The sequence below is a fragment of the Cnephaeus nilssonii genome, assembly GCF_951640355.1.
Source record: "Cnephaeus nilssonii genome assembly, chromosome: 7".
NCBI lineage: Eukaryota > Metazoa > Chordata > Mammalia > Chiroptera > Vespertilionidae > Cnephaeus > Cnephaeus nilssonii.
Window position 1 is genome coordinate 91,839,715 of NC_137078.1, and position 135,054 is coordinate 91,974,768.

Below are 135,054 nucleotides of genomic sequence, written 5' to 3' on the forward strand. Positions count from 1 at the left end.
CCAGAAGGTTCTGGCCTCTCTGTGGGGGCCGTTTGGACAGCAGTGACCACCCCCAGGCTTTGGCCCCTCTTGGTGCGTTGTGACAAGATATCCAAAATCTCAGTATGAGATGGGAAGGCTCCTGGGAAAATTTCCCCAAACCCTCTCACTCTGTTTTTCTTCTTCAAGTTCATGCTTTATTTTTATGGCAAAATTAAGATATGCATGTAATTAAAAAGTAAAATAAGTGAGTAGAGAGTAACAAAATAAAGACCCCTCTCATGCCTCCCAGACCCCAAGCCTTTTCCTACACCCAGATCAACCATTTGTAAGAGTTAGGTATCTATCCTCCAAGACTTTGCACACACATATTTAACACATTTTAACAGAAAAATTAGGCCTGTGCCTCATAAAAGAGAATAATACAGCATAAAAGTGAAAATGCATCCTGGAATATATAAAATAAAATGTTGCCTGTTTTTCTCTCCACTTACTTCCTCAATCCCATTGCCTAGAGGTATTGCTACTAAAAGTAGTATGTTTTTGCCCGGCTGGTGTGGTTCAGTGGTTGAGCATTGACCTATGAACCGGGGGTGGGGAGGAGGGGGGTGGGGGGACGTGTCACAGTTTGATTCCCGGTCGGGGCACATGCCCGGGTTGCGGGCTTGATCCCCAGTGGAGGGCGTGCAGGAGACAGCTGATCAATTATTCTCTCTCATCATTGATGTTTCTATCTCACTAACCCTCTCCCTTCCTCTCTGAAATCAATAATAATAAAATAAAAAAATTTTAAAGTAGTATGTTTTCAAGACATCATATAGTTTATATCCCCTGTCAGTGGCTATGTGGGTAGTTTCCTTATTATTATTATTATTATTATTATTGATAAGAGAGAAACATCGATGTGAGAGAGAAACATCCATCACTTGCTTCCCACATCCGCCCTGACCAGGGATTGAACCGCAGCCTGGGTATGTGTGCTCTGACCGGGAATCAAACCCGCCACCGTTTGGTGTACAGGATGACGCTCCACCCAAGTGAGCCACGCTAGGCAGGGCAGATATCACAGATAATGCTGCAGCAAACACACACATATATATTTCCCTTGACTTCTGTAAGCATTTTTTAGAAGTAAAAATTGCTGGGTCCATGTGTATTTGCCATTTGGCAAAATGGATGAGGTTATCTTTCCTGCTTAAGTCTTTTGCTTCTTCTGTGAGATTGTAAATGCTCTATGATATGTGTAGGGATTGGCATTTCTGGCCTTGAACTTTCCCCGTTAATGTTGAACATCAGGCCTGAGGACGTTTCTGCGGTGGGTGGAAGGAGGGGGTTACTTTGGGGGAAGACTGTAGTTGTCAATGTTCTCAACATCACGGAAACTGGGTTCCCATCCTGGACAAGCAAGAAGCCAGCTGTGCCCTGCGGTAGATCTGATCCTGTCTCCTTCCCCATGAAAGGGGCCGATGGTCCCAGCGTGCCGATGCGCCACGCGCAGGGGCTCCTCATTCCCCGAATGCCAGGCTCTCGTGGCATTGTTTCCTCTTCCTGGTTTTCTCCTTGGCAGTGGTAGCCCCCACCCACAGCAGCTTCTGGCAGTTTCAGAGGATGGTCAAGCACATCACAGGGCGGAGTGCCTTCTTCTCCTACTATGGATACGGCTGCTACTGTGGGCTCGGGGGCAAGGGGACCCCCGTGGACGACACTGACAGGTGAGTGCAGACGCGCCAAGGCCTCCCGCATTTCATTTGCTTTGAAATCTGTTTGAAGGAGGGCGTGTATCAGGGCTCCCGCAATGCAAGTAACAGAAACCAGTTCAGGTGAGGGTGAGAAAAAAGCGGAATGGGAATTGGAGGGAGAACTAACTCAAGGTGCGGAAGATCAGGGCCAGCTTCCTGCACGTGTGGCCCGTGCCGCATTCCCAAGGACCTGCACCATCTGGAAATCCCTGTGTTTTCATTTGGCACCAGGCCTTGCAAATTACGGAGTCAGGCCTGCTCAGAGTTCTAGGAACATTTTCAATTCTCACGGCAAACGTGGCCTTCTCTCAGCTCCCCAGTTTTTAGGATTATGGGCGCAGCAAGACTGACCCACTGTCTCCCAATCCTAATTCCGTATTCCAGGAGAGAGAATCCGAGGACCAGTTTGGAAAAGTCAGGATTTGGACAAGAATTTGCCTGTTTTAAAGTCTGGGCCCTTTGAAGTTCTGTGCCCTCCTTGTCCAAGTTCAAAGGCAGATGAGAAATAAGACTATTAGCCAAAGATGACCGGTGGCTGAGAGCCTGCTTGTGGGCAGGGACGGGGAGAGGGGAAGACTGAAGTGTCTGGCCCAGGGCATCAGCAGAAGTACTTCCTTTTCCACGTCTTAGATCCGTCCCAGGTCTCTGCATCCCTGCCCCTTCTACACTGGTTGAAGAAGTGAGCTACCCCCCAGCTTTTTCCTCACCTCAAATGTCCTCCCTTTCTGCCCCCCTCAAGCCCCCGCCTCGTCACTCTGAGCACCATGAAAGCAAGCACTAAAGCATTATGTGTTTTTGCTGACAACTGCCTCCTCAGTGCTTGGCATAGAGTAGGTGCTCATAAAAAATCATTACATGAATGAATGAGTACACAGAACTACAGTTGAGTCCGGAGCTGCCATTTTCCACTGTGTCCTTTTGGGAAATTCACCTCCGAATCTCATTTCCTCCCCCTGTGAAATGGGGACAGTGAGGGCACTTCCTAGGGTTAGTGTGAGGAGCTAATGGGCTAGGTACCGGACAGGGCTCGCTAATGGTGAGCGTTACTTATATTATTTTTAATATTATCATTCGTTTACCTCCTTATCTTCAGCGCCTTCCTGTCCCGGGGGGGAGGAGGCAGGTGAGTCCTTGGCACCAAGGGCCTCCAGCTGACACCCCCCGCGCCCAGGGCCCACCCACGGTAAAGCCCCTCCCCCTCTGGTCTGGCCCCCAGGTGCTGCCTGGCCCACGACTGCTGCTATGAGAAGCTGAAGCAGCTGGGCTGCCAGCCCTTGCTGAGCAGCTACCAGTTCCACGTCGTCAACAGCACCGTGGTCTGTGAGTAGCCTCTCTGTGGGGAATGTCTTTGAACCTGAGCCTTCCCTTAATGTCCGCCTCCTCGTGGACCCAGAGAACATTTAGGGAGCGAGACTTTTCCAAGTGCTTTGAGATGCAAGTGGCAAGTCCGAGAACCAGAGCTTCCTGGGAGTCCTTGCTGGGTTCCTCCTGGTGGCTCCCGCCCTCGGCTACACCCAGCGCCCTCTGGGAGCGCGGAGCCAGTGCGTGTAGTAATGCGCTCAACACGCAGTTGTTGACTTGAGCTTATGTTGGCTTTTGCAATTTCCTCCTTACATCTGTCGTGAGTTAACGAAGCAGCTCAGCTGTCTTTCAGTGGAACAGATATAGGGTAAGGGGTATGGCATGCCAAGCACTGTGATAGGTGCCATGGGCAACGCACAAGTAAATAGGAGGGTCGAGGGAAGGGAATTCACATGTCGTCGAGGCCATTCAAGGAGGAGGGCAAGTTCTGAGTGTCCAGCACGTGGGGAGGGGCCCTGATCTCTCGGGGGATGTGCTGGGGCTGCTGGGGCGTGGCTGTGTGTAGGGCAAGTTCAGTCTAAAGAGCAGCACCCTGGGAAGCCCTGGGCCATAGCCTCCTCGTGAATGCCACTCCCTGTGTGACCTCCCCTGCGCGTGTGCGACACGCCTCCTCCTTGGCCTGTGGAGTAGCAGGACCCCTTTCCTTCCCTTGCGTGTTTCTTCACAGCTGTGAGTGTGTCTTCAAGTTCGTGTCTCCTCCTGAGGTCAGGGAACCCCTATCTCTCTTGCCCTCATCTCCCCACTTATAGGGCGTGTTCAGTACCCCCACCCAGAGTTCTGGCTCAGGACACACCGAGATGGACTGAGACTGTGCAGTCTCCCCAGTCCCGGTGGTGAGACATGAAGCGCAGTGGGCTGGGAGCTCAGACCCCTGCCGCGGGAGGGCCAGCTTCAGTTCCGTCTGCTTCTGGGCCTCCACAGCACCTGACCAGGCACATGGTCCATGGGGAGAGAACCCCCTTTTTTCCATGTGAGTTTAAGGAGACTTCTTGTGTAGGAGCTGTCTGGCCATGACCACCCTCAGGCCTAAAGCAAAGTGTCCCTTCTGTGAGACCCCAAGGTCATGTCCAAGGAGATGGGAAGGGATTGGGCCTCATGCAAGGGCAGGGGAGGGGGAGCGGGAGAAGGTTGCCCCCAAAGTATTGTTGGCTGTGGCCTCTGATGCCCTCTGGAGGCCAGACCAAGTTTCTGACCACCTCCTCCCACCCCTCTAGGCCCCACCTAGGGATGTAGGGCAGGGCTGGGGAGAAGCCTGGCAGCTGGTTGGTGAGGGAGGGGCACACCACAAAGATGCCCCCCAGCTCTTTTCTCAGCCTGGCTCGCTGTCGTGCTGTCTGTCTTCTCACTGGTTTCTCCTCGCCTCTTTTCATCTTGATCTTACCATCTGTCATGTCAAGTGTTATCTCAAATGGCTGGAAAGGCATCAGTTTTAGAGAAAATGTACTCAAGGAGCCCTCTCCTCTGATGTCCCGATAAAGAGGGAAAATGGAACGTCAGTAGCTGCAAAGGACCCCCCCGTGCCCCCGCCCCCCATCCCATCAGTCCCAGGCCTAGACCACGCCTCTTCCCTGGGCTGCTGTGGGCTGGCTGTGCCCACGAGGGCTGGCCTGGGCACTCCACACCTGGGGAAGCTCCCTTAGCAACCCTCTCCGCCTCCTGTGTGGGGATCCGAGCCACAGCCCAGGACCCCAGGAGGCGGAGGAGAGAGAGGAGAGTGACTGGGAATGGAGGCTGGAGCCCCAGGTGGTGGCATGCCGAACTGTCCTCTGCTTGGCACATGCTGAGTGGTGACAGGAGGTACAGGCAGGGGCTGGGAGCTGGACAGTTGTTCCTGAAACTCGATCAGGGCTCCCAGAGGACAGAGCCCTGCTCAGAGAATTCTCATGCAGGGACACTTCCCTGTCACCACCAGGATGTCAGCATCCCCCTCCTCAGCTGACCAGCCAGTGAGTACCAGGCTGACCCCGTCGCGTCCTTACCCCACCTTGCCAAGGCCCTGATTCCTGGGACAGGGCCGAGACCTGGGCCATCTGGGTTCTAATCCAGGGTCTGTTGCTATAGGTGCTGAGACCTTAAGGGAGACCCATGGACCTTCATTCACTTGCACTGTGCCAGGGACCAGGGGCACTGAGCAAGGTCGCCTCGGGCCCTGCTCTCTTGGTATTCTCTGGGGCTGAAGGCGCCCTTAGGGACCATCCAGACCAACCCTTCATCGTAGTGACAGGGAGGCTGAGGCCCAGGGAGGAGAAAGGCTTGATCCAAGCCACAGGCAGGGTTATAATACCTGAGTCCTGGGTTTCCCCAGGCTCTGGAACACACTGCCTGGCCTGGGTTTTCTGGCCTCCATCTCCTCATCCATAAAATAGGAATAACAACAACAGCGTCTGTGACAGCACCTGGAACCCCCATGACAAACCTTTGAGGTGGGCATTATTCTCCCCATTATCCAGGAGGACCCTGAGGCTCAGAGAGGTTAAGTGAGATGGCCAAGGTCACACAGCCAGGGAAAGGAAAGTTGGGCTTTGGACCCAGGTCCTCTGACCCCAGAGCTGGTGCTCCTGCCTCACACTGCCCTCCCCAGTGGCAGGGGGCTGTCGGGAGGGTGATGGGTGCACTTGATGGGAGACCACACAAATGCGTCTTGCTGTCTGCAGCACACGCATCAGGATGCCCAGCCCTGGCCCAGGGGGCAAAGAAAGGCCGATGCCCCAGATCTTTCTGTTCTAGCTCTGGGTGCCCGGCTGAGAGGCCCAGGGAGAGCAATGCTTTGGAGCTAGGCAGAGCTGGGTCCGAATCGCAGCTTCACCCCGTCTGGCTGGATAATTGCAAAACCACCTGGGCCTTGGGCTCCTCATCTGTACAATGGAGCCGATAATATGCACTTCCTGAGGTCCCTGTAAGGAGTGCTCTGGCCCATAGCAGGTGCCCTTCCTTTTAGAAGTTGCTTTTTTCATCTCCATCTTCTTTTCCCCTTTACTTTGTGGGATTTTCTCTATTACTATGGAGAGACTTCTTTGAAGCATCTCCTTGAGCTAAAGCCATGGAACCTCTATAGAATAAAAGCACCCCCCCCCCAACCCCAGTTACACTGCAGTTCAAAGAGCTGCCCTCCAAGGGTTAATCGCTCCCCAGCCTCCAGTTCTGAAATCCTGCCCCCAAGCCCAGTCCCAGGTTGCCTAGCAACCAGTGGCTGCTCTGGGATGCAGTTGGAGAGCCGGGGAGGGAAAGGAGAAAAACGGCTTGCTCTGTCCATGTCTCTAAATGTCACTAGGAGATCAGTGCAGAGATAGGCCTGTAACCAGAGCCCTGGGGCTGATTTGCCCTGCGGTTATCCCTCCTTTGAGTGGGCTTACATAAGTACTTGGCATTTGCAAGGGACTTGAAGATCAGCCCTGGTGACAGCCCCTTCACCCACACATGCATGCATATGTTGTGCAAGGAGGACCCTAGCCGTGGGAGGCAGAGACCAGAGACCAGTTGCAGCCAAGGGGACTTCTCCCTCTGCCAAAGGGGGAACGGTGAACTTGGCAGCCATTGGGATGTGTTGTTTGCAAAGGTCTTCCTCCTTTACTACTGAGTTAATTCCTCACCACCCTTCCACTCCCCGACACATCACCATTTTTCTCTCCTAGCAATTGTCTCCACCTGAAATTCTCTCGTTGACTTTTGCGTCAACTATCCCCCCAATAGCATGTGAGTTCCTGGAGAGCAGGGAGCAAGTGTGTCTTGTTTGGGGACACTCATTCTCAGAGTCCATGGAGAAGGATGCCCCTGGAGCTGTGTGCACTTTGGGGTCTGCTCACTCAGACCTGTACCCCCAGATCCTAGACAAAGGCCAGACATATGGTAGAAATCAATCCCTGCTTGTTCGATGAGTGAATGAATGAAGAAGCATTCGTCTATGCAGGTATGCTTGGCCCCATGTGAAAGCTGAGGAACAGGCTTGGAGAGAAGCACCCGGACCTTAGAGCATGCGGGCAGCAGGTTAGGACCGAGAACCTGGCTTCCTGATCCCTGGGATGGGCTCCTTTCGCTGCCCCACAGGTCGCATAAGTCCAGCCAGTGAGGCAGCAGCAGGAGTGATGGCATGTTGACGCATGCTCAGGGCGGAAGGCCTGCAATGATAAGATCAGCTCCCTGCCTGGAAAGAGCTTGCCTTTAAGGAGGGAGACAGATCATAAAATAGTCCGAAGTAAAGGTACATTCAGGCAGTGACAAGTGCTACGAAGCATCTAAAACAAGGCAACGAGGTAAAGAATGGCGAAGGCAGGGGGAGGAAGGATGGCCACTTTAGGTGGCTGAGGAGGACCTCTCTAAGGACGTGGCATTTGGCCAGGGCGGGGTCGGCGGGGGGGAGCAGAGGAGACAGGAAGGAGGGGAGGGGAGGGGAGGCGTGGGGGACAGGGCAAGGAGCTCACCTTCCACTTCTGTTGCAGGGGAAGCTGCTGGATCCTTTGAGGCAGGGAGTGGTCTGCACTCGTTTTGCTTTAGAAAGATCACTGTGGCCACTGCAGAGAAGTTGGGGAGCCAGGGGAGAAAAGGGGGAACTGTTCATGGACTGTTGCAGTAGCACTAGAGAGTCGCCACAGCTTGGATCAGGGTGACGATGTGGAGGCGAAGAGAAGTGTCAGGTGCTGGGTGTGTTGTGGAGGTAAATTGACAGGACCTGAGGATGGGTTGGACGTGGGGCGGGAAGGAAAGAGGCTGAACCGAGGTTCTCGGCCTGAGCAGCCGTGGAGAACGGTGTCATCTTCTGGGCTTGTGCAGGTGGGGGAAGAGCAGACTCCAGAGACACAGCAAGCGCTTGTCATGCGCCATGCGGGGTTCGAGATGCCTGTCAGACAACAAGAGGGACGTCGAGTGGACACGAGTGTATTGGAGTCTAGAGCTCGAGGGAGCCCTCTGGGCTGGGCTGAGAGCAGGAGAGTCGTCAGTGCTCAGATGGTACTTAAAGCCCTGAGACTGAACAGGAGCGCCCAGGGAGAGGACTCAGAGACCGGGCAGAGGCCTGGTGCAGGCATCAGAGGCCTGGCAGGCGGCCTGGTGAGCCCCGGGCAGGAATGTGGATCTTCTTGCTCTGTCTCATTTGTGAAAGCGTATTTCACGGAATGAGAGACTATCCTGAGCTGTCAGTTCCATGTTTCCCTTAAAAGAGAGAGTAAAACTGGGTGGGGTTATCTAGAAAGAGAAATCTGTGCCTTACCATCCCCCTTCTCTCTCTCTCTCTCTCTCTCTCTCTCTCTCTCTCTCTCTCTCTCTCTCATACACACACACACACACACACACACACACACACACACACACACACACACACACACACACAACACTACAGCTCTGACTAATAAACAGAAGATCTCCATCTAGCGATGAATTCAGCCAAAGGGCAGACACTTGATCCCAAAGGCCCATGGAGGCTTTGTTCATTTAGTCAACAACTGTTTGTTGAGTACCTACTCTGCGCCAGCATTTATTCTGAATGCCGGGGACCCTGCGGTGGACAGGACAGACAAAGCCCCAGCCTCACAGAGCTCACACTCTGTTGAGGAGAGGCAGACACAAGCAAGTAAATAAATAAGAGAAGTACCAGGTATGAAAATACAGCCAATGAAATAAGCAGGATGTGAGGGAGAGTGGCTGGAGAGAGCCTCAGGTCGGGTGGTCACCGAGAGCTCTCTGACGAGGGCAGATCTGACCAAGACCCAAAGGATGGGGATGGATCTAGCCACTTGAAGATCCCGGAGAGAACTGTTTTAGACAAAGAGGACAGCGAGTGGCAAGGCCCTGGGACCAGACAGAGCAAGACACGTGCCATAGAGAGACCGGTGAGCCTGGAGAAGAGGGACAGTGGCAGAGCGAGGGACAGTGAGGATGGAGGGGTTGGCGAGGGCCGGATCAGGGCAAGCCTGCTTTGAAGTCCGTGGCAAGGATTTGGAATGTCTTCCCCCAATAGTGGGAACCCACAGCAGGGCTTTAAGCAGGAGAGTGACCCTAATCCAGGCTCCATTTGAAGAAGGTTCCTGCTTGTTTCCTTCCATTGGGGGGGGGGGGGGGAAAGGGGGGGAAAGAGCTGGTGATGACAGGGATTGGGATGGTGGCTGAGAAGAAGGAGAGAAGCGGGCAGCGTGTGACATTTTAAACACGAGGACATCGATGGAACTTGCTGGTGGACTAGATGTGAAAAGTCAGAGGAGGGGAGGGACCAAGGTTGACTGCTAGCTTTCCGGCTGGAGTAGGAGGTGATGCCATTTACCGAGCCCGGAGTGTGGGAGAAGGCGGGCTTGGTGGGCGGAGGGAGCGCTTACAGTGTGAATTCACTTTGGGCATCTTAAGTTGTTGATGCCTAAGAGGTCCACGCGAGATGTCAAGCAAGGGGTTGGAAATATGAGATGAGTTTTGAGGAAATGGGTCCATTACCTTGGCCCAGGTGCACCAACTCAGGGTGCCCCTCCATGCAGCCCCCACTCCCCCACGTCTCTTGTTTCCTTCTAGACTGCTCCTTACGCCAGTACTTGTGACATGTCCAGGTGTGATCCGGCCTTGGGTCCGAAGGAAAAGGACTCCAAGTGACTTCCCTTTTCTGTTTTCAACCCCTGACCCCTTACAGCGAGCTCTCTATTTTCCAAACCTTAGACCCAAACCCCGGGCGTGAGCTGGGAGCTCCCAGTGACCCTCTGTCTCTCCGCAGGTGAGTGTGCCCCCGGTCCTGGTGGCGGCTGCCTCTGTGGGCTGAGGGCCTGCGAGTGCGACAAGCGATCTGCATACTGCTTCAAAGAGAACCTGCCCACCTACGAGAGAAACTTCAAGCAGTTCTTCCTGAGCCGGCCCCGCTGTGGCAGGCGTAAACTCCAGTGCTAGGGGGGCACGGGAAACCTTGTCCGTCAGCATCTGCTCTAGGATCGCTTCCGGGAAGCCCTCTCCCATCATCCCAACAGGCTCCGATCCCTGCAGCTCACCCGCCAGCATCCAGCTGGGGGGTACTCCTTTGTCATTCAGCACCAGAGGGCTGGAGAACAAAGACAAAATCCTGGCATTCAATGGAGGGAGACAGACCATAGTGTATACACAAATCAGTGACACATTCCCATGGCAGGAGGGGGTGGGAGGCAATGAAACAAGATGACAGTGTAGAGAGACGTCCCCAACACCCACCCTGGGAAGTTCCCAGGAGGGAAGAGGCCCCAGGATCTTCCCTAAAGTCTCCCTCCCGCCCTCCTCCCCCCCCCAGATCAGGATGCAGGGTGGACTTGGGGAATGGGCCCACAGTCCACATCTAGCTGTGAGCAGAGCAAGGTCTCGGCACACACGCCATGGACCCTTGAGGCACACTCGGAGCTTGTCTCTCATTGGCTCGTGTTCTGCCTTCCGAAAAGGCTCAGGGGAGAGAAAATTGATGCCATTGTCACCTCTCAGTAGGCAGAGCATGAGAGCATCAACAAGCGGCACCAGTGTTCTCGCCTCTCTGTACCCTCACCTCTCACGATGCGACACTCTGCTTTTCCCATCACAAAGTAGAGTGTTTTCCCCACCCCTTGAATCTGAACTCTGAACTGGGCTTGTGACTTTCATTGGTCGATAGGATGTAGTGGGACTGATGGTCTGCCAGTTCCCCAGTCTAGGCGTTAGGTCTAGTGCATTAGACTCTCTCAGGATCCCTGCCTCCGCCATGAGAAAAAGCCTGGCTGGCCTGCCGGAGGCTGGGAGCCCACCTGGACCAGAGTCATCAGCCCCGTCGTCTCCACTGAGTCCTCAGACACGTGAGAATGTTTGGTGAAGTTCAGCAAAGCCAACCCATAGCTGACCACAGACACACTCGGGAATCTAGCCAAGACCAAACAGCCACCCGGCTGAGCCCAGGCCGAATTGCCAACTCGCAGAATCGTGAGCTAAATAAAGGCTGCTGTTTTAAGTCACTCGGTTTGGTGTGGCTTGCTATGCAGCATAGCTTACTGCGTAATCGGTCTTCATTCACTGAGACTCGTGGGTTCCCAGCACTGTGCTGTGCCTGGAGCCCTAGAAACATTGGGGCATGGTCCCTGCCCCTTACCTGGTAGGTTGGGAGGAGGAAGGCCTTGCTCATGGAATGATGGGGAATACACAGAGGGACATGATCACTCAGTCACCCAACAAACATTTATTGAGCTCCTACTCTGGGCCATGCATAGTGTTGGGCAGTAGGAATTCAGAGATTTAAAATAAACATACAAAATCAGGTCTGGGAGAACTTTAGGAGCCATAGCAGTTATTAGAAGTTCAAGGTCAAAAACATCATTGGTATGAAGACAGAAAGGAAAGCCCAAGGCGGGTGGTCTGCAGAGGGCTCCTCGGCTCTACCTGATTCAGCTCACACGGTCACTGTCACGGTCACGTGGAAAATTGGTCTGTTCTTCCCATTTGCTCTGCCCGCATGTGCTGTAGTAATTGCTGAAGGGAAACTTGAGGTTCATGGCATCAGAGCGGGTCTTCAAGGTCTCTGAGCAAAGTGGTTGCAGAAGGGCAGGTGTGGAACCAGGGGGCCGGGCCCCAGCCAGGCACCTCCCTCCTTGGGGGTTCCTGATTACAGCAGAGTCCAGCTCAGGACCGAATGTGTCTGGCCATCTGCCACAAAGGAGGAAGAGGGACCAGGGCGGGGCTCGGCATGGAGGACAGGGGTTCTAGTGAGGGACCCAGGCCGTCCTCTCCTCCTGGCTCACCTCCTGATCTATAAGCAGAGGACATGGGCCTGTGACGGTATCCAGGCCCACTCAGTGTCGCTGCCCCAACTCTGGGAGGAGCGAGGTGGGGCCTCCTCCATCTTTGCCCCCCTCCCCAGGCCAAAAACCTGTGTGCTTAATTCTTGATCTCATATCTCACATCCCACATCCAATCTGTTGGCACGATCTTCAAAATGCATCTGCATCCTTTATTTATAAAATACTTCAGTAAAACATACACATTAAAAAATAAAACGAGAAGGAAAAATCTAGAATTTGACCACTTCTCACTACCTTCAGGGCTGCGGTCTTGGTCTGAGCCACCATCACCTCGTGCCTGAGTTACTACAACTGCCCCTCTCGTTCTCTCTGTTCCGCTGTCCTCAGCCCAGTGTCTGGCATCCGACCCTGTCCCTCCTCTCCTCACCCCACCCAAGGCTCCCACTCCCCTCTGAGTGCCCTGATGTCCCCCATGATCATTTCCACCACCCCTTCACTCCACCTCCTGTACCCCCTCTGTCTCTCCCTCCACCCGGCCTCCATGCCGCTCCTGAAGGCACGAGGGACGCTCCCTCCTGAGGACCTGCCCCGCTGTTCCCTCTGCCTGGAAGGTACTTCCCACAGGACTCACCCCCTCCTCCTTCAAGTCTTTGCTGGAACCTTCCTAAGGCTTATGCTGACCACCCTTCTTAATACAGCTCTCTCCCCACTGTCACTTCCCATCTCTTTGACCTGCCCTCTCAGTCTTCTCTGCCATGTGAGGCGCTGTATACATTCACTGACAGCCATTGTTCATTGTCTGTCTACTCACTAGAATATCAGCTCACGAGGGCAAGGACCTTTGTCCCCCTTTTTTTTTAAAAAAAAATCACTGATGTATGTGTTAAATGACACGAGGTCAGGAGAGAATGTGGAATGTGAAGGAATTGCAAGTAGCCCAGCGTGGGGAGCATGGGCTGTGGGGGTGGTTGTTAGAGGGAGAGAAAGAGATGAGGTGGGCAGGGCCGGGCCAGGGAGAGCCTGTGGTCACGCGGAGAAGTCTGGGAGCAGGGTGTCCAATGTTGTGAGCAACCCACCGCTCTCCACCTGTGGGAACGTGGGCAGCTCAACCTCCTTTAGCCCCAGTGTCCTCGTGGGCAAATCCGTGGCTGGTGGGAGGCTGTGCGTGGCCATCGCAGGGACTTGGGCAAACCTGTGGCTGGTGGGAGGCTGTGCGTGGCCATCGCAGGGACTTGGGCAAACCCGTGGCTGGTGGGAGGCTGTGCGTGGCCATTGCAGGGACTCGGTAACGTTCATTCCCTTCACCACTCGGCACTGTTGTTGGAAGAGCTCTGTGATGGACAGGGGACCGACGTGGAAGGTGGATGTCTTTACAACAGCCTCTGTTTGACTGGCCATGATGCTTGCTGTCTGGCTGAAGCCATCAGCCAGTCCTGGAGGTGGAGCGGTCGTCACACCCTCTACCAAGGGCCTGCTGGGGACTGTGCCCCACAGGGAGTGGTGTTGCTGCTTTAGGATGTCTGTGTGCTGAGTGTGGGTCAGCTGTGGCTGGTGGAGCCGCTGTCCCCCATTCCCACTCCTGGGGTGTCTGCGGAACTGTGAAGGGCATGGGGACCAGCAGGTGTGGGACTGTGGCCTATGGCAGTGTGAGTGTGGCTGCAGGCCCTAGAGGGGGCGGCAGGCTGGGGTGGCAGGGACTGAGGTGACTGGGTTTTTGGGACAGTGCGTGAATGGTGGCTCGTGGGATAGGCCAGGCATTATTGAGCTCACTAAGGAGCAGAGTCACATCCAGATGTGAGAACAAAGAGAATGGATGGAGTGTGGCCCCAGGTGCTGAGAGGGGAGAAGGTGAGTCCAGACTGTCCCCCAAGCCTCAGTACTGAGGAGCCTCCAGGTACTGAGCCTGACCTTGTCCAGGCCCAGGGCTCCCTTCATCCACAGAATACGCGGCCCATCTTCAGGCAGATGCTGTTAACATCCCAGGGTACTGAGCTCAAGGCCGCACAGCTGGCATGTGGCAGAGCGGGGGACTTGAGCCCAGCACTGACGCTCCCGCCCTGAGATTCTCCTCCACAGGCTTGTCCCAGAGGGAATCCAGTCTTGGAGAGAGGAGGGTGAGGCAGTATAACTGAGGAGGCTGCTCCAAGGGCTTAAATATGCCCTGGTTCTGGCTAAGCCACTGAATTGTTGTGTGGTTTCATTCATCCATTCATACATCTACTGCACGAATATCCAGTGTGTGAGACTGGGCTGGGCACCATAGATTTGGTGGGAGTAGGAGAGGTCTCCTCTGCCTGCAGCTCACAGCCCAGGTGGAGACAGACAGGTAGACAGGAAATAACAGGACTGGGAGGAGTGGGGGGCGGGCAGGGAGGATGCAGGCACACCTGGAGCCATCCATCCAGACCTGCTGGTCCGCAAAGGATTCTGGTCCTGGAAAGATTAAGTGGGAGTCAGCTAGGCAAGGCAGAGAGGAGGGGAGCGTGCTCCGGGCAGAGGGAACAGCCTGAGCAAAGGCCAGGAGGGAGCGAGGGAGAGAGAGGCGGAGAGATGCCCAGGCCTCAGTGAAGGAGGCTTCGGTGAGCAAGACTCTGCACAAGCCCCTCCTCTTTCCGGGCCTCAGGTTCCTCATTCCGATGAAAACCCCCGTGAGGCTCTTTCTCATTCATTGTCCTTGATCGTCAGCCAGATCCTAGGATCTGTGAGCATCCCCTGTTTGCAGATAAAACAGAGGCTCCGAGAGGGCAGGGGGGCTGGAATGGGGACCCTTGTGTTCTGAGTCTAAACCTCGTTTCCCGTCCCCTTTCTCAAAATGAGGGGGCTGACGGGATGCTCTCTGAGGCTAAGCTCTGGGAGTCAGGGTTCAACGCCTGCTTCCACTGCAGGACCTTGAGCTTCTCTGGGCCTCAGTTTCCTCCTTTTATGAGCAAGGCTATTCATAGCTCCGCCTCACAGGGCTGCTAAGAGGGTTAAAGGAGCCGCCACACACAGAGCCTGAGCACAGTGCTCGGCATGCAGTAAGCTCAGTAATTCCCACCCTGCTTCCTGGGCCCTGACGTCTGAGACAGGGCGCGCCTGCCCGGGCTGAGCGTGGGTGTCCCAGCAGGCGGCTGTGGCCGGGCCATGTGCCTGTGCCTTTGTACTGTACACCCTGCCGCTGGTGCCCAGCTTTGGCTGTTGTTACAGTTGGTGGTGTCAGCTGGGGAAGCTGACAGCCAGCACACCGTGCCAACCTGGAAGGTGGGAGTTGGGGGTGGGGGGGGGGGGGAGGGAAGGAAAGGGCTGCCAGTCTGCATTCATGGTCAGCCCTGAGCGTGAGGGAGTGGGGGCTCCCAGCCCAGCCGAGACCAGGGCTGGGCAGGCTCCAGGTGCCTGGCTGTGGGTTTGGGACAATATGTGTCCACAGAACCTTCCTCTTCTTTTCCCCCTCACACCTCGATTTTCTTGTTAAATCACAGCTTGCCTTCTGCCATGTTTCCGTTTGGATAGATTGTCCGCATGCACGTTCCATCAGCTCCTCCTTCCTTCTACCCATGGCTGTTTGCCAATCAGGCCCTGGAACCTTTGGTCCAACACGCCAGTGGCCAGCATTGACCATTTCCGTTCTCCACGCCAGGCCCTGTGCCAGGGGCTACTCTTACCCGTGGCTGCAAATCCGTGATGTGCTCTTCATCCTTACCCACAGTTTACAGAAGAGGGAAACGGAGACTGGGGAGTGTGTCAAGTGATGTGCCCCGGACCACGTGGCCCTTACGTGGCACAGCCAGGGGTGCACCCGTTTGTTCTTCACGAGGAGGTGTTAGTGGCAATGATACGGTGGTGGAGGTTGGAAGTGCTCATCCTCTCCTGTGCTCTGCTGGGCATTGCTGGTCTGGAGCAGGGTCTCTGTCCAGAAGCGGAAGGGCAGGAGGGGGGAGCACCCGGCTGTGGTGACCTATCATCACCACTAGGTGCCACCCGAGTTCTAGAGAAGTGTTGGCAGCCCTCCCTGGAGGGCTGGAGGGGAGGAGCAGTGATTCCCAGCGAATGGAGGAGAGTGGTGGAGGTCTGGGCCCAGTTGGTGTGGCAGCAAATCAGAGCTGGACAGAAGTTAAAGTGGCAAGCACAGATTGTATTCCAGAACTATTGCAATGGGGGGAAAGAGACCTCAGTGGGGCTTAATTCCGAAAAGCAGAAAGAAAAGCGGGTACTTATAGCTAAGGAGCAGGGTCAGGGGTCGGTGGGTAGAAAATGACTGCGAGGGCAGGGGAATTCTTGCTAAACTGACCTAGCAGGATTCCTGGGCCAGGATGATCAGATAGCACCCGGAGGATGTGGAGGCTGGAGGGCGAGGAATTTGATCAGATACTGAGGGTGGGTGGGGAGTCTCACTAAACTGACATAGCAGGGTTGTTGCTAAAACCGGGCGGATGCAAAGATGGACACCGAAACCCAAAGGTGGAGGCCTGGTTGAGAAGACATCTCGGAGGGGCCCGACTAACGTGTGGTCAGGGAGAGTCTGTCAGTCCCTCTCTGAACAGTCCCTCTCTGCTGGGTACTTTGGTTCACTAGTGACCTGGAACCATCTGCCGAGATCTGGTCGTAGAGGGTATTCGCTGGGTGGTGTGACCCCCCCCACCACCTCAACCTTTTAAATGAGGGGACTTTCTGTGGAAACGGAAGAAAAACAAAGGTGATGGTTGGAACCAACAAAACCCAGTTTCTGAGTCCAGAGGGCAGCCCACTGAGCTTCCTAGATGTTGGCTTGAAGCATCTTTGCGGATGAAGTGAGGTCGGCAGTGGCACTCCAGTGGCTTGTCGTTTGAATGTCTTTGATGATGGCACAGTCCTCAGTGTCAAAGTCATGGCATGGAGCATCCAGCTTCAGATCGTCCCAGTGAGGATCTGGGCCGTCGGGTTTTACTTCTCTGTGACTCCAAGCCAGGAAGAGGGGAGGAAAACTGGAAATGTTCTTATGGAAAGTTGTAACCAGATCTTGAAGGAAACTAGAAGAATTGACAGAAGGTACAAATGGCAGGATCCAGGGCACATTCCTGCCTGTACAGGGGGATAACAAGCTAGAATGGAAAATGTAGTTTAACCCAGAGGCAAAAAACTAGTTCAAGGACAATGAACATGACTATAATTTAATAGCCCATGAGGTTGTGCTGTGTATCTCTATAGTAATCCCTCCCTCTTTTAAAAAAATTATTTATTTTTTATTGATTTCAGAGAGGAAGGTAGAGGGAGAGAGAGAGATGGAAGCATCAATGATGAAAGAGAATCATTGATCAGCTGCCTCCTGCACGCCCCCTACTGGGGATCGAGCCCACAACCCGGGCATGTGCCCTTGATCAGAATTAAAGTGGGCACCCTTCAATCGGCAGGCTGACACTCTATCTATTGAGCCAAATCGGCTAGGGAATTCCCTCCCTTTTTTTGATCAGTGTTTACAAAATAAGTCTGATCTCTTTAGATTATTTACAGAAGGGCAGCAATAATGGTAATTGACCACATAGGCCTTTTGAGTTTGTGTGGCTGAAACCTTTCATAACGAATCTGACTAGATTTTTAAAAGCCTCACAAGGCTAGGAAGTGAAGCCAGGAACTCACCACCAGATTTTTCTTGCAGTCCCTACAGCTATGGGTGAAGTCCTCTCCTCTCAAGGCCTCCAAGACTTCCTGGAATTGCCTTCCTTACTCATCTTTACAGGTACCAGCCTGGTTTTTCCTAGAGGGCTTTGCAAGCATTGGCTCCCTACAGTCATCTCCAGTTCTTTAAATCATAGCTTCTGCACACATCATTCTCAAATAGGATATTCCAGTCAAGCCTTGGTAATGGAACCAATGTCTCCAATTATGTTTTAAGGAAGCAGATTCTTATTGCACTTATGCAAATATTTATGTTGTCATGAAAACAAGGATACTCAATAAGGGTTTCCAAATTCTGAAGGGATCAGGCAGGGAGAAAAGATAAGTGTTTCATTTCTGCTTATAGAAGTATACTCTACTAAATGGTCCTGAGTTATAGGTAACTTAATATAAAAGGGAAAGGAGTTCCTTAAATCCAAAAAAATAAAACATTAAATAAAGAAGCAGAAATGTTCCAAACAACACTATAGTCATCTGTCATTGGTTAACGCAATCCCATGTAATTCATTCGTGTTGGCTTGATCTTGGGTTAGCAGCTTTATGAACCCGTCAGCTTCTCTGCTAGTCCTGGACATCCTTAGCTAGTCCTGGACATCCTTAGCCAACCCACTGGTATGATCTCAAAGTTGCTCAATGTCATCAGAAGCTTGTTCCCCAGAGTACCTGTCACAGTCCTTTCCTTGGGTCTCAGAAATAGTCCTTTCGGATGCAATCTAAGTATTTTGGCTACTAGCTGATTGCAAAGGCTTTCAGGAAAGCATCAGAGAAAAACAATAACTATCTGTAAATGACAAAAGGCTTAAGCTGGCCATGCTTAAAGATCTGATGAGAATCCTATATAATAAAAGGCCAGGGACCATAAGTGTAATGACCAGAATGAACGCTCGACCAGTTACCATGAGGTGCATTGACCACCTCTCAGTCCCTTCCGTCCCCCTCCTCCCCCACACCCCCACCCCTGCCCACTGGCAAATGGGGAACCACGGGGAAGTGGGTGGGTGGTGGCGGGGAAGGACTGGGGACTGGTGAGCAGGCAGAACGGCTGACCTCTTGATCCCTCCCCCCGGCCCACAGGCTCCAATGGATCAGCAATGGTGAACGGGGGAAGCAGGGTGGGTGGTGGGAGGACCAGGCTGGCTGTCAGGCCATTGGGATCCCCAGCTCATCCCTGGCTGCTCAGGGGCTCAGGCCGGTGGGAAAGCAGGTGTGGACGACATCATCTCCATGTGTGTGGGCCGGGCTGGCTGCTGATGGAACATGCTGCCCACTCGGGGCCACTCACATGGGTGCTGCTGCTGCCACCACCGCCACTGCTGGGGCTTGCGGCACTGATGGAAGTTGTAGGGCACGCCTGCGACCTACCCGCCCCGGCAGCGGAGGTGGCGTTCAGCCTGGGGACTGGCGAACTGGCAGAAGATGGCCCTAATCACAGGCTAGGTCTATGGACTCTACCCACAAGATTTCGTGTGCTGGGCCTCTAGTGTATTATAATCCAATTGACAAGGAAATGTGGTTGCCTCTGTAAAATGCAACATATTCAGATAATAACTAGAATCATGACTGATAACATTATACCAGGACATATGGACAGCACGGTCATTGACAAATTTACATGAACTTCATACATTTTTTTAACCTTCAGCCAAGAATTTGTTTATTAATTTTTTTTTTTTTAGAGTGAGTGGAAGAGAAAGAGGGAAAGGGAGAGAGAGAGAGAGAAACATTGATGTGAAAGAGAAACATCTATCAGTTGCTTTCTGTATGCACCCTAACCTGGAATTGAACCACAACCTAGGTATGTGCCCTGATTGAGAACAGAACCCACAACTGCTTTTGGTGCATGGGATGACACTCAACCAACTGAGCCACCAACCAGGGCTGAACTTCATACATTTTTAAAAATATTTATATTACTTTAAAATATTTACCCATACAAATATAACTTAGAAAAAGCTAAAGCATCTATTATTTGATGCCTGTCATGCAATTTCACTTGTCAAATAAACCAAATTATTTTTAGCATCTCTCTTTTCCCAAGGTGGAAGAACAAGTCCTTTGAGATGTTCCAGGCCCTCTGAAAGGGCCAGTTTGAGATCAAGATTTCATTTAGGACTTGATTTTGGAAAAGCAAAATTGTCAAAAATATAAAAACAAGCAAGCAAACAAACAAAAAACCCTTTGCTCTTTTAAACGTGAGTCATCTGGGCTCTCTTAAAAATATCAACTCCAATAAAACACAAAATCTTTGTTTCCTGTGCAGTTTACTCAAGAGGCAATGAAAAATCTTTTACAATCTCTTGTAAAGAGCAGACCAATAATCTAAGAAAACTTGGCTGTTTTAACTGAGAAAACCAAATTCTAGTTTTGCATTTATATATTGTGCTCATTTTTTAAAACCTTATAAATAAATCAGTTCGATCTTAGCCAGCTTGACTGCCTATAAAATTCCTTCTCCACAAACCCTTTACAACTTTTTATATCCACTCAAAAATTGTTTTGTCCTATATTTTTCTCTTTCTCATTCTGTAGCAATTTTTAAACACTCTCTGAACAACTGCTTTAAAACAAATTACTCTCCTTTTTTTAAAAACGAAAATGTATCCTACATTCTTGCATACAGTTTTTTCTTCATCCTTATTATTCTTAGTAGTTTTGTTTAAATATATTCATTAGAAGGGAGAAACCAAGATGGCGGCATAGGTAAACACCTGAACTGCTGCCTCGCACAACTTCAAAACTACAACTAAAAGACAAAACGAACATCATCCAGAACCACAGGAAGGCTGCCTGAGTGGAAATTCTACAACTAGAAGGAAAGAGAAAAATACACTGAGACTCAGAGGAGCTGCGGAAGTAAAGGCAGAGGTACAGAGGCGTGCTCATGCAGAGAGGGCTGGCAACTGAGTATGCGGCTGGCTCTCTCAATCAGGAGGGAGACAAAAGCTCCTGACTGTTCTGAACTCCAGTTCCAGGCGAGACTCTGGGGACCCAGACTCATATGGGGAGAAACTGGACTGTCTGGCAGCGGGCAGAACTCGAGGGCGGCTTTCTCTCAGTGGTACTTGCAGCAATTACCAAGGGACACGGAGACCTGGGGGCCTCTTAGGGCAGGGCTGACAGGAAGCCATTGATGTCTGCTCCGCCCTGAGACTCCGCCCCATCCAAGCTGTGTGCAGAGGCTTTTGCATAAGAATGGCCTGGTCTTTTGAAAACTAAACTTACCTAACAAACTGCAGCTAAGTCAGTGAGACCCAGAACATCCAAAAGAAGCCCAAGGCCCCACAGAAACTTGCATTGCTTCACAGCTGGGCCTCATCTGGGCACCTCCAAAACCCAAACAAAGAAGAGGAATCTACAGATCTCTCCGTAGCTCCTGCTGGATGGCCTCAGGCAGAGGCTAAATTAGCACCTCCTTGGAGATCCAAGAGCCAGTGTACCCAGGAGTCAGAGTAGGCCCATCCAGATTACATCTCCTCAGATCCATAAGGGACACACTCAGGGGGCAGACTCAGTTAGCACCAAAGCCCCACTGAAGCAAGTCTTGCCTCATAAGGGTGTCTCCAGCACAGAAGTTCTCCCATCATAGAGACAGCTGATCCTCACAGCCAATTGGCCTGGAGGTCAATTCCCCCCAGTGATACCAACAATAATCAAGGCTTAACTACAACAAGACTGTGCACACAGCCCACAAAGGGGTGCACCAAGAGTGTCCACCTCAGGTAACTGGGGAGGCTGAGCCACTGGGCCCTGTAGGACACCTAGCACACAAAGCCACTCTATCAACTCAGGGAAGCAGCCAAAATGCAGAGACAAAGAAACAGGTCACAAATGGAAGAAATGGAGGAAAGCAAACAACTGGATATAGAGTTCAAAACCACGATTATAAGGTTTTTCAAGAATTTCCTAGAAAAGGCTGATAAATTTAGCGAGACCCTTGAGGATATGAAAAAGGACCAACTAGAAATTAAACATACACTGACTGAAATAAAAAATAATATACAGAGATCCAACAGCAGACTAGAGGATCGCAAGAATCAAGTCCAAGATTTGAAATACAAAGAAGCAAAAAACACCCAACTGGAAAAGCAAAAAGAAAAAAGAATCCAAAAATATGAAGATAGTGTAAGGAGCCTCTGAGATGATTTCAAGCGTACCAACATCTGAATTATGGGGGTGCCAGAAGAAGAGAGAGAGCAAGATACTGAAAACCTATTTGAAGAAATAATGACTGAAAACTTCCCCCACCTGGTGAAAGAAATAGACTTACAAGTCCAGGAAACACAGAGAACCCCAAACCAAAGGAATCCAAAGAGGACACACCAAGACACATCATAATTAAAATGCCAAGAACAAAAGACAAAGAGAGAATATTAAAAGCAGCAAGAGAAAAGCAGTTAGTTACCTACAAGGGAGCACCCATACGATGGTCAGCTGATTTCTCAACAGAAACTATACAGGCCAGAAGTGAGTGGCAAGAAATATTCAAAGTGATGAATAGTAAGAACCTACAACCAAGATTACTCTACCCAGCAAAGCTATCATTCAGAATTGAAGGTCAGCTAAAGAGCTTCACAGATAAGAAAAAACTAAAGGAGTTCATCACCACCAAACCAGTATTATATGAAATGCTGAAAGGTATTCTTTAAGAAGAGGAAGAAGAAAAAGGTAAAGATAAAAATTATGAACAACAAATACTTATTTATCAACAAGTGAATCTAAAAATAAAGTGAATAAAAAATCCGATGAACAGAATAAACTGGTGAATATAATAGAATCAGGGGCATAGAAAGGGAGTGGACTGACAATTCTCGGGAGGAAAGGGGTGTGGGGGTGCGGGAAGAGACTGGACAAAAATCGTACACCTATGGATGAAGACAGTGGTCGGGGCGGGTAAGGGCAGAGGGTGGGGTGGGAACCGGGTGGAGGGGAGCTATGGGGGGGTGGGAGAGGAACAATTGTAATAATCTGAACAATAAAGATTTATTGAAATGAAAATAAATAAATAAATAAATAAATAAATAAATAAGTATATTAATTAGAATTCTTAACCCTTAGTAACTTAATTTCCAGTGGATACAAGGAAATAGACCATTGTTAACTGGCTTCCATATAGCAACATTCTACAGTAAATTAGCAAATTTTATAAGTATACCATCTCACAATTTTCTGTAGTATAACTTTTTATGTTTATTAAGGGACCCAAATATATTTCTCTATCCCATATAAAAAGAAGCCAAAAAGTATATAAGCTTAAACTTATGCTTAGTAATTCATGATCAGTAGTTTAACTTACTTAGAAATGATCTACATATTGATCACTTAATTTCATTTTATATAACTCTGAGGTTACAAATTACTAAAAAGATTTTGGAAACTCTTTTTAGATGAACATCTTATAACATTAAACAAAGCTAGCCTCATCTCAGGTTATTTCCCTGCTAACTGTTTTTACAGCCCATGCATGTTAGACAAGTATCATAAAAGCCAAACTCTAAAAAGCTTAAAGACATGGGTTTCTTGGTTTACTGTGCTGTTTGGTCTACATGAAGTAGTAGAATCAAAGAATTCATTCTTGCTGTATCTTTACTTGTGCATTTGTTGTTACATTGAATTTATAATATTTACTAGAGGCTTGGTGCATAAAATTTGTGCCCTGGGGGTAGGGGGCATATCCTGCAGTCTGGCCTGCACTCTCTCACAGTCTGGGACTTCTCAGGGGATGTCTGACTGCTGGCTTGTGGCTGGATGGCTTTCTGCTGCTGCATGGCTTGCTGCTTGAGCTTCAACAGCTGCTGCACATGCATGGGCTGGGCCACTACAGTCTGTCCTGTGAACACCACTGAGTAGGTGAGTCAAGAGCGGAGGAAGGCTCACCCTGAGTTCCCTGCGCTTCTCTGAGTCACTGAGTTGTTCAGACTGACTGCCTTCTACAGAGAACAGCACTGGGATCAGGCCTAAGCTGGCAGTTGGACATCCCTCTCATAGTACAGGACCCTTCAGGGGATGTAGCAGTGCTGAGCGGCGCTCCCCCTGTGGGAGTGCACTGACCACCAGGGGGCAGCTCCTGCCTTGAGCATCTGCCCCCTGGTGGCCAGTGTGCGTCATAACAACCGGTCATTCCGGTCATTCTGCTGTAACGGTCACTTAGGCTTTTATATATAGAGATAATTATAAATAAACATCTAGTACAGTGGTCAGCAAATTGCGGCTCATGAGCCACATGTGGCTCTTTGGCCTCTTGAGTTTTTAGCAAAGGTCAGCTTAGGAGTACCCTAATTAAGTTAATAATAATGTACCTACCTATATAGTTTAAGTTTAAAAAATTTGGCTCTCAAAAGAAATTTCAATCGTTGTACTGTTGATATTTGGCTCTGTTGACTAATGAGTTTGCCGACCACTGATATAGTAGATATGATGTTACCCTCTTTAACTAGTAAACCTGAGTATAATAAAGTGTATGCTCATATTATACTTTACTGCTGATAACTCCAAAGACATGGCTGGTTTTGGTAAACCAGTGATATTAAACTGGTCTTATTTATCAAAGATTTGCTCAAATCTTTAAACATGGGCTTAAAAATATTTGGGTTAGTTCTATATTTCTGAGTATTTTAGGAATATTGAATGTATGTAAGTGCTTGTTTATCTCAAAGTCATTTTGAATGGAAGCTTTATAAATGAATTTGGTAATGCCATCTTGAGTAGGAAAATATTACACATACATTATATACTCACATACACACATACTGATGATACAAACAGATATCTTAATAGGTTTCATTCTAAAAATTTAGCCATGATTAAGTAAAACATAGTGATACAGAGTCATTGGTTTAAATAGATCACATCTTTGCTCCATTTTATATTACCGTATTTTCCGGCGTATAAGATGACTGGGCGTATAAGACGACCCCAAACTTTTCCAGTTAAAATATAGAGTTTGGGATATACCCGCCCTATAAGATGACACCCGGCGTATAAGACGACCCCCAACTTTTGAGAAGATTTTCCTGGGTTAAAATGTCGTCTTATACGCCGGAAAATACGGTACTTATCAAATTATGTTTTTGGCAGATGAAACAAATTGAGGTTAATTATTCAACATGAGGGCTAATGCTTTGTACTAATATTTGTGGAAAGGACTTTTAAGGTTTTCATGTGTCCCAATATGTCATCTTATAAAGGCGGTGGGCTGCATTTTAGGCAAGAGACTCAGGGGGCATCAAGCAGTCATCTGGATGTCCTCAAGGCCCATCTGAATGGACAAAATATCCAGTCTGTTTCCAATGAGCCTTTTTCCTTTTTAGCTTTAGGGGTTGCTTTAGGGGACCCCTGAGTCCTGTTGGGGCCCCTTCATAGGCTAGGGGTGTGCAGAAGTGATTCAAGTGACTGTAGGAAGTTGAGGGGCTAGAGTGGGCAGGAAAAGGGGATGGCCGGGTGGACAGAGGGATGAGAAGGTAGAGATTTAAAGGGGGTCCTATTAATAGATTCATGGGTACTGAAGGGAAGACCAAAGGTGGTAAGAGAAGGAGATGGGAAGGAAGAGGCCTTAGAGGAACCAGTTTGTGGAGGTCTCAGGTTTCCCAAAGAAGCCAGCGAAGTTCCAAATTCAGCAGGGGTTTGAGAAGTGGGGTTTCAGTTGACTAGGAAGTTCCTTTGGGAAGAGCAGGATCAATAGGGAGAACAGAGAAGCTTCCCAAAGAGCCAGGGGGAAATGCCCAGCCTAGGGAGTTAGGGAATGCATCCCTACTCAAAAGAAAGAGTCAGGAAGAATGACTTCCAGCCCAGTGGGCACTTTTCAGACAAATCAGCCCTGAATTCTCACCAGCTTCAGAAACTCGAACCTTAGGAATCAAAGCCTGTCCTCCCCACACTGCAGCAGGCACTAATCCACAGCCCTGGCTCAGGAGTTGGACTCACCAGTGGACCCTGATCCATCAGGCAAAGGCTTCCAAGGTGCACACTTGGGGTCCTGGATGAGAGGTCTGGGGTCCAATGATGAATCAGATATCCCCCAAGTCACGGCACCACGGACATGAGAAAACCAGAAGCTGGACAGTAGGTTAAGTGGTAGAAACAGATTTTATTCAAGACTCTTGCAACAGGGGGCAGTATAGCACTGGGCTCAATTCTTAATACAACAATTGCAAAGCCACACTTTTCTTAAGTGGGGATTTATAGGAGCCGGAGGTGGGTTGGGGGATGGAAAATGGCTAAGAGGGTAAGACAATTCTTGCTAAACTGACCTAATAGGATTCTTGCTGAAGGCAGGCCAGGGCGATCAGACGGTGGAGGATATGGAATCTGGTCAGACATTGATGGTGGGTGGGGATTCTTGCTAAAATGACAAGGCAGGATTCTTGCTAAAGCTAGGTGATGCCCAGATGGACGTGGAAACCCAAAGGTTGCTAAGCGGCCTCAGGAGCCGGAGTAAAGATTGGCCAAGGAGAACACCTTTGGCCATGGCGGCTCCTAGACCAATGTAAAGCAAGTGCAGCCCCGTCCACAAACCTTGGCATGAAAGATCTCCTAACCTGAAAGGAGTGGTAAGGAAGGAGAGAGCCTCTAGATTGCAGGACCCCCTTCCTCAAAAAATGTGACCCTCACTCCTCCTCTCCACCTTCAGACTCTTCAACCCAGCTCCACACCTCTGGTTCAGATATCTGACCCTCCCCCCGTCTCACCTCTCTCTCACCTTCTCCCCACCCTTCCCTCTTCCCCAGGCTGCTCCCTCCCTGCCTCCCAGAATCTTCTGCTCAGCTTCCCGCCCAGGCCTTGGTTTCCCTTTTCACCCAGGTGGGTCCCAGCCCTCAGCCTTCCCTCGCTCAGGGCTAAGGTCTTTCCACCCACTGGCCTGGCTGCTGCATGAGGGGAGGTGCAGGGGGAGAGGCTGAGGGCTGGGCCCTGCTTCTCCTGTGTTTGTCAGAGACCTGGGGGCCTGGGGCCTCTCTTTCAGGTCTCGTCTTCCATACTCAGGAGTGACCCCAACAAGCCACACGTTCCCTGCCAAGTCCAGGACCAACAGCAGGACACGGACACGCCCAGTACTGGGCTGGAGGACCCCGGTGGCCACAGTCAGGGCCCAGGCCTTCCTGAGTCCTCTGGGGACCAGCCTTGCTGGAGGGCTCCAGGGAGAAGGTGGCAGGGTAGCCCGTAGGCTCCAGATCCACCCCCACCTCTGCCGGTTCCATGTGTCTGGTCCCCAGAGCAGGAACTGCCACCCTTCTTCTCTGTCAGCCCCCAGAGGGCACTAGGGCAGTGCAGGGGGTGGCGAGGAGGGGGGGCTACAGGTCTCCTTCTTGGGCGGCTCATAGATGCTGCAGTTGGGGGTGGTGCCCTGGCAGTAGATGTTGAGGTAGTTGCGATGCTTCTCGTTGTACCTCTGCCTCTGGAAGCACAGAGCCACGCTCTTGTCGCACTCGCACGTCTGCCTGTCGCAGTCTGTCTGGTTGCGATCTCCTGCGGGGAGGGGAGTGCATGCAGTCTGAGGGCCCAGGGGTCCAGGGCCAGCTGCACCAGCGCCCCCGGCAGGCCCACCCCAGGCCTGTGAGCTCCGAAGCGCTGGGCTGGGCAGCCTGCGTTAACAGCCCTCCCGGGGGCTCTGGTCCATGCTGAACTCGGAGAACCCCTCAAGCTCAGCATGTCATTGCATCGTTGGGAAACTGAGGCTCAGAGGGGGGGTGGGTTTACCTAAGTCACCAACAAACCCAAGGCAGAGCTGGGACGAGAACTCAGGTGTCAGGAACTCTCTCCCATCACAGAATGGCAGAACACCCACCCTGGAGGGCGTTCGTGCTAAGGATCCAATGAGGAAAACACTTCCTCCCATGGAGCAAACGCCTAATGCATGGTAACTGCTGCTGCTGCTATTAATATTAGCCTCCAGAAATCATTTACCCCAATAATTCCCCACCTGAGGTGTGCATTCAAATCAGCTGGCAGGCTTGTTAAAACTGACCGCCCAGCTCCACCCCTAGAGCTTCGGATTCAGTAGGTCAGGCGGAGCCTGATAATCTGCATTTCTGACAGCTGCCATGGTGATGCCGATGCCCCAGGTTGGGGAACACCCTTTGAGAACCACCCACTAGCCAATGGTTTGCAAATATTTCAACCTTTCCATCAGCAGAACCCTTTCTCTTAAATGAAACTCTTTCCCGAAGACTAATACATCAAACAGCTGAAAGAGAAGCCTCTTAAACTGTAATATACATTAAAGAGCCAGCCGGACCACTCAGGGACACACACCCGCCCCCTTTCCCCCCCCTGAACCCCCCCGCCTCTCCCCCCTCCCCCCCCTCCCCCCGCCATCACCTCTCACAGCAGCTATTCCCCCTGCTCCAGGAATCCCCAGAAGTTATCATGAAAACCACTGCTTGGGGTTAAATGAAGGAACACCCCCTCTTTCAAGCCAGCCCCTCTGCCCCATGTTTGAACAGCAGAATATGAGGCCCACAGAGCCCCAAGTTCCCCAAGTTCCCAAGGGCCCCAGGTGCGCCCAGTTCCCCCCCCCCCCCCCCCCCCGCCCCCTCACTCCAGACTCTTTCCCAGAGAACAGGAGACGAGTTTCCTTGCAAAGCTGGGGTTGCTGGTGAGCTGTTAGTGAGGGACAAGGAGCACAGCCTGGTTAAGAAAGGAGACAAAGAGAGCTCAGGCTGCCCACAGCACTGGATCGGGGGCACCTGCTGCCCCAGGGAGGGGCGCGAAGGGGAGGCAGGGCAGGGACACCTGGGCCATTAGCTTGGATACCGCACCCGTTGGGGGAAGACCATGGGGAGTCCCGATAAAGGAGGAAACCCCACCAGGCCTGACTCCAATAGCTTGAAATCTGGAAACTCTGAGGGTCCTGGGATGGCGCCACCTTCTGGTGGGGTCCCAGTGACAGAACTGAAAGGGAACCAAACCCCTTCATGTACCCATGGGGAGACTGAAGCCAGGTAGGGAAGGGCCTGCCCAAGGCTACAGGGCCAGGAGATGCTGGCAGAACCCGGCTTTACACCCCCAACCCCCGGCTCCCAGGCCAGTGTCAGAAAGTCTCACACTCACCTAAGACAGTGGTCGGCAAACTCATTAGTCAACAGAGCCAAATATCAACAGTACAACGATTGAAATTCCTTTTGAGAGCCACATTTTTTAAACTTAAACTTCTTCTAACGCCACTTCTTCAAAATAGACTCGCCCAGGCCTTGGTATTTTGTGGAAGAGCCACACTCAAGGGGCCAAAGAGCCGCATGTGGCTCGTGAGCCGCAGTTTGCCGACCACGGACCTAAGAGGTTCCTGAGCCCCACCCAGACCCACTGAATCAGAATCTACAAAGCTGCAGAATCTCCAGGACGAGAGAAATGGGGACCAGGTCAGGCTTGGGGATCAGAGCATACCAGGGAGACGTGCCAGAGCCACAGCGAGGGTTGTTAGAGTTAACAAACAACAAAAACAAGAGGCCTGGTTAATTTGAATTTCAGACAAACATATTTTTAGTATAAGTATATCCCAAATATTGCATGGAACATCCTTATGCTAATTCTTAAATTCTATACTAACACTAATTGGCGTTGTGCTAATATTAAATTTTTAGTATAAGTATATCCCATGAAATGTTTACGATCTACTTATGCGTAAACATTTTTCGTTGTTTATCTGAACTTCAAATTTAACTGGGCGTCCTGTGTTTCATCTGGCAGCCCTGCACAGGGCCCTAGCACAGGCTGGGGCAGGTGTCGGGGGAGGGACTCACTGCAGACAATCGTCGTTTTGTTCTCGATGCTGTACTCATAATGGTCCACGTAGGTGTGGCAGCCCTGGTCAAAGAGCTTCTGGTAGCAGCAGTCATGGGCATGGCAGCACCTAGGGGCGGGTGGAGGAGAACAGGCCCGCATCGCCGGGCTAGGCCCATCTCCTATCAGCAGAGAGCCTGACCATCTGTCCCATTTCCCCACTGGTCAGACCTCCAGACTGAGGCCCAGAGAGGGGTAGTTACTTTCCTGAGGTCACACAGCCAGGAAAAGCAGGCCAGTGCCCCAGGTTCTTGTCCATGACTATGTCTCTTGGTCTGTGCCCAGGGCTCCAGCTTCCCCCCTTGGAGCCCTGGCTGCAGCTGCAGGAAGGGCCAGGTGGTCCAGCAACATGGTCAGGTGGGAGGGAGGGTTAGGGTTGTACACTGACTATATGCAGAGGCCATACCTGGCTGTGCATGGTGCCCAGGAAGAACCAAGGTCTGAAGGCTTGAGTGGGGGGGTGGGAGGTGGGGGACAGGAAGCAATTGTGGGGTGGCTGTTCCTATCCCCTCTGGTGGAGGGAAAACAATTAGCCAACATGCATTTATTAAGCTCCCGGTGATACCAGACTTGGTGCTGGCTGCTTTTGGGGAGACAGGAGTGGAAGACAAGCCATGACTTCAGGACTCCCTGTCGGATGGAGGAAGCACTCACAGCCCTGACCTTCAGAGCCTGCCATCTGATGGGGGCAGGGGTCGCAGCCCTTGCCTTTGTCAAGCATAAGCGTGTGCTTGGGGGAGGTCAGAGGTTCTTCCTGGCGAGAGTGAGAGTTCAAATGCTTCCGGGCCCGAGACCTTTGTGATGGACAATAGTGTGTCCACCATGGTTGGAGAGGACACGGGTCAAAGGTCAGCTTGTCGTCACTAATTCATCAAACAAGCCTCATCGTTTGGGGAAAGGGCCTCTCCCACCTCTCGAAGATAGAGATCAGTCTGACCTCCTCTGCCCCACCCGGTTCTGACAGCAGCCCTGGCATTCTGGAACCTACCAGTCTACTTCATCCATGGGCAGGCCACGCCCCCCCAGCCCGCAGTAGCAGCCGTAGCCCACGAAGGACAGGATGGCATTTTTCCCCGTGATGGCTTCCACCATGGACTTCAGGTTGAACAGGCTGCTGTGCGCTGCAGGCAGGGCTGCAAGAGAACCAAGGGGAAGCTGTGCGCAGCCTGCCCTGTCCGCCTGGCTGTCCTCCCCACACCCAGGCCCGGGGAATGGGGGCGGGCGGGCGGGCAGAGCGGGAGGAAGGAAGCCATGTACAGAGAGTGCAGAGCCCACGTTCTTACAGTAAGCCCTGGGGCCCTGAGAAAATAATAATAGTTACCATTATGCCGAGGACACCTCAGTGCCTATCAGGCGCTGTCCTAGGCCCCTTCCGCACATTAACTCATCGAGTGCTCACTGCAGCCTGATGACAGGCTATTGTGGTGGAGCTGCCCATTTTACAGATGAGATCGCTGAGGCCCAGAGCATTTAGTAACTTGCCCAAGAACACATTGAAAAGAGGCAGAGACAGAATTTGGACCCAGGCAGTGAGAATCCAAGGCCCAACTGCCCGGGAAACTAAGGAGCTTCGCACATGGACCTGCTCTTCAGGACACTGGGGTTTGATTCTGGGCCCTTCTGGCTTGGCCTGGCTCCTCTGTGCCCAGCGGGGACTCAGCGTCCCAACCACAGTCCTGGGGCTGGTGCATCTCAGGATAAATCCAGAGACAACTGGGTGCCCTGGTCATTCAATGAAGACACACACATAAACACACACACACACACACACACACACACACACACACACACACACACACAGAGGCAGGAGAGCTGCTCTAGCCCCAACTGATGAGCAAACGAAGGCTCAGAACAGTGACTGTCTCAGAGCCTGGAGTGGCATAGCCCAGGCGTGAGTCCAGGTTTGTGTGCCCCAGCTGTGATGCCAGCACCATGCAGGGCCGCTCCTGCCTGTCTCCCCCTCCCTGGGCTCCTCCAGCTGGGCCCAGGACTGGGTGCCCAGTGCAGCTCCCTGTCCCCACTCTCTCCACACTCCCCACCCTCCTCCACAGCCTGAATAGGGGGGCGCCAAGAACTTCAGAAACTGGAGACTGGATGGAATCCCAAAGGCCGCGACTACTTGCTTCTGAGACGTGGTTGTCCCACATCACTAGTGACAGGAAACTCACCATCTCAACCTGCCTTAGTGGGACGAGCACAGACAGACGGGGGCCCATAACTACAACCCTTAGGGCTCCATTTTCCCATCTGTAAAATGGGAACATTAGTACTGACCTCCTGGGATTCCCCCGGGGCAGTGTCCCGTTTGGAGCCAGCATGCACCAGACACTCGCTCCCTGCATGGCACCTGCCAACTCCTGGGGCTTGTTAGGACCCTGGGCCGGACCTCCCTGCCCCCTCAGAGAGCTGATGTTGGGAATCCCTGTCTATTGGCTCTGCGATTTTCGACATGACAGAGAATAAGGAGCAAACAAGAGAGGACATGGGCAAGAAGTGGGGAGAAGTGACACATGTCTTTAAGAGGATGGTTTAGAGCCATATCAGTGTCTACACGGGGGCCCGGGACAGGGAGAGAGAGGACCCTGCATGTTGTGGGCCTGAGCCTGTCTCTCTAGCTGCACAGAGATTTGGCAGTGATGACTGTTGAAAGGCCGGGGGGTGGGGAGTGTGGGGGGTGTCTGGGAAGGTTAGCTCTTCACCCCCGACCCTCACCTCTGCTCTGCTGGCTTCTTGGTGCTGGAGAAAAATGTGTGTGCCAAGCAGCTTGGGAGTCGGGTGGACTGGGTTTGCAAACAGGTTTAACACTGTGAGACTGTCGGCAGGTTGCGTAACCTCTTTGACCTCCATTCCTAAATCTGACGACAGCCAACAATGGCATTCCCGTGCGGGGCGCCCTGTGCAGAGCCCCTGAGGTCCTGTGTGAGGTCCTGGCCCCCTCACTCCCCAACCTGAGCCCCAACCTCCTGCCCCACCCATCCTCTAGCTGTGCAGGCGTTACCCCCGCCGGGTGGCTTCATCCCCAGGGCCCATCACACAAAAGGTGGGCACACACAGACCCACACAGACAGACACACCCACCTCATCCTCTCCTCCATACGCTGCACACTGCTACACACACTCACGCATACTTCATACACTCACACCTCACACACAGATATGCACACTCTCCTGGTTGTCAATGAAACACACTCATACGCACGCTCACCCACAAATACCTCACACACTCAGGCACAACTTATACATCTCACTCATACACACATTCACACATCACAAACACACTCTCCCACAGGCAGCGCCCAGAGTGGAATCCGCGGCCTGAAGCGAGGCCACATCCTCGCTCCAATTGCAAGACACAAAGTCTGCGCTCAGTCGGGCCAGAGGCTCTGTCCCTGGCCAGTGGTTTGGGCTGAACTCAAGTGGTTATTTTCCAAATAACAGGCCACTTTGCCCGAATTCACCCAGCAGTGTCTCATGTCCGGCCACATGGAGCCTTATTTTGCTTCTGGCATTTCTTTTCCTCCACGCGGGCCGTGTCCAGGAGAGGGGGAGCAGGCTGCACGGAACGCCAGTGAGAGGTTCAGTTCATCTTCTATCGACCCGAGGCACCTGCCACCGGAACGCCTAGGTGTGTGGGGGTTCAATGTGCGTCAGGGGCTTCAGCTGCCCCCGACCCACATGCCCGGGGTTACCTCCCTGGGTAAGAAGTCCCCGGACCTGTTCCATCAACTTTTTATATGCTCACATAGACACCACTGCTCCATACACACCACATACAGGTGTATGCACCCCTACGTTCTTATACACCCTCTAGACACACATAACTCAGTTAATACACACACACACTCTATTGAAATGTGTACACACAGGGACATCATTGTATGCTCAGGCACACCTACACACACATAGACACATGAGTATGTCCACACATAAACTATTAGCTTCCGTCTACATGTACACACGTACACAAACACACCTCCAGTGTACACAAACACCCAGGTTTGCCGGGGTGCCCAGACGCCCAGTGAATGCCACCACTTTACGATGTTTGCTCAGCTCTGGGCCCTGCCTCTTGAGGCTTGTAAATGCCAACTGCTCGTGGTATGTGTTTACATACACGTGGAGGAGGAATGAGCAGCCCCGGAGAGAGGGTGAAGCCTGACAGGGGCTGAGCGGGAAACTGGAGGCCCAGAAAGATGAAGGACAGCCCCAAGGTTTTGCTGCTGCTCAGCAGATGGAGAAGCAGGAGGCCCAAGGTCAAGGGAGAAAGCCTGGGGTGGGGGTGAAGGAGGCATCTCCCCAGAGCCTTTACTCACTGCTGCCGGCCAGGATGGCGACGGTGAAGAACTTCAAAGCCAGGCTAGATCTGAGAGAGGACGAAACCCGGGTCCTGAGTCCGGCCATTCCTCCTTCCTGCAATTCCAGGCCTGCTGCTCCCTCCCGGGCCTCATTATCATTACAGGTGCCCTCAATGCTGTCCCTTGTTGACCCTGGCGACATTGATGCCGTGGTTCCTGCTGCCCATCCCTGTGATTAGCAGCTCCAGGAAGAACTGAGCACCTCCTACCTGCCCTGTGCACCTCCCGAAGGCTCAGCCCCCAGAACGGCGGAGCCAGGAGGCACCAGGAGCCTTTCCCCTCCCACCGGAGCAGGAGTTGGCTCATTGCCTCATGGGGTTGGATCACTGTTGCAGATCAGAACCAAACCCCTGCCATATTTGGGCCAGAAAGTCATGTGACTCAACGGGGTAGCCGAGTCTTGCACTCAGAGCCAAGGGACCTGGATCCTTGGATTCTAGTCCCAGCCCCGCTTCTAAAATGCTGTGTGACCTCCGATAGACCTCTTAGCCTCTCTGAGCCTGGATTGCCTCATGAGGATGGACTAGATGATCCGTAAGGCCCTTCTGGTGCTGAAAATGCAGTGACATTTCTCAGCCACCCCTCAGAGACTCAGAGCTCTCCTTCCGGATACAGTTCCCCACCTCCATCCCTGCTGCTCGGCATGGAGGGTTCTGTCCCCAGGGAGCAGGCACGTACCTGGAGGTCCTCGAAGAAGAGGCCCTAAGACCAGGGCCCCGCCACCCAGAGGGGTGTCTAACCAGCACCGTCTTCCTGAACCCTCTGGGGTAGGCCTGCGCCCCATCTGCCATGTTCAGGGTTCTGGGGGGCCAGCGACATAGGGCTCCAAAGGTCCGAGATCTGCTCCAAAGGCTCCGGGGAGTAGGCCCCAGCTTCTCACTGCCACCTACACTGGCAGGTTCGTGCCGGGGCAGTGCCCCTGGGCAGGAGGCTGGTGACACATGGCCTAGAAAAAGGAGGCTCCACCCCCTCCCTCCCACCACCACCTCCACCCCGCCCACAGCTGCCTGGTGAAGTCCCCACCCCCGGTGCTCTGGCCTGCAGAGGGTGGGGGTTTGTGCACCTGGCCAGGAGTTGGCCCCTCCCGTTGCATCTGGAAAAAAAAAAAAATTAGTCCAAAGTCCTCTCTATCCCCATCCGAAAAGGATGTTAACGTTATTTAATGACACTTGCTACAGGACAGTGGGCCAGACTTTACCCAAGGGGGCCGTTACAATGGGGTCTCGCCTTGGGGAAGAGAGATTGAACTTAACTCCAACAAGGAGAAATGGGAATTGATAGCCAAGGAGGAGGGTGGGGGTCAGTGGATGGAAAATACTGAGAGGAAACATCAGGGGTTAGGGGGATGCTGGCTGAAGGCAGGCCAGGGTGATCAGACATCATGCGGGAGAGGGGGAAGGGAGGGAGGGGGCTGAGGAACTTCATCAGATAGATATTGGTGATGATCAGATATCGAGGATGGGGATTCTGGCTGAACTGACTTAACAGGATTCTTCCTAAAATTGGACAAAACAAAGACAAACACGGAAGCCCAAAAGCCGGGGCCTAGTTGAGCAAGAGTTCAAGAGAGACAGAGTGGAATTTGGTCAAGCGGAGAATGTTCGCCAGGGTCTCCACGGCTAGGTGCCTGTCTGTAGGCTTCCCTCCACCTCTGCAGCATGTCGGTGCCCACATCTGGCTAAGACGGAGGGCACAGCACATGCACCTGGCAGGAAGCCCGACCCGGAGCAGAGCTTCCCCACCTGAACCACGGGCACGCGCCCCCACGCCCCTCACGCTGAGCAGATCCCTGACCCCACACTAGATCCAGTCGGAGCCCCCTCCCCACCAAGTCTGACAGCCAAAATGTCTCCAGACATCACAGATGTGCCCTAGGGGGCTCAGTGGCTTCAGGTTGAGAGCCCCATGGCCTGCGAGTCGGTGCCATGTGCCCCTAGATAGAGGGCGGCATGCGTGTGGGAAAGATGGACAGGAGAGGAGCAGAGGGGTCTGGAGTTTGGGGAGCCCCTGGAGGATGGCATAGTCCCACGGATGGGGCTCCGACCGCAGCACCCCCGCAGCTCGGCTCTGAGACCCTGGCAGCAAAGTTCCCTTCCCTGCCCCCCGTGTCCTCAGCTGTGGACTGGATGTAACCGGCTTCCCCGAGAGAGGTTGGTTGGACAGATGGCAGGTGCCGTGCCAGGTGGGCATGGGGTAGGCACCCAGTGAAAGATCTGATTGCTGCCAAGCCCAAGCTCCATTTCCAGTCTTTTTAAAAAATATATATTTTTATTGATTTTAAAGAGGAAGGGGAATGGAGAGATAGAAACATCAATGATGAGAATCATTGATCGGCTGCCTCCTGCACACCCGCCACTGGGGATCGAGCCCGCAACCCAGGGATGTGCCCTTGACCGGAATCGAACCTGGGACCCTTCAGTCCATAGACCGATGCTCTATTCACTGAGCCAAACCCGTCTCCAGTCTTGAGGTGAACTGGGGTGGTGGGAAGGGGAGCAAGACATGGGGAGGGAAGAGTACTCTTGGAAATTAAAACTCCAAGTAACCCCCCACCTTCGCATTGGCCCTGCTCTCCCAATGCCCCCAAGTGGCTGACAGCGGACTGAAGGGACCCTCTGGGGCTTCCCTTCCTAGGAATCTACCACACCAACTGGCCAGCCTGTCCCACAGGTCACCCCCCTCCTCCCAGCCCCATCCTGCCTCTGCCCAACGTCCTCTCCATGGATCCAGGCCCTTCTCCTTCCCAGCAGTTCTGGGAAACCCCCACTGCATCCAGGCACACACCGGCCCGGGGAGGGTGTTCATTTCCACTTGCTTCCACATCCCTCCGTCGGTGCCCGTGCACATCCTGGTGTGTGACTCTTGACGCTTCACTCAGACCGGGGGTCCCGGGGAACAGGGGACTCTATTTCCTCCAAAGCCCGGGGATTCCCAGGGACAGGACCTGCCTCGTCAGGCTGGGAGCTCCCTGAGGACCGAGAGTGCTGGGAGGAGGCTGGGCTCCGCTGTCACTTGTCTGCACAAAGCTTGGTTCGGTCTTTGCTTCGATTTTGCATAAGCCTCATAATGGTATCACAGCCTCGGAAGGAAGAAGAACTAAGAAGTAAGGCCAGAACAGTCCACACCGGGACGATATAGCCTCCAACAGGTAGGTAATCCAGTGCCACTTAGATGTGTGCCAAGGAGGCCACTGCCAGGGTGGGGACCCCTGCAGGCCTCCAAACAGCCCTGTTGCCAGGGTGTCTCGTACTCCCGCTGGCTGTGCTGGTTGGGCTGGTCTGCAGAGGGCAAGCCCCTGAAGTGGGGGGATCAGCTCTTCCCTCTCCCCGCCCTCCCCCTACCAAGCACAGGGTGCTCAGTACCCAAAGTCAATAAACTGGTCGACCAGGTATTTCCACTTGGGGAACTGTAAACGAAGATGCCAGCACAGATGAAAAAGATACTGACTGTGGTGTTTTATATGATGCACCCCCAAAATCAGGAGCAACTTAAGGTAGGGGTTAGTTAAGCAAGTTCTTAATCAGCCATCCATAATCCATAATGTTTTTAAAGATTTGATAATACAAAAAACAAAATCCTGGATATGAAGGGTAATAGCAATTTTGTAAAAACCAAAAGAGGGGGGGCGGGAAATGAGAGGTTTGGCATGCATATATATAAAAATCATCGGAAGGATATACAGCAAAACATTAGTAATGGTTCTTTTTAGGCAGTGGAATAGCTGATGGTTTTATTTTATTACTTGTAATTTTCTGTATTAAAATGGCTGTAAGACAATACCACTAAGATGGAATAGTCAATTTCCTTGAAAGACACAAACTCACTCAACTGGAAATAGCCTATATCTATTAAAGAAAATTAATGTTCAATTGTAGCTTAAAACCTTCTCATAAATGAACTCCAGGTCCAGATGCCTTCACTGGTGAATTCAACCCAATAACAATACTGCGTTAACTGCTAGGGCTGCTGTAGCAAAATACCACAGACGGGGTGGCTTAAACAATAGACATTTATTTTCTCACAGCTCTGGAGGCTGGAAGCCCAAGGTCAAGGTGAAGGCAGATTTGGTTTCATTTGGAGGCCTCTCTCCTTGGCTTGCGGATGGCCACCTTCTCACCGTCCTCATATGGTCTTTCCTCTGTGCGTGCACCATCTTCTTGTCTCTTTGTGAGCCCAACTTTCCTCTTCTTATACAGGCCACAACATATTACGTGATTTTACTTATAGAAAACGAACAGGCAAATCTATAGAGATGGAAAGCAGCTTAGTGGTTGGCCAAGGCTGTGGTAGAGGCGGATGCGGAGAAACTGTTAATGGATAGGGTTATTTTGGGGGGGTTGTTGAAAATGTTCTAAAATTAGATTGTGGTGATGGTTGCATAACTGTGCATATACAAAAAAAAAAACTCACATCGATTTATACACTGAGAAATGAATAAATGGGATGGTATGCAAGTTATATTTCAGTAAAGCTTTTTTTTTTTAATGGAACATTTTATTCAAATTTTAAAAGGAAGAAAATTCTGATACATATCATATGGATGCAGCTTAAGGCCATTATGTTAAGTGAAATAAGCCGGTCACAAAAGGACAAATACTGCATGATTCCACTCAGATGAGGAACTTGGAAGAGTCAGATTCATAGAGACAGGAAGTAGAATAGTGGTTGCCAGGAACTGGGGAGAGAGAAACGGAGTGTTTCACAGGTGCAGAGTTTCAGTTTTGCAAGATGAAGAGTTCTGTGGATGGATGGCGGTGATGGCTCACCACAGTGTGAGCGTACCTAATGCCACTGAACTGCACACTCAACCGTGATCAACATGGTCAACATTGTTGAGTATATTTTACCAAAAAAAATTAAAATAAATATTAAAAATGGATCATAGAGCCCTACTGGTTTGGCTCAGTGGATAGAGCGTCGGCCTGCGGACTGAAGGGTCCCAGGTTCCATTCTGGTCAAGGGCATGTACCTTGGTTGCGGGCACATCCCCATTGGGGGGTGTGCAAGAGGCAGCTGACTGATGTTTCTCTCTCATCGACGTTTCTAACTCTCTATCCCTCTCCCTTCCTCTCTGTAAAAAATCAATAAAATATATTTTTAAAAAATGGATCATAGACCCATTTGTAAAACCATACAAACGTCTTGGGGTCCACAGTCATCCCCCGATTCTGACTCCTTAGGCAGATCCACCCACTTTGTGCAAATCCGCATGAGGCCCCCACCCCCATCCATCAGACGGGCCACGGGGGGTCTGCACAGCCCAGCTTCCCATCAGCTTAAATGTGTCTGCTCACTCCAGGGACACCAAAAGTCCCTAGCGGGCAGGGGCGGGGTCTGCCTGGCGGCCAGCATGTAGTTGGTGCTCAGGAAAGCCCTTCATTTGCTGGGTGGCTGGGAGATTTCTTACAAGTGTGCTCCTTGTCTTCCATAAGCTAATGCCAATAATGAGAACACCAACTACCACCATTGAGCGCTTATGGTATGCAAGCCTAGCATCGTCTAGGCCCCATGTCTCAGCATCTGCACAAAAACCCCATTGTGTAGGCGGGGCCTTCTCCTTTTCCTCCACCCCATTTAACAAGGTGAGAAAACAGCCGGGGAGTCAGAATGACCTCTAAGCCGCCTTCTGATGGCCCAGGCGCTGCTGCGTCCCAGCAGGATGTGGCCTTGAGACAGGCAGCAGGGGGTCTCACCAGGTCTGAAGACAAAACAAGAACCTTTGAGCCATGACTGTGTCAAAGCTGCTGGGCATGGGAATGGTCCAGCGATTTTGAAAGAAGATTCTGTGGCCACTAGCCTGAGCTTGGGTCACTCTGCGTGCACTGAGAGGTCAAAGTGGAAATCCCCGCTGTGGGTGACCAGCTCTGTATCAATTAGAAACCAGTCTCTGGGCCCGAGGTGTGGGGAGAGGTCAGTGTGCCCAGCCCTATGCTTAGGTCAGAACCTTAGACTCTTTCCTCCTGGGAGGAGGGGTCACCGGGTGCCATGCGTTTACTGACCACCTACTGTATACCTATCATTCTACCTGTGATTATGACAACACGCCTTAGGGGGATGCATCACTGGGCCCATATTTTGGATGGGAAAACTAAGGCTCAGGGAGCCGATGTGTTGTAATCACGGTGATGCCATTAGTAAGCTGGAATTCAAACCCAGATCTGACTGATATCAAAGCTGGGTTTTCTTTGTACACACAGCCTGACTTCATCATCTAGAAGGCTATTGGAAGTAACTCCCTCTGCCCATTTGCGCCCTCAAATTTGTAGAAGTATGATATACATAGGAAAATGCACACATTACAACAGCGGGGTGAATTTTCCCAACTTGAACACACCAATGTAACCCACAGCCGGCCAAGGAAAGAGCAGCAGCAGCACCCGAAGCCCTCCTGTCATCTGTCTAGTCCCCACCCCCTCAGCGGGGAACCCTGTCCCGACTCGTAAAAGCGAGATTCAGTTTGGCTGTGTTGGAAGGTCATACACACAGAGTCTGTACTCTTTGGTGTCGGCCTTTTGGGTCAGCATTAGGTGTTTGAGGTTTTTTCCATGTTGCTGTGTGTAGTTTCGGCCCCTGGTCTTGTTATCCCGAAGCGGCTCTTCCTCAACGGATCCATTCTGCTGTAGGCAGGCACTTGGGGGCGGGGCGCTCTGGTTGTTTACTCCGCTTGCTTTGGTTCTGCCTTGGTGCAGCTGCAGGAAAGTGGGTCCCTCTCCCCCAAAGGCAGCTCAGCTCTCTCCCTCCCTTCTCTTTTCCTGCTGGAAGTCCCGGGGAAGCCCAGCTTTCACTTCCTCGTGTCCTGCAAACCTCCAGTAAGTCCGAGCTTCGTCTCTAACATCGTCTGGCAATTCATCTCGGATAGAGTCCAGGCAGGGGACCATCCTGGTACATGGAGCTTCGCAGGGAGAAATGAGTCGAGGGGAGGTCCTGGTCCCTGGCTGAGAGGACGTGGGGTCATCCATGGGGTACCCCTTGGGAGATGGGGGTCCTCTTTCTTTTCAGCAGGGAGGTTGGGGACAGCAGACTTGCAGGCTCTGCCAGCTCTTCTCATGCCCACCTCCATCTATACCAGGAGGGCAGGAAAGTCACAGCAGAGCCCTGGGTACAATGCCTCGTCTGTGAAATGGGGATTAGGGCAGTAACCACGCGCATGTACTATGTGGGACCACTTAGAACAGGGCCTGGGAAGGGCAGCTCCTGGCAGACCTATGTTGTAACCCAAACTCTGCCTCGTACCTGCTTGTGACCCTGGGTACGTTTCTGAGCTCGTCTCTCACTTGTAAAATGGACGCAGCAGTATCTCCCTTGTGGTGTGGACGTGAAAATCACATAACAAGCCGGTGCCTGACGCACGGTAGAGGCTCCGCAAATGGTAACTCTTCTTCATTGAATAAGCGCTCCAGCACCTAAGCCCCCTCCTGCTGCTTTGCGCCCACCACCTGGAGATCTTGGTGCATTATCAAGTGTTTTTCCTACTGTTGCCACGGATGTGAAAACCCACAGATTTGCTGACAAGTCTCAAGAAACCACCAGGCCCAATGAATACGCACATGCTGCCAATGGAGGCAGATGCAGGGGTTCTGAATTTCTACAGATTTCAGAGAAAGGAAGAGGCTTAAAAACATTTCTATCATCTGACCCAGCAATTTCACTTCTGGAAATGTACTGGAAAGAAACCACCCTTGCCCAGCTGGTGTGGCTCAGTAGCTGAGCATTGACCTATGAACCAAGAGGTCATGGTTCAATTCCCGGTCAGGGCACATGCTCGGGTTTCAGGCTCCATCCCCAGTAGGGGGCATGCAGGAGGCAACCAATCATGACTGTCTCTCATTATTGATGTTTCTATCTCTCCTTCTCCCTTCTTATCTGAAATCAATAAAATATATACTTTTTTTAAAAAGAGAAACCACGCTTTAAAAATAGACAAAGTTTTATTATCATAGTGTGATCTATAATATGAGCAGTGGTGATCTTAAGTCATAATGAGGAAAAAATCAAAGAAATAGACCCAGAAATGACCCCAATGATAGCATTAGTAGATACCAACATTAAGACAGTTATTATAACTATATTCTCTATGGGTAAGAAGATAGAGGAGAGCTTGTGCATATTAAGTAGAAACACCGAAGATATAAAAAGACCCAGATTAAATTTCTAGAGATAGAAAAATACACTGTCTGAGATGAAAGATAGAGTAGATAGGATTAACAGCAGATTAGACAATGCAGAGGAAAAGATTATCTCTATATAAAAAAGGCTAATATGCAAAGAGTCCCCTCAGGAGTTCGACCGGGAGACCAGGAGTTCAATCGCTCGCTGTGATGTGCACTGACCACCAGGGGCAGCACAGAAAAAAGGAAGGCCCTAGCCGGCAGCTGGAAAGCCCCAATTGGCCCTGATCGCTGGCCAGGCCTAGGGACCCTACCCATGCACGAATTTCGTGCATCGGGCCTCTAGTTCTATTATAAGCAGGGATGATGTGGCTGATGGTGATGAAGGGAGTAACCATAGCTAACATTTATTAAGTTCTAGCTATGGACCAAGCCCTGTTCACATATTATCTTGTTTAATCCCCACAAGAAGGCTATAAAGTAGGTACTACCATCACCCCTATTGTACATGGAAGGAACAAAAGACTCATTGCTGAGCTCCTTGCTCCAGGCGAAGCAGCTGGAATCCAGGCAGTCTGGCTTTGGCTCCCACCCCTTCATCCTCTTCACCTCCACAAAACGCCATGTAACCCCTGTGTGGTTGCCGTACGGCATTCTCCCCATGGGTGAGGCTTGGTGCAGTGTGCTGAATGCTCCCTGAACCCCACAGCAATCAGAGGAAAGAGGGGCTGCTGTCCCCATATTGTCCCGGTCCTGCAAACGTGGAAACCAACGCTCATGAAAGTAAAGTGATTTGCCCGGGGTCCCGCAGATGGTAAGAGAAGGAGCCAGAGTTTGAGCCAGGTCCCTCTGATCCCAAACCCAGCCATCCAGATGTGCCTTGGGGCCTCTGGAGGAGTCTGGGGAAAATGTTTTTGAGGCCCCTTTACAGCATCAATATCATGGCGACTCTCCCACCAGGGAAAAGCTTCCTGGAATCAACAAAGCCTTCTGTTCCTGCCTACTTTTGCTCCTACCCAAAGGATACCAGATGAGGAGAAGCTCTGGGAGTTAGCCACATGCCTGTCAAGAGCCCAGATCTAGAAGACTGCTCATAGGGTAAGGCCCCATTGGCAAGAGTAGAAGGAATAACTACTGAGCACACCGGGGCGGGCGGGGGGGCATGTCAAAGAATATGCTAGAGACACTTATTTTGCCTTCTGTTTCAAATTCTTTTCTCACACATTAGGCTATCAGTCAGTGATGGAGGCAAGGAACAAAGGAAAAACTAGATGTAGAAGAAAGTTGAGAGAGGGAACAGCTCCCAGCAGTGACTCTTGCTGGTGCACTTTCTGGAGTGAACTGGTTAGCTGGCAGCCAAAAGGTCAGCTTGGGCTCTATGCCCTTGAACAGCCATCTCGTGGGCATAGAAGAAAACCAATTTCTGCTACCCATGGGCTCTCCACTAAACCTTGCAGGGTTATCCGTGGAGCCTTAGTGGCAGACCATCTCTTCGTGCTGCCTCCGTGTGTCCTGCCATTAGCACCCCCGACCCTAGTTAGGCGGGATCCACACCGTGTGTTCATTAGGATTCCCATATGTGAACTGGGCGGGCCTTCTGCAAGTTGTCGACACATGTCAATTGCCTTCAAATTGTGCATGTGCTTTGACTCGGCAAGTCCACTTTAGGGATAGATCCCACAGCAGCAGTTCTGGACATGAACTGAGATTTCGCCTCCGTGGTGTCTTTCACTGTTACCACTGTACACCCTAGAGCAGTAACCCATATGGCCATCAATACAGGATTCACTAAATGAGTGGCCTAGCTGTATCATGGACTACGAGGCTGCCTTTCACATGTTTCTGCAGAAGAATATTTAATGGCATAGAACTGTGTTCAAGTTTGATTGGTAAGTGAAAAGAGAGGCTGCAAATAACAACTTCCTAGTTTGGTCAGGAAAAGTGTGGAGAGATATAGAGAGAGAAAGAACAATGGAACCAGAAGGACATACACTGAACCCGTAATGCTGCTTAATGAATCCACAGGTGATTTTTAATTTCTTCTTATTGTTTACTAGTAGCCCGTTTGCACGAAGATTCGTGCAATAGACCTTCATTCACCTGGCTGCCTGCACCAGTTTTCTGCCGGCACCAGGGACCCAGGCCTTGGCTTTGGCCACCGCCTTCTGCCTTTTTCAGGGTCGGGGCTTGGCCCCGGGCGGTGGCCTTGGGCTCGGCGGCACCCAACATCCTTGCTAAGGATCGCAGGAGCCGACCCCCAGTGGTTTCCTGCCATCCTTGCAGGCTGCCCACTGGTGCCCAAGGCCGGGAAAGCCTCCGCCCCAGGCTTTCCTGGCCTTGGGCTCACTGCACCCAGCGTCCCTGCTACCCATCACAGGAGCCGACCCCCAGTGGTTTCCTGCGAATCAGTGCAGGCTCCCCGCTGGTGCCCAAGGCCCGGAAAGCCTCGGCCCCTGGGACCCCCGGGAGCAGCAGGAGGGGCGGGATGGGCACGGCCAAGCCCCCCCAGGTGGCCAATCGACCCGGAACCCCCGGGAGGGGCGGGAGGGGCCGGGCCACGCCCCCCGGGGTGCTGATCGCCCCAGGCACCCCGGGGAGCGGCGGCATGGGTCCGGCCACGCCCCCCCGGGTGCCAATCGCCCGGCCACGCCCCCCCGGGGTGCCGATCGCCCGGCCACGCCCCCCCGGGGTGCCGATCGCCCGGCCACGCCCCCCCGGGGTGCTGATCGCCCCAGGCACCCCGGGGAGCGGCGGCATGGGTCCGGCCACGCCCCCCGGGGTGCCGATGGCCCCAGGCACCCCCAGGAGCAGCACCACGCCCCCCGGGGTGCTGATCGCCCCAGGCACCCCGGGGAGCGGCGGCATGGGTCCGGCCACGCCCCCCCGGGGTGCCGATCGCCCGGCCACGCCCCCCCGGGGTGCTGATCGCCCCAGGCACCCCGGGGAGCGGCGGCATGGGCCCGGCCACGCCCCCCGGGGTGCCGATGGCCCCAGGCACCCCCAGGAGCAGCGGCATGGGCCCGGCCACTGGGCACCGCCATCTTGATCTTCTCAACTGCGGATATGCCACCCAGAGTCCCGCCCCCAGCCTCCTGCCGGCCCAATCGTGGGCATAGCAGAGGTGCGGTCAATTTGCATGTTTCTCTATTATAAGGTAAGCTGTTTTCCAAAATCTTCTACACGGAACATGTGCTTCTTTTGCAATCAGAAAGTTTAAAATACGGATGTTAAAAATAAAAATATATTTTTAAAATTCCCCCTTGCCAGAAAAGAGGAAACAGAAGGAGCAGAGGTGGCCTCCATGAGAGCCAGAGTGGGAGGGGCAGGGGCAGGCTCAGCTGGAGGGGGTGGGGTGCCTCTTATATAAGGGGCTGCCTGCATGAAGGACTTCCGGCAGCTGCTTCCCCTCCTCTGGGCCGGGATCATGGAACTCCCCCTGCTGTGCGTACTGGTGGTGTTTGCTGGTGAGTGGGGACAGGAGCCACAGCTGGAAAGGGAAGGAGGGATGGTAGGCCCTATATCTTTTTTCTAGACTGAGCTGCTGCTCTAATCCCCACCGCCCTGGCCCCTCAAGCCCTCAACCTTCTGCCCCTTGCAAGGAGCCATCAGCGGCTTCCAGCCCCTTAGAACGGTGGCTGTGGCCAGAGAGGCCTGGGTGGCCAAGCTGTGGCGCGCTGCTGGCCTGCCGTGAAGGTCAGAACCGAGGATTCAGAATCCAGGGGCCTGCCGAGCTGGCACCTGTGGTACTTTGGACAAAAATTACAGAAATGATCTCCTCACCTCACCTTGTTCCCCTCTGTCCTTTTGACCAACTAATAACACTCATTTGCATAGAAACAGCACTCCGCATCCACGCTCAGGATCTCCCTTGAACCTGGGAAGTGGGTTCTGTTGACTGTTGGAGGGAGGTGGGCGATTTCTATTTGATCTTTAGCAGAAGATCAAATGTTAAAACGTGGCTGCTAGCAAATTGGCACCTCAAAATATGTGATTTTTAGAAAGGATGCCTTGGGTCTCTATCCAGGTTCCTCCACTTACCAGCTACTATAACCTGGAACAGCCTCAGTCTGCTCCTCTCTAAACTAGGGATTAAAAATAGTATTCATTGTCCGTTTCTCAGTTTTCATAAATATACCACAATTAGGTAAGACGATACCACACTAGAGGAAAGTGGGTGAAGGCTCTGTGAGAACTTTCTATATGATCTTTGCAACTTTTCTCTACATCTAAGTTGACTTATTAAAAAAAATAGTCTTTTTCTCATGGGGTAGATGGAGTCAATAAATTGCTACATGAAAAGGCCCATGGCAAGCACTCACTGTCATTATATTTTTTAATAGACGTAGTGGTTGTTGTCGTTTTGTTATCCAAGGACATTGGTCTGGACCAGATAGAGCAGAGGTGCCAGCCAGGGGTGCACGGGCCTCCCCTGGGATTCACGTCCTATCCTTGTTGCTGGGCTCCTTGGCAGGTGTGACTCCAACCGAGGGCGGGATTCTGAACCTGAACAAGATGGTCAAACAAGTGACCAGGAAGACACCCATCACCTCCTATTGGCCCTACGGCTGTCACTGTGGACTTGGTGGAAAAGGCCAACCCCTAGATGCCACGGACTGGTAACCCTTCCCAGGCAGGCCCACGGGCGGCAACCCTGTCCTGCCCGCACCCCAGGACTCTCCTCTTTCCTCTCCATCTATTTATTCATTCTGTGAACCCGTTTTGTACTATGTGCTAGGAAGTCTGCTGAGCTTCAACACAGCCCCAAGGCTCAGAATCCTGGAGCCTGCCTTCTAGAAGGTTCCCCAAAGTCTCTGAAGACCCTCCCCCTTTGTACTCTCAACCCCTAATCTGATTAGAATACATACACACACTGCCCGCTGCCATTGCACGGGGTTTTTTTATTTTATTTTATTTTTATTTATTTATTTTTTTGCACGGGGTTTTTTAAAGGTCCCACCTCATTTTGCCATTATCTCATTGGATCTTCACCACAATCCTGGGAATCGGCCAGAGGAGAGATGAGAGCCTGGGGCTAGGCCAGGTCATTTCCCTGACCCACCACTTACAGGCTGAGAGTAGAGAAAATACGGTAGTGACTTGGCCTCCCTGAGTCCCAGTTGCCTCAGCTGTGACATGAGGATCATCCTAGTACCCCTGTCGTAGGGTGGTTGGGAAGATTAAGAGAGAATTTGTAGAAAAAGCAGGTGCCTGGGTCCTAGGCAGCACTCTGTGTTAGCGAGCATGAGCACGCAGAAGACTAGACCCCTGGAGGCCTTGGCTCTTTCAAGGCGGGATCGGGTTCTCCTCTGGGGCAGGGGCCGCCTGCGACGGTGCAGTGCGTCTGTGCTCCCTGCCCCACTTCCTGTCCTCTCCCTCCAGGTGCTGCCATGCTCACGACTGCTGCTATCGTCACCTGAAGCTCCACCATTGCCATCACCACAGGGACCATTACAACTACACCTTTTCCCAGGGGGACATCCAGTGCTGTGAGTGTCTGGACCGGGACTGGAGTTGAAGACTGAGGAAGGGAGTTCTGCTTTCACATGCTGTGCAATGATGCTCAAGCTACTCAACCTCTCTGTTGCTCTCGCATGCCCAGTGGCAATAGTGGGGCGGTGGAGGAGAGGCGGGAGTAGGGGTGGGAGTATGGAGAGGTCCAATGAGGGCTTTGGCCCCTTTAGGATCTGGAAGGCTGGCAGACCTCTGCTTAGATCCCAGAGCCACCACTGACCAGCTGTGTAACCTTGAATGCCTTGCTCAACCTCTCTGAACCTCAGTATCTTCATCTGTGAACTGAGGACGAGAACAATATTCTATTCTACCCCAGAGCGTTAATCCGGGGACTAGAATGAAGGCAAGACAGAATGAGCTTCACAGATGCCTGCCGCAGGGCATGCTCGATAGATGACACGGGCTACTGATCTTGTTGTTTCTCCTCCCATCATCACTGATCCACAGCAGCCCAGCCAGGAGGCAGCCCCACCCTGATGAGCTCCATTTTATAGACAAGGAGATGCAGTGAAGAAGTGTTTGCCTGGAGTCACACAGCTGCCAGGAGCAGAGCCTGGGTTGCATCCCAGGTCCCTTGGCCCCTGGGTCCATGCTTGAAGCAGGTGGCAGGTTCCAGGGCTGGGAATCAAATGGGCACATCACCACTGTCCCCGTTCACTGAGGGCTTAATAATAATAACAATGACACTAATAGTAAGAGCCGGCATTTATCGAGCACGCGCTTGTACTGAGTGCTTTGCCTTCTTACTTTCATTCTCACAACAGCCCCCCCCCCCCCCGCCCCCCTTCCCCAGGCAGCACTTCTCATCGTCGCCATTTTACAGATAATGAAACTGCAGTACTGTGGTCCCTCCTGCCTCAGAGTCTGTGCACAGGCTGTTCCATCAGCCTAGAGCACTCCCCCTCCTCCACCTGGCTTCCCTAGGGAGAGAGACCCTTCCGACCTCAGCTCCAATGGCTCTGGCCCACTGCTTTCCTGTCCTGTGGCCCTGGCATTGTTTCTTACTCCCATAGAGCACAGTTTGACATTCCTTTCTGCGGTTCTCAAATACCTGCTGCCCCACGGGAGTGTGAACCTCAGAGGTCAGCAGTGTTCAGTCCTGCCTCCTCCCCCTGCACGCCCCCCCCCCCACCAAACCCCCGCCCCGGGCCAGCCACATGATAGGTGCTCAAATGTTCATTGAATGAATGCAAAAATAAATAAAGGCACCCGGGGCGGTCTTGGTACCTACCCAAGGTCAGGCAGCTAGAGTCCAAGTGTTATATTGCAAATCAGAAGACACCTTTAATCAATAAGCCAAATTTATTTGGAGTCCTGTTCATTTCGCTAGCGCTAGCGGGCCCAGAGGAAAATCTTGCTTCTCAAATTCTGGGGCCCAATATGGTGGAAGTCTCCCCCCTTACTTATATGTTTTTCATCTCTTTGTCTCCCAAATTTGGAATGAGACTTCCGGACTTTCTGAGAAAAAGCCCTGTGTGCTGGGACAGGGCCGTGAGGCCATATCTCAAGGCCTGGCCTGGCGCCAGCACTGACAACTCTGTCTGGGGCATAGTTTATGGCCTCTCTGGAATGGGGAGTAGTCTTATTTTTCCCTATTATTTAAGCAAGCAAACGTTTACAGAAGCCAGAATAGCAGGGTTAAATTTTAAACAGCAGTTTTTACCCAAGATGGAGGTTACTATGCTTCACAAGTAGCTGGGAAGGACACCCTAAAGCTGAGTGAGGACGGCACTGCCTTCAGAGGTTCCCTCCGGGGACCCTAGACCCAGCCCTGGCTCAGTCTCAGGAATGGTCGGACACTGAGCCCCCCTCTTGCACCCCACAGCTGACAAAGGGAGCTGGTGTGAGCAGCAGCTGTGCGCCTGTGACAAGGAGGTGGCCTTCTGCCTGAAGCGTCAGATGGGCACCTACCAGAAGAAGCTGCGATTCGCCCGTTTCTCCAGGTCCCGCTGCAAGGGCCAAACCCCTCTGTGCTAGAAGAAGCCTGCCCGGCTGTCCCACGCTCCCTACCCGGGTCCTCGGAAGTCCCTCGAGATTGCTGACACCCCGGTCCCAGAAATAACTAACCTTCTGAAGCAGCCTGGCTCCCTTAACACACCCCCAGGGAGCGGGAGAGTCGGCCTCTCCTCTACCACCCACCTTGCCTCTTGGACCTTCTGAAATAAATCTCCCAACAGCAGCTGTGTCCTCTGAGGGTGGATTGAGATCTTAGGAAAAGCCAAGGCCAGGGAGCCAGGGGGAAGGTGTTTGGGCCAAAGCAGCAGGTGTTGGGGGCCGGGACCTGGGGACCGAGGTGAGGCAGGCTCTCCCTGTCACTGCCACTCACTCACCAGGCCTCCCCGCCCCAGTCTCACTCCTCTAATACACTGTCCGAGCTGCAGCCCCAGTGGCCTCTCTAATGGGCAGCATCCATCTTTCTGTCCTCCTGACTCTACTCCATAAACCTCTAAGGCCCTCCATCACCCCAGGAAGGGCCTCTTGCAGGAGTTTGGGACCCACCCTGTCTGGCGCCTGGTCCCTCTCGCCACTAGGCATGAGGTCCTGGTAGGCGGGGCCCATGACTCATTGCATCCCTGGTACCCAAAGCAGGGCCAAGAAGGGGCTCCGTAAATGCCTCTGGAGGGAAGGGCTGGACGAAGCCCGAGAGCACAGGCCACGTGTCCTCCAGGCCCTTCCTCCCCTGCCCCCAGGCCTCTGCTCAGGTGGGCTTTCCGCAGAAATGTCCCGCTTGCCCTCTCCAGTGGCTAAGCCCTCCCCAGGCTCCTCGTGCTCCAAGGGTTGCTTCCTACGGAAGTCTCCCCTGGCTGATTCCTCCTGGCTCCCAGGCCTCACTCCCTCCTCCGAGCTCCCATAGCACTTTATGGGTCTGCAATTTACCAAACTGTATCCTGAGTCGACTTATCATCGTCTGGACTTCTCTGATCTCTCCCAACTAGACTGGAGCTCCCGGAGGACGGAGGCCGTGTCTCTCACATCTTTGTTTCCTCTGCTCCTCTACGTAACAGTGTTCCATTCATGCTAACGGATCAAATGGAGATTGTGGCAGATGTTGTTAGTGCTCCACTTCAGAGCCCCTTCTGGCCCAGTTCCCCTACTCCCAGCTAAGCCAGATGTTGGCTGTGAAGTGTTCACCTCTGCCTCTTAAGGCTTGACCGCGTCTGCTGGGAAACTACCTTGCCTATCCCCCCTACCCTCCACATCACCCACCTCTAACCAATGCATGTGGAGTATAATACCCGGGAACGTATAATTGCCCACCCCCGTCTGCGTGGGACCACCTGGGTGGTACAGTGCATGCCCAGAGCTGCTCCTGGCATCAGGCTGAGGGGAGACTTCGGGAACCACCTCTTTGCTTGCTTTGTCCCCTGGCCTATCCTGTTTCCCTTGTTCCCTTACAGGTTTCTCCTGAGAGCACTCCCTCAATAAATCCTTCGCTTGCCAAGAATCCTCATCTCAGGCTTGGCTTCTAGGGAAACTGAGTTTGGATGGATGGATGCATGGATGGATGGATGATGGATGGATGGATAGCTTTTTCATATAAGGATCCACAATCTGTCATTCATAGGTAAGTAGCCATGTCTCCAGCAGCAGGGCTGAGGCACCTGGAGCCACCCACAGCCTCCAGCCTGTGGCACACAGATGAGAAATAGCTGGCCACACAGTTTTCCTTCTATGTGAGGCTCAGTGCCTCATACGAGGCAGTATAATAGGAATGAAGAACTATGGGCCCCAAGTTCAAGTTCTAGTTATACTGCTGGCTAGCCATGTGACCTTCCAGGAGGGATCTTGCTTTCCTTGTGTGTGAAGTATAAATGAAATTAAGAAGAAAATCAGATGAGGTTAATGTTTTCAACAGGGTGAATGCCTGAGCTCTTAGCACAGTGCGTGGCACATGGTAACCCCTCTTTAAATGTTAGCTGCATTGTTGCTATTGCTGTGGCTACTAGCTATAACCACATCTGCAGTGCCCCCCACAAGCTACTAGTAAATCAGAAGGAGAATAGTTCATCAATGTTCCCCTCTTTCCACCCAACTCCTCTCTTCCTCTGAATGACTGTGCAGCTGTTCATTTAGATCCTCATGCATGATGTCCACTTTATCCAGGATCGAGAGCTGGTGATTCCACGGTCCATCAGAGCTCCCATGTTCCGGGCTCTGTGGCTTTGACAATGTCAATGTTGGCAGGAATGGGCATTTATCCCCCTTTTAAAATTGAACAACCTGATGCTCAGAATGGGGACAGGAACCGCCGGAGGTCCCGCAACCAGCAAAAGGCAGAGCCAGGATGCCACCCCAGATCCTTCCCACTCTGCCCCCCTGCACCCCGCCCTGTTTATACTAATCAGGAAGCTTCCAGCAGAAAACTGTGACTCAATGGGCTTCAACAATGAGGGCATTTATGAACTCACATGACAGTAAGTCCAGGGGGAAGGTGGCTCTTTAGTGGCTTGATGATGTTATCAGCACCTGGTTTCTCTACCGCTCCCGGCTGGCCACCCTCTCTGTGTTGGTTAGGTTGGCTTCCAGATGGCTCCTCCTGGCTCCGAGGCGGCAGCTGTGATCCAGACCTCGAGCCAGGGCATGTCAACATCCAGCAGAGAAAATGCTGTCTCTTTTGTGTCTCTTTTTAATTAGCCCTACCACCACCCCCCAGCAGCCCTCCCACTCAGGACCGGCCACCCGAAACCATGTGGCCCCAGTGATTACCCAGGTCGGTTTAGATTCCTCGGAACTTATTTACCTCTCAGACAGGGCAGGGTCAATGTCTCTAAGGGATGCGTAGCTGCTAAGATGGGGGCTGTTGAGATTATTGATAGGATTGGTGTTGGGTGGGCAATCCCAGGGCTGGGTCAGGAGCAGGGCTGTGTCCGTAATGCTTCCCTCTGTGAGCTAAGAACCTAGGGAAGGGCCTGGTGATCACATAGTAGGTATTAGTAGGTATTTGTTGAATGAATGAATGAATGAATCCCAGGTTGGTAAAGACATGGAACTTTGGACCAAGAGGAGAGATGGGGTCTCAGGGCAGCCAGAACTGAGTCCCTGGAGTAAGGCAAGCCCTTCCCACCTGTGAGCTCTCCTTCTGAGCCAGGTTCCCATCACTGGGATTGGAGAAGACTCACAGGCACCTCTCTCTGTCCCTCTCTCTCATGGACCCCTGGATGTAGGAGACAGACAGAAGGACGCATTCATTGAGCTTGCTGTCCCTCTGAGGTCAGTTTCTGCAAAGGGGCACCCGTGGGAGGGGCAGAAGGGACATTGAACACCTGTGCTGCCCACTTACCCGCTCCTCTCCACTCCCTTGGGGCACCTGCACTTTCCAGCTGCAGAAACTGAAACTTTAGGATGAGTCACTTGCTGATAAGTGGCAGGGCTGGGATTTGAACGCAGGTCTCTCTGGCTCCAGAGCCCTGTCTCACCAGCCTACCTCCCACACTCTTTACTAGGACAATTGGTGACTCAGCCCTGGGTGCCCCTTTAAGGGGAGAATAGCCACGCCCAGGGACCAGGAGGTGAGGTTGGGTGTGGCAAGGCAGGAAACCTGGGTAAAGGGCTAGTGAGTAATAATCTTACCGACAATAACAATAGTGCTCAAATAGAGCCCTCACATTTGGGGCACTTTCTCCCACACAGAGCCCCTTCCCGCCATTGGCTGACCCAATCCATGGGTCGCCCGGATTCAGGGTCTCACCTCTGGGGTGTGGGGGCCAGGCCCAGGCTGATGCCTCTCCACGCCTCTGCCTGTTTTTCCAGCTGGATCTCGCTCCCCACACATCCTCCCCTCACGGTGATGTGCTGGTGGGGCTGGGGCTCCTGTCCCTTCCACCACATTTCAGTGTCCCTGGAGGGTCAATGAGGACATTTACACTTGGGGTCCCTGCATCCTCGCTCACTACTGAGGTCAGCAAAGAGCCAGCCTGACCCTGGGGCAGTCTGGACAACCCAGAGTCAGGGACTGACTGGCTCTCTCTAGCTTAGGATGCTCGGGATTTCTTTGTTTGTTTTAGTTTTTTCACTTAAAATAAAGAAGAGATTTTAAAACAGTTTGTGAAAACTTGAAGCTGAGAAGGCAGGCCGAGGGATTCCTCCCTGTTCACTCTCTGCCTTGGGTTCCTGGCCAAGCCTTTCCCACCTTGGAGCCTCTTGGGGAAGGTGCTTGCCAGAGCTCTTTGCAAGAGAGTTCCGCTGACAGTTGCTCCCTCAGGAAAACGTCCTTGTGCTCCCAACTGGAAGCATTGCCCCCCGCCCCTCCCCCACCCCAAACCACCATCACTTACTCCCTGTCTCTCTGCCTTAATTCTAATTCTCTGGTTTATACTTCCTGGTGGTTTTCTTCATCCCTTATTCAATTTATCTCACTCCAGCGCTCACCTAGAATACAAACACTCCGAATGCAGGGACCACGACATCCCCAGCAACCAGAACAAAGCTGGAGACATGTAAAATATCTGTTGAATGAATGGATGGATGGATGAGTGAATGAATGAATGAATGAATGAATGAATGAATGAAAATTGATAAGAAAGCTCATTCTATTTCTCTCAACTGAGCTATTTCCCAGCTGTGTGACCTTGGATCAGTGAATCTACTTCTGTGATTCTCAATTTGTGACCCATAAACAGGAGTGATCACACCTACCTCTTGGGGTTGTTTATGAATTCCATGAATGGGAATTTTTTACCAAGCCCTCACCTCTTTCATTTTGTTTCCTTTTTTTTTTTTTCTTTTTAAGTTTTTATTTATTTTAGAGAGGAAGGGAGAAGGAGAGAGAGATAGAAACATCAATGAGAGAGAATCATCGATCGGCTGCTTCCTGTACTACTCCTCTTGGGGACTGAGCTGGAAACTTGGGCATATGCTCTAACCCAGAATTAAACCGTCACCTCCTGGTTTATAGGTCAATGCTCAACCACTGAGCCACACCGGCTGGGCAGCCCTCACCTCTTTCTTGATGAGTACTTACGGTTGGTGAGAAGTTTGGGACAGAGCGGAAGGGGTAGGTGTGCAGATTGGAAAGGGAACACATTTTATCGCCTCCCAGCCCCTCCCTCACGACAATCACAAATCAGCCACCCCTCCCAAGAACACTGCCCTACTCCCAGGAGGCCTTGGAAGTGGGTTGAAGGTCATTCTCCTCTGGAGTCCCCTCCAGGAGCTAGGTTGGGCTGAGGCAAGCCCAAGCCCAGACTATCCGCTGCCCTCAAGGGTCCAGCCTGAGATGAGCCGGCGCTGGTCTGGGATCTGCAGGCGGCCTGCGGGAAGTGCCCCTCCCTGGCCCTGAGCACCCCAGGTCCCGGAAACGCATCTCTGAAGGAAGAGGAAGAATCCACCTGGTTTCCTAAGAGGGAAGATGGGAAGGCGCAGTTCTCTATGCTAAGGACCTTACATCCATTTCTCGCTGACACCTCATTACAGACGAGGAAGCAGGCTCTGTGAGAACCACCCGAGGCCACTCACTCAGCCAGCAGCAGCAGAGGCCCGGCTCTGGAGGGGAAGCCAGGGAAGCCTGCATCCCGAGCCGCCCTCCCACGAATCCCTGGGGGAACCTGTTTAAAATGCAGGTTGTAGCCCTGGCTGGTTTGGCTCAGTGGATAGAGCGTCGGCCTGCGGACTGAAGGGTCCCAGGTTCGATTCCGGCCAAGGGCACATGCCTCGGTTGTGGGCTCGATCCCCAGTAGGGGACGTGCAGGAGGCAGCCAATCAATGATTCTCTCTCATCATTGATGTTTCTATCTCTCTCTCCCTCTCCCTTCCTCTCTAAAATCAATAAAATATATTAAAAAAATAAAATAAAATAAAATAAAATAAAATAAAATGCAGGTTGTAGCCCTAACTGGTTTGGCTCAGTGGATAGAGCGTCAGCCAGTGGACTGAAGGGTCCCGGGTTCGATTCCAGATTGTGGGCTTGATCCCCAGTAGGGGGCGTGCAGGAGGCAACCAATCAATGATTCTCTCTCACCATTGATATTTCTATCTCTCTCTCCCTCTCCCTTCCTCTCTGAAATCAATAAAAATATATATTTTAAAAAAATAGTTGGGTGAACTAACAAGCGCTCCAGAGATGCTCAGGACAGCCGGCTCCACGCTGACACCACCTTCACCCTGACATCGTCCCCAGGTGCCCCGTGAGTCAGCGCGACGTGGATTCTTTCTCTGGGAAGTCCCCCACCAGGGAGAGGAGGAGGAGAATGTGGATCTGCTCTTGAGAAGTGAAAACATGGCGGGCAGCAGGGCAAAGCAGTCAAGGAGCTGTGGGCTGAGAGCCAGGAGACCCCACACTAGACCCCTTGTCACTCCTTTGCTCCGTGGCCTCTAAAGGGACCAGACTGTGCCACCCCAAGACATGCCACATTGGCATAAGAATGAGTTCGAGCCGAAGGCAATTGAGAATTGACAGACACCCAAGGTCTCTGTTCTCCCCTTATCGCCTAAAAGGGCCTAAGTTTCCCTTTGAAGAAGGCGCCCACACCCTGTCCCTGCCCTCGTACCAGGGAGAGGAGCACAGCTCTTATCTTCAAAGATGGGGCGTCAACCCCAAGACGAATTTGCATAAACAGACTTTACTAATATAGCCCTTATCTTCCCCTGGTTTCCTCCTATATTTCCTAGTCATTTCCCCCCAATTAATTGTCCCTTGAGGTCTAAACCCTCTTTCCTTTGCTCAGAACGTAGATAAGCCCGAGTCGAACCACTTCTTTGAGTTTCACTTCTTGCCTGTGAACTCCCGGGCATGCAAATATTAGCAAGTATATTTTTTATTTGCCAGTTCAATTCCCAGGCCCTCCTTCCCCACACCTACAAGCGTGGAGAGAAAGGTTCTCCGCAGCAACACTGGCCCGCAATTCCCCATTAACACCCAAGTGCCCAAGTGAAACCGCGCATGTTCTATGGAAAATAAGTAAAACAAGATGAGCAGCCGGAGCCCTGGCCAGGGTGGTTTAGTCGGTAGCAGCGTCATCCCATACACCCAAAGGTCGCAGGCTGGACTCCCGGTCAGGGCACACGCCTAGGTTTCAGGTGCGTGTGGGAGGCAATCAATGTTTCTCACATCCATGTTTGTTTTCTCTCTCTTCCTCCCTCTCTCTTTCTTTTCTTTTTTTTTTTTTCTTTCTTTCTTAATCTCCCTTCCCCTCTCTCTAAAAATCAATAAAAATGTCCTCGGGTGAGGATTAAAAAACACAAAGATAAGTATATTCTTGACTGTATGAGGGAAATGAGCCGCAGGAAAGGCTGGTGAGAGAAGCGCTCTAACAGCAGTCAGGAGTGTGGCTCAGGTCCCGCACACAAGGGCTGCCCGCTCTGGGCTCTCCCGACTCCTGGGGGAGGGATCTTGGGAAGAAGTTATTGAACCTCTCTGAGCCCAGGTTCTTTACTGTAACACGGGGTTCTAATACCACCTTCACAAGGTGTTGTGAGAGATGACGGGCAGCTTAGCGGCCTGCCTGGCATGTAGAGACCAGCCCGCGGAGCCCGGGGCAGCTGTCGGGACTGTCTGGTTGTTAAATGAATGTTATCAGCTTTGCCAGCATCACTGTGTTTTCTTCCTTCCCCGGAGGGCTCGCCCTCACCCACGCCGTCAGGCCACGGGGAAGGGGCCTGCCTCAGCTGCCTCGACTGTGGCCTGCAGGCCTGGGGGCAGCCTGTGGATGCCACTGACGAGTTACTGTCCCCTCCTGGCAGGCCTGCCCAGGTCTGAACTGAAACCTTGCCTGGGCGCCATCTGAAGCAGGGGCAGCCACATTGATTCAGCACACTTTCCTGGGCAAAGAGGTGGGCTCTGGGGTTGGTACCCTTTTGCCCTGCTGTGGTTCCTGGGGCAAACTCCTTGACTTCTCTGTGTCCCCGTCTCTTCACACTCAGGACGGGGAGTTTGTAGTACTTCCCTCACGGGTTACTATGAGAAGCAGTGAAACCATGGGAGGACGCTGTCCACTTTGGGATCTGCTCCAGGAGCCAGGCGCCAGGCCAAGCAGTGCGGGTCATACAGGAGTCCCAGTCCCCGTCCTCAGGATGTCCCCGTTCCCATGAGAAGCTCTAACACTGTATGGAACCAGTTCGGCTGGGGAGACGGCCCTGAACTTCAGGGCCTGCGAACCTGGTTCAGGTCCCGGCGCCGCTAACGCATGTGTTTGTGTGTGTGTGTGTGTGTGTGTGTGTGTGTGTGTTACCTTAATTGTTACCTTAATCTTTTTTTTTTTTTAATATATTTTATTGATTTTTTACAGAGAGGAAGATACAGGGATAGAGAGCTAGAAACATCGATGAGAGAGAAACATCGATCAGCTGCCTCTTTGCACACCCCCTACTGGGGATGTGCCCGCAACCAAGGTACATGCCCTTGACCGGAATCGAACCTGGGACCTTTCAGTCCGTAGGCCGACGCTCTATCCACTGAGCCAAACCGGTTTCGGCTGTTACCTTAATCTTAAGCAAGATGCTTTTCTTCTCATTTTCCCACTCTGCAACATGGGATGTGCTGAGGCTATAGTGGGTGATGGATATAAAAACACTTTGAAAAGCATACACTATGAGGACTGGGGTGTTCTGCAGAGGAAGGAAGTCTGCGAGCTGGAACGCGTGCGAACTTCGACTGGATGCTCGACCTGACAGCACCCCTGTCTTAGATAAAGGGATCCTCACAGGAGATAATAGCAGGCTTGAGGTTTACAGCCAACCCGTTCATTTGCAACCTGAGTAATCTCGGCGTCCAGCAGCTGGCTCACTTCGGTTTAGAAAAGCAATTGGGCGGCATTCCGGGGTTTTAAGTCAGCTGTTTAGAATGGATGACTCACAGAGTTTTAGACACGACAACGAAACAGTTTTGGATTCTCTAAATCAGGGGTTCTCAGACTTGATAAATGAGTTGTTGGCCGACTCCCAGACCCTGTCATTCTGAAAATGATGGATTGGTGAGTTTGAGATGTGACGTTTCTTCCATATGATTCATCTCACTTTCTCCCCAGCTCCTTGCTGGAATAGCAATGGGACGGCTGGGAAGGTCAGTGCAGAGGAATTAACACAACGGCCGGGAATCTTTCAGAAAGGATAAGGTCAAAGCAGAGCCGGACAGTAGTTAAAGCAGTAATGGCAGCTTCTAACCAGGACCGACTGCAATGGAGGAAAGGAGACCTCATGTGGAACTGGGCTCAATTCCCGATACAGCAGGGACAGGAGCGGGGTGGGGGTGGGGGTGGGGGGCTTAGGGCCACAGAGCAGGCAAGGGGTCTGTGGATGGAAAATTACTGAGAGGATGTATCAGGGGCAGAGGGGATTCTGGCTAAACCAACTCAACAGGATTCCTGTGGAAGGCAGGCCAGGTGATCAGACACCTGGGAGGGTGGGGGTGAAGAACTTGATCAGATATCGATGGTGATGAGATATCCAGGGTGGGGGTTCAGGCTAAACCAACAGGACAGGATTCCTGCTCTTGAGGACGAGGCCTAGTCAAAAGTAGGTCTGAGAGGAGCCTGACTAAAGTTCGGTCAAGGAAAGAGTCCTTGTCAGTCCCCCGTCTTGTTCGAGGAAAGAAGGGACATTCTTTCCTCTGAACAACTTAAGTCCATTTCTCACTTGGTCACCTTGTGCTCAGAAAGGATCAGCCAGACCACACGTTGAGACTTGGTTGTAGTGTAGCAGCCAGTCAGTTAATGGGAGAATATCTATAAAAACAAAAGAAAGACAGACATTAGTAGCTGGAAACCCAGAGGGCGGCCCGCTGAGAAGCTTTCTAGCTGCTGAGCTGTGAGCATCTTTAGGTGACGGAGGGAGGACAGCAGCGGCGATCCAACACGTCTCCTGCTTTGCAGTTTCAAGGTCATTGTCAACGGCATCGGGTGTTCCACTGAACTCTCTGAGTGGCCCACACGACAGGCATGAAGTTGCTCCTTCATGATCTTTTGTCGAGATTTCTCTGAAGTTTACATCAAATCGTCCAGCTTCTGTTTGCTGGACGTCTGGAAAGGGGCGGTTTTAGTGCTCAGTGAGGCCAAAGGTCAGGAAGGCAGGAGAATAATGAGAAACGTTAATTTGGAGACTTGTAGCCAGACATCGGGGAACCCGCAGGGTATACTTTAGTTTTCCATTGAAACACAAAATTGCTGTCTGCAGTCCTCTACTTTTTTAATCAAAGATACCGAAAGTAGCCTGGCGGGTGTGGCTCAGTGATGGAGTGTAGACCTATGAGCCAGAACATCATGGTTCAATTCCCTGTTGGGGTACATGCCCAGGCTTCAGGCTCGATCCCCAATGGGTGGCATGCAGGGGATAGCTGATCTATGATTCTCATCACTGATGCTTCTCTCTTTCTCCTTCTGCCTTCCTCTCTCTGAAATCAATAACAACATACTTTTTAAAAAGATAACAAAAGTAAGGCTATTCTTGCTTTCAAAATAAGTCTCTGATCTCAATAGATTATTTAAAGGCATCTCGAGTGGTAATTGACCTCTGCAGGCTAACCTTCATCTAGAATCTGCTCCAGCACGAAGGATTCTACCCTGGGGCTGATTGCAAATGTTTTCAGAGAAGAATCAGAGTAAAAAAACATAAATCAGATTAAAATGGCTGTGATTAAATATCTGATGCTAGTGCATTTGACCCCCCCCCAAAAAAAAAACAACACACCACACATGTGGCTATTTCTGCGACACCCAACATTTAAAAATAACAACTGGAAATATGGAAAGTTCCCATCAAATCATAACATGCCATGAACAGCAAGGACATTGATCCATTTCTAGAAATTCACACAATTTCTGAAATAACATTTTGCACATACAGATATAACCTACGGAAGGTTAAATATCTCTTATTTGACAATGCTGTCCATGCAACCTAACATATCAAATAAACCAAATTATTTGCAACTTCCTTTGGGGGTAGGGGATGGGGTCCTCTGGGAAATCTCAAGGTCAGTTCAAGAACCAGAAGGTTTCGCTTAGGATTTGATTTTGGGAAGTCAAGATTGTCAACAATGTAAAAAACCTTAGACCTTTGCAACAGCCAAGGACATGGTAAAGATTAATATACTGTGCAAGAGATCATTCTGATAAGACAAGGTCTTGGTCCCGAGGCTGATTATCTTTTACAATCTCCTGTTAACAGCAGATAAATAATCCAAGAAAACTTGGTTGTTTTAACAGAGAGAAAACCACAGTCTAGTTTTGCATCACTGTACTTTTGATATCCAAGTTCATTCTTAAAAGAACGTATAAACAAATCTATCCAATCTTCGCCAGCTTGACCGCACAAGTAGCTGCCTAGATGCCTTCAAATCCATCTGAATGTATGACTATCTAGTCTGTTTCCAATGCGCCCTTTTCCTTTTCAGCCTCAGTAGCTTTTGGGGGTCCCTGAGGCCCTTTAGATCCCCAGAGAGGGGGAAGGGGTTTGATTATTCAGGTGACCAAGGGGCTGGAGAGGGCAGGGAAACGGTCTAACAGAGGTGGGCAGAGGGATGGAGAAGGTAGGGGTTTGCAGGGGGTCCTATCAAAGGATTCAAGGGACCTAAAGCGCTAAGAAGGGGAGATGGGAAGGAAAGTTCTCAGAAGAGCCAGTTTGGGGACATCTCATTTCCCAAAGAGGCCATTGAGATTCCATATTATCCTTGGGAAAGTCATGCCACCAGGAAAGGAAGCAGAAGGCGGTGGCGGAGCAGACAGTCATCCGGGGTTGGAGAAGGGAGTTTCCCGGGCACTGAGAGCTCCTTTATTCTTCATTAGCGTGCCTGTGCCTTGTCCACAGGAGCACTGGAGACTCTAACCAGAAGTTGTTCCTTCCCCAGGCTGGCCTCTTACACACAGATGCCTCGGGCTCTACCCTAGCGTCTAGAGCAGCGGTCGCCAACCTTTCGGACCTCAGGGACCACGGGTTGGCGATCGCTGTTCTAGAGTATACTCAGTCCTCACCCCGCTGCAGGCTCAGAGTCCTGCTCATCAGTGGGCCCTGAGCTGTCGGTCAGGAGTGAAGACAAAGGCTTCCCAGGCACACACCTAGGGTCCTGGGTGAGAGGTCCGGGGGCCCAGCGAGGAACTGGATCCTTCCTGGGTCTCGTGCACATAACTGTTAAAGAAAACCAGAGCTGGCCCTGGCCGTGTGGCTCAGTTGGTTGGGCGTTGGGCGTTGTCCCATGCACTGAAATGTTGAGGGTTCAATTTCTGGTCAGGGCACAATCACAAGTGGGTGCTTGCCAAAGGCAGCCAACCATGTTCCACTCTCACATCGATGTTTCTCTCTCTCCCTCTCCCTCCTACTCTCTCCAAAAATCAATAAAAAATATATTTTTTAAAAAAACAGCCTCCCTCACCCCCACCCCGAGTGCCGCTCTGGCTGCACCACGCTCATGCCGAGCTCCGTGCTCCTGCTAAGGCAGCGCCGCCGGCTCCTTCCAGCCGCCATCATGATCATCTACGGGGACCTCATCAGCCATGATGAGATGTTCTCCGATATCTACAAGATCCGGGAGATCGCAGACGGGCTGTGCCTGGAGGTAGAGGGGAAGATGGTGAGTAGCACAGAGGATAACACTGATGACTCACTTTTTGGTGGAAATGCCTCCGCTGAAGGCCCGGAGGGCGAAGGTACCGAAAACACAGTCATCACTGGTGGTGACACTGCCATGAACCATCACTTGCAGGAAACCAGCTTCACAAAAGAAGCCTACAAGAAGTGCATCAAAGATGACATGATATCAATCAAAGGGAAGCTTGAGGAACTGAGAGCAGAAAGAGTAAAGCCTTTTATGACAGGGGCTGCAGAACAAATCAAGCACATCCTTGCCAGTTTCAAAAACCACCCGTTCTTTGTTGGTGAAAACATGAATGCAGATGGCATGGTTGCTCCGCTGGACGACCGTGAGGATGGTGTGTCCCCATATATGATTTTCTTTAAGGGTGGTTTAGAAATGGAAAAATGTTAACAAATTGGGCAGTTTGGCTCTATCACCTGTCATCATAACTGGCTGCTGCTTTTCGTCCACACACCAAGACTAGGACAAATGGGACTGATGTTATCTTGAGCTCTTCATTTATTTTGACCTTGATTCATTTGGAGAGGAGGCATTGTTTTTAAGAAAAAAAACATGTCATGTAGGTTGTCTAAAAATACAATGCATTTAAACTCAAAAAACAAAACAAAACCACAAAACAGCTGGACAGTAGCTTAAGTGGGAAAAGCAGATTTTTAAACAGGAATGATTGCAACAGGGGGAAAAGAGACCTCAGTCTGGGATGGGGTTTATTTCCAAATACAGCAGGGACATGGGGGGCTTTCTAGCCAGGAAGCAGGCTGGGGGTCAGTGGATGAAAAATTACTTAGAGGAAGTGTCATGGGTTCAGGGGGTTTCATGTTAACTAACTCCACAGGATTCCTGCTGAAGGCAGGCCAGGTGATCAGACGCCACCTGGGGATGGTGAGGATGAGGAATTTGACCAGATATCCAGGGTGGGGGATTCTCGGAAACTGGCTGAACAAGATTCTTGCTCTGGAGGACAAGACCCAACAAGGGCCCAGTCAAAAAAAAAAAAAAAAAAGAGCTCAAAGGCCCTGACTGAAGTTTGGTCAAGGACATTTTGTCAGTTACAAGGGCTGTGCTTGGTTTAAAAAGCAGACAGCCGAGTAACACATTTTAAGAAAATGCTCTATCATAAAACATAAAAAAAATGTTCTAAATACATTTTGAATTAAAAGAGGAAGTTACAAAATGTGCATATGCTAGGTGGATGAGGATGATGATGTATAATTTTGTATTTATCAGGAGGACACACCTCTTACACTCCCCCCTGGGTGCACCATTCCAAATATAGAAATGTGTAAAATGAGGGCCATGACCACAGGTTGGCCCAGTCCCTGTGGACATCATTGGGCTGTACCAGTGGATATCCTATATAATAAAAGCCCAGCGACTGAAATGGTGGAAAGACCAGAATGCCCAGAGACCAGAACAACCATGGCCCCTCTCCCCGGCCAGCCCCACACCCTAACAGGGACCCCCACCCTGATCAGGGGTATTTCTGGCAAACCACCCATGGCCCCTCACCCAGCCGGCCTCCCCTGCCCCCCCCCCCCCCCACAGTGGGGATCACCACCCCAATCAGGGCATGGTAGCCTACAAATCACCTGCGGCCCCTCACCCCAACTGGCCCCAACTAAAGATGGGAGACTCAGCGGAGACTCCCACCCTGATCTGGGGCCCCCATCAGGGCAGGCAGGCCGGCCCCCACCTGTACACCAGGCCTCTATCCTATATAATAAAAGGGTAGTATACAAATTGACCCTAACGGAGAAATAACCAGAACAACTACTCTACCAGTCACTCTGAGGCGCACTGACCACCTTTAGGACCCTTTCCCCAGCCACCAGGCTCCAATTGCCCGATGACGAACAGGAAACCGGGGGTGTGTGGCAGAGGATGTGGGTGGCACCAGGCCAAAGCCCCCACCCCACCGATCGCCCCACACACAGAGGGCAACCCACAGTGGGTGTGGGGCTGGCGAGCAGGCGTGAATGGCTGATATCTCAGTCCCTTTCCCCAGCCGTCAGGCTCTGATCACCTGATGGTGAACAGGGAACCGGGGGTAGGTGGTGGTGGGGGGCAGGGCCGGCTGCCGGCAGCTGGGAAAAATGGCCCTGATTGCAGGCCAGGCCTAGGGACCATACCCGTGCACGAATTTCATGCCCCAGGCCTCTAGTATGATTACAAGTAAGCTTTGCTAACCTTTTGTGATGCATATAGCCTCCCAATGTCCCCACACCTGACAGCTGTCTGCATCGCCCAGAGAGCTTGTTTATAAATACAGATTTCCGGCCCTGGCCTGGTTGCTCAGTGGGTTGGAGCGCTGTCCGGTATACCAGAAGGTTGTGGGTTCAATTCCCAGTCAGGGTACATACCTAGGTTGCGGGTCCCATCTTTAGGTGGGGCAAGTACTAGAGGCAACTGATCAATGTCTCTCTCCCACATCAACGCTTCCCTCCCTCTCTCTCTCTTTCTATAAAAAAAATCAATAAAAACATATCCTCGCATAAGGATTAAAAACAAACAAACAGATTCCTGGCCCCCAGACCAGAGGTTCCTATTGGGCTTGGGGATTTGTGTTTAACAACAGGTAGTTCCAAAGCAGCCCACCTACCTGGCAGTCCCTGGGGTGCATCAGGTTCCACCTGTGCAGAGCTCTCCCCCTCCCCTGGGACTAAATCCCTAACCCTTTCGGTCCCAGTGGAGAATGTAGGTGACACTGGGAAGTTGTGCTGTCTGAGCTGGGGTCCCGAGGTCCCCCTGTATTGGCAGATGGGGCCTGAGATGTGTGATCCAGTCTTTATGTGCAGCACATCCGGTCCTCTGTGCTCGCTGTGATGGAGATGGAGTACAGCGGTCCAGACAGACCCCAGGAGAATCTGTGGGGGAGCCTGGCCCGCAGTGTCAGCCCTCCTCCGTCCTGGTTGGACAGTAGCCTCCTGGTTCAACTCATAACTCCTTTTTCAGACATCCATCCTCAGCACGCTGTGGAGTGCTTGTCTGCTGTGTCTGTCTCCTTCCCTAGACGAAGCTTGTTGAAGAAGAAACTTATATTTTGTGGTTATTGTTCAAGCTCCGTATCCCCAGGACCCCGCCAGGTGCTCCATCGATGTGTGTTGAAGGACTGATGGTGGGTGTTTCAGTGAATGAATGACGGGGTACTATCTGGGAGCCCAGGGAGGAACGATGACCTCTGCAGGGGAAGGTGTCATTTGAGCCTGGCCTTGGTGGACAGGAGGGATTTAGCTAGCGGGGGGCGGGGCGGAGGGAGTTGGATGGGCATTCCAGGCTCAGGGCACCGCACAGACAAAGGCTGGAGGTGCAGCAGCGCGAGGCCTCAGAACGGGCTGTGACACCTGCTTGCCCTGGGCTCGGTTTGGGTCTCCCCACAGGTGCTGCAGCTCCCTCCTCAGAGCTCCCCAATGCTCCCCAAATAGGACCACTACAACCCCCGTGTCGCCCCTGGCCACATCCAGTGTGGTAAGTGCTTCCCGGGCAGCCTGGGAAGAGTAGGAGCAGAGGGGTCACCTTCTGTCCTGGACACTGATCTTGGCCCTCAGGGCTTATGTTTAGGGCCAACCGTTGGGAGTCAAAACCCTTGGGCTTCGGTTGGTGGTTCTCTCCCATGGCAGGCACCATTTATTGTGTGCCTACTGTGTGCCAGCCACTACAGTGGGTGGTTTGTGTGCACAGTATCATCAAATATTCCCAACAACCTAGGGAGGAAGGTGCTATTAGCCCATTTGACAGCTGAGGAGGTTTCTAGGAGGGGGCAGGATTGTTGAGGTTCCTGGGGGCGGCTCTTGCTAGCTGGGTGATGTGTGCGTGGGATGGTCTCTCTGGCTAAGCAGACGTGAGCGCTCCAGTTTCCTTCCCAGGCTGGTACGAGTCCCGGAGTAAGTGCCAGAAGCAGATCTGCAAGGCGACCAGTGCTGTCCTTGTGTCTGAGCAGCATCTGGGCACATGCAATGGCTGGAACCTCATCTTCAGGAGCAAGACATGGAGGAAGCCCACACCCCTTTTTGGACATTAGGGCGCTGAGTTGTCTCCCCTGGTCCCCTGAGGATACGGCCTAGCATGGCAGTCGAATGGGGTGCCCATCCCTTCATCCAGCTCAAGCCCAGACATCCATGACTGGGAGGCCAAAGGGTGAGCCCAGGGCTTGTCCAGACCACCCCACTAGAAAAGCCAAAATGCCAGGACCCCTGTATTTCCTGCTCAGCCCCTCAGTTCCTGTTCCCAGGTGGGTCTGTGAAGTCTTTGAGGACAGGGACTATTCATTTGTTCATTCAATCACTCAGTCACTCAACAAACACGTGTTGAGCACCTGCTATGTGGCAAGCATGGTGTTGGGCACTGGGGAGCCTGCTGTGTCAACCATGGTTTGGTCAGAGCAGCAGAACTACTAGGGATGCCTATGTATAGAATAAGGGATTTTTTTTTACAGTGATTTTACTTTCCAGGATTGTGGGAGCCAGTAAAACAGTCTGTGTGAGGCTCTTTCTTTCTTTCTTTCTTTCTTTCTTTCTTTCTTTCTTTCTTTCTTTCTTTCTTTTTTAAAAATATTTTCTTATTGATTTCAGAGAGGAAGGGAGAGGGAGGGAGAGAGAGAAACATCGATAATAAGAGAGAATCATTGATTGGCTGCCTCCTTCACGCCCCTCACTGGGGATCGAGCCCACAACCCAGGCATGTGCCCTGACTGGGAATCAAACAGTGACCTCCTGGTTCATAGGTCGATGCTCAACCGCTGAGCCACTCCAGCCAGGAGAGGCTATTTCTTTTTGTGCTGGTACTGCTGCCTGAGGTCTTACAGCCTACGTGGCAGGGCCAACTGAACTGTGGAACCCCTGAGGGCAACCTGGGACCCCCTCAGCCTCTCACCACATCCAAGTTGCCAACAAGAGAAGCTAAGGAGGCCACCTGGCAGGATCAGTTTCAAACACCAGTCAACGACCCGTATTTCCGAGGCAGCCTGCTGTTGAATGTCTATGTGTGTGTGTTGTCTGCCTACCTTTACATAAAGCCCCACCCGAGGAGGCATGTATGGTCTGATCTGTACATTTCAGCATCTCCGTTGAAAGGAGGGCTATGCCGTTTTGAGAGAGATGGCCTTCCTGCTGGTTCTCCTGCAAGCTAAGACAGAGTCCAATAAAACAGTCAAGGAGGCCGTCTCTTCCCGAGTTTCAGCCATCAATCACTTGGCTTTCATCATTTCCCCGAGCTGTTCATAGCCCTGAGGGTGGGTCCAGGGCAGTGGGCCTGGAGGACCTCAGTGGGGTCCCCTCCCCTGAAGATGAAGCCCAGAGCCCCAGCCAGACTCACCAGCCCAGGACAGACTCCCAGGAGGCAGTGAGAGCAGAGAAGGAAGGGAGCTGGTTCTCAGGTGGAATTCAGGGGTGCTCCTGAGAAGCCCCAATGTGGCTGAGTCCCTGAACCACTCCAGGTTCCATTTTCTCTCTGTGTGTGCTGGAGTTGAAAACAGTGGTTTAGAACCGGCATCTGTTGTCGATGTGCTGTGTGACTGGGAAAGTCTCCTAACCTCTCTGAGCCTCAGTGTCCTGGTAGGTAAAAGAAGGTTCTCCATGGACCCTGCCAGCTCAAACCCACGTCAGCTTGTAATGTTGCTTTCAAAACCTCACAGCGTCCCTCGTCCACAGATGCCTGTGGGCACGTGTCTGAATCCTGCATCTCTGATCTGGGTGCCCCAGGGAGAAGGGCCTGTTTACAGCCCCTTCCTGCAGAAGTTACCAGCAAGACACCACCTGGCCTGCCCCCCGACCCTGAGGGAAGGGAGGAGCCTGGCTGAGTCTCTCCTCCACCATCCAGAATACTGCGATTGAAGAGAAATGGCATCAAGAGTGAAGTTCCCCATTTCCCCACATACCTGTTTAAAAATGGATTCAGGAAATGGCTTTGATCCAAAAAAAAAATTATGAGCAAATTGGACACTTGAGCCCCATTTTCTGTATAATGTTGTCAAATATAGACATGAGACTATATCACACTTTTCTGAAACACCAGTACATTTAGGGCAATCAAAAAATCAAATTTTATTTTGAAAATGTTGAACATTGGCGCTTTTTAAATATAGATCCCATTTATCATGGGGCTATTTTGGGGTTTGTCGGTGGTAAGAAGCCAAAGGTCTTTTCTTGGGCGGGACTCTCCTTTGTTTTAAAATATGTCCTGTCTTCCTGCTGTCTCGGTATTCATTTACAAATGCTAGATGAGTTGGGCTTCTTAATGTCCTTACTTGGTAAAAATAAACCCCGTAGCTGAACCCTATGTAAGAAAACGTTCCGCTCTGTGAAATCCCAGAATCTCAGCATCTCTGCGTCAGCATCAAGGTGGCTTTGGGCTTCCCAATTTACATTGCAAGAAACATTACGGTTTCTTTTTTTCAGAAAAGACAGTGTCAGAGCCCGGCCAGTGTGGCTCAGTTGGTTGAGCATCGGTGGCTGGTTCGATTCTGGTTGGGGCACATGCCCGAGTTGTGGGCTCGATCCCCGGTCGGGGTGTGTGCAGGAGGCAGCCTATTTTTAAAAATATATATTTTATTGATTTTTTACAGAGAGGACAGGAGAGGGATAGAGTTAGAAACATCGATGAGAGAGAAACATTGAGCAGCTGCCGCCTGCACACCTCCTACTGGGGATGTGCCTGCAACCAAGGTACATGCCCTTGACCAGAATCGAACCTGGGACCCTTCAGTCCACAGGCCGACGCTCTATCCACTGAGCCAAACCGGTTAGGGCAGGAGGCAGCCTATTGATGTTTCTCTCTCACATCCATGTAGCTGGGATTTGAACATGGCCCTCTCAGGCCTAGAAGCCCAGGCTGGCATAACTGTCAATCACCTTCTCTCCACCCCCTCAAGGAAAAATGAGACCCAATGCTTGGCTCCAGGGGACCTCCCAAGATTTGAGGAGATGAGCCCCAAAGGAGACTTGACACTCACCTCAGAAAACCTTCTAGTTCCTGATCTGCACCTTCTATCTCTGAGAGAATGCGGCGAACTTAGCGTTTAGTGGCCCAGTGGCAGGGAGAGAGGTAGAGGCAATCCCACAGCAGAGGGACATGCCTGCGTGGCTTTTATTAGTCGTCAGGAGGAAAGCTATTTAATAAACACATGGCAGGTTTATGGAGTCAATTTAGCTTCTCCTTGAGTAAGATTCTCTAGAGGGTGGCAGAAACCGGAGAGGAAATGCATCCCAGGAAAGTCTTCCTCCTGGAGACGAGGCACTATCTTCAGAGGCGAGGACAACTGGCCTGGCGTTAGGAGTGAGCCAGGGACCTTGACCTTGTCAAGGCCTATGACCAGTCACTCTCTGGGGATTCTCTGGAGGGTGAGGAGTGTCTATGGGGCTCCTCCAAGCCCAGTGGACCATCAGGAAAGAGCCAGGAGCAAGACCTGGGAGCCCTCTCAGGAGCCCAGCAGAATCAGTGAGTCCCGTGTGGCAGGAGAAGGGGGCAAAAGTCATGGTCTGGAGGCGCTCACTGAGGGCCGCTAGGTGCAGAAGATGTTGGGAAAGTATTGGTAACTAGGGTTGTAGCTCTTTAGGTTTCTCTTCAGGCAGTAGGCGAGCTTCCGGTCACAGGAGCAGAGCTTCATCTGGCAGGGGGCCCCCAGCTCTGCAAACAGGACGCCAAAGGCAGAATGAGGAAGATACCCCGTACGGACACTGACTCCCAGGCTTGCTTCAGTCAGGACTTGCTTCTAGACTGAGCCGACTCCCCGTCTGCTTCCTGCTCTGATGGAGCACGCAGTCTGATGAGGGAGGCACAGCGTTTACACTGGGGGAATGCGTCCTCTGATGGGAAAGGCCCAACTGTCTGGGGTGAGGCTTCAGCCTAGGGGACACATCTCCTGCCCGGGAGCTCCAGTCTCATCAAGGACACGCATTCCCTCAGTCTGATGGCGGAGACAGCTCCTGCCCTGGAGGAACCCCACTCTTCATAGAGACACCACATTCAGACTTAACTTTGAACTCAGATGGACCTGAACTTGAATCCCAACTCTAGCTGTGTGTACTGGCAAGCCTTTGTGTTTCCATTTCCTCATCTGTAAAATGGGGAAGACTAAACCTACTCACAGGGTATTTTCAGGGAGCTAGTAAAAGGAAGGATGCAAACATTTGGCACCTATTGAATACTCAATCTAAGACATCAGATACAGCTGCAATATTCTTGCCCCTCTTACCCCCAGTTCTTTCCCTCCCTCCACCCCGCAAGATATAGGCTGGCTGACCTCTAGGGGCAGCTGAACTCAGAGCCAGCAGAGACCCAGGCTCTTCCAGTGGCCTGAATGGGAAGCCCCAGCCTTACCACAGGTGACCAGGCCCCGGGAGACTCTGTATTGGTAGGACTGTGTCCGGATGTGACAGCCTTTCTCCTCCAGCAGCCCATAACAGTGGTCATGTATCCAACAGCACCTGTCAATGCAACACACTTCCATCCTGAGTGGAAGGGGCATGCCATTTAAGCAGAGGCCACATCGGTGGGTGTGGTCTGGCAGAGAAAGAATCTGATAAGAATATGCCCTTCCTCTAGGGCTGCCTGCCATTGGCTAGCAGCTCTGTTTTTTCCTCCTAAGCTCATGGTGAGACTACATTTCCCAATCTCCCTTGCAGGTACAAGTAGTCACATGACTAGGTCCCAGCCAGAGGAATGTGAGCAGAAGTGATGTGCACTGCTTTCAGACCTACCCATAAAAACCTCACATGTTATCCTCCACTCTCTTTCTTGCTCCACCTCAGCTGAATGAAGGTGATCCAGCCTAGGACTCTGAGGCCATCGGGGATAGCAGAGCCACAAGATGGAAGGGACCTGGGTCCCAAAATCAACATGTTTGATTGAACTGTTATAAGATCAAAAAATAAACTTCCAGAATGCTAGGTATAGCAGGTTGCATTAAATTTTTTTACTTACAGAAAAGTTGAGAACATTGTACACAGTATTCCCATTTACCCCACATCCAGTTTCTTCTATTAGTAACATCTTATATTAATATGATACATGCGTGTTGAACAAAAATAGACAGAGGCAAAGAAGCATCAAACAGACTGTCAAACTACAGCGGGAAGGTAGGGGAGGGTTGGGGGATTAAGAGATCAACCGAAGGACTTGCATGCATGTATGTAAGCACAACCAACAGATGCAAGACACTGGGGGTGGGGGGATGAGGGCAAGTGCTGGGGGGGAGGGGAGGCGGGGGGAGGTCAGTGGGGGGGGGGAAAGAAAGAGACATATGTACTACTATTTGTAATACCTTAAACAATAAAATTTAAGTAAATTAAATTAAATTTAAAAATATGATACATGTGTTAGAAGTAACAAACCAATATTAACTAATTACTAAATAATAATATATAATTATTGATGCATTAATTGTAAAAAGTTCATGGCTTTTTCAGATCTCCTTAGTTTTTATGTAAGGTCCTCTTCTATGTCCCAGGATCCCCTCTGGGACCCCACATGACATTGAGTCGTCATGTCTCTTTAGACTCCTCTTGACCAAGGGCAGTTTCTCACTCTTTTCTTGTTTTCTATGACTTTGACAGTTTTGAGGAGTACTGGTCAAGTATTTTGCCCTGCTATTGGGATTTCTCTGACATTTGTCTCAAGTTATGTGTTTCTTTTGCTCAAATTGTCCCAGCTTTGGCCATTGGGAGCTCTTTGGGTTGGTTCCTGTGCTCTTTGGCATTTCCATCAATGTGGTGTCTGTTTGGGGTTTGTTTTGTTTTGTTTTGTTTTGTTTTGTTTTGTTTTGTTTGAGCACTTCCTTACTTTCTGATTTATAAGAAGCTCCAGGCTCATCCTGTATATTTCCTGCACTAGTCCTAGCATCAGCCATTTCTCTAAGGAGCCTTGGTTCCTGGGAGAATGATATTAGAAACCAGATCTGGACACTAGGTGTTGCTTATTGCTACTGAGAGGTTGTTTCTTGTAGGTCCTCTCAGCTGATAGAATATATATATATATATATATATATATATATATTATATATGCATGTGTGTGTTTGTGTATATGTGTCTATATTAACCCCGTGTATATACACATGTGTACATATTTCTATATGTAACCATCTGCATCTGTATTAAGCTAAACTGGAGTTCATATTGATGTCTCCAACTCTAATCCACCACCACACAGGTCATTCTAGCTTCCTGTCCTTGCTTGTCTGCAAACTCCCGCTCCAGCAGCGAGGAACTCGGCTCCAACCATCTGCCATCCATTCCCTGAATTGCCTCACTTCCTCATACATGTCTAGCAGTCTCAGAATTGTTAACCCAGCAGGTGGCATTTTCCAAAGAACAATCTCTCCCATCCTCCCTGTTCTGGAACTTCTACACTTCCCAATCAAGATGTGGAAACTAGGTTTCCTCCCTCTTAAAGCCATTATGACTGCCTCAGCCAAAAAGAAGCACCAGCGTGAAATTCCTGAGGCTTAGTCATAAAAATGCTATACTCTTGTGTCTTGCAGTCTTGGGCACTCACTCTTAGAACCCAAGCGTCACCGTGCTGTGAGGAAGTCCAAACAATCTTGGAGAGGCCTGGGTGAGAGGAACTGAGGCCCCCAGCCCCAGCCCCATCTGAGCTCCCAGCCAGCAGCCAGCAACCACATGCCAGCTATCGGAGTGCACCATCTGGATAATGACTCATCCAGCCTCAGTCAAGGTGCCCAAGCTTAAGCTGGGTGGCACAGAGACAAGCCGCCCCACCAAGCCCTGCCCAAATGGCAGATTCTTAACAAATCAATGGTCATCGTCGCTTTAAGCACTGCATTTTAGGATGGTTGTTACGTAGCAATAGACCATCTGATACATTAGGCCACTGAGATTTGGAGTTACTAGACATTAGCGTGGGCAAGTCAGTTAGCCTCTCTGACACTCAGTTTTCTTATCTATAAAATGGTGCTTCAGTTCCAGAAATGACATGGAATGAGAGGAGGTAATGTGGGTGCAGAGCCTGGAGCATGAAGGGCAGTCATGATAATCAGCTCACCAGTCAGTAACATCCTTGGGGGTCCCTCGACCGCCCCAGCCACAGTAACAGCCGTAGAAGCCATAGTTCATCAGGGCGTTCTTCCCCGTCACCTTCTCAATCATGGACTTCAGTTCTAGCAAGCCGCCTGACACAGCGGGCACACCTGAAAGACAGCCCCGGGTTCCCAGCATGCTCCTGCCTTCCTCCCACCCCGGGGCTTAGAGGGGCCCAGGTGTCTCTTTTTTCTCCTCCCCATCAGTGGGAGAGGGACAAGGAAGGTGAGGGCAAGCAGCACAGAGAAGTGGTTACATGGCTGGACTTGGAGAAGGAGCAAGCCTGGGTCCAAAACACAACCCTGCTGCTGACTCACAGTAGATGCTGCAGAGGCCACTTATCTCTGGGACCTCGCGTTCCTCGGTTTCCTAAAATGAATGCCTGCCTCTTAGAGTTGTCATGAGGGTTAAACTAAGATAAAGGATGTAAATTTTGAGCACAGCGGCAGATACATACTAAGTGGCCAAGAAACATTAGGTATAAGTAATACGGTATCTGTATGAAGCTGGCTAATGGGCTCTTCCTTTATCTCCTAACAATACAAACCTTTCTCCTCCCACTAACACCATCCTATATAATAAAAGCCTAATATGCTAGGTGTCCGGTCGTCTGGTCAGCCATTCAACCAATCAAAGCGTAATATGCTAATGATATGTTAAGGCTGCTCAACTGCTCGCTATGACGTGCTCTGACCACCAGGGGGAAGATACTCCAACCAGTAGGTTGGCTTGCTGATGGGGTCCAACCAATCATGACTGAGCAAGATGAGCCAGACACACCCTGGAGCCCTCCCGCAGTCCCTCCCTGGCTGGCCAACCTCCTGCATCCCTCCCCAGCCCCGATTGTGTACCAGTGGGGTCCCTCGGCTTGGCCTGCACCCTCTTGCAATCCGGGCTGAGGGACCCCCCCACCCCACTCCCCGAGTGCACGAATTTCATGCACTGGGCCTCTAGTTTAGAACATAAGAATCTTCAAGCAGGGTGGGCCCCTTGGAGCTCACTGAAGCCAGCTCCCTCGTCGTGCAGATTGGGAAACTGAGGCCTAGAGGGGAAAGGTGGCTTGTGCAGGGGGTACACAGTGAGCCAGAGGTTCGAGGCCTCGCGCTCCTCCTGCAGTCTCCAGGGATTCGGAGACATCAAAGAGCAGGGCAGCCTGTCAGGGGCTGCAGGAGAGCCTCAAGACAGACGCCGACCCCCATGCTGTGCAGTGACCTCCACTGGGAGGTGGCAGCAGGTGGGCTGCACACAAAACCTGGACAGGCCTGAGCAGAGAATGGCCGGGAATCCTGGGGTGGGAGGTGCTTGTTTTTTATTTTGCTGAGTTTTACCCCCGCTTTATTTTATTTTGTGTTGCATCAAACAAACCAAAAAAGAAAAAAATCTGCCTCCTGCATTTACAAACCACATAGTCTCCCTAGAGCATAACCCTTACTCATTACCCACTAGATCCTGCCACAGACCTGCTGTCATGAATGAGAAAACAGAGTCTGGGAGCGGCAAAGACTTCTGCTGACGTCTACACAGTCCATGCAGAGCCCAGCCAGATACAAAGTTAAATCTCTACAGCCTCAAAGACTAGTCTCCTTGCCACTACCCTGTTGTTCCTAGAGGGTAGAAGGTCACAAGTTCAAAGGTCAGGGGGCCAGCACTTACTGCAAGCCAGGAGCCAAGCCAGCGTGAGGATCCCCTTCATCTCTGAAGTTCTAGAAAAGAAAACACATCCCGTGACATACTTATCAGGAGACGTCCCCACAGCCCATTCAAACCTGCCCCTGGCTTCCCACCAAGCCCCACCCTCTCACGCTGGTCAATAAACGGGCAACCCTAGTGAGAAAAGATGAGGCAAACACCTCAAGGAGTTGAATAAGGGGTCCCTGGGGGCAGGGGGGCATATTGCCCCCAACAGAGACGGGAGAGAACTGTCCCACCACAAATGCCTCCGACTCAATTGCCCCTTCTGCAGAAAATGGCTAAAAGTAACCAGAGGAAGAGGTGGGATACTTAAATGGTTGGAGATTTGATGGCACAAGTTAGGGGCAGGAATTGGCACACCCGGACAGGGCCTGGGTGAAGGATGTTGGGATCTGGCTGGAGAAAAGCATCCCCCAGCAAGGGAGACTGGTGCAGGGCCGGGAGGGCACGGGACACGGAATGCGTTAAGTCCTGTCATCCTTTATCTGGGGGTGCTGAGGGCCTGTTCAAGGACGTCTCTGTGCTGGTGATTTGAGGACAGAAGCTGGGAGGGCTCACCCCTCTCCCAGCACTGCGGACAGTGCCCAGCCTGAAGCAGGGGCTCAGGAATGAAGCAAGAGCACCCCTATGTGACGTGGCTCTCAGGCCTCCTCGGGGCTTTTGTGGGTCCCAAACACTTTTGTCTTCATAGTCCCCTTCCTCAAAAGAAAAAAAGAAAAAAAAAGTTCTTTTTTAAATTATATTTTACAACCAAGTTGCTATAAAAATAAATACAATCCATGCTGGATTCATTATTATTATTCTTCATTTATTTTTCTTCAGTATCCAAAGAATTTAACATTGAAACATTGTCTTGGGCCCAGGCCCTGGGCCTACCGTAAGTTGACCCTGGGCGCTCAGGAGCGCTCCGAAGGGTAGGTATCATTGTTGGCCATTTGCCAATGGAGAAGTACAGGCCGAAATGAAGAGGAACACACCACAGCATGCAGGGCCACTCGGGAAGCACAGGGGTACACTAGTGTGCCCCTCAATGTACTGCACAGCCTCCCTCCCCAGAGGGAGGGGCTCTCCTTTGAGCCATGGAGCCCAGAGGCCCCAGCTTCCCTCCCCCAGACACAGGAGTCCCTGGCCTGGAGTCCAAAGAGATCACACCCAGAAGGCAGAGGAAAGTCCATGTGTCTTGAGCCCATGTCTGATTCTAACTGGGCCTCTCAGAAGGTCCTTGACTGACGGCTGCCTGCTTTCCTTCCCTCTCTGGATCCCAGTCCCTTGTTCATCTGCAGCTGCCCAGCTGGCCAGTAGTCCGCCACGATTTCCCCTCCGGTGCCCTGCTGTCCCTGAGTCCTGAGTTCAGTGGTCTTTTCGGCCAGTGCTATGCCCCAAGCCCTGTCCCCGCCCAAGGCCTGGCTCCAAACACACCACCTCTAACTCCCAGAGCTCCTGGCTACTGGGATGCCCTCTCCCTGCCATCCTTTGTCCAGCAGCTCCTCTGAGTTCCAAGAACATTCCTGAGGGTTCTGTCCACCCATTGCCTCTGCCCTGAGGGCTCTACATAGCCAAGGCCATGGCCCTAGACCCTATCCTTCCACGGCAATCTTTCTCCGCTGCTTCCTGGAGCTGTGACCGGAGGAAGAGGACAACTACCATGTCCTGGGCACCTACAATGTGCCAGGCTCTGTCCACTGTCTCAACCCGCCAATGGCCCTGGCAGGTGACAACTGTTAGACCTGCTGGCACGGTGTCTGTCCCTTCAACAGCCATTTGTTGAAGGAGAGAATGCCAGTTGTTGGTTTTTACAGAGGAGGAAACCCAGGCTCAGGAAGGGGAAGTGAGTTGCCCAAGGATTCAGCTCAGGAGTCAGATGCAACTCCTCTACTCACTGGGCCCCCTGCCCCTGAGCAGCCCCTGGGTGGGAGCCACTTGTTCCCTTCCTACACCTTATGATGCTTTGACATCTGGGGGGCCTTGCTGGGCTGGGAAGAGACAGCCCCTCCCAGGACTAGCTAATTCTTAGAGGTAGTCAGAGGCTGTTCTATGAGCACACCTTTCACTAATGTGCCAGCCAACCAATCCTAAACCTCCTTGCCCAACCCCCTTTATTTAACACTCATGCTCCCAGCCGCTAATTCCTCTGCCCTGAATCACCTGAGGGCCGGGAGGGACTGTTAGGAGTCCCTTGAAATTATTCCAGACTAGAGGCCCGATGCACAAAATTCGTGCAAGAGTAGGCCTTCCTTCCCCCAGCTGCCAGCACCGGCTTCCCTCTGGCACCCAGAACCCGGGCTTCCCTTGCAGCCTCAGCTTCATCCGGAAGGACGTCCAGTCTAATTAGCATATTACGCTTTTATTATTATAGATAGTCGATCCTAAATTGCCCTTTCTTATAAAAAAAACACAATGACGGCTCTGGACCATGCTTTCGCTCATCTTGCCTCCTGGTCGACCCGGCGCTTCCCCAGCGGCCCTGCATGCTGTGGCGTGTTCCCTTCTCTTGGAAACTGTGAGTAACAAGCCATCTTTTAAATGGTGCGTGTCCTGATCTAAAGGGAGTGTCTCCCAGCACACTTTAGAACACCTTTGACCCGGGCTGCGGGTGTGAGCGCGAGGCCCCGGGCAAAGGGGCCTGAAAGAGGACAAGCTGCACAGAGAAGGTGGCAGAGGCACTGACCAGCCGCCTGGGGTGGGGAGGGCGGGGAAGATGGACCTCAATGAAGTCCAAAGCAGGCCCCAGGAGAAGGATGTGGGGTGGCTATTTTTATCGAGTGACCACAGCAGGGAAGGAGTGAGCCAGGAGGTAATGTTGGAGTGCAGCAGCGGCTGCGGTAATGAGAGGTGGAGAGCGTGGGGACAGGCAGCCTGACAGAGCATGGCAACGTGGGGGCTGGGGCGTGGCCGGGTCACTGCACAGACAGGCCCTCCAGCTCCACATGCAGCAGCCCCCCTCCCCCCCACCCCCCCCCCGCCCCGAGCTCCCAGGACCCCCTCCGTCATGTCTTCCCCAGGAAAGGACGGCAGCACCCGCCCACTGTCGGGAGGGGTACCTGAGGCCTCCTTGCCGTTGGTGGGGGAAGCCGGGGAGGGCCAGAGTCCCCTCTCACAGCCCCGCTCCGTGCCCAACCCCTCCACCCTCAGGTAAGGCACCCCCGGAAGGAGACTCCTCACCGGTGAGACCTTCTCTCTGTCCGCGGGTCAGGCCTGGAGGAGAGGCAGGGGTTGGGCCCGCCCGGTTTTAAGGGCCTCCCCGCCTGCCTCCCACCCCTGCCAGCTCCGGGAGGAAGCCTTACGTCTCCCCTAAGACCCTGGGGATTTTTCCTCCCTGTGTTCAGAAACAGCTATTTCCCGAAGCACGTCAGGGGGCCTGGGTGGCCTGCAGGAGGGATATTGAGTTCCGTCTAGCTGGGGCCACCCGCGGTCCAGGTCCCTTCTCCATCAAGGCCCCGGGGATCTGGAATCCCCCCTCTGGGCCTGCCGCCTCCCCCCGGGCCACGCCAGGTCTCTGTCAGGGCCTCCAGCCCACGCTCCTGCTCGAGTTTCATTCAGTCTCTCTGGGCCTCATCCCAGGACAGCCAGGACAGCCGGTGGCGCCCGCTCCGAGTCTGCCCCGCTCTCTGCCCGTGGCTCCCCCTCTGCCAACCCCAACTCTCTGTCCTGTTCGGGAACCTGTGAGAGCCCCGCTCTGGAGTCGCGGTACAATGTTGCCAGGCACGGCTGGCACCTCTTTTTCGCACCTGACTGTCTACCAAACTGCCACCTGTCTTCCCTCTGAGAAGGAGAAACCACCGCCTCGCAGTGAGAGAAATGCAAGCTGGAGTGTCCCCGCTCAGCAGCTGTGTGACCCCAGGCAAGTCGCCGCACCTGTCTGTTTGTTCCTGGGACCCGTGACAGTAATGCCCGCCTGACGGGCTCAGGGAGAGGAATGCCCGCTAGAGAAGTAAGGCCGAGTGGGGAGGTGTGTGGCTCGGGGGTTCACACCACAGGGTCTCCTGGGGTCACCTTGCAGCTCCAAGTCCTGGGTTCAAGTCCCAGCTTCCCCACTCAGCTACTTCACCTGAGGGCTGCTTGTCTTTCTCTTGCCTGAGAGAGTGATTGGGATTAAATGATTTAATGCATTTGTAACAGAGAAGTGGCCAGAATGTTAACAAATGCATAGCAGTGTTCTCACAAGGACATGGGTAGCGGTCATCATTCCCCATCCTCCACTTCTGTGGATCCCTGCTCCCCATCCTGACCCCCACATACACACACTGAGAAGACGTGGGTGTGCCCGCCCTCCTGTCCCCAAAGCCCCTCCTTTGGGCCCGCATGAACCCGTCTCTTCCTGGGACCTACCCCCTGCCGCCCCCCGCCCCCCACCCTGCGCCAGATCCCTGTGAATTCAAATTAACACAGAAAGTGCCCACTGGGAGTCTGCCGCATGCCAGGCACTGCTGGGAACCCACTGTGAACAAGAGCTGCCTTTCTGGTAGGGGGACATGGATAGAGTGAAAAGGCATCCATCACGTAAATAAATATACAACATGTCCCTGAGCAATCGCTGCTGTGGGGAAAACTCCTCCTGTGTGTTTATTTCTCTTTCCCACCAGTCCCCTCCTCTGCCTGCAGGCACACAGGAGCGCGCCACCCTAACCAGACGAGAGGAAGCCAAAAACGGGAAAATAGCCCTTACCTCTGCTGACCTCTCTCCAGTTTCTGTTTCCTCCAAACGCCCAGTTTCTGGACAGAGAAGCCTCCACTTGCTCATCGCCCACTCCCTTCTGAACCCTTTGCTGCCTGGCTCCGGCTGCGTCCCCCAGCTGGCTCTCAGGGGTCCCCCAAAGCCTGGTGTTGCCCAAGCCTGGACTTCACCGCCTCAGTCCCTCGGGCATTCCATCCTGCTAACCATCTCCTCCTCTCCAAACTCTCCCTCTGGCTTCCGAGGGGCCACCCTGTCATCTGCGTTCCTGCTACTCAGCTCCTGTCTCTGTCGGCCCCCAAATGCTGGTGTTTTCAAGGAAGTCTGCCTCCCCACACACTCCCTTCATCTCTCCTGGGATGAGCTCATCTGAGGTCAGGGATTTGGGTCTTATTTCCCTGCAGATTCCAGGAGCTTTCGTTGGCTGAGCAGCGTCTGGCACTAGCTCTGACTCAACAATAACACTGGGTGAACAAGTGATTGAATGTATGAATGGGGAGAGAGCACAGTGTTGGGTCCAAGAGCCTGAGCTTCAAGTCAGACAGAAGTGGGTTCAAACCTGGGTGTCACCTCTGACTGCCTGTGCCACCCGACCTCCTCAGGTCTCAGCTTAATCCTCTGCAAGGCAGGACAATAATAAAACCTACTTCATTTTGTAATGGTGGTAATTCACTGAGATGAGGCAGGCTGAGGGGCGCAGCGCCGTGCCTGGCACCTAGCCGGTGCTCAGTGAAACGTCACAATTGTAAATAGTATTACTGTTGTGAATTTCCACTGAAACTGAGAGCTCCCTGAGAGCAGGCGCTGTGTCTGCTTCATTTCTGTACCCTCCATCTTTGGCACATACCAGGTGCTCAGTTAGGTTTGCTGAGTGAATGCATGACCTCTCGGCTCTAGCTTCCATACTCACCCCACTGCCCTAGCTGGCAAGTCAAATATAATTTGAATTATTATCAAATTTAAATATCAGGTGGGCATTTGAATATCAGGCAGATATTTGAATTTTAATAAGTTTACTGTAATGAATGTTATATAAATTACTAGAGGCTCCGTGCACAAAATTCGTGCACTTTTGGGGGAGGGTCCCTCATCTCAGCCTGTGCCCTCTCACAGTCTGGGAGTCCTCAGGGGATGTCTGACTGATGGGTTAGGCCCGCTCCCCAAAGGGCAGTTGGACATCCTAAGTGCTGCTGCAAAGGCAGGAGAGGCTGCCGAGGAGGTGTGAGAGGCTCCTGCCACTGCGCTCGCCAGCTGTGAGCCCGGCTCTGGCTGAGCAGCTCTCCCCCTATGGGAGTGCACTGACCACCAGGGGGCAGCTCCTGCATTAAGCGTCTGCCCCCTGGTGGTCAGTGCATGTCATAGCGACCGGTTGTTTGGTCAATTTGCATATTAGCCTTTTATTATATAGGATATATTTAAATAAATATAGTTAAAATTCACATACCTGCCTGATATTCTAGCTCAATGGCCCACAGGAACCCCAGAACTAAATTAACTGTCTCCCCTACCATCCAGCCCCTCAAAGCTCCCCTCTCTCTGGTAATGGATCCAGTCATTCATACATTATTCATTAAAACACCCCAACCAGAGTAGAAGATTGTTGAGGGCAAGATTCTTCTCTGACTCATTTCTGACCCCAGAACCTAGAACAATTGCTGATCCCTGCTAGGTCCTCAAAAAATATCTGTGGAAGGAATTAAGCATTCCCCATGATTGTTCTCTGTGCTTGCTGTGTCTGTATTATGCAAGCTCGTCCTGGGGCTGAAGCCCACTGAGGGCAGCCATACACAACTGGACAATCTCTGGCCCTGGGACCCAAGCTACAGAAACACCCCCAGTTTTATCAAATGGTCTGATGACCCCCAGGAGGCTGGCACATAGAACAGGAATGCCTGAGGCTCACTGGCAGAAAGTCTACATTGAGTCCTCCTCCAGGAAATTTTTCCTGATTGCTCCTTCTATAGGAAGCTTGCCTGTCTCTGGAATGTACAGAACCTATCACACATACTGTCTGCTCTGGTACTTCCTGTTGGAGAGGATTCCAAGGCTGACAGCTCAGGAAGGAAGGAAAGAGTTCAGTATCCAATGAACGTCTACTGGGCCACAAATGCCCAGTTCAGCATTTATTATCTTTAATCCTCACAAAATCTTGTGGGCATTATGACCCCATTCTGTAAGTAAGGAAACTGAGGGCCAGATGTTAGGTAGTTTTCCCAAAGCCACAGCTAGTAAAAGGTGGACCCAGAATCTTAAGCCTGACCCATCTGTCACCCAGGTCCATGGTCTTTCCAGTACAGAAATGTGTGGAGATCCAATAAAGACATATTGATTAGGATCTTCACCAGAAATATGACCAAAGTGGCATGTGACTTCTTTACACACAAAATGGAGAAGTGAAAGCTAATTTACAGTTATCGCTAGGGAAAGAAAGGTTACTCGGGGGCAAGGTTCTTGTCTTCCCAGTTCAAACTCTTCCTTTCTATCCTGGTGAGTTTCTGTACCTGGCCCATTGTCCTTGCTCTGCTCATGTCTGTCTAACTGCCTATAACATTCCCCCCGCAAGGATTTTGGCTTTGAATTCTTTCAGAGAAAAGGGGTGCAGGGTCTCTTCTGTAGCTGCTTCCTGCTGAAAGGGGGCAACGTTTTCCTTCTGAGCCAAGAGATTCTTGCTCTTTGTCAGAGGGACAATGAGGCCTGGATATGGAAGGAGGTTGTGATGGTGCCCTGAGTACAAATATTTCCTGAGTACAAATAGAGCTTGTAACTTGGTGGAGATAAACTGTTACAAATCTCAGTATTATTAGGCCAAGAATTATGACAAATGGTCTGGTAAAAGGAATAAAGATGTAGTTCTTAATAACTTCAAGTCAAGTGATGGCTTGAGAGAAAAATGAAACATTCGTTTGGAGGGTTGTAACCAATTATTTAACTAGTTCAGTTTAGTCTTATGGGTGAAAAATAAAACTTTGAAGACAATTAGCTGAATTAGAGTCTAATATTCACAACTGTGTATTGTGGAGTTTATTGAAACACTAGAGGCCCAGTGCATGATTGAATCATGCACGTGTAGAGTCCCCTACACGCTTTCGCTTTTCGCGGTGGAGCTGGGTGCCTGTCCGCTGGTGCACCAGGCCTTTCAGAGGCTTCTGAAAGGCCTGGTCCCGGAGCAGACAGGCACCCAGCTCCCCCACTTTTGATGGTCTGCGGCCGCTGAGGGGGGCTACCCTGCTGTTGAGAGGCGCAGGGGGCGGGACTCCCGCCCCCTGCGCCTCTCAATGGCCACTGAGGGGGGCTGCCGCGGACACCTGGCTACCCTGCCGTTGAGAGGCGCAGCTGGGTGTCCACCGCAGGCCCCCTCAGTGGCCGCGGATCTGTGCCTCTCAATGGCCGGATAGGCCACCCCGAGTCCCGCCCCCCAGCCTCCCGCCGCCCAATCGTGGGCGTAGCGGAATGATGGTAATTTACATGTTACTCTATTATTAGATAGGATGATATTTTCCCCCATAAATCATCCTTTATTTTTATTAACAAGCCAAATTAAGACCAATTTATTTACTGTATTAAGTCCAGTTTCAATTTGGCTTGATTATTTGCATGAATACAACAAGAATAGTAATTGATTATATAGGTTCTTTTAAATTTGCTTTGCTGGAATTTTATAAGGAATTTTCAGATTGAGCTTTAGTTTGCCCCGCCGCACAGAAGCCAAGTCATTAGGCCTTGCCTGCAGTACCTATAAGTTCAGGTGAATTCCTCAAGTTCCTGAGGTCTCCAAAATGTCTGGAGGTTCTTTTCTTGCCATCTTTCTGGAAAGCAACCTTCGTTCCTTAACAGGAAAGACTGCCATGAACCACTGACCAAGCAAGGTACCAGGCCATTTCTCCAACCTGTTTTATTAGCTTTAAAGTCAATCTTCATATTTAAGCTTTTCTGATCAGAGTCCAGGCATGCCTCTCTCAGACATGACACTCCAGTCAAAATCTTGGTTAATAAAACCAGAATTGAAAACTGGTCTTATTGAATTCATGCAAAGAAACATATTGCCATAAAAATAATAACATTCACTCACTAAGAATTGCTAAATTCTGGGGGGATTATGTAGGGAGAAAAATATAAATGTTACAATATTGTTTATGAGGGTATAATTTACCAAATTGCTCTAGGGGGAAAAAAATAAGTTTCCTTATATCTGGAAAAAAAAGATCTTAAAATCAGCAATATCTTGAACAAAGTAATAAGAATGCTAATTATTTTCAGTTCATTTAGTTCCATATTATCAATTTTTGTTTATCCTGATTATTCACCAGCATTTCCATGAATTCAGTTGTTTCTTAGAGTTTTAGAAATCTTTATCTAGTTTTAAGTTATTATTTGCTTAGAAATCTGTAATTTAGAGTAAGTCAGAGTTTTTTTATGAATCTTTCCAAAGACAGAACTAACATATTTGCAAATGCATTAGAGTAAAACAATGACTGTCTGGAAGTGACAAACTTGAACTGACATGGTTATAGATTTGATTATAATGTAATTGATTTAAAAAAAACTTTGCTTTTTTGGTAAGATATTAACTTCCCAAGATAATAATTCCTTGGTAAATAATAATTATTATGAAATGACACAAAAGAACAATGTAAAAATCCATATTTTTAGATTTAACATATAACTTCAATATATAAATTACAAATAATATGCAAGATTTTAATTACAAATAATATGCAAGATTTTAAAGGTTGTACATGGCTTATTGGAAGTGTGCATTGAGCACTGAAAACAATTCAGAAATTTTCCATGTGTGGATCACAAACACCTGGATTTTTAACTGCCAGATGTCTGGTGTCACTGACAGGACACCTGCTACCCCTGAGAGTTTTCTGTTTGAATTTGGCTTTGAATCTTTGCAAGTTCCTTCCTAGGGAGGCTGGAAATTTAGAATATCCATTTTAATAAACATATATGTATTTAAATAGAATATAGTTATTATTTTACTTGGCAAAGTTTCCCATATAATTTCATGCATATTAAATAGGCCTAATTAGCTCAAAAAACTTATTTTATATGGAGAGAGAACAGATCTTTGAGGTATTCCAAGGGCCCATTGGAATAACTCAAACTCATTTCTTGGATAAAAAAAAAGTATTTTAAAATTCAAACTTTGGGAAGGTTGTCAAATAAACTTAACTAAGAGTTCATAACATAAATTTTTTGTAAACCTGGGTAAAACTAACACATATTTTAGGTAAAACTAACCGGGTAATAACTTTAAAATATGTTAATCAAATTTAAACTGGTTTTAATATTAAATATTTTGTCCAGACCACAGAATCTTGCTTAATTTGTATAAATATTTAATTTCTTTAGGCCAATAAATATTTCATCATAGCACACCACATACAATACACAGATGAACACATATCACATAAAGACCATACACATAACTCGAATTAGTAATTTTATAGAGAAGTCATAAGATTTTTTTCATTTGTGTTTGATAACTTTTAAGAAGCCTGGAGAAGGGGGGAATTTTAAATCTTTTTACCCATTCAGAAATAACCAGCTTTAGAACAACTCAATTTCAATTCTTGTCTTCAAAAATGCATTTTTATATTTTATATCTTCTATTACCAACCATACAGGCATTTTTTAACTTAATTTTAACTCTTAACTTTTCGAAAATTTAATTTTTTTAGTAACAAGAAAAAGCAAGTGAATATCATTGTTTAGGTAGGCAAATACATTTTATGACTTCTAGAAACATAAGCTCTTTTACTGGCAAACACATTCATACCTTTGAGAGACATACCTAGCAAAGTATAACACATGTATTAACAATTCCAATTCTATTTTCTAGCTTTTTTTTTTTTTTTTGGTAATAAAAGGCCAAAAGTAGGTGAACTTAAGACTTGTCTAGTGATTAGTATTTATTAGCTGAAATAAGTTAATTTTATCTGCTCAGATGGCTAAGTTTTCTTTTTTTTCCCTTTCAATAAGGATTACCTTTTAGAAACTTGTATTTTAAAAGATAAGATTTGGTGGGCTTTGAATTGTTTCTGGAGTCATACCTCTGGCCCTGTAAAGACTTTATTTATAAAACAAGGACTGTGATTTTTAATATCTCAAGAGTTGGGTTCTCACCCAAATGTTGACAAACAATTGACAAATCCATTCACCAATTTTTGGAATATTTCTTTTTTCATTTGGATATATTTTTCTTTCAGACTCTGTAGCGATTATAGGGAGATATAGTTTACAGCCAGTACATAGTTTAGGATCATATCTGAGAGCCATAAAGACTTGGGTATATGGGACTGCTGTCCATTTCCCTGGAACCAGCAAAACTGGTCTAGCTGTAAGTCTTACAAAGGTCTAGGTTGTTCCCTAAGGCCATAAAGACTTGGAGGTATGGGAATTCAGTCCATTTGCCCTGACAACAGCAGAAAAGATCTAGCTGGAGAATCTATATATATAAAAGCCATTCGACTGGTAGCTATGACATGCACTGACCACCAGGGGGCAGATGCTCAATGCACAGGCATGGAAACATGGAACAGACTGATGAATCTCAGAGGGAAGGGAGGAGGCAGGAGGGTAGGAAGAGATTAACCAAAGATCTTATATGCATACTAGAGGCCAGGTGCACAGATTTGTGCATGGGTGGGGTCCTTCAACCTGGCCTGTAGGGGTCGGGCCAAAACCCACAGTCCAACATCCCCCGAGGGGTCCCAGATTGCGAAAAGGTGCAGGCCAGGCTGAGGGACCCCACCGGGGCATGAATCCATGCACCGGGCCTCTAGTGGTATTATAATTAAGGCTTTCATCCTCTAGCCAGGCCTCCTGGCGCCCCACTTTGTATTGGGACCATGCTGTATTATTAAAGACTAACCTTTCGTTTGCCAGTTTGGCTCAGTGGGTAGAATGTGGGCCCTTGGACTGAAGGGTCCCGGTTTCAATTTCGTCCAAGGGCACGTACCTTGGTTGCAGGCTCCATCCCCGGCCCTGGTTGGGGTACATGTCTCTCTCACATCATGTTTCTCTGTGTGTGTGTGTCTCCCCCTCCCTTCCACTCTCTCTAAAAATCAAGGGGGAAATATCCTCAGGTGAGGATTAAAAAAAGAAGACGACGAAGAAAAGAAGACTAATCTCTTTTTCTTTAGAGTTAGGGGGTCAAACTTTGACCAGTTTTTGAGGATGCATTCTAGGGGAGGTTCCTGAGAGACGGAGGGTTGGTTTTCCATCTGGAAGAGAATAGAGGAGAGTGGGCATCCCTGATTCCCCCCCCCCCCACACACACACACACACACACGCCTGCCTATGGTGGGCTCGAAGGAGAGCATCCCCGCTTCGTGCCCGGGTTTCCAGACTCAGCCAACCTTGCCCCGTTTACCCGCCCCCAGTCTCGTGGGAGAGACCACATCCCTGAACTCACCAATGTGATCTCCTTCTTCTCCGACCCTCGCTGCTGGGGTTTGGGTGCACACCCTAGTCTTGAGCAACTGAGCTGGCCAGTGCGGCTCTAATCTTTCCCACTCCTCAGGGCTGCGCCTGACGTCAGGGATAAGGATCTGACCTTTTTTGTTCGTTTGTTAATCTTTACCTGAGGATATTTTTCCCATTGCTTTTTTTTTTTTTTTTTTTTTTTTTTTTTTTTTAGAGAGAGAAAATGGAAGGGAAGGGGAGAGAAAAAGAGAGAGAAACATCAATACGAGAGAGACACATCGATTGGTTGCCTCCCGTATACACCCTGACTGGGGCTAGGGATCGAGGTACATGCCCTTGACCAGAATCAAACCTGAGATCCTTCAGTCTGCGGGCTGGTGCTCTAACCACTGAGCAAAACCAGCTAGGCAGGGTCTGACTTCTTGTTGTCTTTCATTCATTTCTGAAACTCACAGCAAAAGTGGGAAACGCATTGGAGATGACTAACAGTGTACAGAAAGGTTTGCCTCCTCCCGGCCAGGGGCTCTCTTCTGTCCCGTTCCCATTTCTGTGTTCTGTAGCCCTTCTCACGGTGACCCGGCTCTCCTCAATAAAAACCGACTTCTCCTGCAGGAGCTTCCCTGCAGACCCTACTCCGTCATTCTGTTGTTTTGCTCCCAGAAACCAGTAGGTATATTAATTGGAATCAGTCAGAAGACCAATACCATATTCTCTAACAGTTCAATTAAATTCCTTTGCAAACCCATCAGGGCTCAGGAGGCAGATTCCCTCATTCTTGTTCTAGTTTAAGGAATGTTTACAATCGGCTTCCCCTCTCACTTAAGACCCACCTTTCCAGTTCTTCTATCCTGGTGCTCTGATTCCCCCCGCTCCCCCTCCCCCCACCCCCTGCCTACTTTCCAAGAAGACAAGCTTCCCATTCGTTCAGTTTTAGAGCCGGCTTTCCCTGGTTTGTATGCAAAAATTAATTGAGGCACCCAAGTGCTACATTTTGACCATCTTAGGTTGATATCACTTCTAGTTCATTTGTCCTGTTTCTGAAAGTACTTGTGAGTAAAGTCTTCCTGTTCACTGTAAGACATATTCATGGGGGCTGGGGCTGGGAGTGTCTAGCCTTGGAGGCACAATTTCCCATGTTGATTTTAGTTTTATTTTGAGGTTGTAGGGTCTACACGAATTTCCAGGGATTTTGTATAGAGGGTCGATAAGTACACTGCTTGTGGGTTGAGCGCCAAGGGGCTTTTATTTCCCGGGTCAGCTCAAACCCTCCTGTGCGCCTCGCTTTCCCTCCCCAGCTGTCGGACACGGCCGCGAGGACTCGGACGGAGCACTAGGTCACCAACCTTTACGGGCACTCCCCAGACAAGTCAAATAATTAATTATAGTGGAGTTGGGGTTCCCTGTGGGGCTCCTGGATATGGTGGGATACACCCTCTAACACCTCTGCAGAGATTCTTAGTCACCTAGGAATACTCGCGATTCAAGCCCGAGGGAGGATTGCCCCTCAGCTCTGGAGCTGAACAGGTTCAGCTCTCATTTGGGAGGTAACAGATTTCATTCAGACCCTCAGAAAGCCTTTCCAATGGAAGAGCCAAAGTTAAAAACCGGCCACCCATTTCTCCTGTCCTTGCTTATCTTGAACCTTATCAGTAGCCTCGGTTCTTCTCACTCCTTACTCTTTAGCTCCACCTCGAGGATTTCAAAAAAAGCTCAAAGAACCTCAGCCTGCATTTCTCTCCAGACACAAAGGAAGGAAGAGACAGGGAAGAAGAGATGCCCTTCCAGCCGACAGGCAAGGATCCCTCTCCGTTGGAACTAGCAGCCTGCCCGGGAAACGCGCGGGGAAAGCCTCGAGTGACTTTTCAGTGTTCCTGGGTGCATGGAGGCTGCCTTGCAGTCGGCAGGGTGCCTAATGCAAACTTCCCTGGCCCATGACCAACTCATCCGGCCACAGAGGTCTCCTAGTGGCGAGCGCTCTAATGGCTTTTAAACGCTCATCCCGTGCCCGCACAGTGAGGTAATGCACGCACCAAGAGAGAAAACTCCATGGCGGGGAGGGGGGGGGGGGGAAGAGGCAGGGAGGAAAGAGAACACAGTGAGTCATGTCCTTCAAGCCAAGGTGGCAAGGACGACTGGCTTACCAGGGATGAAACAATCCGAGTCACAGTGAGAACCGTCCAGGTCGCGGCACCAAATATGTTGCTGCCAAGACGACAAGGCCTCGCTTCTTGTCTTCTTGAAGGAGAGATTTCAATCAAGAGACAACATGCAGCAAAGCAAGCAAGAATTTACTGGCCGCAGCAAAACCACACTTAGGACAGGGAGACAAGGAAGGGCATAGGAGAAGCAACAGGCGAGCCCAGGCTGGGCTGCGTTGGCTCCCTGGGAGGTCAGAGAAAAGGGGGCCCGGGAGACAGGGTCAGGGGGTGAGCCTGGGATGAGCTGCCGCTGCCCGCTGCTCCCCTGTTCGCAAGTCTCATAGGGTCCCTTAGAGGGAAGAAGGGGGGAGGGAATGGCACCAGCGTGCTCCCCTGGTGGAGAGTGCGCACCGGGTCATCTGTGTTGAGGGTGTTTATATCCCTCTCTTGCAGGTGGGAATCTTAGGGGAGGTCTCAGGGAGGGTCTCAACAGAATATCCATCAGCTTTCCAGGGGAGCTCTTTCAGGGTCAGTAGTCTCTGCTGATTGGTTGGTGGTTGTAAGTCAATGCAGCCATGAGGTCATTTGTCTGGTGTTGCTGCTTTTCCGGGCCTGGAGCTGAAATACAACTGAGGCCTAGACGTTATCTTTAGGAAGGTAAAGGTCAGGGGGTCTAAACTACATGACCAGAGAAATGAAAGGTCAGGCGAGGCGGTCCAAACTGCATGACCAGCGATGTGCTAGGGGAGGAAAGGTTACCCTGGGGACGAGGATCTTGTGTTCCCAGTTTTGCCCCTTGCTGGGCATCCAGGGCTTTCTGCCCTGCTGAGTTTCTGTACCCGGCCCATTGTCCTAGCTCTGCTCACGTCTGTCTAACTGCCTATACCAGTTTCCTCTCTGTTTCTGGGTCAGTCTTCTCTGGGACAGCACACCCCCCATGCTGCCAAAGTCAGAGGTACGGGTCTGCCCCACAGGCACATGGGCCCTCATAATCTGGCCCCACTGCCCCCTCTCCTGCCTCGCCTGATACATCACCCTCCTCCCCAAGGCATTCCGGGAAGAAGCCTCACGCAAGCCCTTTCCGTTTCCCAAACACACAATCTCAAAAAAAAGAGGGGAAAGTGTGTTGAATGACTAATCGAAATAGCTAATGCTTACTGAGCACAGATCCCATCTAAAGTTCTATCCTTTAAGGGACCCTGTGAGATAGGCATTGCTCTCAGTTTGCGACTAGGACACCAAGGCTCAAAGGAAAATAAGTGGCTCACCCACATCACGCGCCAGCAAGTGGCAAAACTCCGAGTTGAACCTGATCAGTTTGACTCCCAAGGCCACGTGTGCTTAGCCCAAAGCCTCTCTGACTTCTAGGGGGAGGGGTGCAACCTGGAAGTGGAAGGAGAGGAGGGCTGGAGACGAAGGGAGGGAAGGAGGCGGGGGGGGGGGGGGGGGATGGGGGGGGGAGGCCTCCCTATTTGGGCCAGGAATGGCATCTTTCCATCTCTCTATTTCTTTCTATGTGTCCCAAAGTGTTTGGTATGTGGTGGATGCTCAGAAAAGGTTACAAAATGTTAAATAGATATTGACTATTTCTATTCCCAATGACAAATATTTTCCAGTGGTTTGCATTAAAAAGAAATTCCAGCAAGGCCTCGGGTCAACATAAACACCAGTCCCAACCCTAACTCTATTTATGACTGCCCAGCTTTGCCCCCCATTTCACAGGCGATCTTCTGGGTAACCTCCATCTTCCCTCCAGATGTGGCCTTGCCTTCTTCAGAACAACACAGCTGCCCTGGCTAGTGTGGCTCAGTTGGTTGAGTGTCGTCGTGTACACCAAAAGGTGGCATGTTCGATTCCTGGTCAAGGCACACACCCAGATTGTGGATTTGATCCCACTTGGGGCACGTGCAAGAGGCAACCTATAGATGTTTCTCTCTCACATCGATGTTTCTCTCTCTCTAATCAATAAAACCATATCGTTGGTGAGGACTAAAAGAAAAGAACAACATAGCTCACAAGGTTTGACAGCTCATGAGTAAAGAACCCAGCAGCCCGAGGGCTCTCCTGAAAGAGGGTCTGCGCCTTGCCCAGCCCTCCCAGGGGCCTCTCTTTGCTCCCCGGATCCCACCTTCTCCAGTCTCTCCAGCTCCAGCTGGTTGGCCTCCCTGGTTTGTGCAGCCCCCATGCCCAGAACTGACCTCTTTGGCCTGGCCTCAGCTCCGGCGCCTGCGTCCTGGAGCCCCTGGCCCTGCTGGCTCCCCACCTCCTGCCCCAACATTGGGGGCCTCAGGCTGCAGATTCCAACAGACTCTTGGGCTCCAGAATCTTAAAGCCGGAAATGGGAGTGAGCCATGAAGACGGGCCTGGAGGCGGTGAGGAGTGACTTCTGCCTGGACCAGCGCGGCATGCCCCTGCTCAGCCCCCAGCGGCCTTCACAAACGCAAGAGTCCAGCCAAGTCCCGGAGCCTGGGGCTGGCGCTCCTGCCACGGGGGCCTGGGCAGTCACCCAGAAAATTCCAGTGGGGCAGATTGGAGTCCCGAATTATCCAGGTCACAGCCTTATCCGCTCCAAGGCCTCTGCTAACCCCGCAGCCTGGAGCAATCGCCCAACCTGGGCCCTGAGCTCAGAAGTTTAAGAATCTAACAAACTGCTCAGGAACTTGACTGAGTAAAATTTATACCTATTCGTTTTTTGTTGTCTTATTCCATTGGCTAAGACTTATAGTAAAATATTAAATTCCAAGTAGGAAAGCAGGTATTTGTGTCTTATTTTTCACCTTAATTGATTTATTATTTCAACCTATATTTATTGAGTGCCTGCTACATGCCAGGCACTTTACTAAGCATGCGATAGAGCAAAACAGGAGGTTATTGTCATATCAAATTGCATTAAATTCCTTAAATTCTGAAAAATTCACAAAATATAATTATTATACATTGAATGATTTCAGATATGTTCCAAAACTCTGTTTTCTGAAGTTTTAAAAACCCCTCTTCTTTATTAAATTAGTTTCGTTAAATCATTTGCAATGATTAATTTTACATATGAATTTGTTTTATATTTCTCCAAAAATAATACTTGGTAGTGAAATTGCATCAATAATCAGAACTTTGTCTAATCATTAATATCAAAGTCACTTAAAAATACATAACACATTAACAATTGAGGAAAGAACAATTTATCTTATTCAGGAATTTATACCCAGATAAAAAATGACCATAGCCCTATCTCCTATGTTACTGGGGAAATGTGAACAATAGCGCAATTAAATCAAAAGTAAAGTAAAATGCCAACATTTTACATATGTACGCAAAACAGAAAACTTCTCTGCTGCACAAAAATGCAATCATTAGTAAAGTCTTAGTCGGACCAACCCATGATTCAGTAGAAGGTTAGCAGGAGGCAGTGGTGTGCTGGCAAATGTTTTATCACTAACTTTTGAGAGAAAATAATAAACAAACCTTGATTTGTAGTTTGTCAGTTTCCCACTGTGTGAGTACCCCCCCCCCCCCTCTGGCTGGTTTGAGGCTACCACCATGACCCTGCTGGATGTAGCAACGGGAGGGGGTGGGGGTTGTTAAGTTGGACTTCGTTAAAGTTAAAAACTTCTGCTGTGTGAAAGACACAAGCCACAGGCTACCAGAAAGTGTTTGCAAAAGCACATCTTGGCAAAGGACTTGTATTCAAAATATACAAAGAACTCCCCTCAAACTCAACAATCAGGAATTAGGCAAAAGATTTGAGCAGACACCTCGCCAAAGAAGATATATAGATATAAAAGAAAGAAAGAAAGAAAGAAAGAAAGAAAGAAAGAAAGAAAGAAAGAAAGAAAGAAAGAAAATAACAGTTGAGAAGATGCTCCACACCATATGTCATCAGGGACTTGCAAATGAAAACAACCACTATACACTACCTGGGTGACTAAAATCCAGAACACCGACAACACCAAATGCGGGCGAAGATATGGAGCAACAGGAATTCTCGTGAAATTGCATCAATAATTTTGCCTTGGGAATGCAAATTGGCGCAGCCACCTTGGACGATGTCTGGCAGTTCCTTACAAAACTAAGTAGAGTCTTACCATCCCACCCAGCAAGTGGACTCCTAGGTATTTACTCAGCGGAGATGAGCCGTTACACACGCACAAAAACCTGCACTTGAACGTTTATTGCAGCTTTATTTATAATCATCCCAAACTGGAAGCAGCCAACCTGTCCTTCAATAGGTGAGTGGATGAACACACGGTGGCACATCCATACAGTGAGATACGATTCAGTGACAAAAGGACATGAGCTGTCGAGCCAGGGAAAGACCCTGAGGAACCTTAAAGGCATAGTCCTAAGTGAAAGAATCCAACCTGAAAAGTCTACATCCTACGTGATTCCAATGACAAAGGCAAAACCATGGAGACAGTAAAAAGATCTTTGGTTGCCAGCAGTGTGGGGACGGGAGAGGGGTGGAGGGGGGCGGGGGGTGACAGAGGACTAGGTGCAGCCCAGGAGAATTTTAGGGCAGTGAAACTATTCCGTAAGATACATGACATTAATCATTTGTCAAAACCCATAGACGAAGTGTCACTCTTAATGTAAACTATGGACTTTAGTTAAAAATATTGTATCAATATTAACTCATTTATTGCAAGAAGTATACCGCTAATGCAAGATATTTATAACAGGAGTAACTGTGTGTGTGCTGATTGGGAGGGAAATATACGGGAATTCTGAACAATTCTTCTGTAAATATAAAACTGTCCCCAAAACCCCAAAGCCTATTAATTAAAAAAAAACACACACACATTGTTGCAGTAAGTGCTTTCCCATAATTAGCTACATTCCTGATTACGATGCAAGCACAGGAAAGGTTTTAATCCCTTTCTTTCCTCGGAACCTATTTCCCGTCTGACTGGCTCATGCTCTAGGGCAGTGCTTCTCAAATCTTCCTGAGCCTACAAGTCACCCTGGGATCTTGTGAAGACGCAGATTGTAACCCATACACCTGGTTTGAGTCCCGAGGTTTTTTTCTTATGTATTTCTAACACGTCCCCTGGTGATCCCAGTGCTGCTGGTATGTGGTCCAGACTCCTGGTGTAGCAAGACCAGAAGTCCCTGTCCCACCTTCTGTGGTCTCTTCTCTAAATGAGGGAGAAGTATCTAATTCCATGACAATGCTAATCAATGCTTTTTGTGTTTATTACTTTAATCCATCTTCTTAAAACGGACGCTTCCGCTGCCCTTTCTTTCCGAATCACGTCCCTTTTCTGTTTCCAAAGGCCTTGGACCGGTTTGCTCCACGAAATGAGTCAACTGAGATTGGAAGTTCATGTGTCTGAATGCAAGTCAACAAAGGGTTACTAACAGCCCGAGCCGCTTTGGCTCAGTGGATAGAGCGTCAGCCTGTAGATCCAAGGGCCCCAGGTTCGATTCCAGTCAAGGGCACAGACCTCGATTTGAGGCTCCTCCCCCGCCCGGGCCCTGGTTAGGGAGCATGTTGGAGGCAACCAATCGATGTGTTTCTCTCACATGGATATTTCTCTCTGTCTTTCCCTCTCTCTTCCACTCTCTCTAAAAAAATCAGTGGAAAAATATCCTCGGGTAAGAATTAAAAAAAAGGAGGTTAATAACACTCCACGGCATCTAAAAGGGCAACCCAATATTTGTGTTTGCACAAGCCCCTGTGTGGTGGACAGACTGGATACACAAATCCTAAAAGCCACAGACACTCGGCACCTTATAAAACAGCAGTGGGTCGGAATTTTCCCCAAGTGCATTGTATGTCCCTGAGGCTGCGGGGGTCACTGCTGGGGTTGCCCAGACAATGGCTTCTTTGGAGTTATAAGGACGTGCTTCTGGCTTGAAGGAGCCTTTTAAGCCAAGTGGCAAACACAGTGAGAGGGAGGTGGTTGACTGTACAAACTGTCATGTTTCCAGGTAGCCGGGACCTGGTGCAAAGGCTGGGAGGAGGGTGGCGTCCCAGCTCTGCTGTGAATTCTCTGAGCTTCAGCTTCCTGACCTGCAAATTCCATGATTGAGCTCCATCCGCACGAGGGGCCCTTCCCACTCTGCATCTTTATTTTTATTCTCTGCTCATTCATTCCCAATCAGGGCCCCGTCCTTCCTTCCCCAGGGCAGGGGTTTCAAGTTTCCAACTGCATCTCCCCTCCCCCGTGCTCATCCCTCAATGGTCCATTGAGCAGTGAGATGAGGCACCAGCCTTCCGCTGCCAGGCTTCATGTCTCAAAGCCAAGGGGGAATTTCAGTTCCGGGCCCAGTGGCCTCGCCTGGGAAGGCTGGGTACCCCAGGACGCTGAGCCCAGCTGGAACACCTTCTTCCCGCACCTCTGACCCGTCTCCACTGACCTCAGGTGGCCTCAGGGACACTCGGCCTCAGAAGGCCTTGGCTCCGACCTGTAGCCAGAGAAGACCTCGCTGCAGTTGAGTAGGTTCAGAAAGCCAACGGAGGAAATGACTGAACAGGCAGCCAGCACAAACCAGAGCCCCTATGTGTGTGAGCAAATCAAACTGTTGATCTCAACCAAACACAAACTCGTCAAGAAGCCAGGAACGGGCTTTTCCCAGGACCTTCCCTGGACCTTCTCAGCTGCAGGTCCTGAGATTAGAGCACCATTCTGTCCGGTTATGAGCCAGTCACGTCCCAGACACACCGCTCATCTAGCAGTCAATCAGCTCAGAGCCTCCCAGAGGTGGGGCCTAGAATCCATCTTGTGGCCCTCCTACCGGGTGTCTGGGATGGGCCCCTGTCCCCACATATTTACCACTCCTTCACTCATTTATTCACTCAGCACACACGGATGAGCCCCGCCCTCCTACAGGCCCTGTGCTGTGAGCTGAGGAAAGATGCACTGCTACTGATCATCTCACCAGGTCAGCTCAGAACCAGGCCCCTCGGAGTTTGCAGCTCAGGAGAGGAAGGGGGCCTGGGCTTGATGCTCACAGAGCTTTTCCTCTGCAGAGGGATTCTGCGCTCACCTTCTGTGGCCTGGCCCTCTCCAGGTGGTTTGCAATGAAGGGGCAAGTTGCTTACATCTTCCGGGAGCATGGCCTGGGGTGTCAGAGGAGTAGGAGGTGCATGGTCGGATGGGAAGACCATTCCACATTCTCGAGGGGCTCTCCATCTGCAGGGAGAGACCCAGCTCTGTGCTTGCAGAGCCCCTGGACGTCGAAGAGCCACTTGTGTGGTGGACAGATTGTACATACAAAGACCACAGGCACGCAGCACCTTATAAACAAGCAGTGGGCTGGCTTATTCCCAAGGGAAGGGAGGGCGGCGGCTTATCCCTAGGAGAGGCCCTCTGACATAAGATAAGTGGAAAGAGGGATTCTTTCGGGCCCCACCCACTTCACACATGTAGGAGAAGCCCGCATTCATAACCTGAGAGATTTATGACATGAGGCAGCAGGGTGGAGCGAATGTGAGATGACCATGCTGATGCCAATTTTTTTTCAGTGGAAAACGGAATGAGGTACGCTCTCTGGAAAAGATGAAAAGGTGGTTTTATTCGTGTCCCTGGATCAAATCCTAGAGGGAGTCTAGTCTGAGCAACGGCGAGACGCAGCCAACCCAAATGGACGTACGGAACCACGGAGCTGCACGGCCCACGAAGGGTCATTACGTGGAGCCACAGCTGCGATGAAAGACTCGCTTATTCGGCTCCCAAAGGGGTCTTGGCCTCTTCCATAAGGTTATGCCAACACTGGCCTCTGATTGCCTCTGGGCCTTAAAACCATACCCCAAATGAGGTTCTTTCTGCATCTATCCTAAACCTGCCACTACTCATTCGCGCTCTCTCTCTCTCTCTCTCTCTCTCTCTCTCTCTCTCTCTCTCTCTAATACTGAATTGATTGAAAATAAGGGCTGATCAATAATATTTCATATTCAACAACATGGCTTCACAGTGTCACAGGTTGAGCCAAGAAGGCAAGACGGCCTGTAGCAATCTGACCCCTTCTGACCTCTCCACCTGCATTTCATTCTCTGTGCTCCATCCAGCTGGCTCTTCTCACTTCCTCCCGTTCCCAGCCACAGCACTCACAGCCTCCTCTGTCTAGAATGCCCCCATCCACCTTCCCCAAGGGCGCCACTCAGGGGTGGAGGTCTAGCTCATTTAGAATAAAAATGTTAACCGAAGGGCAGTGCATCCTACAGCATCACTGGGCGTCCTGAAAACGCAGGCTGAGTTTCCCAGAGTCACAGAGTTGGTCTGCCAAGGAGCTGCTGCTTCTACCACAACAGGAAGCTGCTCCTGAAACCGTGAAGATATCACTGCAGCTTCCATCACCAGAACCCCGCCTCCGCCTCAGCACCCGGCCAGCAAACGGATGACTTACATCTCACCCCTGCTCCCATTCATTCACACAGGAACTCACACCAGAAGACACAGATCATTGGAATAGGTAAATATGTATTAAAGAAATTAAATTGATAATTAATAACTTTCCAAAACAGAAACCACCAGGTCCAGATGGTTTCATTGGTGGTTTCTACCAAATGTTTCAGGAAAAATTATACCAATCTTTACAAACTCTTTCAGAAAATAGAAGCAGAGGGAATTCTCCCTAATTCATTCTACAAGGTTGGCCTTCCTCTGATGCCAAAATAAATTGTAAAAGAGAGATTACGAGAGGAAAACTACAGACTGAGACTGCTCATGAACACAAGGACAAAAGTTCTCAAAAATATTAGCAAATTGCATCTAATAATGTATATAAAGAACTATGCCTTACAACCAAGAGGGATCTATTCCAGACATGCAAGGTTGGTTCAACATTTTAAAATCAATTAATGTCTTCTGTCCCATCAATATGTTAAAGGAAAAAAATCATATGATCATAACAATAGATGCAGAAAAAGCATTCGACAAAATCCAATACGTACTAATTACAATACGTACTAATTACAATCACTTATTCATGATAAAATCTCTCAGCCAACTAGAACTAGAAGGGCATTTCCTCAGCTTGATAAAGAACATTTACCAAAAAAAATAACACCAAATCTAGACACAGACCTTACATGCTTCACAAAAATTAACTCAAAACGGATCATAGACCCCAATGCAAAATTGAAAGCTATAAAACTCCTGAAAGATAACATAGGAGAAAGTCTAGATGACCTTGGGTTTGGTGATCACTTTGAGTGTGGGGGTGTGTGTTTCCCAACTTAGACTGTTGAGAAGGGCAGAAGCAGTGACATCCCAGTAATAATAAGCATCCTATCTCCCAGATGTTTGTTTCTAAATACCATTCTCAAGAAGGAAGGAAAGAAGGAAGGAAGGAAGGAAGGAAGGAAGGAAGGAAGGAAGGAAGGAAGGAAGGAAAGGAGGGAGGGAGGGAGGGAGGGAGGGAGGGGAGAAAAGAAAAGAACCAGGGATCCTAGGAGAAATGTATGATTGGAAAGTTAAAATACAAGATAGCCTGGGACATTTTGTAATGCCAGAAAGTAAGGAAATGCTAAGAAAAAAATGATGACGAGGGCATGCCAAAAGGACATAGCTGTCAACATAAAGGTGCTCTCCGGGGCCAAGATGGGACAATTTGAGCAAGGAAATAAATAATGATGGTATTGACTCTCACTCCATAGATGAAAATAATGAGCGCATACTAATATAAATAATTATTTGAATAAATAAATACAAAGAAAAGCTCTTACCTACAGTAAGAATTTAAATTCTTAATGTTGAAGGCGAGAAATAAAAAACAATAGTAATAATTGTTTCAGTGAGCAGAAGTACAAGGAGAATTTGACAAAAATGGAACACTTGCATGGTTTCAAAGTAACTCCCTCCAAGGTACGTACTAATTACAAAAGGAAAAATAGTAATTTTCTAGTGGGGATACCTGGCAGACACCACCTTACCAAGTGATCAAGGTGAACATCAGTAATAATGACCTATCAATATCATGGACCATTGATCCATTTCCCTGAGAGAGGCCACTGTCACTTCTGTGATAGTCTTGCCCAAAAGGCAGACCCTCAATCTGGTCATGAGAAAACACCAGATAAACCCAACTGAGGAGCATTCTAGAAACACCCGAGCAGTGCTCTTCAAAAAGTTTGAAGGTCACAAAAAGCAAAGAAAGACTAAGGAGCGATGTGGCATCCTGGATTGGATCGTGGGCCGGAAAAAAAGACATTCGTAGGAAAGCTGCTGACACTCCAAGACGGTCTGTAGATGAGTTAATAGTGTCCATTTGCTGGTTCCTATCATGTACCATGGCTACATGTGGGATGATAACATTCGGGGAAGCTGGAGCTCCCGGGGAATACAGGAACGTGCCACTGCAACTTTCTTGTAAATGTAAGTGTGTTTCAAAATAAGGTGATGTGTTTTTTCAAAAGAGAGAAATGAGTAATTTTTCCTCATACATAAAATAGGAAATAGTAGAAAAAATTTCAGCCATAATCCTGAGATGGAAAAGAACCACTGCCAAAAGGCTGAGTCTTTTAAGTATGAACAATTTTTAAAATTTTTTTCTAAACACTGACGATGCTCAAAGCACTTTTCGTCTGAGAACATCCATCCTATGTAAAATTGAACCTACCTTCACCCACTTGCCTGGAACCAATTCCAGCATGTAATAATTACAAGAGTTCCATCAAAAGGTTGATGGGACTTGGGAGGCTCAACAAGAGCTGAGCCACATATGTAGTTTACCTGTTGGAACGGCTAAACGGCACTCCCCCCAAACCTGAATAGGATTGCTTGCTGCCAGACAGCACAGAGCATCTTAAAACTGCATATTATTGCCTCCTGTTGGCCAAACACCGGAACAGCTGTAGGCTATTCCCCAAACTGACAATGCTTCTGTACCCTACCCTTTGAAACCTTACCCTTTGAAGTGTATGTCTCCACCTTGCCTTAGGACAAACTGTGTTAATAAATAGCACGGGGTCCTTAGATAAGGGGTAGTCTTCAGTTCCTTTAGCTGAAGCTCCTCTGACCCCCAATGCCTTTCAAAATTATCTTTCGTCTTTGGACTCCTTCTTAATCATCTACGCATCAGCTCCTTTCTCCAGAATGCTGAACCCTTCGTAACACTGGGACAAGAACCCCAGCACCCACTCCCTCTTGCCACCTCTTCTCCATCTCTATTGCTTCTGTTCATTGCATTATCCCCACCCAACAGGCTGGCTATATAATTTAATTTTTGTGTCTTTTGTTTATTCTTTGTCCTTCTCCACTAAAAAGGCACTCCTTGAATACAGGTGTTGGTTTTGTCCACTGATGCTTAAATTAGTCCTTGGGTGAAGGATGCTGTCAAGAGACCAACCAAATCATGGACTTTGAATTCTTGTGGGGAAACCCTGAAAAGACAGGACAAGAACGGCCACATGGGCTGCCAACAGAGTCCGTAAGTGCTTTGGCCTGGACACAGTGCCAGGGCCCCCCAGGATCAGGGCTGTCGGGGAGGCAGTTTGCCTATTGTAGACATGACCATGTTCCAAAACTGCGGTGCTCAACAAAAGATGAAGGTCTACACTAGCCCCTCCCCTCTGAACCCTGACTTAGACTAAAGCAAACAGCTATGAGAGCGAAAATCCCTGGAGGACAGAGATCGCTGGAGGGTGATGGGTCTGCTAGGCACAAGTCCCACCAACTGAGTGGCTTAAATGGCGGGATGTGTTGCTTCATCATTCTTGAGGCCAGAAGTCTGAGATCAAGGTGCGGGCGTGGCCGGTTCCTCCGAGGGCCTTGAGAGAGAATCTGTTCCATTCTCTCCCCTAGCCGCCGGGCTTTCCCGCCACCTTCAGCATTTCTTATAGAAGCACTGCCGATCTCAGCCTCCATCTTCACATGGTGTCCTCGCTGCGTGTGTCTGTGCCCAAATTTTCCCTTTTTGTAAAGACACCAGTACTAGTGGATTTGGCTTAATAATTTTATCTTAACCAATCACATCTTCAAAGGCCCTGTTTTCAAGTAAGGTTACACTCCAAGATACTGGAAGTTAGGACTTCCACATAGGACTTTGCCAGGGGGGCTCGGTTCACCCTCACACAGGTCTAGCATTTGAACTAAATTGAATCTCCAAGGTGAACGCTGCCTCGAAGGCTGTTAGCATAGACGAGGTTCTGCTGCAGTCACCACCAATCTCAGTGACCAGTGACTGAAAACAACACGTCCTTCTCCCTAAGTCCCATGAGGGTCTGTGGGTCTCCCCCCAGGCGGGTTTTCTCCTGCCCTGACTCAGGGATCCAACCTGCTGCCTCTTCTGGTCCCAACACGAGGGGCCGGGAAAGGTCCCTCGGCACCACTGCTCAGGTGCTCTAACCGGAGCCAGGCCCCCGGGCCTGCGCACCTGGAGGGGCACCTGGGGAAGCGGGCGCAGGGGGAGTGTTTATGAGCACCGGCCTCTGCCACGCTGGCTGTTTTGGGGCTGGTGTCAGGGAGTGTTTACCGAAGGCCCTGGAAGCTCGATTCTGAGCATGCCTTGGAGGGTGGGGGAGAAGGTATTTGCTTTAGGAATTAAAGCTGGAGTCACCCATGTCCCTGACGGTTGAAGAAGAAAGAACAATAGATCTGGGAAGCAGTCGTTGGTTCCGTCTCCAAACAGGTGAGGACTGGGATAAGGTGGAGGCAGCGCTTTAGGGTGAACTCCAGGGCAGGCTCTGGCTTTTTCCAGGAGAGAAGAAAGAGAAGGAGGAGGAGGAGGAGGAGGAGGAGGAGGAGGAGGAGGAGGAGGAGGAGGAGGAGGAGGAGGAGGAGGAGGAGAAGGAGGAGGAGAAGAAAGAGGAGCAAGAAGAGTAGGTGGAGGCCCTGGCCCAAGTCAATAGGAAGGGACCATCTGCTTCACTGCACCCCTTTCCCTGCTGGGGCCCCGGGAGGGGTGGGGGGCAGGACAAGTCCTCACACACACACACACACACACACACACACACACACACCCCGAAGAAGCTCACATGGGTCCCGGCATTTTGTAGAGGTTGAGTATGTACTTCCGGTGAATGAATGATTGATGGAATGAATGAATAACAACAATGCCTCCCTTTTTTAAATGTTCCCATTCCTATATCAAATGCCACATTCAGCCGAAGAAAGGAGCAATCCTCGCCCCGGCGATGGGCCTGCTGCCCTGCAGATGACCTGTAGCCTGCAGCAGGGACGCCCCTGCCCTCCCCTGACCGGGTTCCAGGGAGACGACTGGTGCTCACACCCAGCACCGTTTACGGGAATGGACTCAAGTCAGGAATGAGGCCCCTGGGAAAGTTTACAAAGTAATCTACAAGTTTGGCATCCACTCGCAGCACATAAGGTTTTTCCATCCTCAGCTCTGTCCTGCTTACGAAAGAGGGGAAGAAAAGGGGATCGCCCAGGGCTATAGGCATGCCAAACTTGGAGTCCACTCACTGGAGGCACTCCCACCCTGTTTGCATACCCACCAACTCCCATCCTTCCCAAGGGGGCAGCTATTTAAGGGGAGCTGGAGTTCAGAGTAAACAAGACCTGCACTTGGAGCTATCAACGCCGGCGTTCTCTGAGAGGTAACACCCCAAAATCCATGCCCTGTCAGGAGTATGGGTCCTGCTCAGCGGCTGCCTTTAAGAGTGGCTGTGTTGTGTATATGTGTCCATGTGTATTTATGCATGTGTATGTTGCATACATGAACATAAACATGCATGCGCATGATTTGGGGGGATGTGCACAAGTGTGTTGTGCGGGTATGTGAGTGATTGTATGAAAGGTCTGCATTAGCGGGTGAGCTGGGGAGTGTGTATATGCATGCATATGTGCGTGACTATATATGCATTTGCGCATGTGTATGTGTGTAAGGGTTTGGAAAGTCTTGCAAAAAGAAGGTGCTATGCTTTAGTTTTGGAAAAAAATATTAGAGACTGGACTTCATAGATGGAATTCCCAAGCCTTGAATCCGGTTGGAACAAGTAAGCTATGTCTAATGGGGGATGGGGAGAGGTGCACAACCTATGACCTTGGGAATCTCCGAGTTGGTTGGGATGACCTGGTTGCAACCTCCAGGGACTCTCAGTCTGGTGGGGAGCACGGACATCTCCTGAGCGTACCGTGTGGGGGTCTCCTTGGATCTGAGGCCTGCATGTGTGTGAAAATAGTCAAACAGAGCTGGGAAGGATCAGGAGGCCCTGGGTGTGCACACTCCTTGTGTGCTCGTGTGTGACGAAGGTAGTCATCCTGGACCGAGGGGCATGTCTGTGTGTTCCCTTGAAGGTTCCTTTCTCCAGGGCTGCTGAGCAGGGGCCAGGGCAGAAGCTGGGACCACCTGGGAGAGGAGTCTAGGCCAATCCATCTGCATTTCTCACGCAGGGAACTGTCCCCATGAAGACCCTTCTGTTGTTGGCCTTGACCATGGCCTTTGGTAAGAGCGCACCCTGACCTCTGGCCACAAGGGGGCAGCCCAAGATGAAAGCAGCCTTCGCCCCAGCTTTCCTTCCCATTTCCACAGGCCCTCTCTCAGTGGGTGGGAGAGAGGCCCTAGTGGGAGGGCGAGGAGCAGAGAGGGACAGAGAAGGGGGACACAGGGCCCCCGGCCCCATCACCAGGCGATGTCCTTCCAGGCCTGCTGCAGACCCACGGGAGTTTGCTGGATTTCCAGAAAATGATTCGGTTGGCCACAGGAAAGGATGCTGTGTCCAGTTATGCCTTCTATGGTTGCTACTGTGGCTTAGGCGGCCGAGGATCCCCCAAAGATGCAACGGATCGGTGAGGCCACCCCAGCCCTCCCCTCCCTCTGCCCACTCGTGGCCCCCGCAGGGCTAGGAGCTGCCAGGGCAGGGTTGGTGCCCATCGTCACAGAACCCCAGAAGGTCCCAGCTGGAAAAGCAGCCAGCATGTTGGAAACTCTGCTCTAGACCATGGCAAGGTCATGGGGTCTCTGCCCAGGGGCAAGGGGCAAGACCACAGGGGACCGGGCTCCCTGGAGCTGTGGGGAAGCAGCCCCAATCACATCTCCTCGCCGCAGGTGTTGCGCTGCACATGACTGTTGCTACAGCCGTCTGGAGAAGCGGGGATGTGGCACCAAGTTTCTGAACTACAGCTTTGCTTACCGAAAGGGCCAAATCGTCTGTGGTAAGGACGTCCTACAACTTCACCCTGTCTCCTTGGTTTCTCTTACTGAGTGTCCGCTATGCCAAGCACTGTGCTGAGCACCAGAGATAGAAATACAAAGGGACGCCCTGGCCCGTTTGGCTCAGTGGGTAGAGCATGGGCCGTGGGTTCAATTCCAGCAGCACTGTACCTCTGTTGCAGTTGGGTGCGTGCAGGAGGCAACCAATCCATGTGTCTCTTTCACATTGATGTTTCTCTCTCTGTGTGTCTCTCCCCCTCCCTTCCACTCTCTTTAAAAATCAATGGGAAAATATCCTCAGGTGAGGATTAACAAAAAAAAAAAAAAAGAAAGAGGAAGAAATACAAAGGGACAGTGTCCCTGCCTCTGGTAGCTCCTAGGTGAGTGGGAAGTAAAGAAAAGGAGAGCACTAGATGGGAGACTCCAACAGGAAGTAAGCCAAAGGGCAGGGCCCTGAGCACAGGCTGCGGTCCAGGAAGGCTCCTGACCTCCAAGCTGAGTCTTTAAGGCTGTGAGGCACCAGGGGAGAGGAGGGTTTAGGGGCCTTCCTACAGCAGGGTCAAAGGGCCCCAAGGGAGCTGGAACCCTTCTGTGAGCCTGAAGGAGAGGGAGTGGTGAGAGATGAGGCTGCAGGAACGGGGAGGGGCCAGGCCAAGCCCAAGGCCATATTGAATTTAGATTTTGTCTTAGAGCAGTAGGGAGCTCGTGAGCAAAAGAGTGGCAAGAACAGATTTGCATTTCGGAGGCTTCACCCAGGGTGGGTGGAGACTGATGGAACTGGGGGGCGGGGCAGCAGTGAGAAGACCACTACCATTGGACATATGACAATGGTAGTCCTGATGGGAAGGGCAGAGAGTGACATCTCAGGTAGAATCTGCAGAGCTTGGTGATTGACTGGGTAGAGGGATAGGGAGCTGTTGGGTGGGTATATGATCCCGTGGATGGAACAGGAGGTGGTCCAGGTGGGTGAAGGGAGGAGGAGTTCTATTTAGACATGTTTAAGAGGCTTCCAGGACACCCAGGGAGACGCGAAGCAGGCGGCTGGATGTAGGGACGGGCAGCTCCAGGGAGGAGTCTGGACGGGGCACGGGTTCAGGAGTCACAGCAGAGAGCTGCGAGTGGGATATGCTCACCCATTTGATGTCTACAGGCCCAGAAAGAAGAGAGAGGAGGGCTTGTCAGAGAGGGAGAGGAGAGCTGAGAGAGAAGGTCAAGGAGTGGACGGCAGCCAATTCAACACCAAGTCTCCAGGATAAGGGCTGACAAGGCTCCTGGGATTTAGAGGCAGGAAGACCACCGAGGACCTCACTGGGGCTGTTGCCATGGAGTGTGAGGGCAAATCCAGATTAGGGGGGCAGGGCAGGGCATGAAGCCAAGACATCCCAGAGCACGTTGGCTCTGAAGGGGAGGAGAGAGCTGGGTGGTCAATGAAAGGGTTTGCCCAGCAGACCCGCTGGTGGGATTTTGAGAAAGTATCGCCTCTCCCCAACACCCTGAGCTCTTTAAGATCAGAAATGATGCCTCCCTGTCAGGACATAGGGCCATGTATTTTAGCAGGCTTTGGGTTGTAAGCAATGAGATGCCCAACTACAAGAGGCTTGGATAATGGGGAAGTCTGACTGGTCTGGCCGAGGGCAGTGCCAGGGCGGGGCAGCTTCTCAACCGGATGGTCAGGGACCCAGCCTTGTCCCCACCTTCTGCTCCCTGACCTTGGCCATGTGATGCCAAGATGCCTGCTGCCACTCCAACATCATGGCCTTACCCTGTAGATGAGGCTTTCCCCCCTGGACATCTCTATCTGGGGAAGGAAATTCATCCTTCCCACAGCCCCCAGGAGACTTCCCCTGGGGCTCATTGGCCAGAACAAGGTCACGTGCTCCCAGAGACCAATCACTGAGAGGAAAAAGGGACGAGCATGACTGGTTTACACCAATCACATCCCATTCCCAGGCCCTAGGGGCTGGGGCTTTGCACCTGGACACATCTGTTGGGAAGAAGAAAGAAACAGTGGCTGTCAGGAAGAGTCTCCCAGTGCTGGGGGCTGGTGTCCCCATCAGACTGGGCGCTCGCTTCCGAGGACAGGAGCTCTGTCTTCCCATCACAAATACCCGGATCATAGGTGCTTGCCTCGGACTAGGCGCCTCTGGAGGACAGGGGCGGTGTCTTTCCCACAGGCACCATCACATATTACCAAACCCTCAGCCGGTTTTATTTTCTTGTGATTTCAGGGAAGCAGGATTACTGTCGCAGGCAGCTGTGTCAATGTGATAAAACAGCTGCCTCCTGCTTTGCGAGAAACCGGAAGACCTACAAGAAACAGTACCAATTCTACAACAACAAGCATTGCCATGGGAAGGGCCACCGGTGCTGAGGGTCCCGCACCCTGGAAGCCTTGCCGCCCACGCTGAGTTTCCCTCTCTGGCCCCCACCCCTCCCCACCCTGGCTAGTTCCCAGAAATGAAGGACACACCCCTCTCCCATCCCAGAGACAAGCCAGGAGCCCCTCGACCCCCAGAGAGAAGCCTTCCTCCCAGAATGGGGAGCCCCGAGGCATGTGGCCTGGTGCCTTTCCCCCTCTTCCTTGGTGGCAGGAGATGTCCTTGTCCCCACTGTTCTCCACGTCCGCGTCCTGCTTAGCCGTGGCGGCTACACTCCCAGGGTTTCTTCTAAATAAAGCAATTAGTTCATTGGCAAACTGTGTGTGTGAGTGTGTGTGTGAGCGTGTGTGTGCGTATGTGTGAGTGTGTGCGCACGCGTGTGTGAGTGTGTGTGCATGTGTGTGTATGTATGTGTGAGTATGTGTGCGTGTGCGTGTGTGTCTGCCTGCCTTGTATGTGTGTGAGAATCTGTATGGGTGTGTGTTTGTGTGTGCACGCGTATGTGTGTATGTATATGTGTGAGTGTGTGTGTGAGTGTATGGGTGTGTGTGTATGTGTGTGAGTGTGTGTATGAGTGTGAGTGTGAATGTGTGTGAGTGTGTGTATGGGTGTGTGTGAGAGTGTGTGTGTATTAGTGTGTGTGTGTGAGTTTGTGTGTGTGTGTGTATGAGTGTGAGTGTGAATGTGAATGTGTGTGTGTCTGTGTATGAGTGTGAGTGTGTGTGTGTATGAGTGAGTGTGAATGTGTGCATGTGTGTGTGAGTGTGTGTGTGAGTGTGTGTGTGTGTGTGAGTGTGTGTGTGTGTGTGTGTGTGTGTCTGCCTGCCTTGGTGTGAGAACAAACTGGTACAAGGCAATGTAGTGTAAGGGGTTATAAATACAGACTCAAGTCAGACAGGCTGAGTCAAATCCGCCAGCACCACCTCCCTGAGCCTTTCTCCCCTCGTCTCATTGGCAACAGCTTTGGGCTATTGGAGAACTGAGAGCGGTACCAGCACCAGCTTTGGGCTATTGGAGAACTGAGAGCGGTACCAGCACCAGCTTTGGGCTATTGGAGAACTGAGAGCGGTACCAGCACCAGCTTTGGGCTATTGGAGAACTGAGAGCGGTACCAGCACCAGCTTTGGGCTATTGGAGAACTGAGAGCGGTACCAGCACCAGCTTTGGGCTATTGGAGAACTGAGAGCGGTACCAGCACCAGCTTTGGGCTATTGGAGAACTGAGAGCGGTACCAGCACCAGCTTTGGGCTATTGGAGAACTGAGAGCGGTACCAGCACCGGGGAAGCCCAGCTGTGGCTGCTCCTTCCCTGGGCGAGAGCAGCTCCTGCTGGCCTATTGGGGGAAAACAGCCTTGTTCCTGATGTTTGGGGAGCTATGATTCACACCTCCACGTGCAATATTCTCCTGTGTTGCCAGTCCGGGGGAGGTGGGTGCAGGGATTGCTGGCCAGCAGCGGGATCCCAGGGCACTGTCCCCTCACCTGGGCCGGCTTCCCGGGCTGTGAGTCCCGCAGGCCCGAGTTCAGAAGGGTATTGCACCCTGTTGCATGCTGTGTCCCAGCCATTTTGAAATCCAGCATAACCTAGGGCCCCGCTTTTTATTCTGCACTGAGACCCATAAATGACATAGCTGCTTGCTGTCACCCAGGTTCCGCTGGGATAGTCCCACCTGGGCCTGTACTTGAACAATCACCATCAGGGCAGCTGGGCGTGGGTCCCAGCTTGGGGGCGCAGGTGGGAGCTGGGCTTTTAACCCAGGCGGGACCCAGAGGCGGTGCCTTCTGTCACTCATCTCCCGGAAGGGCCGCCTTTTTCTAATTCGGCATAAAGACGCTGCCTTTGCTGGCTGGAGCCCTGCTCGTGTCCACAGGCACTCATGATAAGAGAAATGCAAATTAAAACTCCCCTGAAATATCATTTGTATGTATCAGAATAGATAAAAATCCCAAAGCGTGACAGCCTGCCCTGTCGGCAAGGCTGACGGGGGGGGGGGGCGGGGGGGGGAGGCGCGGGGGGGGGCGGGGGGATGGGCGCTGTGGGAGGGCAAAATGCCCACAGAGGGCCTATCGGCGTGTCCATCAACATTATGAATGTGTTTGTCCTTTGGCTCAGCGACCCCTCTTCTAGAAATGTGCTCTATGAAGGCACACAGGCACACGCAGAGCAATTCCTGGGAAATTTTTTATTGCCACATTATTCTGAATTGGATTGGAAATAGCCCAAGTATCCGTGTAGAGCGGACTAATGAAATAAGCAATGACACCTCAAAATGGAATGCGTCTGTTTAGGGAGGGAGGCCTTCTCTGTGTCTCTGTGGCAGACAGGAAATCTCCGTGAGGGCAGCAAGGAAAAGGAACAAGGTGAAGGGCAGCATGGGGGGTTGGGGGGGTGCATTTATGAAGGAAAGGGTGGAAGTGTGAACACGTATTTGTTGCTATTGCCATAAACCTTAAAGGACACACAAGAAGTTCATTAAAACGGTTGCCTACGGAGGGAAAGCAGGGCGAGCATGGGAATGGGGCGGGCAGAGATGCGTGAGAGGAAGATTCCTCGATATGTGATTTTTAGCCCCGTGATTGCATTTCCTATTCAAAAGAAAGTGAGCATCAGCAAACACATTCCTCTGCCTAAGACAGCCGCCAAATGTTAGACAATATAGTCTCATCCAGGAATGGGCAAACCACGGCCTGTCGGCCAAGTCTATCTGCTGCCTGGTTTTGCACAGCTTATAAACTAAGAATGGTATTTGCATTCTTACATGGAGGGGGGGGCGGGGGGGGGGGGATCAAAAGAAGGACGATATTCTGACAATTCTGTTTCAGGTGGTGTATGTGGTCAACTACATTTCCTTTCCTTTGGTGGGTGTGGTTGTGTGCACACAGGTGAATTTGCACGGAGGGGAAGGGATGAGCCCTAGATTTGAAGATTGCCATTTGGTAATCCTCCTCCCTCCCATTGATAATCCTCCTCCCTCCCACCCCCCACCTCCCCACCCGGCAGATGCTCTGGTCAGGATTTCCTCATGAAACACCCGGGAAGCAGCCACACTGGCAGGAAGCAGCATCCTGAGGTTGAAATCAACCCCCCCTGGGATTTTGGGGTGCGGTGGAGGAGGAAGTAATGAAAGGATGGATGAGCAGCCTGTACTAGTATTGTCTTTAGCAATTCCTCGCCCGGCAAGGTATATGGACTTGAGTATCTCAGCTGTGGCTTCCGGGGCAAAGAGGCAAGGCTCCAGGGCCCAGCCCGCCTCCTCTCAGCCACCCACCGAGTTCAGCTTCATTCTTCCTCGCAGGACCCTGCGTAGGTTCCTTTGTTGGTGCTTCAAATTCTAGCTTCTCTCACAGATCTGTAGTGTTGCCAGGCTGGTTCTGGCAAAGGGAGACATCGAACCGAGGCCAGTTTGCAATCTCAACAGAAGAAAAGGAAATTACACAGGGGTGGGCAAAAATAGGTTTACAGTTGTGAGTATGGGAAACAGAGTTTATTCTTGTATTATTATTTATTAATTATTGTATTATTTTCCATGGGAACAACTGTAAGCCTACTTTTGCCCACCCCTGTAGAGTGCCATTATCTTGTGTATAATTTAAAAGCACGCACACATATATCTAAATAAACAGATGAAGGATAAACTGGTAGTGGAGATGGAGGATAAAGGGGAAAAAAAGGATAAAATACAACAGAGTCTTGCACAAACAAATGATGACAGTGTTTTATGAGGAGAAAGTGTGGTGCAATTGGTTAAGCAATTGGTCAATTATAAATGCATTTATCCTTTGACTCAGCAACTCTACTTCTGAAAATCTACACTAATAAAAGGAAAATATGCAAATTGACCGTACCTCCGCGATGCACATCAGCCAATCAGGAGTGGGTATGCAAATTAACCCAACAAAGATGGCGGGTTGATTTGCATACACAGGCACGGAGCAGCCAGACGGGGCAGGACGCCTGCTATGAGCGGGAAGGCAGGGGTGGAGGGAGCTACAGGAGCGGTGCTTTAGCTGGGAGCAAGGACTTGCAGGCTCCTGGGCGGCCGGGAGCGAAGCCAGGGGAAGGAAGGCCTATTCTTGCACAAATCTTCATGCAACAGGCCTCTAGTCTATATATATAAAAGCCTAAGTGTCCGGCCATCCATCCAACCAGTAGCTATGATGTGCACTGACCAACAGAGGGCAGATGCTCAATGTAGGAGCTGCCATGATGTGCACTGGCCATTTAAAAAGAAACGGCACTACACACCTGGCGCTGACAAACCAACACTCAGCTTCCCCCAAGTGGGACACATGCCCCACCACCAACCCAGAGTGACACCCCACCAAATCGCAGCCAATGTTGCCGAAACCCCATGGCACAAAATGTGGCCCACAGCCCAGCCCAGCCCGGAAACGGTCACTGTGGGCACTGGGTAATGACATCACATAGCAATGCCTGGCTTCCTCTCCCTAGCGACTAGCCTCCTTGCAGTTTCTTCAGCCCAGGAACACGATTTGCTTTATAGGTAGGTGCAAACATTTTACACTTTAACCAAATGTCTGTGAAGTGTTTTCCTGTGCCTCATCTCATTTGATCCTCACGGAAGTCCTGGAGTAGGTGATAGGAGACTCGGTAGAATCCTATTTTCTTTTCATTAGCCAGAAAATGGAGATTTAGAAACTTGACCTGACTGAAAAGAAGTAAGGAATGGTGGAACTTGAAAATGACTTCAGATTTTCTCACTGCGCAGAATATAGTCAAACACTGCTGCAGTTAAGTATTTTATCCTTTGTTCTTCCTGCGTGATCTACAATAATAATCTGCTTCGTGTTGATATTTACTGCTGTGTTGCTGACAATTACCTGAAAGAGAAGTTGGGATGCTTCATTGGGCTGGAAAAAGTTTAGCTACATCAGAAAGCAGGTCTAATGAAGCAAGTTTATTCTCTCTATATAAAAGGCTAAGTTGACTCGCGCATGGGCGATACATATAAAGCTTTCACTGGCACCAATTGCACGTGTGTGTTTCGATCTGTCATTGTCGATCGTGAATTTGGTTGACACTTCTATTATAGAGAAAGGGTGAATAGCGATATTAAAATATTTCTTCTCATTCATTTCCTTTCAATGTGCACAAATCCGTGCACTGGGGCACACTAGTTTACCCTATAAATGTGTGTATGTGCGCACACATACACACACACCCACACTGTTGCATGAGCAGTATGTAATTGACAGAGTGAGAATCCAAATCCAGAGCTGTCTTGACCCAAAGTCTGGTTTTTCTATCACCTATGACCTTAGGCAGCTTGACTGGGATGCCAGTCAGGGTGAATGCTAGCTGCTGTGGCAGCCAGCTGAGCCTCTGGGTCCTAGTGTACACCATCTGGCAGAATGAAATACCCATATCTCAATGATTGTTGCCTCTGGGCTATAGTAACAGAGATCATACATATTCCAAACATCCTTTCTATTTTGTCCTCAGTTTTAGGATGGAGTTAAACTGGCATCCTGCCTGATAGCAAGTAGAGCAAGTAAGGTCAAGTTCACGCTGAGTGGCGGAAGGGTGACCTTCTGAGACAAAAAGTTTTCTATACGTGATGTAACAGGGTATTAATTAATTAACAAAATGAGTGAATGGTGGGCTGGGAGCAACTCAAGGATGGAAACCACACCTGGTTCACTGTTAGCTTGGGGTCTGGCTCAGATGCAGCAAATGCTGAGAGTCAAGGACACAGGTGAGGCTGCAAGAATCTGGGGAGGCACATAATGGTACCTAACTGGCCCACCCCTTGAGCCACTCACATCCACCATGTCCTCCCGTCATGCCCAGCTTCCACCCGACAACACGGGGCCTTGTTACCTTGTGATAGATAATAAGATGCCCGCCATGCTACACTGAAAGGGAGGTTCAAGGCCAACGGGTCACAGAGCCCTCTTCGAGATCCAGTCCAGACTTCCAAAAAGACTTTAATCAAGAAGTCCCTGCAGTTCCAGCTGCTTCCAAGTTCTTAACTGAATTCATCATCTCCTTCCTCTCACACCCATTTATGATCTCATTCGCAGCCAGTACCTTGGCTTGTTTCTTGCTCATGTGGCATCATATGTCACCTTCACGCAAGAGGAAGAACGCGGGCAAACGACCTACACAGGCCCTGGAGGTGACTCAGCAGTTTGGACAAGGAAATTGCAGATCATGGTCTAGAAGGGGACCACCTGCTCCTTGGTCTTCGGGGCCCCACCCAGGGCAGGGCCCTGGAGACTCAGGTCTAAGGATGGTACTGTACTTGTCTTAGCTCAAGAAACTCCGGGAATGGACTCTTGGAGAAAAGGATTTCTCTCAAAGAAAAAGCTCTGTAAGGAAAGTCTAAATTTTTAGGGGAGAAAAACTCAGCCTTTTTGCCAATCACCTTCCCTCTTTGATTTCCGGTGCTTTCATTTGGCCAGTGAAGAGATGAGGCTTTTGCTGGTCTCTGACGACCTTGAAAATCAAATCCAGACCATCTGAGCTCCTCACATTTAGTTCAAACCTCACCCAGGAGACTTTTCAAGGGCAAAGCTACCAATGAGCACCATTCCCTGAGGGAAATAAATCACACGACCCACTTTCCGCAGCGCGGAGGTAAGGAAGGGGCCAGCTGGCGAACCCAGGGACTTTCCCACTTTTCAACTGGGTCCTGGCCTGGGAGTCATTTCCACCCGAGTGACAGCGGGATAGAGAAAGGTACTCAGAGGCCAGGACAGCGACGACAAGAGCAGAAACAGTGTCTCAACACCTCCCACTCACTGGCACTCACTTTGTGGCAAGTCCCAGGCCAAGCATTTCAAATGCATTTTCTCATTCAGTTTTATTAGCGATCCCATGAGGTAGATGATTCTGTTTTTCCCACTTTCCATTCATTCATTCCACAGGACATTTATTGAGCAGTTTTAATGTTCCAGGCACAGAACCCAGCACTGAGGACCCAGCAAAAGCCAGACAGGCAAGGTCCCTGCCTCTTGGCACTTACAAGCCACTGGGAGGAAACAGATGCAGCCAATAAACAAATTACAAGGGGGGAAGATAGCCGTAAGTAATGTAAGGAAAATGAAACCGGAAAGTAGGAGAGGGGAAGGGAAGGGGATGTGGTTGAGGTGGAGTGGCCAGGGGAGCTGCTGCATAGAAGGCACTTGTGATATGAAGTCAGCCCTAAGGTGGCAAGGGAAAGTCAGTGCCGGCAGAGGGAGCAGCTGAGGCAAGGCCACAGAGGCCGGATGGAGCTTGACAGGCTGGACAGAAAAAGAAGGAAGTTGTGGCACACAACAAAAAAGGAAAGAGCCAAAAGAAGGTGTGGTTAGCAGGCAGGAGAGTGGAGGAAATGCAATCTGCTTACTCTTACCCAGGTGTGAAATCTCCTCTCAAGTAGATAAGCAAGGAAATCAAAAAGAAAGAAATAGAAGAACAAAAGTCCTAGGTATTCAGGAAAAAATATGGAAAGAGATGTACACCTATGTGGAGGCTTTGGGAGAGAATGAGAAGAAGAAGAAGAGGAGGAAGAGGAGGAGGAAAAGGAGGAGAAGGTGGAGGAGGAGGAGGAGGAGCAGGAGGAGGAGGAGAAGGAGGAGGAGGCAGAGGAGGAGAAGGAGGAGGAGCAGGAGGAGAAAGAGGAAGAGGCAGAGGAGGAGCAGGAGAAGGAGAAAGAGGAGAAGAAGGGGGAGAAGGAGAAGGAGGATGGGGAGGAGGAGAAGGAGGAGGAGGAGCAGGAGAAGGAGGAGGAGAAGGGGAAGGAGGAGAAGGAGGAGGGGCAAAAGAGGAAGAAGCAGCAGCAGCATGTGCCTCTGGATCAAACCATACCTGAAAACCCCTAGTCTTTTCCTTTACATCAGTAGATTTTTTTATATATAAACATAGTACATGTCGCAGCAACATAACCTTCTTTTTCCAAATATTTTTGATCCGCAATTGCTTGGATACAGCAGGCTAACTGTAAAGTCTGAAAATTACCCTAATTTGTTTATCCTGCAATGCGCAGCTTTTACCCGCTCACCTTAATGCATCCAGATTCGATGTTATCTGGACGTATCTTAAAATTGATGTCATTTTACAACTGTCTGGCTGGTGGCATTCTTAAGCTGGGTGTGTAAAAAGCTTCCATCGACCATTCCGATAAGATCACAGAAGAGCCAGCATCCAAGCATGTTAGATTAAAGAGAATCTGGCTTTACTTTGCAAGCTGAAATCCAAGGGAATTATGGTTCAGAATGGATCCTCTTCATTTCCTCACTGGCTCAGTCTCAGCTCCTTCTCTGTTTCTAGGCAGCTCCCTGATATCTCGGCCTTTCTCCCAAGGCGCTGGGTCCCCAACCGAAGTGGGCACCCTAATTACCTGGAGGGCTTGGGGAAGTGATGTCCAGGGCCCCATGCCTAGGATTTCTGGTTCAGACCCTCTGGAGTGAGCCTGAGAATGTGCCACTGTTCTAAGGAACTCTCTCCCCTAAATCAACCTGCCTGTCTTCTTTATTTTGTTTTCCTTCTTTACTGCTCCTGATCAGATTAAAAACAAATAAGCAAAAAAATAAAAACCTGAGGCATACTTCTCCAAGGATTCCGGCTCCTTTTTCATTTCCTGAGCAACCTTGGTCCCTAGAGGCGGAAGCATTCTGAATGCAGCCACTTGAATTGCCTTCTTAACCCTCAGGTTGGCACTCATTTCTCTACCTCACTACAGGAAGACGGCATGTTATGTTTATAATGAGAGCCCATTTCTTTTCTATTTTTTTCTCTGTTATAAAATATACCATTTTTTCTGCCCTAGCTGGTTTGGCTCAGTGGATACAGCATCAGCCTATAGACTGAAGGGTCCCGGGTTCGATTCTGGTCAAGGACATGTGGATGAAAAGGGCCACATGCTAACCTGACAAGCTCAGGGAAGGCCTGCATGGCGGTCTTGCAAACTTAAAGACCTAAAATAACCACAAAGGATGGTCTGAAATTAAACTTTAACTAAAAGCAGTGATGGTGGGTAGTTACGTCCTCGGCCTGTATCCTCACTGACAAGGTCAACATTTACCTTAACTGAGCCTATCTCTCTTTTTGCATCTATAATAACACTAGAGGCCCGGTGCACAAATTCACTCACCAGTGGGGTCCCTCGGCCTGGCCTGAGGGATCGGGCCAAAACTGGCTCTCCGACATCCCCTGTGGGATCCCGGATTGCAAGAGGGCACAGGCCAGGCCGAGGGACCCCACTGGTGCACGATCAGGGCTGGGGAGGGATGTGGGAGGTAGGCCAGCTGGTGAGGGACTGCAGGAGGGCTCCAGGGCATGTCCAGCCTGTCTTGCTCAGTCCCAATCTACCGGATCCCAGCAGCAAGCTAACCTACCGGTAGGAGCATCTGCCACCTGAGATTAGTGCAAGTCATAGCAATTGGTCAACCGGTCAACTGTCTGCCTCCTAGTGGTCAGTGCATGTCATAGTGAGTGGTTGAGCAGCTTTAGCATATCATTAGCATATTATGCTTTGACTACAGGCCCAGTGCACGAAATTCGTGCATAGGAGGTGTGTGGGTGTCCCTCAGCCCAGCCTGCACCCTCTCCAATCTGGGACTACCTCGAGGGATGTCCGACTGCCCATTTAGGCCCGATCCTGGTGGGTAGTCGGGCATCCCTCTCACAATCCAGGACTGCTGGCTCCCAACCACTTGCCTGCCTGCTTGCCTGATTGCCCCTAACCACTTCTGCCTGCCAGCCTGATCACCCCCTAACCAGTCCCCTGCCAGCCTGATCAGTGCCTAACTGCTCCCCTGCCAGCCCAATTGCCCCTAACTGCCCTCCCTTGCCAGCCTGGTCACCCCTAACTGTCCTCCCCTACAGGCCTGGTCACCCCTAACTGTCCTCCCCTGCAGGCCTGATCGCCCACAACTGCCCTCCCTTGCAGGCCTGGTCCTTCCCAACTGCCCTCCCCTGGTGGCCTGATCGCCCACAACTGCCCTCCCCTGCTGGCCATCTTCTGTCCACATGGGGGTGGCCATCTTTGACCACATGGGGGGGGCCATCTTGTATATTGGAGTGATGGTCAATTTGCATCTTACTGCTTTATTATATAGGATTGGTCGAACGGCTAACCGGATGACCAGACACTTAGCATATTAGGCTTTTATTATATAGGATTACATAGGATATCCTTGAAATGTCTGGGTTACTTGTAACTTCCCTTTTTCCCGACCCCTTGGGGCACAACCTCATGTGCCTGGGCACCAGGACAGATACCACAAATTCCTTCATTGTTATCATGTTGTTGACTGTTGGCTATCCTGCACCCACCTAAGTATGTGTCTATCATTTTACTTTTTATCCTATCCCAGAGGTTTCCTGCTTTGCTTTCTTCCACCTCTCTAATCTATCACCAATGGATTTCATGTAACCCACCTACGTGTCCCTCCTTTGATTTTAATGTATAAAAATAGAGGAAAACCTGCCATTCTTCTGAGCATTATCCCAATTCATTGAAATACTGCTTTCTGGCAATTGTCGACAGTTTGGCACCAATAAACTCACAAAATTCTGTACAGGTTTGAATGTTTTTACGTTAACAGGCACATGCCCAGTTGTGGGCTCCATCCCCAGTAGGGGGCATGCAGGAAGCAGCCAATCAACAATTCTCTCTCATCATTGATGTTTCTATCTCTCTCTCCCTCTCCCTTCCTCTCTCTGAAAATCAATAAAAATACTTTTTTAAAGAAAGCAAATGAGCCGAAGCCGGTTTGGCTCAGTGGATAGAGCGTCGGCCTGCGGACTGAGAGGTCCCGGGTTTGATTCCAGTCAGGCGCATGTGCCTTGGTTGCAGGCACATCCCCGGTGGGGGCTGTGCAGGAGGCGGCTGGTCGATGTTTCTCTCTCATCGATGTTTCTGGCTCTCTATCCCTCTCCCTTCCTCTCTGTGAGAAATCAATAAAATATATTAAAAAAAGAAAAAAAAGGAAAAAAAAAAAGAAAGCAAATGAGATAACTGACTTTCAATGAACCGAAGTGAAAGTAGCTTAAGTGCCAAAGATCATTTGTTGGCTCACATAATCTGAAGGTTCAGAGCAGAAGTCAAATAATGTTGATTCGAGGGATTCTTCTCTCTCTCTCTCTCTCTCTCTCTCTCTCTCTCTCTCTCTCTCTCTCTCTCTTCTTTCCCCCCTCCCCCCTCAGTATATTGGCTCCATTCTACAGGCAACTTTATAGATCAAGGTCCCAAGGAAAGGGGAGAACCACAGTCCAGTCTAATGAAAGATTCTGATTGGCCCAGTTTATGTGCCTACTCCTGGAAATAGCCCTGTGACCAGGAGACACAGAGGACTGTGCTTGGACAGCACGGGTCATAGGTCAGCCCTTGTGGTAGGAAGTGCAGGGCACCGTGACAGATAGCTCTACAAGATCACATGGGATCGAGGGAGGGATGGCTTCGTTTATCAAAGTAAAAAGTGGTTATTACCACCAAAATGGAAAGGAAGTGTTGACACACATTCCACTACGCCACACACACACACACACACACACACACACATACATACACACTCACACTCACATAAACACACATACACACACAAAATGCCTACTGCCTGAGAATCTCTCTACCCCCTGCCATGTGACCACCACTACACTCCCAGCAAAAAATCAGAGGGCTTTTCCCTATTTCCACAAGATATCGGGAATAATCAGGGAAGTAAGTGTGGACTCAAATGCCCATGGCAAAGAGCTCTTCATGCTGATGCCTCCTTTTCAGTGTGATGGCCTCTCTGACATCCATCCTACCCCTGACCATGTGTAGCAGCAATGGCTGGGATGGCCCCAGGTATGGCCCTAGGAAGTGGGTTCCAATTGGTGTAAGCCATCAGGGTCTTACTATCCTCTTGGCCATAATCATTGGTCCTGGTAACCCAGATCTAAGCCAATCAGCACGTGGTATTTCCCCAGGCACCAGAATCGGCTCATTCAGCACAGATCTAAAATGAACCAACCAGGGCTCTTGCTGCTGGTTCAGGGAGGAGTCTCGCTCTTGAATGAGGACAAGGAAGCAGGTAGCCCAGGAAGTCACTGGCTGGTTCTCATATCACTACCACGAGTGAAACCAGGCTGACAATGAAAAGGACAAGTCCAACACATGGAGGAGAGAGGAGGCACGTGGATGATCACAGAGACCTGAACCCGAGTCCTGATCCAGCTTTGCCTGAAGGAAAATCTATCTTCTCTTAGTTGAGCCAAAATTCCTTGTAATGTTTAAGCTTTTTTTTTTTTTCTGTTCTTTACAATGGGTAGAAAGGCAGTAAGTTCCAAGAAAGCAAGGGAACTGTCTGTCTTGCTTACCCAATACCTAGAACAGTACTCTCACAGGTAGGATCACAATATTATTTACAGAGTGAGGACATAAGCTGAAAGGGACTTGATTGATGCTATTGATGTGAGTCTGAGGAACTCACGTCTGAAAGCAGTGGACACTCCTGCCCTAAAGATGCTTCCAGGGTAGCCGCCAACCCGGGTGTAAGGCAGGGACTGGCAAACTACAGTCCATGGGCCAGGTCCAGTCTGCTACCTGTTCTTGTAAATAAAGTTGTTTTTTTTCAAGATTTACAAGCAAGAAATGAACAATATTTATTTATTTATTTATTTATTTATTTATTTATTTATTTATCTATCTATCTATTTTTGTTAATCCTCACCCAAGGATATTTTTCCATTGGTTTTTAGATAGAGTGGAAGGGAGGAAGAGAGAGAGAGAGAGAAACATCAATATGAGAGAGACACATCAATAGGTTGCCTCTCACATGCGCCCTGACTGAGGCTAGAGATGGAGCCTGCAACCAAGGTATGTGCCCTTGACCAGAATCAAACCCAAGATCCTTCAGTCCCTGGGCTGATGCTCTGAGCCAAACTGAGCCAAACTGACTAGGACTAAATAAAGTTTTATTGGAACACAAGCAAACCCTTTTGTTTGCATGCTGCCTGTGGCTGCTTTTGAGCTATGAGGGCAGAATGAAGTAATGTGACAGGTCATACGGCACATAAAACTTCAAATACGGATTACCTGGCCTTTTTTAGAAAAAGCTGGCCGACCCCTGGTGTAAGGTCAGTTGAGCTGTCCCTAGGGATGGCCTATCCATCGGTCTGTGATAAACTGTCTAATGTCCACCCCTCCCAGAACATCGGTTCCTCTGTGATGTAACGTGTCATCCTCCCTTTCAGAGGTAGACTCCATTTCTCCACCTCCTGGCATCTGGACTGGCTCTGTGGCTCACGTTGACCAATAGAAGGTAGCTGCCTCGAGTGGGTCTCAGAGCCGGAGACTGGAGAGATGGCGGAGCTTCTGCCTTTGCCCCCTGGGAACGCCAAGACCCCTGGGTCAGAAAGCTGGTCGACCAAATGGAGGAGGAGTTGTCCCATTGCATCCTGGTGGAGAAGAGAATGGAGATGTCCAGCTGGCAGCCAGCACCAACCACCAGACACAGCAGTAAGGCCATCGGGACCTCCCAGCCCAGTGGACGCCCCGGCTGATGGCAGTCCTGCAAGTGAGCCTAGGTGAGACACACTCCAACCCTGGAACTGAGAGGAATGGTAAGTTGCTGTTGCTAAGCCACTGTGTTTGGGGTGGCTGGCCACCAGCAATAGAAAACTAGGCCCCAGGCCCTTGCGCATCTGGAATCCCTTGCTAAGAATCCCACCAGGTGCAGGGCCGTGGCAGATTCTCATACAATCATCTCATAGATCAGCTGAGGAACTAGCGGCCTGGGAGCTGCAGTGGGTTGGTGAGTGGCAGAGCCCGAAGCCAGAGCTCTCACCTCTGTTTGGGATTCTTCCCTCCAGTCTGTGCCTCAGGCTCCTAAAAGTCTGAAGGAGCAGCGTCCCTGAGCGCAGGGGCTTTGGTGATGTCAGCTGATAGATCCCAGTAGAGAGGAAGCTCAGCCATATTATGAAATCCAGATCACAAAACAAAGGACCAAGGTCACCTGGGTACCTCCAGGGAGGGCGGAGCAGCAGGCTCTGGAAGATCAAAGCACAAATGGTCAGAGGAGGCAGCTGAGGTCAACCTCAGTGCATCCCAGGAACAGACACCAGCTTCCAGGACCCTGGGCCTCAGGGTATTAGTGAGAAAGCAGTCAGGCATACCCCTAAACCCGCCACTGGGAGGCAGCATGGAGCAACAGCATCAGACTAGGATTCTGCTTCATCCTGTGAATTGGGAAGCCCTGTGTCCTGGGCTGGTTGCTTCCTTGGGAAGACACTGAGCCTGTTTCATCGTCTGTAAAACACTCTCTTCACAAGGCTATGGTGGGAGTTCATGCAAAATCCCTAGAACAACCTAGGAGATGTGATCAGTACACAGTGCAGACCTAAGAGGAAGACCAGAGGAAGCCCTGCCCTGGGCCTATGCACCAAGGACCCCACATATTACAGACATGCCACCCATACTCACACAGACACGCCATCAATACTCACACAGACACGCCACCTGTAGAGAGCACCTGGGAAAGGCCCCTGAGCTGATTGTCATCTGAATCCAGTGGTGCCTGGCAGAGCCATGCCCTGGAAACATACCTTGACAGAGGCAGGTGTGTTGTCAGTCTGACCTTTAGCTCAGGCGCCAGTGGGTAGATTTCATTATCTAAATCCAGCCAGGTACCAGGAATAAACACGATTATCCAGGCCTTCCCAGAAGTAACAATTACAAAGAAGCCACAAGAATGCACATATTTTCTTTATCTTAAACTTTAGTAAAATTCCCTGGTATCTTACTGTATAAAATAAATGCGCTGTATCGGCTCTGGGTCACTGTCTTTCCATCAGAGCACAGCTGTCCCACCTGGTTCAAGCTTTCCCTACTGTCTTTGTGTCTGTCTCTCATTTTTTTCAATCCCCCGTCGCCCCTACTCAGGACTCCTGTCTGCTCTCTAGCCATGCTGGTTGCGGAAAAGAAATATTTATATCTGGCACCCGAATCCAGGGACCTGAATACTGGGAAACTCTCAAAAGTCAGGCGAGGGGAACACTCTGGGAATGCGCACACAAGGAACTCAAGAAGTAAGGTAAGGAGCGTAAGGTAAGAACTGGGTGTAAAACATGGGATATTCAGGGTCTCAGGAAAGAGACCTCTACTCTCAAATGCTTAAAACTATGCTTAAAGCTAGAGGATGTTCTTTTAAGTGTAGTCAGATTCTTGATTTCTTAAGTTTTGTTAATGAAACTTGCCCTTGGTTTCCTGAAGAGGGAACCATCAACTTTCACACGTGGGTAAAGGTCGGAAAGCAGTTGCGTGACCAATACACAGCAGAAGGTCCAGAGAAGATTCCTATTCCTACATTCACACTATGGTCTTTAATTCATGATTGCCTTGATCCAGCACAGGAGAGTTTAAGAATGTCTAAGCAGGGTGTGGCCACAGCTTTACAGCCTACAGTGGAGGGATGCGAATCTCTAAAAATACCACTTCCCTCCTCTGCGCCACCTCCTCCTCCACCTGTTGCTCCTGCAAGAGCCCACCTGATAAAGATTTACCTCGTAATTATGAGCAGGAGCTAGAGTTTGAAGCAGAGCAGGACAAGAGTCACTATGAGTGGGATGACTCAGATAATAAGAAAGGTTTTGCTCACAGCTGCCCAGCCTTTACTGATGGGTGCAGACGCTCAGCCGAAAGTGAAAGCAACTTCATATTTCATTTTGCTGAAAGTTCAAACTATTTGTAGAGGGCTGAGCCAAGTAGAAAGGATTAAAGGAATTTCTCAGCAACTGCCAATAATTCTTTATCTTAAAAAATATTTTTCTTTCCCTCCCAGGCCACCAGAAACTCTTAGCTAGTTAAATTTATTTCTATGTGTCTGGATTGTATAACTTTAATTTGATTTTCTCTGATTTATGATTTTATTGTGCTGTGTTAAAATTTTAAGATTCTAAGATTAATTTGAAAGTGTAAAAATCTGTGAAAATTGCAACCCAGGGAAGTTTAAATAAAGGCCAGCTAATTCCAAGCATGCCTGTGACACATAAACCCACACAGGCCAGCCATGGGGACGTGAAGCATGTAAATGGATGGGCAGTAGGCGTGTCCTCCCAGTGTTTTCTCTATAATTCAAAGTATATCATAGAATTATTAAAACATAAAAATTTACTGGCCAAATTAAAAATAATTAATTCTGTGGTCAAGACTAAATCTTTAATATTAAAGCCAGTTTAAGTTTTAATCATCTTTAAATTGGACATATTTGACAGCTTTTCTGAATGTAATATTTTAAGAATTTAACTGCGTGCCGAAACCAGTTTGGATCAGTGGATAGAGCATCGGCCTGCGGACTGAGGGGTCCCAGGTTCAATTCCGGTCAAGGGCACATACCTTGGTTGCAGGCACATCCCCAGTAGGGGGTGTGCAGGAGGCAGCTGATCGATGTTTCTCTCGCATCGATATTTCTAACTCTCTATCTCTCCCTTCCTCTCTGTAAAAAAATCAATAAAATATATTTTTTTTAAAAAAGAATTTAACTGCGTGACAGCTTTTTGATATCTCAAGGGCCCTAAGATAACACAAAGATGTACTCTCTCCGAAAAAGAAATATTTTTAAACTAAATTAGACCAATACATTATACTTGAAATTACATAAGGAGATAAGATATGCAGTCTGGGTTGGATAACAAAGATTAATGCTTCCTGGAGAATGAGCAGTTCTTGCCCGGGGGCATACAACCCCCAGCCAGATTAATGTGACCTTTCCTTAAACAGAAAGGGCAGCCATGGTAATTGGTGAAGAAAATACTTTAGGTAATAATCGGCTTTATAATCTCAAAGTTGTTAAGATATAATAAATATATGTAAATGAAGTAAAAAATTTAGGTAACACTTTTCAGTAAAAATCTAAAAGAGAACAAGGGCAGACAGGACTGAGGCCCCTGTCCTGCCTTCCCCTCCCTATCCAACCTGAGGGAGAATCTAAGGAAGCAGCCAAGATAAGAATTTACAATCTCAGTCTCCCCTCAGGCTCCAGCCAGCCCTTTGGCCACTGTGCCACCAGAAACCAGCTTTTCTAGGCTGTGAAAGAAGTTGGAACCACAGCAGCAACCTTCGAATGTTATCTCTAAGGAAAATCTGGCAGTTTTAAATCCAAATGGCCACAAGGCCTGGGAGCAGGCTATACGGTCTGCTCTCTCGTCCCCCTACCTGTTCTCCTTCATCCCCCCATACCTATACATAATTTTCCAAATCTTTATTAGCTTAAAGAGTTTTGGAGCATTGCTAGGTTAAATAATAAACATCTAAATATTTTTAAATAATATAAAATACTAAAACATTAGTTGCTAGATAAGTTTTTAATTCACCTGCTCTTACTTTTATTACAGAAGGTCTCTTGTACTTCGTTAAAGGCATATTTTCTTGAAAGTAAAAGTATATTTAAAGTGTTTTCATAGATGTCAATCTAAGAAATATTGGCTATTTATTTTTTCATTATCATTGAAAAATTAAGGTTTCTAAGAATGCTAATACATTTTAAAGAAAAAAGAAAGAAAAGGTCTGTACACACTGCTGATGGTAGGACAGAAAGAAAAAATATTAGAGTAGAAATACTTAATAAAAGGACTGAGGCATGGTTATGCATTTTTTGAAGGACATAGAAGTAAGGTTTGAAGGCTAATTTGGAAGTGTGAAATTTGTGAAGGTTGTGTATGTGATAAGAAGGAAAAGAGAAATGTTAAAAGAAAATTGATTAAATGATACATGCCAGTAAGCCAGGACAAGCAGAACTGGGAAACAGATATGTAAACAGAAGTTTGCAACCATATAGAAAACTCTGTCTTCCCTAAACCAAGGACACTTAAAAGTCAGTGGTTTACATTTTGCCTCCCTAAACAGAGGGTAAATAGCTTTTGCCAAAGTACTCAAGGAGACTGATTGCAGAAATCCAATTGGTGTCATTTGCTGTCCACACCCAAGGACAGGACTGCTTTCATTGTGCCCCATAGATTTTGGATTGTTGTGTTTTTATCATCATTAGTTTCCAGGATGTTTTTAATTTCTTCTTTGATCTCATTGGTAACCCAATCATTATTTAATAGCATGCTATTCAGCTTTCAAGTGTTTGAGTTTTTTTGGATTGTTTTTATTGTAGTTTATTTCTAATATTATGCCATTGTGATCTGAGAAGATGCTTGGTATGATTTCAATCTTCTGGAATTTGGGGAGACTTTGTTTGTGACCCAATATGTGGTTTATTTTTGAAAATGTTCCATGTGCACTTGAGAAGAATGTATATTCCGTGGCTTTGGAGTGAAATGTTCTGAAGATGTCAATTAAGTCCATCTGATCTAGTGAGTCATTTAGGATTGCTGTTTCTTTGCTGATTTTTTGTCTAGAGGATTTATCCAGTGATGTCAGTGGTGTATTAAAGTCCCCTACTATGATTGTATTGTTGTTGATCTCTCCCTTAATATCTTCCAGGAGTTTTTTTTTTTTTATGTATTTGGGTGCTCCTGCATTGGGTGCACATATGTTTATCAGGGTTATATCCTCTTGTTGTATTGATCCCTTTAGTATTATGAAGTGGCCTTCCTTATCTCTTGTTATGGCCTTCACTTTGAGGTCTATTTTGTCAGATATAAGTATTGCTACCCCAGCTTATTTTTTTTTTCATTTCCATTTGCCTGAAAGATATTTTTCCATCCCTTCACTTTTAGTCTATGTGAGTCCCTTGTTCTGAGGTGGGTCTCTTGTAGACAGCATATATATGGGTTGTGTTTTTTTTTATCCATTCAGCCACTCAATGTCTTTTGATTGGAGCATTTAGTTCATTTACATTTAAAGTTATTATTGAAAGGTACTTCTTTGTAGTCATTTCTATTTTTGTACTTGTGTTCTTTCTTACCTTTTTATTTCTTCTTTTTACAGCATTCCCTTTAGCATTTCTTGCATTGCTAGCTTGGTAGTGATAAACTCCTTTAGCGTTTTTTTGTCTGCAAAGCTCCTGATTTCCCCTTCAATTTTGATTGATAGTCTTGCTGGATAGAGTATTCTTGGATTCAGTCCTTTGCTTTGCAACACTTTGTATACCTCTTTCCATTCCCTTCTAGCTTGATGTGTTTCTGTTGAGGAATCATTTGATAATCTGATGGGGGATCCTTTGTAGGTAACTCTCTGTCTCTCTCTTGCAGCCTTTAAGATTCTCTCTTTGTTGTGAACATTTCCATTGTAATTATGATGTGTCTTGGTGTGGATCTTTTGGGATTCATCTTGCTTGGGACTCTCTGTACTTGTGTAACTTTTTTCTTCCCAACATCTGGGAAGTTTTCTGTCATTATTTCTTCAAATAGATTTTCTAATCCTTGCTGCTCTTGTCCTTCTGGCAGCCCTATTATATGTATGTTACTTTGTTTTGTGTTGTCCCAAAGCTCCCTTAAGTTCTCCTCCTGCTTTTTAATTTTTTTCTCCAGTTGCTGTTCAGATTGAGCTTGTTTCTTTACCTTATCTTCTAACACACTAATTTGGTCCTCTGCTTCTTCTAGTCTACAGTTGAAACCTTCCATGGTGTTTTTGATTGTAGATATATCACTTTTCATTTCTTCCTGATTCTTGCATAGGTTGTTGATTTCCATCCGGTGAATGAATTGTACAACCATTACTCTGAATTCTTTTTCTGTCATGTTGCATGCTTCAATTTCACTAATTTCCTTTCTTGGTGACTCCTCATTTTCTTTCCTCTGGGGATTGTGTCGTCTCCCCATTCTGACTATCACCAGAAGGTTCAAACGTTGAGTTGCGTGAGCCTGGGCCATGTGCAGTGGGAGCTTCGCACCACCTGAGTGTCACTGAAGAACTCCGACACTAAGATGTGTGGCTCCCAAGGGTTGGTGGGAACCAGTCTCACCCAGAGTCAGCGTTACCAGCGCTCAGTGTGGCCTTGTGTGCGCACCTAGAATCAGGGACCTTGCCTGCACCACACTGAAACAGAGACCCCGGTGGCGTGTGCCAACAATCAGGGCCCCCTAGCACGTGCCAGGAGTCAGAGTTCCCCTGTGCCTGCACCAAGAATCGAGTATCAGAGTCTCTGTTGCTTCATGTGGTCTCGCACTGAGAATCAAGATCCCTGTGTGCACATGCACCAAGAATTGGAGTCACTGGCTCTTAGTGTGAATGCACTGGGAGTCAGGGATCCCAGGTGCACACGATAAGAATCAGAGTCAAGTCACTGGTGCTTAGTGCTGCCTCCCGCCCAGAGAATTGGGGTCCTGGTCAGCTTGGGGGACTGGGTTGCACTGTAGCACTGTGTCGGCAGGAGGTCCGCTCCTGCCCTGCAGAAAACAGACTTCCATGTGCGCTTGCCCAGAATTGAAGTCAGCTGGGCTTCGGGTTTGGTTGCCCGATTGCGCCGCAGGGAACAGATTCCCAGTGTCTGCACACTCCCAGGCTCAAATTCCTATAGCAGTGCTGCGGCCCGTGCAAGGGGCGGATCTATCAGTTACTAAGGCGCTGCCCGCGAGCCTGCAAGGAGGGGGATAGGTTCTGTGACTCACAGAAATCTGCGGCCGGGATGTCTGGATTCTTGGTGTCTGTGGGTCTGCAGCTGTGGTTGCAGGTCTCTGTCCCCAGTGGCTGCAGGGTCCTGGTTTGCATCTGAGACCAGACTGGGTGATGCTGTGGCCAGGATCCTATTCTCAAGCAGCTCTGTTTCTCAAGAAGGCGTGGTCTCTGTTCCCACGCTGGCCGCCCCAGAGTGTCTGCGTTCGGAGCGGGGCTCTGCCGTCTAAGACTGCCCAGTTTGGCAGCCCCTTGGAAGACCTGTAGAATCTAACTGTCCCTAGCACACACACACACAACACACACGTCCACACACTCCTATATTGCTCCCTCACTCTCTCACACTCTCTCACACTCTCTCCCTCCCCACCTTCCTACCAGTCGCCATCTTCTCGCAAATCTAATACACTTTAATATACACTGAGTGGCCAGATTATTATGACCACCTGACATTTGTAGGCAAATTAGCCGTACACTGCATCATATGGGATATGGAAGCCGAAGGCCTGTTCGAACACCTTTGCTGTCTGCAGTTACCAAGATAAAACGTCTCCAATTCGCACAGGAACACAAGGATTGGACAGTTGAGCATTGGAAAAAAGTCATGTGGTCCGATGAATCACGTTTCCAGTTGCATCATGCAGATGGCAGAGTGAGAATTTCATGGAAACAGCATGAAAGCATGCACCCCACATGCATGAGTACAAACCTTCAAGCTGGTGGGGGCAGTGTTATGGTTTGGGGCATGTTTTCCTGGCATGATTTGGGCCCTTTAATTTGTGTGGAACAACGTCTGAATAGCACAACGTACCTAAGTATCATTGCTGATCAAGTTCATCCTATCATGTTGATGGCGTATCCCAATGGAGATGGCTTCTTCCAACAAGACAATGCTCCATGCCACGGTGCTCGTATTGTGCAGGAGTGGTTTCAAGAACATGAGGGAGACTTTACCTTGCTTAGGTGGCCCTCACAATCCCCAGATCTCAATCCAATTGAACATTTGTGGGACGAAGTTAAAAGAGCCATCAGGCAACTGGTTCCACAACCATCCAATCTCACAGAACTGGACAGTGCTATTCATCAGGCATAGTGTCAGATTCCTCGCATCACCTTTCAACATCTCGTGGAGTCAATACCAAGAAGAATCGCCGCAGTACTGAAGGCAAAAGGTGGCCCAACAAAGTACTGATGGGGTGGTCATAATAATCTGGCCACTCAGTGTATAATCCTTCGGTAAAATCAAGTTTGATAATCCTTCAAGAGTTTGAATTTTAAGAAACTTTTCTTGATCTAGAATTGACTTTAAAATCATCCCAATAGACTCTAAAAGGCCTCAAATGTTTCTTTTCTCTCTCATGAAGGAAAGTGCAAAGCATGTAATTAACCACTGCCTAGCAGCGTTTCCAATCATGGGACTGTCCCTAGAGATAAAAACAGATAATGGACCTGCCTATACTAGCTCCTCCTTTCTGCAGTTTTGAAAGCAATACCAAATAGTACATAAAACAGAAATTCCATATAATCCCCAAAGGACAGGCAATTGTAGAAAGAGCTAATCGAACCTCAAAGACTCAATTACAAAAACAGAAATGAGGTCAGGGGTATTATCCTACTCCACAGAATCAGTTATACTTTAAATTTTTTAAAATTGTGACAATGAGGGTCGCACAGCACCCGAGAGGCATCAAACGCCTGGTGCCGTGGCATCTGCCGGTATGGCACGATGGAAGGATTTACAAACAGGGCAGTGGAGAGGGACAGATCCAGTAATGATGTGGGGAAGAGGCCATGTTTGTATCTTTCCAGAAGGTGCTTCTAACCCCATCTGAGTGCCAGAGCGAGCGGTACGTCACAACCATGGACCTGGGAAAACAGCTCATCCCACTGTTCAAGAAGATGAAGATCACACCTCCCGTGATGATGCCAGCTCAGCCACCAACCCCAAAGAAGGAGAAAAGCAGAAGACAGGTGACCAAGGCCACCCGAGAAGCTGGTGTCCCCACATGGGGTCCACTGAAGAAGCTAACCATTGATGCTCGACAAGTAGTGAAAGAACAGTGGGGACACCCTTTTTGTTGCTATGCTAGCACTTGTCAGCTGCCAGGTAAGTATGGCTGCAGCAGAAACTTACTGGACATATGTTCCAGACCCCACTGTGGTCAATCCAGCCACCTGGACCGGGGAATCAGTGCCAGTGTTTACAAACAACACCAGTATGGTCGGGGGTAGCTCCAACAAGCACATAACTCCTTCTTCCCATGGTAATTATACTTATAATGGCTTTAGTGGGGAGCTCCCTATTTGTTTATCTAAAAAGGGGACTTCAGGATGTCTGCAGCTTGGCCAAGAAAATAAGACGTCCTATGGAGGCGCAGACGTTGCTAACGTTATAGGCCCCTGGGATATGGGAAAATATATTGAGACAGTTACTAAACTAGGATTCTCTACGGCCACCCGATGGCTGTCTGATAAGCATCCCCCGCTCCCTTACTGTCCTATTAGCACCACTACTGAGCTGGGAGCATTTCCTCAATGGCAAGATTGTGCCAACCCTGTACCAGTGAGACATAATATTTCTGGCTCTGACTTGTATGTATTGGATTGGTCTCACAGGTTTGATGCTAAATATCTCCATCATGAGCCTGTCACCAGGAGGGTTTGTGGGTAACGTCCTGACCACAGAAACAGGAGGTTTATAAAAAGATCTTTGGCTTTTAGCTGCTGCCCTTGACTTTCTTAATTTTACTGGCTCTTCCTTAGGTGATATTAAAGAAGCGTGTTCATTGAGCCCTTGTTATGGCTTGCGAGCCTGTGTCCAGCCTCCATATGTATTGGTGACTGGAAATGTGAACATCACCAGATTGGACACCCATTATACTGGTCGGCAGTCATTAGTCAACAGAGCCAAATATCAACAGTACAACGATTGAAATTTCTTTTGAGAGCCAAATTTTTAAAACTTAAACTTCTTCTAACGCCACTTCTTCAAAATAGACTCACCCAGGCCATGGTATTTTGTGGAAGAGCCACACTCAAGGGGCCAAAGAGCCGCATGTGGCTCGCGAGCCACAGTTTGCCAACCACTGGACTAGGCAATCAATTAGAAAGTGTCAAGATTAGATAGCAGCTACAATGCCATGCTGCTTTTACATATATTTGTGTGACTTCAGCCCGCTATGACAGTTCTCTATGGGATTGGAGAAAAATCAAGATGCACCTACAGGGAAAAGGGCATCATAATAATAGCAGTATAGACCTAGTACGGCTACACAAACATGTGCAAGCCATTCAGAATAGTCATGATGAAATTATATCTCCAGCAAAACTTGCAAAAGAATTGCTGGATGATTTAAAAGGATTTAATCTGTGAAAAATGTTAAAACACACCACCTGGTACCTAATAGGATTCATTTGTGTACCACTAATTTTATCCTGCTTTCTTTTAGTCAGCAGCAAGCTCCTGCGATCTCAAATCTGAAGGCTCTGATTAGATGTCCATAAGCTACATTTAAAATATAAAGAAGGAGGATATGTAAAGAGCGCCTGGGAAAGGGCCCTGAGCTGATTGTCATCTGAATCCAGTGGCGCCTGACAGAGCCATGCCCTGGAAACATACCTTGCCAGAGGCAGGTGTGTTGTCAGTCTGACCTTTAGCTCAGGCACCAGGGGGTGGTATTAGGTAAGATGTAACTAAATTTCAATGAAAAAAAACTTTTAAAGCCAACTTTATTCAACTAATTTTATTTAAAATGTTTTATACTCATTAACTATAATTTATATTTTGCCTCTTAGTTTTCATAATTTAGACTCTTTTAGAAAAAAAATCCTTTTGAAATCATATTAAAATAATTTTATCTTTTTCTCTAGATTTACTCTAATTTATGTTTTTATGAAAAAGAATTGGATTATATACCCTTCAAATACAATTACATTTTTTACTTTTAATCCTCACCTGCGAATATGTTTTTATTGATTGAGAGAGGGAGAAAGATCAATGTGAGAGAGAAACATCAGTTGCCTCCCATATGCACCCTGAACAGGATCGAAACCGGCAACCTAGATATGTGCTCTGACCAGGAACTGAACCCACGAGTTTTTGGTGCACGGGATGATGCTCCAACCAGCTGAGCCACACTGGCCAGAGTGTACAATTACATTTTTAAGATTTTTTATGCCATTACTGTCAGAGGAACATAAATTACATAAGAGTTTGATTATCACATAACTGAAGAATTTGTTGAAATGAGAAACAAATTTTATGGAATAAATGTGTAACAATTTATGAAGTACATATGTCTGTATTTTCTAAGTCATTCAAACATTGCCAACCCATCCACAGAACACTCAGACACACATAATAATAATTCAACTCAATCGATTTGGACATATTTCTGACTTTCAGTCACAAGAAAATTGGCTTTCCATGTATTCTTTAATTTGTTGCTAGGAAAGTATATTTAGAAAGAAGGATTGAACATGCTTTATTTTCCAGTCTGTCAGCTTGATTGATGACTTTTAAAGATTTAGACACATGGCATGAGGAACCCAGACCCAACAAAGGTTAGAATGATAGGGGTGAGCCTGAACACTACCAACAAGAACCGGTCCTTGGGGTCTCCAGAAAAGAAGCGGGGAGGTTCCAGGCAGGAAGGAGCTTTGTAGGGAGGCCCCAAATCTGTGCCAACAAGTAATACTGCTAATAACAGCGAGATAATAGTCATAACGCATGGACCTGCATGCTGGGGGCTAATTCCAGCAGGTCATAAATGCAAGAAGTTCATCAAAAGGTTGGTGAACCTTGGGGCTTTCAGTAGGGCTAAAAATCTGCATATATTATTACCTGCTGCTGGAACAGCCGAAATCAGTTCCCCCAACCTGATACCAAACCTTACCTTGGATATGTATATCTGCTTTGCTTTAGGGCAATTTGTGTTAATAAAAAGTGAGGGGTCCAGAGATTCGGAGAACTTGGTTACTATAGCTAAGTCTCCTCTGGCTCCCCCATGTATTCCAAATTTATATTCCATATCTAGTCTCTTTATTAATTTACCACAGCCCCTTCTCCAGATTCCTGAACCCTTCTAGATGCTGAGAAACACCCCAGCACCTGCAGGATCCAGGTATTGTTCTATTAACTCCGCCAACAATGTCACAAGACAGATGCTGCTATTATCCATCCCACTGTACAGATGGGAAAATAGAGTCAGGACACCGTGGCACTCAGAGTAAAGAGGCCCCTCACAGGCACTTACAGACACACGCATCTCAGCAAAACTCACAGGCCTCGTTCTGCACGTGGCACCTTCCCCAGCCTCTGTGGGCATACCTGCTCCCCCGGGCCCTCCCCCACCTCCCCACTTGAGTCAGCAGTGATGCATCTGTGGGATGAGGGTCCGCAGTTTCCTCTCCCTCCCATAACCACTGCACCCATGAAGGGGGTGTGGCCCGATGCACTCACACCCCTCCTCAGGCTCCGCCACCCACCCAGTGCACCCAGCACAGCCCCGCCCCGCCATCTATGCGTGGGGGCACCCTGCTTCCTGGCCTTCTCTTCCTTGCTGGAGTCCCTCCTATTCGCTCTCCTCTTGGCAGCCAGAGCATCTTCTCCCAACATGGGTATGCGCAGGACTCCTCCTTGCTTCAGCCTTCACTGGCGTTCCATTGTTCCCTAGACAAAAATCAACAAGGCGTGGCTGTATCCGTTTATAATGACATTGGTCACCTTATGACAGGTGACAGGCCCACACCACGGGTTCTCGTTCTTTACTCCCCATCACAAATGGAGAACCCCGCTGTGATGACAGCCGTTCTCACGGAAGGGACCAGCCTCCCTGGCCTTCGGGTGCCCACAGGGGCTCCCCATTTGGGGTGAAAATAGCTGCCTCATTCTCATGGGGGGACTCCCAGGCCCTCTCCAGCGTTCTGCGAACTCTAGGCCACCTGCCCAACAGGCTCAAGCAAAAGGATCCCGGTGAGGTCAGTGGAAGGGCAAGGTCCCTGGATCAACTTCCCGGTGAATCATACCCTTCAAGGCTGCCCCATCCTCGGCCCAGCTACCCCAGCCTCCTTTCAGCCCTGCCTGGGTACCATGTCCCTCCAACACTGGGCCTTTGCCCAGGCTGCTTCTTTATGTAAATTCTCTCCACTTCCATCTTCACCCAGTTAACTTCTTGAGATCCCTGCTAAGTCATTTCTTCCACAGAGACGCCCTCCCTGACCTCCTGCCCAGATCAGACGCCCTGTTAAATGTTCTCATAGCCCCATGGAACATTCTGCCAAGCTACTTACCTCTATTTGCAAGTTTCCATTCAGCAGGTAGTTACTGATGTCTGTCTGTCTACTGGACTGTCAGACCAGGAGGGCAGGAATCATACCCGGTTTCGCTCTCCTGCGTATCCCCAGCACATAGTAAATCCTCGATATAGTGTATTGACAGAACAGGCAGACTCCCTCAGGGCACCCCGCTCTGCTGGTAGTCTGCAGGATTCTTGGGGGGACGCAGCAGAAGTGAGAGGCCCAGCCTGGTGCTGGCACTGCGGGAGCTACGTACGTGCAGTCGTCTTGCCGTTGTTACTGTTAGGATGGTGACGACGATGCCTTCTAAACCCAGAGACGGAGGGCAGAGCTCTGTGCCCTCCGCTCCCTCTGCCCCAGCCGCCCTCCGCCATGGAGGTTAAGGCCTGCAGAGTAGGGACAATAATACCACTGAAATGCTGGGGGCCCTGGCCCAGCTGCGTGGGGCGGGGGGTGCTTTGGGGTACTGGATCGGCAGCTGTCCTCTGGGGCCAGGTAAGGAGGGAGGGAGGGAGGCACCCGATATTTCTGGGCCCCTCCTTGTGGGCACGGCATCCTGCAAAGGATTTACAGTTTGTTTCCTTTCCACCTAGAATGGATGGTGAAGCTGGGCCCAGAGAGGTGATAGGACTGGCTAAGGTCACACAGCTTCTGAGTGGTGGCGCTCACACTCCAGTCCCAGTCTTGCTGACGCAGAGGCAATCTGGTGAGAGAACCAGAAAGCCAACCTCATTCCCTGAATGCCTCAAACTCTCTTCCAAATCCAAGTCTGTCCAACACCCCCACTTCAAACGGCAGTCAGGGACACGTCCTCCAGGAAGCCCGTCTGGATTTCCCCGCCTGGCTCCGGCCCTATGGTCCTCAGTTTTCTGTCACAGGTACACGCACTGGCAGGGGCTGGCAGGGGCCCCATCCTGGCCAGGCCAGGATTCAAAATGGCTCACAAAGGGGTTGTCTCAGAAACGCCGCCGCCCTCACGGGGAAACACCCCGAAGCTGCTGCAGGAAGGGCTGTGGGCCAAGCCTGCCCAGGACTCAAAGCTAATTCGTGGCTGTTTAGGAGGCAGCTCCTCAGTGACTCACTGTTTGGGCTTTTGTGACCAGGCCAGGAGCCAGGGGCTGCCAGGAGGTGCCCTCATTAAACCAAAAGGCGATGGTGAGCACAGAGGCGCCGCTGACTCACCGCAGCCAGGGCTCCTGGCCAGGGGGACTCACCTCTCTGGGCCCGGGCCCCCCATGTCTGCTCTAAGTGGGTGAGAGAGCCCAGCGTGAAGAGTCCCAGGAGGAGCTTCTAGCGAGAAGTGGGAGGGGCAGGAGGCGGGGCCGCACCCAACTTCACTGACTTGACTCTCATGTCAAAAACCTTTTGTTCCAAACCTGTGCCAGGGATCCCAGCCTCCGCCTGCCTGTCCCTCTCCCAGCGGACACCTCCCAGGACTCCATCCTGGCGGCGGGGAGAGGGAATCTGGGCGGGGACGCCTTCCTGCCTGCAGTGTGCAACCCGCCTCTCCTCTGAAAGGAGGTCAAGGCCAGGCTCCAAGTCAGCCCCCGAGAGGGAGAGGGTGCTCCGGCCTGCGGTCAGCTCAGAGCCGCAGCACGGCTTCTGTCGTGGGCCCTGGCACTTCGGCTTCCGTGGGCCTTCTCCTGCATTAAAGAAAGGAGAGAGAGAGAGAGAGAGAGAGAGAGAGAGAGAGAGAGAGAGGAAGGAAGGAAGGAAGGAAGGAAGGAAGGAAGGAAGGAAGGAAGGAAGGAAGGAAGGAAGGAAGGAAGAAAGAAAGAAAGAAAGAAAGAAAGAAAGAAAGAAAGAAAGAAAGAAAGAAAGAAAGAAAGAAAGAAGGAAAGAAAGATGTTGTGACCTCAGTGGTATGGAGAGAAATAGAATGCAGACTGGATTATAGTCATTCTTCTGGATTTTAAAGAAATTAGAACATTGTGAGGCACCGAAAGGCATCGTGGGCGCTGGGCACTGTGCCTCCTGTTGGCAATTAGTTAAGCCCTTTGATCCTGCTCACCATGGACGTAGGCGTGTGCTATGAGAGCCCCTTGAGATCCCACTGAGGGGGGCTGGGCGTGCGGGCTCCCCGCGTAGCTGCATGTGAGCTTCACACGAAGGAGGCAAGGGTGCAATGCCTTCTCTCCCCATGACAGGAAAACCAGGCTCTGAGCCGGGGAAAGGACCTGCCAACGGCCACATAACAGCCCTG

General features: G+C 50.1%; 7 protein-coding genes across 12 annotated transcripts in view; 5 read left to right on the forward strand and 2 right to left on the reverse strand.

The window, feature by feature from the left end:
• PLA2G2C (phospholipase A2 group IIC) overlaps positions 1-9,992 on the forward strand; it is a gene marked incomplete at its 5' end in the record, with an annotated part of 10,330 nt that extends 338 nt beyond the window's left edge. Inside the window, 3 exons of the mRNA XM_079778189.1 lie at positions 1,547-1,691; positions 2,935-3,038; positions 9,766-9,992. Of these exons, the coding sequence (XP_079634315.1) occupies positions 1,547-1,691; positions 2,935-3,038; positions 9,766-9,935 (419 nt within the window). The 3' untranslated portion in view covers positions 9,936-9,992. The remainder of the gene's footprint in view (positions 1-1,546; positions 1,692-2,934; positions 3,039-9,765) is intronic.
• Positions 9,993-26,164: 16,172 nt separating this feature from the next.
• On the reverse strand, positions 26,165-34,339 carry PLA2G2F (phospholipase A2 group IIF). Of its 4 annotated transcripts, none has more exons than XM_079778183.1 (5): positions 34,207-34,339; positions 33,487-33,536; positions 30,162-30,306; positions 29,134-29,243; positions 26,165-26,860 (listed from the first exon to the last, which is right to left on the reverse strand). In XM_079778183.1, the coding sequence occupies exons 1-5, from the start codon at positions 34,317-34,319 to the stop codon at positions 26,652-26,654; spliced, it is 627 nt and encodes a 208-aa protein (XP_079634309.1). In that variant the 5' UTR covers positions 34,320-34,339; the 3' UTR covers positions 26,165-26,651. The 4 variants fall into 4 exon arrangements, with proteins under 4 accessions (XP_079634309.1, XP_079634307.1, XP_079634308.1 ...); XM_079778181.1 differs by having other exon boundaries at positions 29,134-29,282; XM_079778182.1 differs by lacking the exon at positions 34,207-34,339 and having other exon boundaries at positions 33,487-33,687.
• A 10,676-nt stretch (positions 34,340-45,015) lies between these two features.
• PLA2G2D (phospholipase A2 group IID) lies at positions 45,016-50,562 on the forward strand (the record flags this gene model as incomplete). The annotated part of the gene is made up of 4 exons (XM_079778185.1): positions 45,016-45,100; positions 46,108-46,252; positions 47,016-47,122; positions 48,973-50,562. The coding sequence occupies 4 exons, from the start codon at positions 45,016-45,018 to the stop codon at positions 49,122-49,124; spliced, it is 489 nt and encodes a 162-aa protein (XP_079634311.1). The 3' UTR covers positions 49,125-50,562.
• A 10,885-nt stretch (positions 50,563-61,447) lies between these two features.
• Positions 61,448-62,172, forward strand: LOC307103688 (translationally-controlled tumor protein-like). The gene has a single exon (XM_079778184.1). It carries the CDS (start codon positions 61,483-61,485, stop codon positions 62,056-62,058), a length of 576 nt encoding a protein of 191 aa, XP_079634310.1. The 5' UTR covers positions 61,448-61,482; the 3' UTR covers positions 62,059-62,172.
• Positions 62,173-67,736: 5,564 nt separating this feature from the next.
• Positions 67,737-86,556, reverse strand: LOC307103690 (phospholipase A2 group V-like). Of its 3 annotated transcripts, XM_079778188.1 has the most exons (6): positions 79,054-79,379; positions 74,349-74,398; positions 73,013-73,064; positions 72,661-72,805; positions 69,982-70,088; positions 67,737-69,288 (listed from the first exon to the last, which is right to left on the reverse strand). In XM_079778188.1, the coding sequence occupies exons 4-6, from the start codon at positions 72,762-72,764 to the stop codon at positions 69,164-69,166; spliced, it is 336 nt and encodes a 111-aa protein (XP_079634314.1). In that variant the 5' UTR covers positions 72,765-72,805; positions 73,013-73,064; positions 74,349-74,398; positions 79,054-79,379; the 3' UTR covers positions 67,737-69,163. The 3 variants fall into 3 exon arrangements, with proteins under 3 accessions (XP_079634314.1, XP_079634313.1, XP_079634312.1); XM_079778187.1 differs by lacking the exons at positions 73,013-73,064; positions 79,054-79,379 and adding an exon at positions 86,483-86,556; XM_079778186.1 differs by lacking the exon at positions 73,013-73,064.
• A 15,529-nt stretch (positions 86,557-102,085) lies between these two features.
• On the forward strand, positions 102,086-106,329 carry PLA2G2A (phospholipase A2 group IIA). Its single transcript, XM_079778034.1, has 5 exons — positions 102,086-102,129; positions 102,926-102,977; positions 103,177-103,321; positions 103,581-103,687; positions 105,914-106,329. The coding sequence occupies exons 2-5, from the start codon at positions 102,938-102,940 to the stop codon at positions 106,054-106,056; spliced, it is 435 nt and encodes a 144-aa protein (XP_079634160.1). The 5' UTR covers positions 102,086-102,129; positions 102,926-102,937; the 3' UTR covers positions 106,057-106,329.
• Positions 106,330-128,414: 22,085 nt separating this feature from the next.
• LOC307103531 (pre-B-cell leukemia transcription factor 2-like) overlaps positions 128,415-135,054 on the forward strand; it is a gene marked incomplete at its 5' end in the record, with an annotated part of 19,793 nt that continues 13,153 nt past the window's right edge. The window contains one exon of the mRNA XM_079777875.1: positions 128,415-128,600. Coding sequence (XP_079634001.1) covers positions 128,415-128,600 — 186 coding nt within the window. The remainder of the gene's footprint in view (positions 128,601-135,054) is intronic.

Bases quoted from the DNA above. Each gene is read 5' to 3' on its own strand.
- PLA2G2F (XM_079778180.1), bottom strand. From the start codon at position 33,670: ATGTCGCCAGGGTCAACAAGGGACAGCATTGAGGGCACCTGTAATGAT. The intron at 29,283-30,161 runs GTAGGTTCCAGA...AGATGGGCCTAG, and splicing joins CCCATGGATGAAGTAGACTG to CCCGGCGATGCGGGCCTGTT. The intron at 26,861-29,133 runs GTGAGTCCCTCC...CCCTCCCCGCAG, and splicing joins CAAAACGACGATTGTCTGCA to GAGATCGCAACCAGACAGAC.
- LOC307103688 (XM_079778184.1), top strand. From the start codon at position 61,483: ATGCCGAGCTCCGTGCTCCTGCTAAGGCAGCGCCGCCGGCTCCTTCCA.
- LOC307103690 (XM_079778187.1), bottom strand. From the start codon at position 74,388: ATGAAGGGGATCCTCACGCTGGCTTGGCTCCTGGCTTGCA. The intron at 72,806-74,348 runs GTAAGTGCTGGC...GCTGTCTTTCAG, and splicing joins GGCTTGGCTCCTGGCTTGCA to GTGTGCCCGCTGTGTCAGGC. The intron at 70,089-72,660 runs GTGAGCTGATTA...TTGCATTGACAG, and splicing joins CCCAAGGATGTTACTGACTG to GTGCTGTTGGATACATGACC.
- PLA2G2A (XM_079778034.1), top strand. From the start codon at position 102,938: ATGAAGACCCTTCTGTTGTTGGCCTTGACCATGGCCTTTG. The intron at 102,978-103,176 runs GTAAGAGCGCAC...ATGTCCTTCCAG, and splicing joins GGCCTTGACCATGGCCTTTG to GCCTGCTGCAGACCCACGGG. The intron at 103,688-105,913 runs GTAAGGACGTCC...TTGTGATTTCAG, and splicing joins AAAGGGCCAAATCGTCTGTG to GGAAGCAGGATTACTGTCGC.